Source organism: Spea bombifrons, chromosome 1, assembly GCF_027358695.1.
Source record: "Spea bombifrons isolate aSpeBom1 chromosome 1, aSpeBom1.2.pri, whole genome shotgun sequence".
Lineage (NCBI taxonomy): Eukaryota > Metazoa > Chordata > Amphibia > Anura > Pelobatidae > Spea > Spea bombifrons.
In genome coordinates this window covers 58,571,754-58,705,216 of record NC_071087.1, presented here as the reverse complement: position 1 = coordinate 58,705,216, position 133,463 = coordinate 58,571,754, and the positions used below count along the sequence as shown (strand labels likewise).

The 133,463-nt window shown below is 38.0% G+C and overlaps 2 protein-coding genes and 1 long non-coding RNA gene across 7 annotated transcripts; 2 read left to right on the top strand and 1 right to left on the bottom strand.

Moving 5' to 3' along the window:
• Positions 1 to 16,057: 16,057 nt before the first annotated feature.
• On the top strand, positions 16,058 to 26,614 carry SLC10A6 (solute carrier family 10 member 6). Of its 2 annotated transcripts, XM_053461739.1 has the most exons (7): positions 16,058 to 16,419; positions 20,036 to 20,154; positions 22,703 to 22,791; positions 24,097 to 24,272; positions 24,481 to 24,638; positions 25,961 to 26,095; positions 26,583 to 26,614. In XM_053461739.1, the coding sequence occupies exons 1-7, from the start codon at positions 16,058 to 16,060 to the stop codon at positions 26,594 to 26,596; spliced, it is 1,053 nt and encodes a 350-aa protein (XP_053317714.1). In that variant the 3' UTR covers positions 26,597 to 26,614. The 2 variants fall into 2 exon arrangements, with proteins under 2 accessions (XP_053317714.1, XP_053317713.1); XM_053461738.1 differs by lacking the exon at positions 26,583 to 26,614 and having other exon boundaries at positions 25,961 to 26,201.
• Positions 26,615 to 31,610: 4,996 nt separating this feature from the next.
• PTPN13 (protein tyrosine phosphatase non-receptor type 13) lies at positions 31,611 to 108,919 on the bottom strand. Of its 4 annotated transcripts, XM_053461723.1 has the most exons (49): positions 108,808 to 108,919; positions 100,361 to 100,480; positions 97,592 to 97,761; positions 89,726 to 89,791; positions 88,992 to 89,177; positions 88,487 to 88,571; positions 85,212 to 85,772; positions 81,111 to 81,206; positions 80,200 to 80,287; positions 75,668 to 75,887; positions 74,161 to 74,235; positions 73,907 to 74,081; positions 72,711 to 72,864; positions 70,947 to 71,085; positions 70,176 to 70,328; positions 68,824 to 69,006; positions 58,072 to 58,234; positions 57,427 to 57,850; positions 56,154 to 56,251; positions 55,594 to 55,650; positions 52,816 to 52,905; positions 52,257 to 52,364; positions 51,624 to 51,755; positions 50,882 to 51,333; positions 50,417 to 50,560; positions 48,644 to 48,737; positions 47,872 to 47,957; positions 46,984 to 47,137; positions 46,341 to 46,555; positions 45,740 to 45,838; positions 44,661 to 45,034; positions 44,297 to 44,456; positions 43,318 to 43,476; positions 42,959 to 43,130; positions 42,659 to 42,869; positions 42,126 to 42,196; positions 41,766 to 41,827; positions 40,899 to 41,054; positions 40,031 to 40,178; positions 39,395 to 39,538; positions 38,971 to 39,053; positions 38,412 to 38,461; positions 38,060 to 38,151; positions 36,673 to 36,821; positions 35,886 to 35,976; positions 34,303 to 34,640; positions 33,466 to 33,681; positions 32,876 to 32,938; positions 31,611 to 32,467 (listed from the first exon to the last, which is right to left on the bottom strand). In XM_053461723.1, exons 2-49 carry the CDS (start codon positions 100,473 to 100,475, stop codon positions 32,387 to 32,389), a joined length of 7,602 nt encoding a protein of 2,533 aa, XP_053317698.1. In that variant the 5' UTR covers positions 100,476 to 100,480; positions 108,808 to 108,919; the 3' UTR covers positions 31,611 to 32,386. The 4 variants fall into 4 exon arrangements, with proteins under 4 accessions (XP_053317698.1, XP_053317696.1, XP_053317697.1 ...); XM_053461721.1 differs by lacking the exon at positions 108,808 to 108,919 and having other exon boundaries at positions 100,361 to 100,547; XM_053461722.1 differs by lacking the exon at positions 108,808 to 108,919 and having other exon boundaries at positions 50,432 to 50,560; positions 100,361 to 100,547.
• On the top strand, positions 59,042 to 65,992 carry LOC128489343 (uncharacterized). Its single transcript, XR_008353906.1, has 2 exons — positions 59,042 to 59,696; positions 64,852 to 65,992. It is a non-coding gene; the product is annotated as an uncharacterized LOC128489343 (long non-coding RNA).
• Positions 108,920 to 133,463: the final 24,544 nt, after the last annotated feature.

The window sequence follows — 133,463 nt, the reverse complement described above, 5'->3', positions numbered from 1 at the left end:
TCGTGACTGATATTTCGTAGGTGGTGCTTTTTATAGCATTTGGGAACATAAAAATCTGTAGCAAGAAAAGAGTAGAAATATTCCACGAAAGCGGCACTTAGATAACTGTTGCCATCTATATTATACAATGCAGAGTTTTCAGTCAAAACATCCCTGTGTGTGTATATATATATATATATATATATATACATATACATACATACATCATTTATTATAAAAACAAATATGTAAAGAATATATATTTAAAAAGATAATGAAAAATGCCTCATCGTTCGCTGCTGCTACATGTATGAATACTATACGGGCGTTGCAAAGGGGAAAAAAATGTAGGTATTTGCCAGGATTTTGTAAACATCCCAATTGCTTTGCATTTTCATTTATTATGGTAGTTACAAGACTAAATTAAAAAAAAAAAATTCCAACCTAATTTTTAATATTTTTTATGATTTGTCATATGCAAGGAGTTGTAGTGCCTGAAGAAAAGCTGAACAATAAAGCCCTGGTAAGGAGTGCCACGTTATCCAAATCGTAAGTGACTCTAAAGACTGTGGAGCTTGGAAACATTAATTTTGGAACTGTGACGAGTCACCCTACTCCTCAGTTAATGTTATCCTTTTGTGTGTTATTATTAATAAGGCAATATTTTATTATTGCCTTATTTTCCAAACCGTTTACACACAGCACACTAAGGTCTGGGAGATAATATAATCAAGACACTGTGTATTCCTTATTTTAGTGGCGTCTGTATCCTTTTGTATTGTTAATCCCGTTACTGCCCCTGTTATCTTCTCTGAGAGGCAGATTAAGGGGGCGGTTTGTATCCCAGTTTTATGTTAATGTGTGTTTTGCTGGATATATCCAGCCGTCTGTGTGTAAAATAAATCAGTTTTCCTCTTGTTGTACCTAAAGACTAGTCTTGCCTAGTTATTTGGGTACTGAATAGCGATATCCCTTTATTTTGCTTGGGGATATTGCCGGCGGAATCCAGGGAATTATTGTCCTGAAGGGAGAAGTTGCTCTTGGTCGGAGAGGGACAACCTGAGGTCCCTGGTCGGTCCGTCACAACTGGTTGGCAGCAGCGGGATCCGACTTCTCCAGGACTGACGCTGGGATTGCTTCCTAGTCTGAGGGACATTCCAAACCAGGATCAATCTTCAGGAAACAGAATGGGGATGAGCTATGCAGAGCTAATGGACCCATCTCTAGCAGAGCGGGAGGCCCGACGGCGTTTGTCTCTGTACGGGACCAAACCTCCGATGGAGGTGACCCTCGCAGTGATTAGCGAGGTGGATCGGCTCTGGATTTAAGTATACGGATGGTGTGGAAAAGGGCTGTTTGAGCTCCAAAAACAGCCTGTTCCAGCGTATGTGGCAGTGGATGGTGTCATGATTAACTCATATAATGTAGTGGATGCATGGAAGGGTAACCCAGCAGAGGTGGTTAGTTTCTTTGTTTAAGCATTCAATGAGTTAATCTGAGGTTTATTTAATGTGTTTCTTTGTGCATGCCCTCTGTATCTGTTCTGGCTAGAGGTGTCATCTTCCCAAAGGACCCCTGTGGTGATTCATGGCCTAACAGATAAGGACCCTGAGTTATAGGACTTCCATTCCTATCTTAAGTGGAGGGGTTTCCATCACCTTTACCCCACCATAACTTATTGGCACATCAAAGATGGGAACCAATTCTTGGGAAGGTGTCATATAATCGGTCATGTGGTCAGAGGGGTGTTTTCTTGAAACAGAGTCTGATTTAGGGACAATGCAGCGACCTCAAAGCAGAACTCCACGATATTCTGTGATCAGAACAACATCATAAGAAACCGTCTGGACTTAAGGAGTTCCCACAGGCCTACTTATTGGAGAAACTCGTGAGTGAGGGTCCTGTGTTTAAGTCCCTTTCTTTTTAAGAACTGTTTGCTGTTTTATTTTTCTTTTGTATGTCTTGTTTTTTGTAATTGTGGCACTGTGTAATCTTTGTCTTTTTGTTATTAAAATATTCATAATCCAAGTCTGTCTTTGGGCTCAAGTATCGATATCCACAAATCCTAAGAGAGGATAACACGTTACCGTATTGTTATTAAGTTCTACAGGATATATACCGTATTTGCTCGATTATAAGACGAGGTTTTTTTCAGAGCAAATGCTCTGAAAAATACCCCTCGTCTTATAATCGGGGTCGTCTTCTAATCAGACCTCAAATAGAGGTCTGATTAGGAGACTAAGATCCAGATCCCCCGCACCGCTGCAGGGGACCTGGATCCTCCTGTCGTCGCCCCCCCCACACACACACACACTTACCGGTGCTTCCGGAGGTGAAGTTGGCAGCGGGGGTTTGTATGCGTCCGTCGCAAATACCTTCCCCGACTGTCAGAGATCATTGTTCCAGAGTTCCTGATCTCTGACAGCCGGGGAAGGTATTTGCGACGGACGCATACAAACCCCCGCTGCCAACTCCACCTCCTTCCGGCTGCCGCGGAATGAGACGTCAACCCGCTGCCCCGGCAATACACCAGGAAATTGGAAGCACCGGTAAGTAAGTAAGTGTGTGTGTGTGTGTGTGTGTGTGTGTGTGTGTGTGTGTGTAGGGCATTTCTGGAATGCCTTACACCCCTATATGCCACTCTGGCACTTAGGGGGTTAAAAGGCATATTATGGGGCAGAGTGGCATATAGGGAGGTATAAGGCATTTCAGGAGGCAGAGTGGCGTTAAGGGGGCATTTAATAGTGCACTCTGCCTCCTGAAATGCCTTATACCTCCCTATATGCCACTCTGCCCCATAATATGCCTTTTAACCCCCTAAATGCCAGAGTGGCATATAGGGGTATAAGGCATTTCTGGAGGCAGAGTGCTCTATATAATGCCTTTTAACTCCCTTAATGCCACTCTGCCTCCTGGAATGCCTTATACCTCCCTATATGCCACTCTGCCCCATAATATGCATTTTAACCCCCTAAATGCCAGAATGGGATATAGGGGTATAAGGCATTTCTGGAGGCAGAGTGGCACATAGGGGGTCAAAAGGCATACCATGGGGCACAGTGGCATATAGAGGGTTAAAAGGCATATCATGGGCCACAGTGCCATATTGGTGTGGCAAGCCTGGGGGCAGATGTGCGTAACTGGGGGACAGGTTGGAAAATACAATAGAAAATATAAAAGAAATAAAAACAAAAAAAAAATATTTTTCTCAATCATAGCTTTTATTAAAAAAAATAGTTTACATGAATTAACATTTACTGGTAAAACTTTTTTCCTTTAGGGTCGTCTTATATTCAGGCTTTTTCTTTTTTTCCTAAGTTAATATTCAGATTTTGGGGGGTCGTCTTATAATCAGGGTCGTCTTATAATCGAGCAAATACGGTATATATGTTGGTTGCCCAGGGTGGGTTGATCCAGAGGCCTGGTGCTATTAACCCCTTCATGCCCACGCCCTCCACACAGTCATGGCTTGGCAAGTAGTCCTGACCGTGACAAACTTGTTGGCAGCTAGGTGGGATATCTAGAGTTTTTTAGTGCTATTTGTATTGCCCGGTTTGGTGATTTTAGTACTAGAAGAAATTACCGTACTTGCCGGCGTATAACACGCACCCTCCCCAGGACCGGAAGTGAGGGAGACGTCGCTGCAAATCGTGCAGCTCTAGGATTTATCAGCGTATAACACGCAGGTAGGGTTTCAGCTTCGTATTTAGGTTTAAAAAGTGAGTGTTATACGCCGATAAATACGGTACATGGGTTTTGTGTAATTTCCCAAAGACCTTATATTACTCAGTGCCTAATTACAGACATACAGTGCAAAACAGTTCGTTCCTCTCCCCTTTTGTTTTTCTCTACCATACTGCATTATGGAGGCATATCGACAACAGCCAAAAGAATCTATGGAGCTGTTTTGTTAAGAAAGGAATATACAAATATTTGGCAAAAGCAAAGAGCTGCTGATTTTGGATCTCCTGGAACATGATAAACTTTGTGCAGAGCAGTCCATTGGAGCAGATGTGATTTTGGAAGAGCCTGTGGATCAAGGATGTTTTCCTGATAAAGTTAACTTGAGTGCAATGGACTCTGAGTTACAAGTGGTACTAAAACATCTGGGGAGCGTGGATCCTCAGCTGAAGCTCAACCTGATTCTGCAGTACAAGAGAGAGGGAGGCTGCTGAGAGAACGTCTACAGTTAAAGCAATATAGTCCGTCTCCCCGAAGCATTGTTAACGGGGATGGATATGCTAACCGACCTCGCCTGGAACACTTTCCAATGCTGGAAAAGGACACTGACTTGGATGTGTTTTTGAGAGGATTTGAGAAAGTGTGCCGGCAGTACCAGCTGCCCAAGGAAGAGTGGGGAAAGTATTTAACCCCACGTCTGAAGGGGAAAGCCCTGGATGTGTTTGCTTCCTTACCAACGGAAGTTGACCAGGGCTATGAGGCCATAAAATCTGCCTTGTTAAAAAGTTTTAACCTCACCCCTGAATTCTACAGGAAAAAGTTTCGAGAGATGCAGCAAGCTACATCGGACAGTTGCACCGAATATGCGGGACAGCTTTGGACTGTTTTCCGGCAATGGACTGGAGGCCTACAAGTTACTACATATGAGGCCCTGGAGAATCTGATTATTTTGGAGCAGTTCCTGAGGACACGAAGTCCGGAGGCCCGAGAGTGGATTCTGGACAGAAAACCTAAGACTACGGCAGAGGCTGCAGATCTGGCTAACGATTATGCCAACAACCGTACTCCAACAACCAAGCGGGTACAAGCATCACAAGGACTATCTACTTGGAAAGGAGCAACCTACCAGCCACCAACTCCTAAAACAGCAGGGAGATTATCACCAACACCTTTCCTAGCCAACAGAGCAGGGGCCACATCGGGCCAGGGGGATACCCGCCGGTGTTATCGGTGTAACCAGATTGGGCACCTGAGTGTCACCTGCCCTTCAAAGAGACCATCTCCACCGACTAATGGAAATGGAGGTGCAGCAGGGGGAGCTGCACCTGTTTTATTTGTGGCTAGACCAAAGGAGGCACTTCGGGGTAGCGAATGCACAAGCAACCTACACCCTAAACGGTAGTGAATTAGGGGTAACGACAAATGAGAAGGATTTGGGAATTGTTATAGACAACAAACTAGGCAACAATGTGCAATATCAGTCTGCGGTTGCTAAGGCCAGTAAGGTATTGTCGTGTATAAAAAGGGGCATCAAGTCGCGGGATAATGATATAATTTTGCCTCTGTATAAATCAATGGTAAGGCCGCACCTTGAATATGCTGTTCAATTTTGGGCACCTATTCTAAAGAAGGATATCATAGCACTAGAAAGGGTGCAAAGGCGGGCTACAAAATTAATAAAAGGAATGGAGCACTATTGTTATGAAGAAAGGTTAACTAATTTAAATCTGAGAAACGTCGCCTCAGAGGGGATATGATAACATTATATAAATATATTCGGGGCCAATACAAACCATTGTGTGGAAATCTGTTCATAGACAGGACTATGCATAGGACACGTGGTCATGCGTTCAGACTGGAAGAAAGGAGATTTAAACTAAAGCAGAGGAAAGGGTTTTTTTACAGTAAGGACAATAATGATGTGGAATTCTCTGCCTGCAGAGGTAGTTTTATCGGAGTCTGTACAGACGTTTAAACTGCAACTGGATGGATACCTGGAAAAACATAATATTCAGGGATATAATCTTTAACTATGGGGAAACAGCTTATTGATCCAAGGAGAAATCTGACTGCCATTTTGGGGTCAAGAAGGAATTTTTTTCCCTGGTTAGTGCAAAATTGAAAAGAGCGAAACCGGGGTTTTTTTGCCTTCTTTTGGATCAACAGCAACAAATTAACAGATATAGGAAGGGCTGAACTTGATGGACCCATGTCTTTTTTCAGCCTATGTAACTATGAGACAAATTGCAATGTGTAGCAGTTGGGGAACACCCAGCTGTCTTGTTTGTTTCCAGGGTTCAGGGGAATGAAGAGGAGACCCTACAAAGAGTAACTGTAGGTGGCCGTGTGACCATGGGACTCAGGGACACGGGGGCTGCTTGCACTCTGGTGCGGCCTGAGATGGTAAAATTGGAGGATCTTATCCCTGGGAAGACCATGTCCATCCATGGAATTGGCGGGGTGCACCCTGCAGTGCCAGTGGCACGTGTGTACCTTGATTGGGGTGTGGGCAAGGGTTTGCGGGAGGTGGGGATATCCGAGGATATTCCTGTTAATGTTTTGCTGGGCAGGGATCTGGGTCGACTAGTTTGCCAGTATGCACCAGTTGAGGAAACCTGGAGGGCTGGTAGAGGGCCCTGTCCAACCTAAGGTAGTGTCTGAAACTTTGGGAGTAGTGGGTAGCTGGGAGGGAGCCCGGAAGGTAGAGGTATGCCTTTCTGAACCAGCACCCAGGATCCTGTCTTCTGAAGAGATGAAGGGGGATGTGCACCAAGGGACCAGACCTAGCGAGCAAGCTCTAGGGGAAAAGTGTGGTTTGACCATTGGAGGGGCAGAGTTTCAGGAACAGGCAGTCTGTAGTGGCTCTTCTGGTTCAATGCCCCCTGATACTGAAAAGCATGGTGTGACTATGGGTGATCAGGTAGCAAAGGGATTCGGGCATGCTGGGGATACTTCTGTCATAGTGCCTTCAGAAGTTGTATGCCCAGAAGGTATTATATGTGGAAAACTAAAAGGGACTGGGGATGTGTGCCCAACCATACCTACAGCACCTGAGTACTTAGATCTAGGTGCAGGAAAACGTATTCATGATGTTGGGGTGTCTGTGTTTATTCACGTTACTGAATTTTCTCAAAGGGAAAACAAGGGATATATGGAATGTGATGTATCTGTGTGTCAATAGCCAAAACTCAGCTTTAATGCTCCAGAGGAAAGGCTTAATTTACCTCTTAAAGTGCTGGAGGTTAAGAAGCAGGAAGGGGGTAGTTTCTCAACTGTGCCCCCTAAAGCTGTAAAGTCTGGAGATAAGGAGGAGGGGGAGGAAAATTCACACCTTGATATCCCTTTTGTGTGTTCACTGAGTGGGCAATGTGAGGGGCAGAATATTTCCCCTGTAGCTGTAGTGACATACCACCAAGATGCTGGGGCAACAGCTACAGAGGATAATATCGTACGGGTTGATGAAAAGACAGCTACATTGACCAGCCAGCAAGAAACCCCTCGCTCTGTGAGTGTAGGTGAAGCCAAGAACCTGGGATCCACAACGGATGCCCAGGACAATGGACACCAGTTTGCTGTCTTGCTTGGGAATGGGCAGCGTTTAACTATCCTAAACAGGGCAGAGAAACAAATGGATGAGGCCTTAAAACATCGGAGTAACTTATCACCAAAGAAAGAGGCTTATTCAAGGGTTGGCAAAGAGTGCTCAGCTATGGTGTGTGCTTTGCAGGAGTTACAGCCATGCTTGTATAGTTGTGACTTCACTGTTATAATCTATCACAACCCTCCTCTTCAGGCGGATAGATTAGATGGGAAGTTTAGCAAGTTGCTCAGATGGAGTCCGGTGCTACAGCAGTATAGTTTTACTGGCTGGTGTGACAAGTCAGCTTCTATGTGAATGCTGACAGTTTGTCTTGTCAGGGGGAGACTAGATTTTAGGCAGACATAGCAGATCAGCGTGTGCTGACCTCCTCTGTCCACCATCTTAAAGGGGGAGGTGTCATGATTAACTCATATAATGTAGTGGATGCATGGAAGGGTAACCCAGCAGAAGTGGTTAGTTTCTTTGTTTAAGCATTCAATGAGTTAATCTGAGGTTTATTTAATGTGTTTCTTTGTGCATGCCCTCTGTATCTGTTCTGGCTAGAGGTGTCATCTTCCCAAAGGACCCCTGTGGTGATTCATGGCCTAACAGATAAGGACCCTGAGTTATAGGACTTCCATTCCTATCTTAAGTGGAGGGGTTTCCATCACCTTTACCCCACCATAACTTATTGGCACATCAAAGATGGGAACCAATTCTTGGGGAAGGTGTCATATAATCGGTCATGTGGTAAGAGGGGTGTTTTATTGAAACAGAGTCTGATTTAGGGACAATGCAGCGACCTCAGAGCAGAACTCCACAATATTCTGTGATCAGAACAACATCATAACAAACCGTCTGGACTTAAGGAGTTCCCACAGGCCTACTTATTGGAGAAACTCGCGAGTGAGGGTCCTGTGTTTAAGTCCCTTTGTTAAAGAACTGTTTGCTGTTTTATTTTTCTTTTGTATGTCTTGTTTTTTTGTAATTGTGGCACTGTGTAATCTTTGTCTTTTTGTTATTAAAATATTCATAATCCAAGTCTGTCTTTGGGCTCTAGTATCGATATCCACAAACCCTAAGAGAGGATAACACGTTACCGTATTGTTATTAAGTTCTACAGGATATATATATATGTTGGTTGCCCAGGGTGGGTTGATATATATATATATATATATAGAGAGAGAGATAAAGGTTCTAATTCGGATTTCTCACGAATCCGGTATCACAATCGTGAGTGGTGGCAGACTACCTGGGGGGATACAGGCAGGATTTGGGGGTGAATTTGGTATAACTGATGCCTTGTTAAGGGATGAAGTTAGTAAATCCAGAGGCCTGGTGCTATTAACCCCTTCATGCCCACGCCCTCCACACAGTCACGGCTTGGCAAGTAGTCCTGACCGTGACAGATGGGACTGCGGTCTCCACTGGCACCAGCCCAGAAGAAGAGCTGACATCCGAGCAGGAACGCCAGGGAGGGGATGCAGGCGGCATCACTCCCCAGCGGATTAGTGAGTACCCAGGAGATGGCGCAGCCGGCCCATCTCCCCAGCAGCAGCTCACAGGTACTGGATAGCGATATCCCTTTACTTTGCTTGGGGATATTGCCGACGGATTTTGGGGAATTATTGTCCTGAAGGGAGAAGTTGCTCTTGGCGGAGAGGGACAACCTGAGGTCCCTCGTTGTTCCGTCACACTAAACTTAGCGCCAAATCTTTCCAAAAATCCTGGCATGGGAAGGGTTAAAATACTAGCATTTCAAATACCTATGAAGTGTCTAGTTTACAAAAAATGTATGGTTTGATTGGAAAATTGAATTGGCCGGGATCAAATAGGGCATAAGCGCAGACTTATATCAGAATGAAAAAGAAAAAAGCATACCAAACCAATGCATGGGTGATATAATTGTGCTCAAGAGATGTTGCTGAACACATATTGGGGTGTTGTTGGAAACTGAGCTGTAAATTTATACCTAAAATACATTGTGCATGAAACAAAACACAAAAAATTACTACCACAAACTTTGAAAAAGGATGGTGGTAGAATTAGTGCATGGAGAAAATTTAAATATCTGAAATACTCTGGGGTGTCTGTTTTTCAAAAATAAATTATGGTTTGATTTCGGTAAATTGAATTAGCCGTATTCAATGATGTCCCAAATAGGATATGGTAGCAGAAGGACAAGATGTCAAAGTTCCAAGTTGAAAAATACACACTTCCCAAAAGTGGAGTTTTACCTCCCAAACAACCTGACAAACCCATGCATGGGTGATATCACTGTACTCAGGAGATGTTGCTGAACACATATTGCGGTTTTGTTCGACAGTGAGGTATACCAGGAGCTATAAATCCATACCTGAAGTCCGAACTGTGTAAAATACAAAAAGTTCTGGAAAAAACCCAACAATATATAATTTGTGTGGGTACACTAAATGAGAGAGAAGAAAATTACTAGTAAACACGTGTACCACAAAAGTGTTAAAACAGTCTTGGTCACGAAGGGTACAAAATGAAAAAAACAGCTTGGTCCTTAAACAATTTAATAATAGCAGCAATTGAAAAATAAAAGTAATTCTAATCATTAATATATAAATACAGCAAATCAATCTTAAAAATATAACAGTAAATATATTGACTATGACATAATGATGATGGTACAGCATAACTGCCATCCCTATATACTGTGCCAGACATTGACGGTGGTACAGTATAACTGCAATAACTTTACACTGAGCCAGACATTGACGGTGATACAGCATAACTGCTATCACTTTACACGGAGCTAGACATTGACAGTGGTACAGCATGACTGCCATTATTATATACCGTATTTGCTCGATTATAAGACGACCCCGATTATAAGACGACCCCCCAAAATCAAAATATTAATTTAGGAAAAAAACAAAAAGCCTGAATATAAGACGACCCTATAGGAAAAAAAGTTTTACCAGTAAATATTAATTCATGTAAATATATTTTTTAAATTTCCTTTTATTTGCCAACCTGCCCCCCCCCAGTTATGCCACTCTGCCCCCAGAAATGCTTTATACCCCCCCTATTTGCCACTCTGCCCCATGATATGCCTTATACCCCTATATGCCACTCTGGCATATAGGGGGTTAAAAGGCATATCATGGGGCTGAGTGGCATATAGGGGGTTAAAATGCATTTCTGGAGGTATATATGCATATCATGGGGCTGAGTGGCATATAGGGGGTTAAAATGCATTTCTGGAGGTCCAGAAATGCATTTTAACCCCCTATATGCCACTCAGCCCCATGATATGCCTTTTAACCCAGCATGTACTGGCTGCCTTGGCTTGATAGGAGTGTGATTGCTGCTAACAGCAATCACACTCCTATCAAGCCAAGGCAGCCAGTACATGCTGGAACCTGGGGATGATAGTAGTGGGATTACAGCCTCCCTATGCCATGCTACAACCCCCACCCCCCTTACACATCCATGCTATCACACACAAACACACATTCACAAACATTTAAATACTCATTCATTCCATTAATCACACATACTTCACACATTAATCACACATACTTACCCAAAAACCCTCCCCCACCCCCTTACCTGAACTGCAGATCTCTCACTCGAAGACTTCTGCAGGGGACCGGCTGTACCAGCAACTTCTCTGGCCCCGCCCCCAGAGGAGGGAGGGGGAGATAGAGTTCTGTGAGGAAGCTACAAGCTTCCTGTCCTCCTGCTTCTAACGGAAGAGACGCTGCTCGCGACCGGTAAGCAGCATGGCCCCAGCCATTTTTTTGGGGTCTGATTAGAAGACGACCCCGATTATAAGACGAGGGGTATTTTTCAGAGCATTTGCTCTGGAAAAAACCTCGTCTTATAATCGAGCAAATACGGTATTGTGCCAGACATTGATGGTGGTACAGCATAACAGACATCAATATTTACTGAGCCAGACACTGACAGTGGTACCACAATCAGTACCTGGAGCAGTATATAGTTATAGAAGTTAAGGTGCAGTTGTAGACCTTAACTCCAATCATTTTATGCTGAGCCATGCACTGATGGTTGTATACAAAAACTCTTATCAGGGATGGGAGTTATTGTGTACCGCCATCAGAGGGCCATCTCACACATGCTTTGTGCTTTTTAATACTCTCACAATGTTTCCTCCACCCTTTCTTCTGCCTTAGTTTGTTTTGCCTCCTCCCCCTTTTCTTTTTCTTAATTTTCTATCTTCTCTAATTTTCTATCATCTGGTCTGGCAGTGCTGGGTGCCGGGATATGGCATCAAATCCTAGAGCACATTCACTTATACATAGACATTCTTGCTCAAACTCTCTCGCAGTAGCGTTTGTGACCACTCTCCAGATTGACGTTAACTGTCTGTTTTTTCATGACGTGGGTTAAGGCCTTTACCTAGGACATTAAAATTATCTTTTGTTAAAAATGTTTTTCTTAAATTAAAGGGGCCTTTTCTCGCATATCTTCCTATATTCAGGTCTCTGTAATCTTATTCGCTCCATACTGTGTCCTTGAATTTCAGAAATAAAATGAGGTCAACCTAGCTCTCACTGGTAGACACGTCCCTAGTCTCCCACGATGCTTTGATGACATCTTTGTCCGAAACTGCGTGCCTGCTCCATATTTGTGCCCAAATACCTTGTCTGTGCTCAAATAGGTTGTCTTCACATATTTGTGCCCAAAACACTTGTCTGCACTATCATTGCACCCAAATGGCTTGTCAGTGAACCCAAACAGCTTGTCTGTGCCATCTTTGTACCCAGAAAGCTTGTCAATGCCCCAAACAGCTTGTCTGTGCCATCTTTGTACCCAAAAAGCTTGTCAATGCCCCCAAACAACTTGTCTGTGCCATCTTTGTCACCAAAATACATGAGTAAACCCTGGTGGTGCGGAGGAAGGGTCATATGGGGAGAGGGAGCATCTGAGGAAGGGGCCCCAGAACTTTGTTCTGTAAGAGACTTTACTCAGGGCTGATGCAGAAACTAATTTTGCTGTCCCTTGTATAACGCCCTTTAGGGCAAAGTCACATCATACCCATGACCACCCCCCTGCGTTCATGGCACCTACATTGCAGACATAGATCACAGGTCGCACACCCCTAAAGGCCAGCCCTGGCACCCAGATTGCACACATATGTGTTGCCTCAGCACCCTCTCTACGTTCTCTTTATTTCTTCCACTTCTCTTTATCTCTTCTTTCCACCTCGCTTCTTTGTCTTTATCACTTGTCTTTCTTTTTATTTCTTCTCCTCTTTATCTTTACCCCACCCTTTTCCCATCTCTCAGCTTTCAGTTTATTTCTCCTCTTTCTGTTTATCTCACCTGTTCATTCTCTTTATTGCTCCTCCTCTTTCTCTCTCTTTTCTTCCAAAATCCCCCTTTCTCTTATATCTCTTCTTTTTGTTTGATCCTCTGTATTTTTATCTCATCTCTCCTATTCTCTTTATCTCTCCTTCCATCTCTTTATCTCACCATTTTCTCAATAACTCCTTCTCCTCATCTCTCCCATTTCTCTTTATCTCTCATCTCTTCTGTCACGCCAACTTGTGTAGTGCATACACGGACTTGCTACCCGGTAGAGATGGTATGGCCAATTTCAGCATGAGAGGGGTTAATTCGATTGTATAGGCATGTGGTGCCAAAAGGTCTTATCAGAAAATTTTGTTTTTTGAAGCTGGGAGTCCAACCAGGGCCCTCTGCAAGGTGTGAAATGTTACAGAGGAGGTGCCACTGTGTCTAGGTTCAAATGTAAACAGACCAAGTAGTTCACCATATGCCTGTATCCCCTCATAGATACTGAATTCTTTCATATGCTAAGTGACCACTAGCAGTCAGGAAAACCATTTCTTCCAAGGTCATATTAAACACATACATCCATAATAACCCATTGATTCATAATCATACCTACTTTTGTCCATATCTAGAACGGGGAAAGCGCACTCTACAAAAAGAATACAAATATGGCGGCGCAACTTAAAATGTTTGGAAGGAATTGTGAAGTCTGTGATATTCAGTCATAAGTAGCAAGTGTGACATATCTATGGACTTCATAATTTACAAGAAATTCATAAATGCATGAATTATTGCTGTGGCGAGCACAGGGGGACGATAAAATGAAAATAAGTTATTTTGACTGATATGTTTTCACAACACAAGGGGAGGTCACTTATAGGTTTTCTGTAATTTCTCCTTTTTTTCGTTTTTATCTGTTTGGTGTAAATAATCTGTTTATCATCTTTTTTTGTATGCACTGTGGTTTTTTTTTTGTTCATAATAAATATTCCTTTTTTAAGTTCTGCCTTTGTCTGGTAAAGACTCACGTTACCTCATTAGACCATTTTAACGGTAATTTGAAATCACCTAATTATTGTGTTAAAATATATTGTGTAGGTTTTTGAGTCTAATTCGCTTGGGGGACCAAGGCACCCCATTTATAAATTGCCTTGTGGTGGCAGCGTTATGATACTAGTTATATCATTATAGTAAATTGGAGGTGGTTTTATCACTATTTCCGGTCTAGGGCAGACAGATAGTGAATTTGAATCATTTTACCACCAGAGGCAAGTCACGCGCACGCTTGGAGTAGGGTGCGTTCGTGACATCTTCCTCTATCTCCTTTCACTTTATCTGTCGTCTCTTCCTCTATATCCTTTCACTTTATCTCCCCCATTTGTCTGCATCTCTCCTCCTCCTCATTATCTCTCCCTTTATTCATTATCTCTCCCCTTTCTTCCTTTCTCTGCAATATTTCCCCATTTCTAATTCTTCTCACTTTCTTCCCATTTTCTTTTTATTATCACACACTTCTCTCTCCATTTCTCCCCTTTCGTTCTCCTCATTATCTATCTCCCTTATCTTTCTCTTTGTCCCTCCATTTACTTACTATCTCTCCCCTTTCCTCACTATATATCTCATCCCTTTTCCCCATCACTTACCTTGCTGAGGTCCTGTGGTGGGAGCGCAAGGCTTCTGTCTCACTGCTCCATCGTGGTGCGCTCTGCTTTACTGCTGAGCTGGGGCGGATTTAGAGCCTGACTTTGGGAGGGGCACTCATACTAACGCACAACTAGACATATATATCCAGACACTTGCACTAACGCACACAAACAAACATGCACACAAACTAACATACACACTCAGACACCCACACAAATATAGTAAGACAACCAAACACACATACTAACATATCTAAATACTCATGTTCATTTGTACATACTAAAATACCCCACACATACTCACAAACATACTCAGAAACACTTACACTAGCATACCCAGTCAAGGACACATGTTCACACACTTTTACTAACATACCCAAAGACACATGTTCACAAACTAAAATACCCATGAACACTAACATATTCCAGGCAGTGGCCTTAAATCTGCAAATTAAATTAGCCCAGAGGGTAACTGCTTCCCTACCGCCTTACAACCCTCCCCTAACAGCAACCCAGAAAGCTTGCATTCTTTGCAAGCGGGTTATTTGATAAAAGTAGTTTGTGAAATCATTCACCAGCCCCAGTTACACTTCAAAACATTATCAGTGTTGATTGGATAATATCTTTTACAAGGCACATTCTCAGGGACCATTCACAATTACAACAGTATACTGACAAGTTGTCTCCAGAATGGGCCCTCAAACACAAAATGAAAAGGCTTTTTCTATCCAATCAAGAATCTGTGGGATGTGCTGGACAAACAGGGCCGATCCATGGATGCCCCACCTCCCAATTTACAGGACATAAAGGATCTGCTGCTAATGCCAGATAACACAGCACACCTTCAGTGGTCTAGTGGACAGGTTAGGGCTGTTTTGGGGATAGAAGGGGGCCTACACCATATTAGGCAGGTGGTTATAATGTTATGGCTGAACCATGTATATTGCCTTTATGTTCCCAAAATGGGAAGGTCCCTAATATAACAAGATTATTTTCTCTTTCAGAAACAATAAGGTGATAAGACTTTCCTTAAATTAATATAAAGCTACAATTAAGATAATCTAATAATCCAAAATTAAGACACATGTCATATAATTGATTATAAAAAGTAAATATAAAGATGTGTCATCTTGTGTTTGCAGGCACTGGATTTTTCCATTAATTTTTTCTAAAGGCAATAGGAAAGTTGTCATTAAATTGCAAAGAACACACTCTAAACTAATGCTCTTAGTCATTCTTGGTGGAAAATTGTGAACAATTCCACCAGAGGAAATAGAGATGTACTAATGTGAGCCCATGTCCTTTAAAACTCCTAGGTTTTACCTATATATCCTGACAATACTACCTGCTATAACTTACACACTAAGGCATCCTCATTCATGAATTGCCCTTACCCCTGGAAATATGGCCACAGTAAGGAGCAAAGATAAAAATGTTAACATTGTAACCCACCCAGACTAAATATAATACAAATCATTTAAACAAACTATTATCCCAAAGTGTGTAAATCATAAATGCTGCATGTTGGATCAAAAGTATTCTTGTGTGAAGAAACATCCCCTATATCTGCATTGTTAAATATGGTACAAAAAACATTAAAGGAATGTCTTTTAATGTTCTCTTAGATCTTTTCGAGGCGTCTTTGTTTAGTGCCACTTATTAGAACTATATTACACAATCTTCTAGGGGTCAAACCTAGACTATTAGAAAAGGATTACTGAGTGTTGCTGGCTTTGGTGCCCTGCATTCCACAGATTTTTTTTATAATGCTTTAAAGCCTGAGTGGTCTCCTTTGTAGTCAGGTTTTGCTTTTGAAAAACAGGGGCACCTCTGATCCTGGATGATTGAATATTTTTTGCCAAAATACATACTTTTAGGTCAAGATGTCCAGCAACTGCACCAACTTGACATTGTGTTTTAATGGGACAGAAATTGACTTTGATAGCCATGGAACACTATCTGCTGTCTTCAGCACGGTTCTGACTGTAATGTTGGCTCTGGTGGTGTTTTCTCTTGGATGTACTGTGGAAGCACAGAAGCTGTGGTCTCATTTAAGAAGACCATGGGGAATTGCTATAGGTTTTGTGTGCCAGTTTGGACTGATGCCTTTAATAGCCTATCTCCTAGCCATTGGATTCTCTGTGCAACCAACACAAGCAGTGGCTATCTTAATCATGGGATGTTGCCCTGGTGGAGTCATATCCAATATAATCACATTATGGGTAGACGGAGACATGGATCTAAGGTATGGTTGACAGTAACTATAAAATACCATGTATTGTTTAATGTATGTATCTTAGTGGTGCTATATAGTAAATCCCATTATTGTACCCATGATTTACTTTTTCACTTAAGAAATATAGCTAAAATTAGAGGTTCGTGTTAATGTGTCATTATGTGAGATCTATCTCTTTTGTGCAAAAAGTAGAATAGGCACGTAGCCTGCATAAAACACACATTTGCAAATGAAATGTAAACAGTAAAAAAAGGTACTGTTTAGCAATTGGTGATAAAATAAATCTGCTTCATAAACACTGATTATGTTATTTAATGAGTACCTACCTTTACTGATAGGTGTGGGTTGGCCTGGCAACAGAGGGGCAATTGCCCCTGGGCTACCTCAAATTCTTCAACCAGGGACAGTTGCTCATTTCAAATACTTCAAATAGGGCATGCCCAATGTGACCCTTAGCACTGGGTCAGCACTAAGTGGGGACACGTAGTACAACATTATCTGTCCCTGGAATAGTGCTGCAGAAGTTCACACAGCATGAAAAGCCAGGCAAGATATGAGGTAAGCTACAATTGAGTTAGTGTATGTGTTTGAGTGAGTGGGAGTGTGTGTGCAAGTTAGAAAGAGTATGCGTATTAAAATATTAGATGATGGGCTGATATAGAGTGGTATGGGCCAGGGAGCCGCTTGGCTGTACTTACCCCTGGAGCCAAAATGTGCCAGCCCTCCACCATTTACTGACAATGCGTGCTAATCTATGACATGACATGATAACTTTTTTTGTTCTACCCCTTCTTGAATTTTAGACAACTTAAGGTCTTCCAAACCTTGTTGGAGTGGTGTCATTGAGTTGTGCAATGCTCTACTGTCTAATGGCAAGATAGCAATATCTCCAACTAATTACCAGTCCGTACCAGAAACATTTCTCTGCCGCCATATTTGTCAGCAGTTGATAAACTTTTAGTAGACAATTTTAGTAGAGCTTCTTAGGAGGGAAAAAATGCTTCCTCTTGCCTGCTATAATGCCTCTTTGCCTCTCTGCCTCTCATCTTTAACTTCTTGGAAAGTATCTGGAGGGCATACCCAGTTTTGCTTGTGTCTGGCTAGGCCCTATCTTGGCTTGTGCTACCTCCGGTTTTCAGTGATGCCCCTAGATTGGCTTCCATTCCGTGTTATATAACTTATTTGACTAAAAAGAACTCAGAATGAAAAAATTGCACAGTACCAGGATTTATGCAGTGATGAGGAGGGCCATTTTACTTGTAATATTGCAATATTTGTATTTCATTTAATCAAATGGTTTTGTATGCATTTACATCCAAGTTTTCTTTATCACTGGTAAGAAAACAAAATTCTTTATATAGTCTGCTTCCTTTACTGTCGCTAAAAAATAATATATTTATTAAAAGCTAAAAAAGCACACTCACAAACAACATACATTTATGTCCAAATGCGTAAGTCTACACTACAAAGAATGAATGATACCTTGCCATAAATGCAGACTCAAAGTATAAATATCACAATGCAAAACATTATATATGATATACAGATATCCTCATCAATCTTCCATCAGCCTTTACCTTATTTTTCCAACAGACAATTATTTCATAGATAATATATAATCTTAACCCTTTAAAAATTCAATTGATCATATTGAATAAATAGGTGACATCTAAGAATAAATTTATAAATACATTTTGTATTAATATATATACATATATATATATATATATACTGTATGTGAATATATATATATTTATTATATACAGTATATATCAATTAATCTTAGTTGACTTGGCTCTTTTATATTTTAACTAATTCATAATTATGTATTAAAGTCCTAATTTTACATATGATAAATTGATCCAAAATAATTGACATTTATATTAAGTTACTTGGTTATGATTGAATGGGAGTTCACCCTGTGTGAAAAATGTATAATACTATGGCCCTGCTCAATTGAGTACTTAAATTCATTTTTAATATATATATATATATATATATATATATATATATATATATATATATATAATACAAAAGAATCCTATAACACCTTCCACATATATAGCACAATACTATAATTACTGTGGTGTATATACAGATCTCATGATCAAATCAGGGAAACTCCTACAAACGTGTACACCTTTAATAAAAAGAGTTCTACACAAGCCCTTGCTTTTTTTAAAAAAATATATTATTTTATTACATAAAGAAAATATAAAAAACCTATATATATATATTGCTAGCATTTTTAAGCCCTGTTGTGTTTTTTTAACTATATAATTAGGTTTTTCTCTAACTTGTGTTTTGAATTATTTATACCCAATTATATTTATAACAACACATCTAAATTTATACCAGAGTTAAGTATTATAGGCATTTGATCGCTTTAATAGTTGATCGTCATTTACACTAATTTTGTATATTATATACTATAATTCTCTTTTGAAAAAAAGTCATAGAGGTTTTGGGAAGATTGATAAACTGAGATGAAGATATATACCCTTTCTTGATTGTAAGCTTGTTTGAACAGGCCCCCCCATTACCCCATTTTTCTGTAATTCGAAATGTTATAATAGTTACAACTTGTTATGTCATGTTTACTCATTGTACAGAACTGAGGAATATGATGACGCTATATAAAACAATAAATAATAATACTGAGTCTGCATTTATGACAAGGTGTCCATTCCTTCTCTGAGTGTACTCATTCATGTTTTTGCAGTGGAGCATTCATGTTTAGTCTATGTTTCTAATAATCTATCCATTCATATTTTCTTTTGGTGTATTATGTTATCTGTTTTTTTTTTTAATTTTTGGGAATATAAATGTTGTTGCCCGTTTTTTTGGCATAGCCATGTAGACTACTGCCATATACAGAAGGGACGACTCAATCATGATTGGACTACATCATCAATGGGACTCATTCAGCCATAATTTTTGAAACTTAGTATCCATCTCATTGAAATCGAAGCAGCTTGATTTATCCATGAAGAAGTCAAGATTACTTGAGTACAAGAGTACTTGATGAAATGCGTAGGGCCTTATGTAACTTTTTATTGTGGACACTCCCCGTTCCCGGTCATACATAATGTTTATTACGGAAACCTATTTATCTGTGGTAGCAAATCTTGAACACTGCAAGCAAATCTACCACCACTGATTCGTTGTAAGCAGAAAAGGATGCCGCTGGTGTCATATTTAGAGGTTGACAAGTAACCTGAGTCCAGCGGGTGGGGAGAACACTTACCCCTATGCATTGGGGCATAAATGCATATTGTTTGTGATTGTGCTTTTTTGGCTTGTAATCAATGTATTATTTTTTCACTTTTTACACTATGGTGGCTTTTAAAAAAAAAAAGAAAATTACATTTAATTTAAAAAAAAATTCAACAGAAAACCAGCTATTTGGTACAAGTCAAGTATTATTATAGGCTTATATTTTATATTTTTATATTTTTTATTCCATATCATTGGTAAAGTTATTTCCTTTGAGGTAAAAATTCTAACAACCATGATCTTCAGACAACATCCAGACAAACAATGTGTATGCATAATCCCGTGAATTCCATTTCCATAACAATTATTGGATACCTATGTTCTAAACAGTGTTATCTTTTTTTTTCAGCCTGAGCATGACATCATGTTCTACCATCTTCGCTTTGGGAATGATGCCTTTGTGCCTCTTCATCTACTCGCGTTCCTGGGAACTTGCAAAAAGTATAAAAATACCATATTACAACATAGGTAATTTTTTTTTTAGAAAATACATCATAAAAAACTTTGAAAATGTTATGTGTCTTAATCCTCTGCAGCACAAAACCAGAAACAATTTTAATTTCACATTTGTAATGATCTTATTTTCCTTGGAATTTTCATGTAAAATATTATAGCAGGCCTTTACATTATAGCCTATAGATAATTGTACTCCAAATATACATTATGATTTTACACACATTCACAAAGATTTTCCATTGGATCAATGTTACTATAATGCTTTTACGACCTACAAAAAAACAACCACTAATTATGGGCAACATAAAATATACATATGGAACAAAGAGGTCATTACTGTATTTACTGAAATAGAAGATTAACTTCTATTGAAGAAAAGTGGGATTTGCTGAATTTATTTGTATCTTCCCAAAAAGATCCAAATAGTAGGGGTAATGTTTTTTAAAATACATTCTCCTTTTAACTGTTTCAGTCACATTTTACTGCTGTGTCAGCAGACAAGACAATCTTAACCTTATCCCAAAAATTAAACAATGCATTAATTTGCATGTTTTAAAATTCATCCAGAGGATGCACAGAATACGTAGTTTACGTAGGGAGCTTCAAACTGTTCGGCTAGCCCTGACCCAAACACTGAAAGACTTACCATTTAAGTTCATCTTACCATCAGGTATGTCTTATGTTCCACTGTCAGTAGACCTATCTAATTGGTAGGCACCTACTTGTTTAAAGTCCCAGATACAATCATTAAACACAGAACAGTGTGGAACACTTTCTCAAATATGGTGAGTGAGTATATGTGTGGCCCTCTTGCTCAGACTAGCCCTAGAAACAAACTACAATCCTATCCTGTCACTGATGCCAGATCACCATATGTGTGGCCAACCAGAACAGGTCTGTGGCCACATAGAATGAAGAAATTGAAATGGAAGGTCCATCATCCTACCTAGTCTTTATTAAATAATACTAATAATACAAAAATAGTGCAAGTTTAAATAAATGCCCTTTTCCTAATAAAGGGGAAGTACCCCCCAAATAAACTAACCAAAACAATGAATACAGGCAAGGAAATTATCGATAAAAGCTATTTAACCTTTATTCAAACTACCATAAAAAGGAAAAGAAAATATATGTAATTAATAGAACAACTTAAATCCCCTGGTAACTCATTGAGGGTTAAAAGGCAATGTTAAATCACAGTAGTTACATTGCTACTCTGTCTGCATGCCTCAAGAAACATTTTTTCCTGTATTTATTATTTGGTAATAATAATAAATATAGTTTATCTTAAACATTTTTAAAAGCTTTATTTCAGTTACTTTGAAGATTAACACAACCACTCACCTACCTTTGAACCTTTGGCCCTCTGCAACCGCTACCCTAGTGACCTGGAAGCCTCCTTTAGCTTAGAACACTGCATCACTGACATTGCACACAACGTAGTGGTCAACATCAATGGATAAATACGGAGGCCACAAATGCCATCTAGCATCCCATACAGAAGCTGTCTAATGACGAAAATATGGCCACAAAATGTAGGCTTATATTCAGCAATACTTGACTTCATGAGTGGGGTCTCTGATCTCACAGGAGAAGAGTTTAGTCTGGGAGAGTTTGAGAGAAGTGATGAAAGAAGATACAATAGCCTGTGCATACAGAGAAATCAAGGACACTCATGGGAAATCTCTAGTGAGTTTTCAAGCTTCACCCATATGAAACAGACAATACTAGGTATCCTACTAGGTTTGCCTCCTTTTACTGAGCCATTTCCTGGGAAATGTTTGAAGAGTTGCTCCTGAGGGTAGAGCAAGATAATAGATAAAATGAAAAAGAGAGGACAGACAAGTGGGACATACCCATAAACACTTACTTACTCCGACACACACCCAGACACTCCCAAATATGTATTAATGTGAGTAACATTAATACATATATCCTGGCCCTCACACTAACAGACACGTATCTAGACCCCCACACTAACACACACACCCAGTTACTGTGCATAAAGAAAGGTTCCATCAAGGGGAATCACTGTGATTTATCACTCTGCTTTACCAGATAGTGGGGTAGCTAGACAGGACAGAGTACAGTGTCCAAAACTCAGGAGTGTCCCACAGAAAACAGGATGATTTGGAGAGACGAGTTGAGACAAAAAATTTTTTGGAATAATTTAATGGATTGAAATAATCATGCAAATTAATAGGACAAGAGGTTAAAAGGCTGCTCCCGGTATTATGCACAAGGTGGATTTCTAAGTTAAAAAAAAAATATATATCCCTGCTAGATATTCCATGATCAATTGTAAGTGGTATTATCGGAAAGTGGAAGCCTTTAGTAACAGCAGAAACTCAGCCACAAGGTAGAAGACCATGTAAAGCGACAGAGTGTGGTCACCAAGTGCTGAGGTACATGGTGCCTAACAGTAGTTAATGCTCTGCTGATTCCATATCTGAAAAGTTCCAAACTTCCACTGGTATTAATATCAGCACAAAAACTGTGTGGCAATAGAGAAGTATTCTTTATCGATAACAGATCTCTTTTTTAACTCTTGTCTATACAGGTATGGCACTTTTAAGTGTTGTTGTTCCAGTTGGAATGGGAGTGTATGTAAATTACAAATGGCCAAGAAAAGCAAAAATTATTTCCAAGGTAAGCAAACAAATTGTATCCTTTACAGCTATAGCTTATACGCACATGCATGTGTTCCAGCGGCGCATTCATGCATCCCACCATCCAAAATGGCAGACGCATGCGTTCCACCATCCAAGTGATTATAAGAAAAGGTTTTTTGGCTGTCTCCTAGATCCAAACCAAGTTTGTTGACCTCTGTATAAAACAGATATAAGATCACAGCACCATTCGGCCATCTGGTCTGTAAATTTGTTTTATCAGGATGGGCTGAATGGTTCTTATCTGGCATCAAATTCTATGTTTCTATATACACGCACAGCACAGTGTATCAACAAGCCACTGGTTGTCCAGTATGATTACAACATCTCCCTTCCTCAATTCCAGGACATTTTTATCATATACTCAAATGCAGTTTCACCCCACCTATTAAAAAGCTCCAGACAGTACTATCCCCAGAAATCATGTTTCTGATTTAAAGATTTTGGTCCACTGCTTTCTGAATATATAATTTCTCTGTTCACGTTATATATTTTTGTAGATTCCCTTTCTGTTCATGTGTTTTAGACCACACTAGATAGTACATATTGGGCATTGTTGTATTTCAAATGGCTTTGGGCCATCTGGTGGGAATTAACCCCTGAATTGTGCTAGGCCCTCCATATTTCATAGAAGCCGAGATACTGCTTCTGGGCGTGTGTTTCTACGCTGATATCCATAAACATCCACAAAGATATGCTTAATAGGAGCATCCATACATTTATACAAAGATATCCCTATAAATCTTGCACTTGGACTGTCAAAATCCATGGCAAAATATAGCACATGGAGAACTGTTCTGTCAGCAACAACAAAATAGAGGGACTTGTGAGTACCTATTTTTGAGGTCAAAGGAAAGCAGGCAATGCAACAGAATATCGGGAACAGAAGGCAGGGTGCTGGTTTGGAGAGTTAGATGCATTAGTGGCAGGAGAGCGAGAGGTGTGTCTTCTTTTTCTATGGTATCCATTATAGTACATGTGAAGGCAAACAAAACCCTTCTTATGACAGTTTTGATGAATAGAGGGTAAAACAATCTTCATGACTCCGAGTGCACTCAGACTATATTAACTTAAAATATTTACCAGTAATGCCTTCCCAGATCAATACTTGTCATCACCTGTTCTGCATTTTAGAGCTTTACTGTCATTACTACAAGGATTTTATTTTTTTCATTTGATCGGAAACAATTGCTCTACAGGTGGTTTATCTGTTCTGACCATAAGATGAAACATGAGAAGTACATTTCAGAAATACAGTATATAACGCTTTTTTCTCATTCACCAGGCTGGTTCAATAATTGGCGGTCTCCTAATGCTGGTAATTGGTGTAGCCAGTTCTGTTTTATATAAAGGGTCTTGGAACACCGATATTTCTATCCTGACAATTGGCATCATCTATCCTCTGCTTGGCTACATTTCTGGATTCTGCATGGCCATTGTTGTGCGTCAACCATGGCAAAGGTATAACTGTATTATCTGTTGTAGTTTACTTATTTAATGAAATGATTATAAGTTTAAGGTAAATCAATCAAAGTGACTAGATAATCATTCAAATCCAAACGTATAAAAAACTGACATTGTAAATCAAACTTCAGGAACTATGTATTCTTTTGTTAGAGCTCTTGGAAGTCTTGCATTTTATTTAATCACAATTGTCCTCTGTTTCCAGATGCAGAACTATTGCTTTAGAAACAGGGGCTCAGAATGTACAAATGTGTTCCACTGTTCTTCAGCTATCTTTTACACCGAAGCAACTTGTTCAGATGTTCACCTTCCCCCTGATTTATGCATCTTTCCAGTTCATTAATGGGATGCTTCTTGTGGCCGGTAAGAGCAATACAATATCTAGGTAAAAATTAAGACAAAGCTAAGGATATCTTGGCGGTGTAACCATGGTTAGCATTATTGCTAGAAAACAAGACGACTAACAATTTATATCATTAACATTAGTACATGTGCACTAGAAAACTGGGTTAGTTATAAGCTTAATTAACCTAGTTATTTTGTTATTTGACATGTATACATGTCCTTGTCCTATCTATTTATTAGCGTTCCTGGTAACAAGGAAAATAACAAAAAATTGGTTTTAAAGAAGAAACCTCCAAATTACACCACTTGAAATTTACATTAAATTTATTATTATTGTCACATCAGTTCCACCTTCTTTCTATTCATATATAATAAAATCTTGTACAGACATAGTAGTTTAGTGTAATAAAAGAAAATTATATTATACCAAGGTTAAGCATGGCTTTTGTAACTACCCAAGGTGTTAATTTTTAGGTAATTAACTAAGTGGACTCAAGACTGTATATGACATATATATATATATATGTATGCAACTGACTCCCAACAACTGCACATGCTTCTCCAGAGAATGTCGTGACACATACCTACAGTGGAAAGAAAAAGTAAATAAACCCTTTGGAATTACCTGGTTTAGTTGTTCATACAAGTGTGTACTCATCTACATCTACAGTATCTCACAAAAGTGAGTACACCCCTCACATTTTTGTAAATATTTTATTATATCTTTTCATGTGACAACACTGAAGAAATGACACTCTGCTACAATGTAAAGTAGTGAGTGTACAGCCTGTATAACAGTGTAAATTTGCTGTCCCCCCAACAAAAGTGAGTACACCCCTAAGTGGGAATGTCCAAATTGGGCCCAAAGTGTCAATATGTGTGGCCACCATTATTTTCCAGCACTGCCTTAACACTCTTGGGCATGGAGTTCACCAGAGCTTCACTCTTCCCAGTATTATGTAAATCAACAATTCTTGATGGCAGGATTTCCGGGAATTATTTTTTTCGCGAGGCACATTTCACATCAGGAGATGCTTCCAGGTTTGCTGACTCCAATTAGATTAGGGATTCACATATTTTTTCCAAACCACACTGTGAATGTTTGAATTATGTATTCAATATGGACAAGAACAACAATGTGTGTTATCAGTAAAAAGATTGTGTTTGTTCATTATTGTAACTTGGATAAGATCATATTATTTTAAGATGAATTTATACGTAAATGCTGGTAATTCCAAAGGGTTCTCTTACATTTTCTTACCACTATATAAATTACCTGATTACCTTTTCTGATTTGATTTTCCTTTTTTTTTTTGTCCTGATTGCTTCTGGTATTTTAGCTTATCAGCTATATAAGAGAAAATATGGGAACATATGCAAAGAAAAGGTGGTGAATCATTCTGAGAGGTGCATCAAAATCAACGAACTGGAAATAAATGGAGACATCAACCCTCACTTTGAATACGATGAAGAAGGTGTGACACATGTCAGTAATTCTCTTTCTAGCACCACAGGACAGTTATCCGAAATAGCAACTATCTCAAAGGATACATTCTTATGACTTAACAGTTGTGTGAGTAAAAGGAATTATAGGTATATGTATATATGAAGGATACATCTAGGCATGGACTCAGTCAAGCATTTCATACATATTTGATGATTTTGATATCAACATCAGGGAGAAGTAGCGTGGGAAATGCTGTAATCAGTATGTTTAGCCCCATGTGGTCCTTTATGCACCTTTATGCTTGTAATGATTATTGGCACAACCAGCCAGTCTCCCTTCGCAGACATATGGATGCACATAAGTTTAAGCTGTGGTAGAACTATTGGCATTATGTAGAAAAATGATTCTAGTGCAAAGTTTAAAATGTAACTAACCAATGGAACAAAAATGCTGAGGAAACATCCCATTGGTTGCTATAGTGATTAAACTGTTTTAAAGCCTGTTTTCTTTTGCAGCATCATTGTCTTAGCTTATGCTGTTAGAATGTGCTAAGTCCCAAATAAGAAAAAAATAATTAACAATATGGTGCCCACGCAACAGAAATGCCCAACAGCAGAGAACTGTGTGTACACCTGTATATATGCATGCACTTAGGTATGTGTTATTAACCCCTTCGTGACAAAGGCTGATTTTACTTTTTGTACCCTTCGTGACAATGGCCGTTTTAACATTTCTGCGCTGCTCGTGTTTAGCTGTAATTTTCTTCTTTCCCGTTTACTGAACCCACACACATTATATATTGTTTTTTTTCAGGACAAGAAGGGCTTTCTTTAGAGGACATTGTTTTGATTGTATCATATTATTTACTATTAAAAAAAGTATAAAATATGGTGAAAAATTTAGAAAAAAATGACTGTTTCTAACTTTTAGTTGAAAAATCTTTTACTCATCTATGAAAGGTAATGAAAAAACCTGCTAAATAGATTCTACTATTTGTCCTGAGTTTAGAAATACCCAATGTTTTTATGTTTTTTTGCTTTTTTCTACACATTATGGGGCAATAAGTACAGGTAGCGTTTTGCTATTTCAAAGCCATTTTTTCCGAATCTGGTAATTCTTCCCCCCATGTGCCATTTCGGGTATCTTTGAAGCCGGCCCACGCAATTTACCCCATCAAGTCATATATTTTTTAAAACTAGACAGCCCAGGGTATTCCAAATGCTAGTATTTTAACCCTTTCAAAGCACTAATTCTACTATCCGCCTTTGTCAAACTTTATGGTAGTAATTTTTTTTGCATTTGTTTTTCCACACACATTTTACTTCAGGTATGAATAAAAAGATTCTGGTATATGTCACTATCACAAAACACCCCAATATGTGTTCAGCAACATCTCCTGAGTACAGCGATACCTCACATGAATGATTTTGCCTGGCTGTTTGGGGGCAAAAGGGCCACATTTGGGGCATGCGCATTTTTCAATGTTGAACTTTGGCATTTGGGGATCCACTGTCCATGCCCTATTTGGTACATCTTTGAGCCGGGCCATTTCAGTGTGCCCAATAAAGCCATATATTTTTGAAAACTAGACACCCCAGGGTATTTCAAATGCTAGTATTTTAACTCTTTCCATGCACCATATCTACCACCAGCCTTTGTCAAACTTTGTGGTAGTCATTTTTTTGCATTTGTTTTTCCACACACATTTTACTTCAGGTATGAATTAAAAGGTTCTGGTATATGTCACTATCACAAAACACCCCAATATGTGTTCAGCAACATCTCCTGAGTACAGCGATACCTCACATGAATGATTTTGCCTGGCTGTTTGGGGGCAAAAGGGCCACATTTGGGACATGCACATTTTTCAATGTTGAACTTTGGCATTTGGGGATCCACTGCCCATGCCCTATTTGGTACATCTTTGAGCCGGGCCATTTCAGTGTACCCAATAAAGCCATATATTTTTGAAAACTAGACACCCCAGGGTATTTTAAATGCTGGTATTTTAACTCTTTGCATGCACACATTTTACCACCAGAATTTTTTCAAAGTTTGCAGTAGTATTTTTTTGTGTGTATTTTTCCCCCACACACCTATTTTATGTATGAATTTACAGCTCCTGGTTTATGCTACTGTCACATGACACCCCAATATGTGTTCAGCAACATCTCCTGAGTACAGTGATACCCCACATGCATGGGTTTGTCATTTTTGGGGGGGAACTAAAAGGCCACATTTGGTACGTGTGCATTTTTCTAATTGGAAATTAGATGTGTGGCCATCCTTCCCCCCGTGTTATTTGGGACATTGTTGAACCCGGAAAATTCAATTTACCCCATCAAATCATACATTTTTTAAAAGTAGACACCCCTTGGGCATTTAATATGCCAGTATTTTAACTCTTTCCATGCGAGAATTGTTTTAAGCTAATGTGCTAATTTTAGGACTTGCTCACAAAAATATATTTTTTATATATATATTTTATTTTTTTTGCCTTTTTAAAAAAAAAATTTAAAATTTTTTCTCAACTTGAAGGTTCCCCTGATAGTGACATCAGTGGGAAATTATTTTTACATTTTACTGTTTTTTTTTTACTATTATTTTCTAATTATTATTAATTTTATTTTATTTTTAATTTATTTTTACTAATCACACTGTGATTAGAAAGCTGGGCTCCATTGACTTGCATGGTTGAATGCAGTACCTGTATTCAACCTGCAAGTGGAGCCAGAGTTCTCTAGAGGGTCAGGAGACCGTCTAGCGAACTTTTTCACCTTTATTGTTTTTTTTCCCGGGCCGCCGCCATCTTGCTGATGGCGAAGATCACCGGCAGCTGCGGCTGTGACCGCTCTCCGGAGCGGTCACAGTCCATCCAAAGGTAAGTGTTTGGTGTCGCTGGATGCGATCGTTGATCACCTCCTAAACGCTTTTAAAACGGGCGTCCGCCCCGGGGAGGGGCCAGACATGGCCCCTGGTGCCGATCGTGGCGTTGCTGAATGCCTCGAGGTCGTGGCATTACAGCAACGCCGTTTGGGTGCAGAAAGCGAACGTAGATCGCTTTCTGCACCCGTTTAAAGACGTGCCGGTTCTGGCACGTCATTTGTCATAATCGACTTGTTTTTCGTGCCGTGCCAGAACCGGCAATTGTCATTAAGGGGTTAAACAACTTTGCATTTTACTGCTATCATTTACCGTATTGGCTCGGATATAGGCCGCCCCCGTATATAGGCCGCACCCTAAAAGTTTGGTGCTTTTTTAAAGAAAAAGTTTTTTTTTCTTTAAAAAAGCACCAAAAAAAACATGCTGCCACTGTCCTCCCCCCGAGATATGCTGCCACTGTCCTCCCTCCCCGAGATATGCTACCACTGTCCTCCCCCCCGAGATACGCTGCCACTGTCCTCCCTCCCCGAGATACGCTGCCACTGTCCTCCCTCCCCGCGATACGCTGCCCTCCCTCCCCGCGATCCGCTGCCCTCCCTCCCCGAGATCCGCTGCCCTCCCTCCCCGAGATCCGCTGCCCTCCCTCCCCGCGATACGCTGCCGCTGTCCTCCCTCCCCGCGATACGCTGCCGCTGTCCTCCCTCCCCGCGATACGCTGCCGCTGTCCTCCTCTGCCCCCCCTCCTCGACTTACCGGAGCAGACTCCCGGGTGTCTTCAGGGCCGGCGAGGGACATCTACGCAATACGCGTATGCAACTTCCGGTACCGTTACCGGAAGTTGCATTTGCGTATTGCGTAAATGTCTCCCGCCGGCCCCGCAAGACACCCGGGAGTCTGCTCCGGTAAGTCGGGGGTGGGCAGAGGTAAAACGCTTAGATAACCTCCCGTGCCGGCACCCCCCCCCCGTGGGAAGTGCTGGCAGGGGAGGCTGTCTGAGCGTATCGGGGAGAAGGATGCAGGTCCCCTGCACCGCTGCGGGGGATCTGTATCTTAACCCCGCTGCCTGCCCGGCGCCCGGGACTGCATGTCCCGGGCGTCGGGCGCTAGACCCCGAATATAGGCCGCACCCCCACTTTAAAAACTTAAAGTGGGGGAAAAAAGTGCGGCCTATATTCGAGCCAATACGGTATTTTATCAACAGTACAGTGCCTTGTATGCCACCCTCTGGCATTTTTCCTATTTACAACCTGGAACTAAAATTGACTTGTTGGGTGTTTGTATAATTTGCTTTACACAACTTGTCTACCACTTTGAAGATGCAAAATATTAGTTATTGTTTTTTTTACAAAGAAAGAAAAACTGAAAACGTGAGCTTGCATAACAATGCCACACACACAAAGTCAGTGTAGAGCCCCACCTTTGCAGCAATAACAGCTGTAAGTCTCGTAGGGTATGTCTCTATAAACTTGGCATATCTAACCACAGGGATTTTTGCCCATTCTTCAAGGCAAAACTGCTCCAGCTCCTTCAAGTTGGATGGGTTCCGCTGGTGTACACCAATCTTTAAGTCACACCACAGATTGGCAATTGGATTGAGATTTGGGCTTCGACTAGGCCATTCCAAGACATTTAAATGTTTCCCCTTAAACCTGCTAGAAGGTGAACCTCCATCCTAATCTCAAACCTCTGTAAGACTGAAACAGGTTTTCCTCAGTTTTATTCATCTGACCAGCATACCTTCTCCCACATGCCTTTTGATGAACAGCAAACACGTTTAGTTATTTTTTCTTTAAGCAGTGGCTTTTTTTCTGGCCAATTTTCCGTAAAGCCTAGCTCTGTAAAGTTTAGGGCTTAAAGTGGTCCTTTGGAAAGATACTCCAATCTCCGCTGTGGAGCTTTGTAGGTCCTCTTCAGAGTTATCTTTGATCTCTTTGTTACGTCTCTGATTAATGCTCTCCTTGCCTGGTCTGAATTTTAGTAGGTGGCCCTCTCTTGGCAGGTTTTTTTGTGGTGCCATATCCTTTAAATTGATATAATGGTGATCCGTGGGATGTTCAAAGTTTTAGATATTTCTTTTGTAACCCAACCCTGATCTGTATCTCTCCACAACTTTGTCCCCGACATGTTTAGAGAGCTCCTGGGTCTTCATTTTGCCCCTTGCTCAGTGGTGTTGCAGACTTTCAGAACAGGTGTATATATTCTGAGATCATGTGACAGACTACACACAGGTGCACTTTATTTAACAAATGATGTGACTTCTTAAGGTAATCTGTTGCACCAGATCTTAGGGGCTTCATAGCAAAGGGGGTGAATACATTTACACGCACAACTTTGACAAGATTGGTGTGGAAGAACTTGAGTGACCTGCACTGAGCCCGACCTTAAACCCATTAAACACTTTTGTGATGAACTGGAATGCTTATCGTGAGCAGGGCCTTCTCATTCCAATCCTGCTGAACGCCTTCCAAGAAGAGTGGAGGCACAAAGGGTTGGAATGGGATGTCAGAGAAGCTCATATAGATGTGATGGTCGGGTATCCACATAATTTTGGTCATATAATGTGTCCTGGAAAAATGGCTCCTTAGTACGATGGTATTTCCATATTGTGTGCATGACCAAAACAAATGACTCAATGTTAAAAAATAAACCACTGGTCTATAAAAGAGTAAAGTGTTCTTTTATTATTTACAAAATAGAGGAGGAAATGCCCAAGTACACAGTCAGGCACACTGTTCTTTGTAAAAAGTATATAAATAGTACATAAAAATCTATAATTAAACATTATGAAATGTATGCAATAATTACAATATATTTACTAATTTTTGGTCTATAGAAATTCATCTGTTCTGACACTTTTAAATACTGGTTTCAAGTATTCCTTCAAAAACCAACTTTTGAAAACACTTGAAAACCATAACTGCGCATATACATGCCTACAGGGCTATTAAACATGTGCATACCCTTGTAACAATTTCACTGTATTAAAATACTGTCTTTATCCCCCCCCCCCTCCCGTCTGCCATATATCAGACATGCAGCTACGGAAATCTACTCTTGGCAACCTTTTTTTTAATTAATTCCAGCTGTGACTGTCATAAGTAAGCTGCATTAACACAGCTCTTGTTCATTAATATTAATTAGCTAGTGTATACAAAGACTTTAACACAATCAGTATACAAGATAACGTAACTGCTGTTTCTCTGTGCCAGGTTGGTTCCTTTACAACAGTGGTAGCCAACAAGCTGCTATGGAATATCTTTTCCATGATACTCGGTCAGCCAAAGGCACATTTATTTTTCTGTTAAGGTGCTGTCAGGGCATCATGGGAGTTGGCTCTCTTTACTCTGCCATAACGTAGGAACACATAGGATGGACTAATACCCCAAAAGGTTTTAACACATCACAAGTGGTATTATAATATTTCACTGGATGCACTTTAACTGCTTTTCTGGTGTTCTTTTGCTTGCAGTCTTTTAAGAATATACAGGATAACTTGATAGCAGAAAATATATTGCCCCTGCAAATAATAAAACATATAATTAACATATAATAATGGTAAAGAAAACGCTACCAAAATACAGTCAACTTTAGTTAACTAATGTATCCTACAGTAAACACATGCACTAAACAGGGAGTTATGGAAGTTTATAACTTGTTTGAGAAGGATAATGGCGACATTAATATCTTATTTGTGCAGCGTACATATCACAAAACTATAGTTCAGCCCCCGATTTAGTCAGTAAGTTTTTCCTGCAGTGTGGAAATGGATTCAGTTGATTATGATCAATACTAAGGACATTTGATTTACTTAATAAGTGAACATTCTTCATCAGATCAGGGGTAGCCATCTGGAAGCTTTCTGGTTGCCATATAACCATGTAATGTATTTGTGCTGATGTGTAAACATTTGACATTGGTGATTTACCTCTGTTTGTATCATTCCATGTCTCTGGAGTCTCATTGCGTGCACCAACTCTGAAATGTCAAACTGTTAAAGAAAGAACATAAAATGCTTATTTATTGGCCTATTTATTGAATTCCTATCACAAAGCTGCACATATTTTGATTACTTATTTACATTAATCCTCCCTGCTTGTACACTACTGTCATTTAAGACATTGTATAATGTGTTAGGGGATTGTTTAATATATATATATATATATATATATATATATATATATATATATATATATATATATATATATATATAGTTAAGAGACCAATAAAAAAACCCTAAAGGCATTTCGCAATCAACTTAAGAAATCACCCTAGCGGGACTTCAACCATGCTGTGATTAACATGAGGATGCCACACAGTTGATACAAAAAAAATAAACATCTAAATCTATACAGAATTTAAAATATCAACAATTGCATTAACAGATCTTGCAAATAAATAATACTAGATAGTATGTATGCTTCCTTGTCAGCTTCTGTTTTTTTTCACGATACGTATACATGTTACAGTGTTTGTGTATATGCATTTGCAGTGTTATAATTCCACTTTGGTTCTTACCTCTAGATCTTTACTGATTAGGCCCAACATCACATCTATACATATAAGTGTCCCAGAACGTCCAATGCCCGCACTGCAGTGAGTAACGATGGGCCCTGACCTGTAGATATGTCTCATGTAGGAGATGAAAGTGAGCAACTGGTTTGGATCAGTTGGAGTGTCATGGTCAGGCCAGGCAGTGAAGTTCAAATGTGCAATGTGTCTTGCTTCCCCAGTCTAAACACAATAGAAAATAGTGCAGGAAATTCAGGTTTCATATATAGTGGGACTTCATACATGTCAAGAGGACCAATTTTTGTTCTTATCTTCATGTTTTGTCTTTGATGTCTAATAACTACAAGTGTAGGACAAGGAGACCTTAGTTCTTGACCTACCACCGTGTTCTGCATGTAAACAAGAAGGCATTTATTGCTAAATAGTTAGCCATTTATAGTAAACATATATATTTTTTTTAAGTGCAACATGACATTTATTGTTATCTCTACAGATAAGCAATATAGTATACTTTGCGGGTTCTAGTCTAAAATAATTTAACAGTATAGGTGCTTCTGGATTTAAGTACAGGAATACTTATGAAACATAATTAAGTGTGAACAATGCTAGCCAAGAACCACCAACATTAATAAATACAAGATTAACATACTTAAGCTAATCCACTTTTGGGTAGGGACTTTTTTTCAACCGCGGTGGATTTAAACATGAATATATCTAGTCGATTTATCTGTAGAAGCCAGAGACCATAAACTATTGGTCTCGATGTAACCCTTGTGAAGCCAGCTTTTATTAAATCACCATAAGGTATATAACCTCAATGAGTGCAGTGGAAGAATTTCTCACCTGAACATCTTGTAACTCCATAATTCGTAAAACAAAGCCGTCCAGTTGCTGCATTTTCACCAAGGTAAGTTGTAGTTGGTTACATATCATTTGTGGTCTTCCTGTATCATCAGGCCAATAACGTTGGCATTTTATCTTCCCTCCTTCAGTCTCTTGGGTCATCATAGCAATAATGGTAGAATTCTGTTCCCATACCATCTGCCAAAAGTCTGACACTGTACTAGGAAGAGGTCCCTGACACGCTATATAAACAAACTCTTTATTGCCAACAGGCATCTTGATAAAACTTGCATTGATGTATCCCTCTTCTGTTCCAATAGGGACTCTTGTGGCATCATCTGAAACAGGACATAGTAAATTAGGTTGACCAATCAACTAGTGGCTGCAGTACTTGCATTTAGCATTGGGAATATGATGAACTATTGCAAAAAAAAAATGCATCACTTTAAAGAAAGAGAAACAAAAAAAATACTATATCTTTATAGTCGATAGGTAGCCTAAAATAACTTCATGGTACTATAAGGATGTCACATGCGGAAGTTAATTCTTGTTACTGGAAAATCTTAATATGAGCAGTCCAGTCTTGTTTCATATTAAATGTGCACACAAATGAGCGTAGGCATTCTTTGGTTATTGGAGTTATGAATAACCAAAGAATTGGAGTTGTCTCATTTAACTCTACCTTTAGTAAAAGCAGGAAGCATTTATATGCACACCTTCCATTCTCAACAGTCAACAGGGCCTGAGCGTTCGATGAAATCAATAGTGGCTGCAGCTAACCTAGGATTGCCACTTTCTTCACAAGCTGTTTCCTGGACACTCTTTGACAGGTTGTAGCTGGGGTATGATTATAGGTGTGGGATGCCAGTGATAGCTAAAGGAGAGGATAGGAGAGTAAAGAGAGGGAAGGCAAGAAAGGGGGAAAAAAAGGGAAAATGGAGGCAAGAGAAAGGAGGGGAGAAAAGAGAGGAGAAACAATAGGTAAGAGAAATAAATTGGAGAAAATAAAGGAGATGACAACGGTTAGAGATGAGGGTAGAGAAAAGAGATAAGGGAGAAGAGACACCTCGATTCTGTAGCTCATTCTACTTCCATGCAGCAGCAGAAGCATGCACAGCATGTGAACTCTATCCCCCACCCATGCATAGCATTGTCTCTCCCTCTAGGTGTATTCCACTCGCATTCCAAGGACATGCAAGGTGTGGGAAAACAGGTTCTTTCACTTGTTCAACGGCTGTCCGTTGCCACCTTGCAGAGGCCTGACATGGGCACTACCCCAGCATGTCCCAGGACATAAATAGGTAACATGGTGCCTTCATCTTTATTCCTGAACTGCCCAGGTGAAACCTGGATAGGTGGCAACCCTAGGCCAACCACATGTTTGAAAACTAATGTTTTCGCTAGCAAACACGATCAACTGGTACTACTTCTGATTTTACTAAGCATATGCAGTGAATATGCTTTTTACATATCCTGGTTACATCAGAATGAGTTAAAGGGGATGCTATTGGGTCTTTATTATTCAACACTGGACCAGTTCATGAATTTGTACCAATCTGTGCTTTAGGCTTTACAACACCTACATGGAAGTATATTCTTGTATCTGTTTTTTCTTCTGTTTTCTTTAGTTTGTCCAATGACACATTTATCCAAAGGCATTAAATTTTGGAGACCCTATAAAATAAAAGAGACCTTTATTAGAAAACATGGGACAATTTGGCACAATGACAATATTTATAGTCCAGTAGCCTTTAAGAAATGCATGGGAAATAGTTATAAATAGGGAAATAGATAATGATGGCAGAAAAGAACTATTATGAATTTTTTGGATCACTTCTTATATAGCTTCCTCAGTGACCTATAGAATTGCGTAAATAGGTTGCCATTGCTTCTATCAGGGATTTAACAATGAACACACAACAAAGCTGGTGGCAGTTTCTTCCAAAGATGAGCCTGAGGCAGCGTTATACGCATAAGGTACAGAATAGCATCACAGAGTAACCTCAATCAACTCTGTTTGCAGCAATGGCCCGAGTAAAAATCAAAGATAAATTGAGAGACTACCCTTAATGATAATTATTTGAGTGTAAATATCGATATTTCCTTCCCTTGAAAATACCTTCAAATGTGCCGAAACTTACCACTCTTTCTCTTAAAAGACCTGTCTGCCTGGGATGGTATATGTAATTCCAAAACGATCTCAGAATGTTAATTGAATATTACCAAACAACATATTAATAAATAAAAATTCTAATTCTGAGAATTAAATGTGAATAAAGCATGGCTTCGTGAAAGGTTTGCTGTTTTTCTGTTCTACACCTGGATATGTGCATAGCATTGAAATACACTGATCATTTTAGATTCATTTACCTCAAATTCCTTCAAGGGCCTTCCTTGATCAATCATGCTATGAATCTGACATATGATTTGATTTAGGCTGGATCCGCTATACCTGCCCGAGGGATGTACTTTCACATATGGTAGGGAGGAAAGCTCTGCATTTGTCACGTTGAAATAATCTGTAATGGAATAAAAATCAATAAACTTTGAAATTGCAAACATATTAAATTCATACGCCTCCATGGACCAATCTAAAATTTTGTATACTTGAATTTTTAAAAAAAAAATGAATCGCACATAGTGTATTTTGATATATGCCTTCATATGTACCATTTGGGATCCACGTCAATGGTTCTGACAGCTATATTTATAGCATGAAGTCATCTAAAGCGCTACAACTAAATTTGTCATTACTGCATCACTCTTTAATAAAAGCTTCTAATGGCTTAACTTACTATCAATCAAGCCGTAACTCTCAGATGGACCACTGTTCATTTTGAGAAAATTAGACAAAATACACAATCTCCAGCCAAGGTTATCATGTAAAACATGTATGCCGATTTCAGATCTCACGGACAGTAGAACCACCAAACAACAACTTCGGAAACGTTGGATACAATAAAAGATGTTAAATAGTCAGATGACCTATGTGCCAAATCCTCAGATGATGTCAGGGGTGGGCCTAAGTTTAGTTGCACCTGTGTGCAGTACTTCCTCAGTTCCCCCTGTAACTAAAACACGCACATATGAACCCCTACCTCCAACACCATACCTTTACACATACACGTTACACCATTCCCTCATTTATCTCGCACCACTTACCCAAGGCTCTCCACTGACACTCATATATGCTGACACATATGCCGATATACACACATGCTAACACAATACACAAACACACACACACATGCTAACATACAATAACATACACTGTTTCTACATAGTTGACCCCCATAAACATGCAAAAAAGACCATTATTAGAAAACACAGGAACAATGTGGCACAATGGTAATAGTATTCAAATAGTTATCCAAAAGCAGAAATGCATGGCCCATATACATAAATGGGAACAAACACACACACATATACACACACATGCTAACACCAAACACATACTTTCATTCCATTCATCACTGCAGCCCTTGTAGCTTTCCCACCCTCCCTCTTTCCTCATGTGGAGCCCGAACTTCACTGCAGCTTGCACTCTCAGTGGGAGCTGCTCCGTTGCTCCCATCTACAGCTCTGCTACGTTACATGTCCCTGTCGGGTGACCTGGTTACCAAGGCGCCTGGGTGACGTTCGCTCACAGAACCTGCCTCAGCACTCTTGTGTATGATATGACTTGATGGTATGAAAGTAATTTGTGGTTCAGCTCCAACCACTACGTTCACAAGAAGATCATGCACTGCAACTTTACCAGAGAGCTCTTGGGACCTCATGGTTAGATCATCACTTCCCCATGTTATATCATCCTCATCTGTTTTCTCCAAGTGTGTTTTTCCTGGTGATCTGGGAAATCAGATAGTGTTGTGTGCAGGGAGATGAGGGGTGGACAAAGAGTGGCAGAGGGAGAGAGAAGAAAGATAGTGAGAACAAATGCATGTAATTTCAATCACTGCAACATACACTAGTGCTGTAACATATCTATCAATCCTCATGACTTGTTTTGTTTAGAAAATATATATTTTTATTCAAAAGGCATAGGCATGGATGCCACAAATACTTGATGTCACCGATGACCCTAACTGGTTTTACATGTATATGCATACCTTCCATGTGTCTCACTACTGCAGGACGCAATGCCATTAACTTTTGTTGCCTATAATATTTAAAGGAAAACATTATTAAAAACGGCAGACTGTAATGGTATAGATTGCATATGTAACGTATTTCTTCACCACATCTGTAAAGTTCATCCCCAGAGACTGTTTTGCAAATACTATGGGGGTTAAGTCATTAAACCCACACAGCAACCAATGTGATGGTGGATTTGGCAGACACATTGACAAAACAACCTTTCAAGCTTTTCACAGAATTTGCTTGTTGCATTGAAACCAGTGTTTTCACTAACAAAAAGGAAAGACCTGGAAATAATTACACATATATTTAGGTATATTTTACAGTTGAATGAGTTAAAGTGCTTTCTGCATTAAGTTGTTAAAATCTGTATGCATATATTATCTAATTCAGTTTCTCTTTACATGGCTTTGGAACCCTACTTTATAGTTCTAGTAAATAGTACGAACAGTCACAACACAATAAGCTGTAACCCATTGGTATTCTAGTGATTCCTATCTGGAATATATGTGTGAAGACATGTTTTGTTACCTCAGGAGAGTCATCAGGTAACGAAGAACCATCACAGTCTGTGTCCTCTGCCTTCTCAAATGACAGTTCATCATTTGGTACCTCTGTAAAACAGGGATGAAAATATTAATATGTAATTCTCCTAGAATATGAAAATTATATAAAAAAATGAAGGAAAAAAATCTTCAGGGTACCTTAAGCATGTGTATGTCATTAACAATGTCATTAACAATGGAAGCTCTTTTAGCGATGAAGGTTAAAATATGAGGAAATGTTATCGGCAGACACAGTAGACACCTCTGAGAAGTGTAATATACTCGGTAAATAAACCTGGTATAATAGTTAAATTCAGAGGGGTTTTGTCCCACTGTGGTTTAAATCCAATGTGATTCCAATGTACCATCAGCAGTTTTTCATTCACATTTTTAACATGGGTGTTTTGTACCTGATACAGGCTCCTCTATCAGTGCATTCTGCCTTTTTAGTTGCAGGAGGTTCTGTGTTTCTTCATGGACAACATCAAGAAGAGACTGGATGACATCATTCTGATCATCTTCGTCATCCCCATAGTTTTGACTGGTTTCAGGATCTGAAGAAAATACCAATTCAATATAGGAGCAACTCAACAAACGGATTTACAGTTCTATCTGTATTTGAAGGTGGTATCTTTTATTGGACAAACACAGATCTTTTTGCGTCACTGATGCTTTTAGGACTTCAGAGGTCACTTCTTTAATTTCCATCTGACCTCTGAGGTCCTGAAAGCCTATGTGACTCTGCTTATTTCTGTATGCCCAACAAAAGGTAACACTTTGGACTAAAGGCTTTCTATGTGGCGATATACAATTTTATGTCGAATTGTTACAGCTACAGAAGGCCGCATTTATAGTAAAATAAAATAAAAAAACGAAGACGTTATGCAATGCAGAAAGAAATTGAGTAACTAAATATGACAAAAACGAAACTGGCATTTCTCTACTAATAATAACTGAGGATTGGCAGTAATTTTGTCTTCCAGCACTCTGCTCACTAAATATGTATGTGTGTGTGCATACATTAAACAGGCAAGATGCATACGTACCTAAATTTCCATTACAATGTTTAACACTAGATGTAATATCCTTTGGCATGGCTTCTCGTGCCACATCCATCTGCACAAATCCCTTTGCATTGCGAATAGTTGACACAGCTTTAGAGTGTGTGGCACCTATCATACTTTCTCCATTTACCTAACAAAACAATACAGACGGTCAATATTAGTATAACAATGTAAATACCAAAAATAAAAGCAAAGAATGTTTTTCTGAAAAAGACACAGAAACCATCAGAACTACTTAGAACACCTGGTAATTAGTCACACTACAGGTACTGAGCTCCTAGTTTTTAGTTGGATATATGATAAATCGCTATTTGAGTGGGAAATACTCTGCAAAATGCGGTTGTCCAGGAATCAAACGTAAGTATTTTGAAATATGTTTTTAGAAGAGTTTTACGAATATACTGATTTATGGTTAGCCCCGAGTAGCCATACAGCCACTGGCTTCGGGTACCTATTGAAACATTTTTAAAACTAGTCAACAAGGAAACACATACATTTTGGTTTAAGTTCCCAAAGCTTTGCCTCAAAAAAAGCAGCATTTTATTTCATATGCACAAAAAAGCACTATAAACGTTTTTATGCTGTGCTCAATTATTTTCTCATAGTCCTAATCCTGAAAAGGTTAATGAAAAAAAATAATTTTTCATTAGAACTTCTTTTAGTGATTAAGCTGGGAAGGTAATATTGTTAGCAGAATCTCAAGTGAACGTAAAGCAGATAAGGGATTTCAGATGAATTGTTGTTTTTTTTTAATTGACTCATTTGTTTGAGAGTCACAGTCCTTTAATAAAAGTTTAAGAGCTACAAACTGTTGAGTGGGATGAAGAAGTATTAAAAAATGTTGTGTTACCTGAAGCAATCTGTCTCCAACCTGTAAACTCCCCTCTATGGCAGCTACACTCCCGGGACTGATGGACTTCACAAATATACCATATTCTCCTCCTACTAAGGAAAATCCCAATTCTCCAGAGACAGGCTTTTCCAAAACCACTTGAACTACTCCTGCCTTTAGGAGCACATAGAAAAATATCTTTTAGAACATGTATTTTTTGTTACTTTCTACTTCATGGGGATTATACAAGTAATTTCTTTGCATATAGGAAGCTGTTCCATAAAACTAATGCCTGTATCCCTATCCTGGCTTAACATTTAATGGCTACATTATAGCATTACATGTTAAGGGATCGATTCAGTGCATACCTTTCCCATATATAGAGTTTTTTTTATTGGATCTCTCTGATTTATGTGTTATAATATGTTTATTGAATATGCAACCACAACATGGCTGAACAGGAATTAAGTTTACACAAATATTCTTCACCAAAATTTTGACCTGCAATATTTTCCTCTTGAAACATTTGGAAATCTCCAGGTTTAAAACACACAAAGTGCTAAAAAACGTTGGCAACAACCTGGTGAAAGTTGCAACTGTTCTATACCAGCTGTGCAATGTTAATTACATCACATTTTGTACACTGAAAGAATTTTATTTTACTTTTGATTGGTATGTGACATCATCAGGTCCACTTTAAAATAGAAGAAAAAGAAATCATGACAACTATGTTAAGTGTAGGTGTAGGAAATAGTATTATTCTACAGTGATACAGTTCCTTTTTAAATCTTTTGAAGTTCTAGCTATGAGGCCTACAAACTCCAAGCTCAATATAAAGTCCTGGGTGATTAATGTACAGGTCAAATAGTTTCATGATATAATTACCTCTGAAATGCAAACATCAGATAGATCCTCCACCCGATTTAAACGTTCACCGCAAAGATAACCTATACGCAACAAAATGATTGATTTAATTAATAAATACAGTAAGATTACTTAGTTTAAAAAAAACAAACGCATGCTACTAACACAATCTACAGTAATTATTTTACAAAAAGTCAAACTGGCTCCTAAATTCAACACAGATTTGCCCAGACATACAGTATTATAAGCATAATTAATATATGGTATTTCAGTCCCTACGTCCCTAGTTTATTTCAGTGGTGAAACAGTCCTGCCAACGCGGCAACCCATAATAATAATAATAATAGTAATAATAATAATAATGATGATGCCACATGCTACCGTTTATTTTTGTAGAAACTGCGCTTGAACTGAATATGTCTTTGTTAGCAGGAACAACCGGGTTTCCATCTCTGTAAGAAAAAAGCAATGAAAGAAATACATATTAATTAAGTTGATGTAAAATATTTAACACATTTAAAAAAAAATACTACTACTGCTGCACCTCAACATAAACATTAAAAAAATATATATTAATAAACACGTACAAAGTAACTGGGCTGTAAAAGGGTCAAAGAGAAGTGTTCGTAGAGCAACGTGCAAGGAAGATGAGCCTGGCAATACTCGTATGATGGTTGCACCAATTACATTGGGGAGACTGTCAAATGAATGTCAACATTGGTGGGGGGGATACCTTTTAGAAATAGTGCAGACATACAATTAAAACAGAGGTAATGCAATCAGTGTCATGATCAAAGAGGGACAAAGAGGGAAATTAGGGGAGGAAAGGTAGACCTGAGTGTCATCAGATTACAGGTGGTACTGAAAGCCAAATAACACGCAGAAAAGATCACAGAGTGTATATAAAATTATACCTTGTGGCTTTTAAGGTAACAGTAGGTACAGAAGATTCCAGGGCTCTCCTTGCCTCATCTAGAGTCATGTTTAATGTGCTGATCCCATTAATGTAGTGCAGAATGTCTAGTGGTTTTAAGCTTCCTTCTTGATCTCCTACAGAGCCTGGCTTGATATTTTCTATGTAAATAACCTGAGAAAGGCTATCAGGACCTCCTGATAAACACAGACCTGTGAAAAAAACAATCACAGATATCAGAACATTGTGCATGTAGAGTAAGGGAAGACAACAAAAAAAAAACTGTTTAGTTGCATCTTACCCAGATCTCCTTTGCTGGATGTCAGAGTAATGTCAGGCAGTAGTTGAGATGGCACTTGAGGTTTGGGGATGTCAAGGACACGGCCAAGAATGAGGCGAACGGTCTTTGGGGCTGCTCTCAGTAACTGCACGGCTTCCGTGTGAGTCATGTTGGTGACATCTACATTGTTCACCTGTGATAACAAGGTATGTAGAAAAAAAGGTGTGAGGGTGTAAATAGGCCGAAAGTAGGAGCACGTGATAGTGAGAATCAAGGAAAAGAGTGAGAAAATCAACATGCATGCAATCTAGATAATAAAAACATGTAAAAGGGAGGAAAAGCGGATAGCTAAGCCAAATGTTGTAACAGGTTAAACTTACTTTGATAAGCCTGTCTCCGGGTTGTAGCCGTCCATCACTTTTGGCAGGATCTTGAATAATGTCATGGACATAGCAGCCAAGACTATCATTGGCTTTAGTCACAGTGAAACCAAGGCTTCCCTTTGCAGATTTAGTCAGTGTGACATGAAGCTCCACTTCCTAGACACGTAGATCAAAAGAAACATTTATGGAGCAATCACATTTTCCCCCATACACTCTCCAGAGAGGCTCTTTGTATTTATGCTGTGCCAGAATAATTCTTAAAGTGTAGGGCATCCCAATATTTTCATGTTGTACAGTGTATACTCTTAAATGAAAACAAAAATGCCAGCAGATAACAAACCCGTGCATATAATCTGCCTCATTAAAACACAAGAAACTTTTGTACTAAGGTGATCCTTGAACAAATTCCTTGCATTAGCCTCAACAGCATTATGTCACTTGACGGATTCACAGGACTTTCTGAAGGTCATGTAGAAGATGTCATCTTACACTGTTAAACTCTCGATGCATTAGTAAGTTAATGTAAACCTTATTATCTGTTCCAAGTCGAAATTACAACAGATGTTCCCTCACTATTTTCCATACCAAAGAACAAAACATTTTAAAAAAGAAGAACATAGTGACAGTTTATTTAGAATGTCACTTTATTTGTCAGCACATATAGAGATTAAAAGTTTTCTTGTAAACAAAGAGTTTCATGATTTTATGCCTATGCTGGGTGAAGGAACAGGGCTCTAAATACGGTAACAAAATAAGGTTGTGAACATGCATGTGCACACCACTGTTTAGTTACATGTGTACTAAATTCTTGTGGTAAACAATATATAATGTTGATTTTCTAGCACACAGCCTGTAAAATGTTACACCACACATTCAGGAGGAGAATAAAGTCATGCCCTAGTTCACTGTCACAAAGCATACAGAGTGGTTGTAACTGAGCAATTATAGGCATTACTCAGTTCATATATGAACTTACTGGTTCAAAATCCTCAAGGTCTTTCAAATCTAAACTTTTCATGGATAACATGTCCTCTTGGGTTGGTTTTGGCTCACAGTAAGCTTCTGAAAGTATGATTTGAGGTACAGTTCCACTATTTGTTGGTGTCATATCAAAAGGAACCGGAGACGGAGGGTTGCTGTGGGTTAATAAAATCATGATGATGCTTAAAAAATGTTTGCTAAAGGTCACACACAAGTTTCAATCACAGTGAGCACAGAAAAGACAATTCAAGCAATCGTATATTTAAAAACAGGCAGGGGAAACATTGTAAAAACACTGATCAGTCCTAAGGCGAAATGGCAATAGTAGTTTCCATGACAAAACACTTATTAGTCCTCACCTGTCTTCAAATTCTGGCTTGCTGGGCGATTCTTGTGGTGTGTAAAAGCTAGTACGGATGGACTCTTCCTGGATTCCTGGAGTTTCACGCTGACCATCCTGAGGTGGAACCATCATGCTACTTGGTGTCCGGTAAAGCGATGGATTCCATGCAGATACTGGCCTTTCATCTGGCACGGGTACAAAGTCTTCTTCACCTGTCTCACTGCTGTCACTATAGCTATCCCTTCGAGAAGGATTCTTTGGCCTCCTAAAGTTTCTGTCTGTGGTGTCTTCATTTTCATCTGAGCTGTCATCATGCTTTGGTGACTGAGGACATTCTGTTATGAGCCGACTTGCCTCAGGGAAGGACTGCTGTGGAGAATTTAATGGTGCCTACAAGAATTATAAGTCTATATATTAATAATGTTACTATTACCAAAATTCTACAAATTGGTGCGCTAGGAAACAAAACCGGACATGCACTTCCAAAGATGAAAAACATCTTTTGTTGTGGGATCATTACCTATGGTTACATGACAGTTTTGTATAAAGACAATTCTGTTGAAAAACGGTAAAATGTGGAGCATTAGCTGTAACATTACATTGTTTACTATGGTGATTACACTTTTACTTTTAATATTTTGCACCCATTTATTTTAAAGTGTATGCACTCTAAATTAATCAGTCATCATGTGCTTTCTCTGGCCCAGCTATGACTGGCTAGTTGAAGACCCAATTCATAAAACAAACACAAAAACAGGGAAATAAAGATCTTGAACCAATTAATATTTTTGCAACACAATTTTCTCATCCGAAAAGAAGTCTGCAAATAAAAAGGTGTCCAATCACGCCATCAAAAGCGGGTCATATACGGTTATGCTTAAAAGTTTGCTTATTTTTGTAATGCACATTTAGGAAAAATGGTAAAAGGACTAATTGCACATGTAGTTTCTACCATTCAGTATAATACTGTAGATGCAAGATAAGTGTCTGGGGGCTTAGGTATTGTGTAATAGTATTTACTATATTTAATACTACATTAAATACAAAAATATAATACATATAGTAAATAAATAATGACACAGCATGTTTCCTTACCCCTATCAAAGGGTTGATATCCGGTAAAACTCCTACGGGGGGCCTGCACATCAATAGGGTAACTTCTGGTGATGTACCTCTCAAATTTGAAATCACCTCCTAGAATAAAATAACAAAACACATCTAGATATTATCTTAACACAATATATAATTACAGTCATGGAAGTTAGGACTATCAAATGGAATTTTAGTTGTGTGTTGTGTGAAACAGCTATTGAATTGAAAACGCAGTGCAGTCCTAGGGATTCAGCTAAGATTAGATTAGCTAGGACTCGCCAAACTTTTGGCTGGGGCTAAGCAATATTTGGCCATATAGTTTGATGGAATCCTCAATATTTGTGGCGTGTTTTTTTTAATGGTTTTTGCTGGGTGTGCGGTGAATTCTTGCTTTGCTTTGTGTACTTATTGGTCATTATTATTCTAGCAGCAACCCAGAAATCTGAATGTTGGCTTCACGCTCCTCTCTAAGTATATAATTTATTTTTGTATTTGGGTAAAGTTATAATTTAATATGCATTCATACTTGGTGAATATGTATAGAAATTACAGTGAATGTGTCCTAAAAGACCCTTTTGGAGAATCAAACACTTGTGCTTTTTACCTGTTGAGATATTCCATTCAGCGTGGCTCCGTTGACCTTCAGAATCACATCCCCTACATTTATTTTGCCACTTTCCGAAGCAGGCTGCCCAGGGAAGAGCTTCTTGACCCGCACTAAGCTAGATACAGCCTGTCCTGGAATAAGGAGCTCTTCTCGGGAAAAGCTAAAACCCAGGCCAGAACTATTTTTCAACAATTTGACTTCAAATGTATTTTCTGAAAGAAAGTTCAAGAACAAATACAATTGATGTGACACCGCTAAATTCCAAAATAAAATGCTTAGTAGAGCTGTCTAGGTGATGTTCTATCTACCATTCTACCACTAACAAACACAGAAGCCTTAAAAGACAATAACATGATGTTTAGGCCACGGGGTTTAAGTATTGTTGGGTTTTCCAATCCGAATTGGAGCAATGAAAAACTAGAGTATTAGTTATTTTAAAGAACCAGTAACTTTTTTAAATAATGCTATTGTCTCTACCTGGTCTATGAGACTGATAACAGGTATTAGCATATCATGTATGTTCATACCAGACAGTGTGTCCAGTGATTTACACAGGCTTCATTAAATATAAAGGAACCAACATATTTGTCTGCTGTAATCGTGACATTTTCTTTCAAACACACAGCTGATTGACACATACCTTCTGTTACAAAGCTATAGTCTGAGATTAGATTTGGCTTCGTATCTTGTGGTCTGTCTGTCTCCGTTTGATTTGGAGGAGTGCACTGAGGAGTAACTGGAGCATGGACAACAGTAGCCGGCAGATGACCCTTTTCTAGAAGTAGAGTTACTACCTGCAGTAAAAGAGGGGAAAATGACCAACTAAAATGTGAACTCCATAACTAAAGAGCTGAAATGCAGACTCTGACAGGTCCACATATGCTCATCAAAGGAGATCCTGGAGTTATAGTTGTCCATAAAGTCTTTTGAAGTTGAGCAGATGAATTACTTCTTTGCATTGACCAATCTGCAGAATTGGAGCTCTCTATTAGTTTATGATGTAAAATTCTGGTCCCAGCCCCATTCATAAACCATGCCAGAGAATGTGATTTTTTTTTATTGTTGTTTAGTCCTTTTGCACATTATCTTCGTTTTTAGTCCTCTGGGGGTTAAGTAATTCTATTGCTTGGTACAACATTAGGTGGTATCTGATTAATACTGAGATGTGAAAACACAGTTATTACATTTTATGTAGCACTATTAAAAGGTTCATTTCTAGTAGAAATTATATTGTAAATATTTTCATCTTAAAAGCATAGCAGATAGGGGAGTATGCTCAAAGAAGTTTAATTCTACCAGTAAAATTATATAATGAGTTATACCATAGTAATGTTACATTGAGTGAAAAGTTTTGTTAGTACTTTATTATCCTAGGCTTATTTGCAGACATTACCAGGAGATGGCAGTAAGAGAGAAGCAGACGCATAGATAATGTTGGCTCTACTAACTAAAGAAAGCATTTTTACATGTTTCTAATAGTGTCCTTCGTTCAGTAGAAGACTCTTATGAGTGTTTCTCAGATTCATACCTGTCCTGTATTTCTCAATGCCTCCACAGCTTGCTTATGAGTAGCTCCTTCCAGACTTGTTCCATTAACAGAAAGGACACGGTCACCTTAGATAAGAAGAATAGAAACAATAAGCACTCTAGGTAGCAAAGATATTCACACAATGGGTACAGCAGATCTCCATCCTAATGTATATCAAGATCCAGTATAATGGACATATTTTTAACATATATCTTTACTTTCATTAAGACATCAGCTCTGTTATTTTCTGTTGTACAGCAGGGAGCGCCGCCTTCTTGTTCCACTATCACGTGTTCCATACCGATGCCTCTTCTCTAAGGTGTTTTCTATAACTGCTTAACACAGCTGTAAATCATTCTAGAACTACGGCATGTGCGGCCATCTAAACCATGCCGAGTCCAGGCGTACGTGACAAATTTCGACAAACTTCAATGAGCGATAATTGAACATTTGCAAGAAATTCCTTTGTCTTTGCTGGGTGTTACAGTTAGGTAAGCCAACTTAAAAAAAGATACATTTAAAAACTTATTAAGAAAGATTGTTTTTAGTGCTTGGTTTAATTATCATTTTAGTTCAGTTGTGACAAATTCCTATTTTACAAAATGCTGCACAAAAAAAATGCAAGACAATGCTAATCAAGATATTCTCAATTATGACTATATGGGAAACTGCAAAATCTTTCCATCTGTTCAGAAACCTAGGTAAATGTTTTAGTAAGTATAAAAGCTTGTATTTCTATAAAATCTTATAAGATAAAATACTACAATCCTACCCTTTTGAATTCGTCCATCAGCCTCAGCTGTGCCATTTGGTATTACTGCCTTTACGTATATGCCACCATGCTTTACACTTGTATTTACCCCACCCTGAAAGAAAACACCAGGAAAAACAAAACAATTAGCTACAACCTATTAAAAAAAGGATTACAGCATTGAATAGCTCAAAATTCTACAGTACATCTCCCAAAGAATTACATTAAGTTTATTCCTTTATATGGGTTTACAAATAATCTATACAACCATATCCACATGAAACGCCAACATTCCTGAAAAAAACTTAATAGTTGTTTGGACATCTAACTCAACTCCAGAGTAGGTGGAACGGAGCATGTTTTGCCTAACAATTTACAAAGCAAGAAACAAATATGAATTGGCTTTAATGCACGGCATGGAAGCCAACAAACTGTGGTAACAGAAAGACTGTTTAACACTCAAGCTTATGTACCTTAGAAACTCAGAAAGAAAACAAACATCATAAGCCTCCTGACTGCCATTCACTTTGGTTTCTATTTACTAAAGGAGAAGTTGACAAATGAGTTTAAAGTTTCAACTTCCTAAATTCACTATGAATTGTAATGGTCCATTTGCATGGACTAATTCCCTACAAGAAGGCCTCAACTAGATCAATCAAAGCTATCCTAGAAGCAAAAGCCCATTGGGTATGGACCTTCACAACATGGGGTAGACTTCTTGGAGGAAGGCTAGTAAAGTCCTGGGGCTCCAAAGTCTGTTTGCTCTCCAAACCTCCCCTGGCCTTCTGGCCTGGGAAGGAAAGGAAATTGTTGTGACCCTCACTGAGCACCTCTAGCAAGGAACAAAAATATAAATTATATATAAAAAAAACATATTTCCCATAGGTATTCACCCTGTGCTGCAACTGTTTCTTGTGTAAATTAAAAAAAAAAACATCTAGAACTGTAGATCCAACTAAGCATTTAATTATATTAAAGGTGGCCCTTGGTAACTTTGGATTTCCAACTGATCTTGACAAACCGTGACTCTGCATCGTTAGTTAATAAAGCATATGATAATGTAACATATTTAAGGTATAAAATATCCAAACAAAACAGGTTCTCTAACATCACCCAAACTGTTATAAATATTTTGTGTAGTCTTGATTATTTTGCATACTTTTTTCAACATATAATAAAGCACTTGTGGTTTAAAATATAGACTCTAAACCCTGTTTAATAAATGGCGGTAATGTATAAAGTATCTCGTCAACATAGCAATCAGTGAATGTCCGGTATTCTGACCAACACATAGCCCCATTAACTAAAAAACTAATAGCGTCAATGATCAAACAATTCACTTTATAAATTACTGTAATACACAGGCCAGGACAACAGTTAGTGTCTTGCTTTATGTACGGAAAACAAAACAAAAAGAATTAACCCCTTAATGACAAAGCCCTTACATGTACAGGCTCAAAATGCATTGTTTTCAATGGGTTTAGGGACCGCCCATTGTCCTTAAGGGGTTAAAAAAACTCCCCTAGGTGAAATATGTGAACAAATATACAGTATTTAGTACATAGTAACCAGTTTCTAAAATAATCCATTTGTACCATTTTATGCTTAATTAAGGAGCAGATACAATACTAAAACTCAAACCATAAGCTATTCATAAAAGATAAAACCACAGATCAGAATAAAAGGCTAAGACCAAAATAAACACTGAAGCAATGCATCATCTCACAAATATATATGCATTGAATGACATGCATGCAGGAGAAAAAGAAAAAAAGGAGAAAACAATCTCAAAACCTTGTCAAACAGTACCGTGACACTTATTCCCAAGCTGTCATCTTTCTTGGTTAGCACCACAGTGTAGACCTCTCCTGGCTTTAGTGGTGTTGTCGGGAGCTTGTTACTATTTAATGTCTGCGGTTGACTCTCTGAAATATATTCCTTTTGTAAAAGACACAAGAAAGATTGTGTTATGTCACAAATGATTTAGGGATTTCAGTAGAAGACATTAGGTCCTACCAGAATACGACTCTCTGATTGCCAAATACCATCCTTTAATGCCAGGTGAAATTGGCAAATCAGAATGCTCCAAAATGTCTTATATATACGCACACATATATAAACATATATATATGTATATATGCACCTATATACATATATACATACATGTATTTGTTTTAATAGCACATAATACAGGAATACAATTGCCAATGTCACATTAATTGTAGGAATGTATGGAATTACTCTACAAAGGACTTGCACCTTTTTGGTCTTCTGCTCATGGCTACTTGAATATGTTGCCTCATCCATGTCAGAGTCACCCCTGTCTGAATAATCGGTGGATTCTTTCAAACCAGGTCTCTTCCCCTTTGCTGTACCGTTATCGGACGGAGTCCTCTTTTTGTCTCCAACTCTAGAACTGTCTGATAATACGTTTCTGGCATTGTGTGACTGAGGTTGTACATTGTCCCTCAATGGGTTATTGATGTTTAAGCCATTGATGTGGCTGTTAGAGAGACTCGCACTTTCTGTACGAGAATCTTGCGAACTCAGGCTTCCTTCTCGTTTGCCAGACATCCCAAATAAGCTGCCAGAGATCAGTCTGGAGGGAGTTGAGGGACTTTGTATCCTGTTGTGTTCCTCTGATGAGGACTCTGGATCATTCTCTTTAACAGGAAATTGTCTCCAATTTTTTGATCCATTGAGAAGGTACCCTACAAAACACAACATACAAGACAAAAACCTATGTTGAATAATAAACATAATGCCACATTATTCAACTTAATGAGTTTTTTAAGTTTAAATGAATGAACTGCTGAAAGAGAATGAGAGACATAGACAGAAGAAGAAGTAAACAAAAGAAGTAAAGAAAAACAGAGTGAAGAGAGAGTAAGTGAGTGAGAGAAAGTGAGAGCATGAAGAAAGACAGAAGAGAAAGTAAAAAAGTAGGCATGAACGAGTGTGTATATGGAAGTGTAAGTATTTTAAGGTGCGGATGGAATACCTTTGGGAAGTTTTTCCTTTGGTTGTGAAACAAGTAGAGAGACCTCTTCAGGGGAACCCTGGAGAATGTCTAAGGCTGTCTGGTGACTGACACCCTCTAAGCTTATGCCATTCACAGATATCAAACGGTCACCTATGGGGAAAATGGAAGGATTGCAAAAATATGAGGAGTTCTAAGTTCTAAAAACACTTAATAGCTTTATTTTGGCAAACGTATTTTTTGTGTAACTTCTATATCTATACCTGGATATTCTCTCTACTCCAGATAATACCCCTTCGCATATGGTGCAATAAAATTTAACTCTATGTTGGATTATAATTCAATGATTATCAGAGGCTAGTATAAACATCTAAATAATGTTATTTATTTGCATATAGAATGGTATTTCAGATTAAGTCTGCTAAATGCATTATCAGTGCGCTTATTTGAATATATTATATATATATATACATCCAGTCTTTAAATGTCATCTGCATTTGTTCATCAGCCTGGGCGCAATCACAGGACTTTGCAAATAAATAGTTTATTTACTGAACCTTTTTGATCCACACCCCAGACCTTTTTTCAAAGAATTGATATTAATACATCTATCAGATATATATGCAGATTTATTGAAGTACTATCGCAGCAAACCTGGTTTTAGAAGTCCATCTACATCTGCCGGTCCTCCAGGGGTGATTGAGCTAATAAATATCCCCAGATCTAGTTTTCCTGATGCGTCTCCTCCCACGATGTGAAATCCTGAAATTAAACAACAGACCATCTTTACAATGCTGGATATAGATTTCCCACCACAACCATTTTTAATTGTCCTAAAAAAATTTATGTAGAGTTCTAACTTATTTTTAAAAACTAAAGCTGAAGCAACCTTGATTAAAATGTTAAGGGTGCCATTTTTTTTTATTAATTGCACTCCCCAGTATGTTAAGGAAATTTTCATATTTTTTAAGGTAACAAATGTGACTTCTGTGTCACATGCCAATGAAGTATTTCCTGAAAATTATTTTGGGGAAAGGACTGGGCATTCAGCAGTACTAGGAATGATATCTGTGTGGCAGCATTAAGTGGTTAATGTATTGCATTCAGGGGTGTTGGTAGAACAACACTTTAAAACTTTTGTATAAACCAAAAAAAAAAAATCAGATTTTTTTTTTTCCTTTTCAACAATCACTTGGTAAATAAAATCACTCACCAAGGTCATACTTGGGGTCTTTCTTCAGCTTCACCAATGTGATCTCAGGTTCAGGAGCTGACGGAGGGCCAATTTTGCTCTGCAGAGATTCTATACAAAAAAAGGGAGTTTTGGAATGCGGGAAACAGAAGGAGACTAACATTCTATCAATTTCTAGTTAATTAAGAACACCTTTTACCAAATTAGGTTTTTCTATCAGCAAACTAGTAAAATGTTTTTCCTATTATTACATATCCTTATTATACATGTCACAGAAAAAAAGTCTTAAATTGCAGGCCTGTTCTGCCAATCATAACAATAAGATCTTGGCTTGGCTTTCTGCGACTTGTTTGCTAATGAATGGTCTGAAGCGAGGTTGGAAAAAATACCATGTAGCCATGGTTGCCAAATTTTTACCGCTAGATCTTAATGTTTGTTGTTCTCATAAAGAGGTTAAATCAAATGCATACTTATGGCTCAAGCGTCCCATATATATAGGATGTGCAATAGTGGTCTATGTAACTTGTGTAAAGCGAATATTTTTGTATGAAATTTGCTCCTGCACAGTGAGTCAACAGTCATGTTTAACATTGAATGACTGCCTTTTCACATGTTTTTAATTTACTATAGTAAGTGTTGTAGTATAGGAATATATTTTATTTTCTTCAAATATATTAATTGTTGAAATATATGACCGCATCGCCACCTGGTGGATCGAAAGTATTTTTACCCCTCCATATCATCAAACGAAGATTCCTTGAGAACTCTTTTTCGCCAGTATGTATGCCACTGACCCAATATCAGTTAATCCACTGAATAATTCACTGGATTAATACACATTTTGTTAATACATATTGTTATATGTTTACTTAATTTCATTAATTCAGCTGAACTAATGAAATTGACATATAACAATTAAGCTTACACTTGTGAAAAGGTACTGCTTTACATCAGATGGAAATCATTAGAACAAAGGGAAAAGTAAATAATAAGTCTTTGTTACGTCAGCGAATATTTAAGAAACAAATAATAAACTTTTAAGTTTAAGCTGGTTGATTTTTAAAGTGACCTTGAAGAATCTTGTTTTCAGGCATATACATAGTTCTGTCATCCGTATTTTAATATTACCACTAATATATAAATTGCAGACATGTTAAACCTAAAACTCACTTTTTTGCATTTCTAAAAATCACACAGACAACTCAAAATACAGTTGATGGAAAAAGTATGTGAACCCTTTGTAATTCCCCAGATTTCTGCATATATTTTTTATTACATTTGATCTAATTTTTTTAGACAAGCACAATCTTCTTTAGTGCAGGGTGAAGAAATATGGATTTGAGCCTCTTTTGATCAGCAATAACCAAACATTTCCTTTAGTTGGCCAGGACCCTGATTGGGCCACTCCAGAAGCATATTTTCTCCTGCATTGGGTCGTTGTCCTGTTGCATCAAGGAGGATAGACAGCCTTTCATTCTTCTGCAGAATGTCTTGATAAACTTGGGAATACCTATTTTTGTGAAAGCAAGTTGTCTAGGCCCCAAGGCAACACATTAGCCCAAAACCATGATGTCCCCTCCACCATATTTTACATTAAAGATGATGTTTTAATGTTAGCGTGCTGTGCCTGTGTATTTGTGCCTTTCAAATAATTAAAGTTTGATTTCATCTGCAGTAGCTTCCTCTATGGTGTCCCCCCGTGATCATCAGATGCGTGCACCATTTTACTTAAGGTAGACTCATCAATAAATATGTGAGCATGTTCCAGATTTCTGTAAGTCTTCAGATGACACTATGATTCTTATTAACCTGGGCATTCTGTGCTTTGTCCTTGTAGTCATCTACGCAGGACATCCACTACTTGGGAAAGTAGCAACAGTGTAGAACTGTCACCATCTATAGACAGTTGTTCTTAATGTGGGCTGATGAACATCAAGGCTTTTAGAGATGCTCTGGCCAACACTTCTATTCTCACTTAATTGATTGGAATCCAAGTTAATGGACTCCAGACTCACATACTTTTCCCACCCTTACCGTGATTGTTTACCTGGTGTGTTCAATAAAGACACTAACATACAACTCTTTTTGCATTATTAGTTGAAGCAGACTATGTTGTCTATTGTTGTGGATAAAATAACGACAATAAATGCAGAAATACAGGTAATTCCATGGTGTTTGCATACTTTTCCTTGTAGTGTAAGCCACCATTCTGTTTCATCAATGCAGAGTAACATCAGTAAAGTTCCAGAAAAATCATATTTAGCCAATAAATGTTCTTTGGACCAACAGGAAGCACTGATCTAAGCACTCCTAGAATTTAGGTCATTGCAGCTACCAAAACTAAAAGTATTTGATATGTCCACACTGTGTTGAAGAAGAAGAAGAAGAACCTCTCTGCCTAGGCTGACTAAACCCTACATAATTGCATTGTTAAATCAGGGAGTTGAAATGTTCTACTCCCCTGCAATGTCCAGGAAACTTATAAGGGAAAGTGACATCTGCAATCTTAACTTTTTCTCACACAATCTGCATGATTATTCCACTCCACTGCTATCTATAGAATTAGAATGAAGGACACAGGATGGATGATTAGGACCAGGTTCTGCATCAGTCTAAACTCTCCTGAAAGAAGAATGAGCAGCTACTTTTCTAACAAATGACATTTAAAAGCAATTGCATTTAAAAGTATAAAGTACAAGCTACAATAATTTTTAACAAAATCATTTAGTTTTACTACGCGTTGCATCCATGACAGGTCAACACAAGTAATGCTACTTATGTGACACCCTGTTAACATACCGTTTCCTTTATAGAGCATGGGTGACGACGGAGTCCTAGGACTGTGCATGCTGACACCTGTAGAATAAAATAAATTTTTTCAGATTCCCCAAAGATTCTTACATTGCAATAGGTGATGGAAGTGTGGTTATGAATTGTACTGTATATGTACCGTTTTAATAGCATAACAGTATTAAAAATGCACAAGATGTCCGCACTAATGTTGTTATTATATGCCACGAAAATCAAAAACCATGATGGACAGTAAGATCAGCTTCCTTTTTACAAGGAACCACAGGAACTGAAGGAGAACTGATGTACAATCAATACAAAAGTAAAGATCACTGGTGATTTTTTTTACTCAACATAAGATGCCCTTTTCTGTCACAACACCAGGAGGTCCTGCAGGGCTTTTGGTAAACATTGTCAACCCCCAGCAGTAGGTGAATACAAATGAGAAGCTTCCCCTGCTGTATTTCAAATAGCGTATTTAGAGTATTTGTACTATAAGCATAGGTGTGGCTATTTTGAGCACCGTATTCAGTTTTCAGACAAGCACAAGGTTTATATCACACGCTCACCTACAACATAGGCTTGCCCACTGTCATCCATTGAGGAGGAATCAGATTCAGGTTTCCTCAGGTCAAGGCTCCTGTTTAGGCCAGTAAAGGATCTAGATCTGAACATAGAATGAAAACAGTATATTGTAACTGCAACCAAGACCATAGTGACCAAAACCACGTCATTTACATTTATCAGATCCTGGTAGATTAGATTAAGTTTATATTGTATTAAAGTAGATGGTAAAAGAGGAGACATCACCTCCTTCTGTACCAGTATGTCATGTCACACAGGTCCACATTAATAAGTAAGCACATGGCCAGGGCCCATCCAGTAACAGCGGGCCTACCAGGGCTGGTCCTTACATGGCTCCCAGTGAGAACAAGACATGTTCACTTAGGATAGATTCGCAGAGAACGAGAAGTGTTTCTGGACCGTTCTCCTCAAATTTATTCATTGCAGGTCAGGCCAGCCCTTTGTGAATTTTGGATCGGCCCGGAGCAGCATAATGTTAATCTTGATAATTTTGTACTTCCCAACCATTGTTAAAGAGTTATAATAAAAAAGAATTAAACGTAAATATTAATTATAAAATTGTACCCTCTATGTTTTGTCTCAGCACACTGTATGTAAACCAAAAATTTTATGAAAGTGTAGAAAAGTATGGAAATGATTTTTACCATGCTTGCCTCACAGGGTTACAGGCACAAAGCCCAGACAGGCTACAGCTAAGCTCAATCTGCCAAGGTCGTTTCCTTACATCATATTATTAAATGTGTTAGCCCCTGGGGGGGGGTGGCAATATATGACTTTAAGGAGAATTCCTACCCCTTTTATTACAATGTTTTATTGAATTATCAGTTCAAAAATATGTTTTCAAAACTATTGTTTTTTTTTGCTTTTTTAACAGTTCTAGTTTTTGCATTATATAATGTTTTCAGACAGCTACATATTAGTCATTTGTATCTGACAAACACCCCAGCTCCTTGCCATACTGCTTTGTGGTAAAACAAAAAGTTACTCTCTCCTAATCACCTAGTCTGAAACGAATGAAAGTCTATGGAGGAATGTATTTCATTATACAAACAGGATTTCATTAGCATTGCCTTTACAAATCAGCTCAGTGTGGTGTTTGTGCAGGGAAAGTTATACAAACTATTATAAGGCTGACAACAATAACAGTATGCAGGTCTGCACATAAAATGAGCTTATTGACTTTATTGCATATAGCACTATATTTCATATTTATGGAGAAATGGGTGTCCCATTAAGCATATAGCAATAGTTACTTACTCGTTTAGCTTCCCATACGCAGTCACTGACTCCGCGTCTGACTTTGGCACTTGATGAAATGACGCTTTACTCATTAGTTCCTCCAATGTATTGGGTGGGTTGTCCATCCTGGTGTGGAGCATTCGCTGTTGAAATGACTGAGAAACCTGGCTTAGGTCATGATAAGATTTACTTATGATACGAGGCTTATCATCCCATGAGGTTTTTGTCTTTATTTCTTTTGGTCCATTGCCAAAGTGGGTTTGAAGTCCTGACAGGTCTGAACAGGAAAGTCTCTTTAGAAGGTCAGGTTGGATGGATACAGGACGTATGGCCATCCTATTCAATGTGCTGCTAGCCAGACTGGTTGTGCTAATGGCCCGAGCCATGGTATGTCCACGGAGAGAGTCTGCTTGGATGTTCAGACTCCTTAAAGAAGCTCTTTCTACAAAAAAATGAGTGGTATAAAGAAATTACAAGTGCAGGAATTTAAAACCCAGCAACCCTCAATCACACAATCGGGCCAACAGAAAAACAGACATTAGCAAAAAATCTAAATTATATCTAAGAATGTTGCTTCTGGCCAGCACAATTATTTTAAGTATTTTCGATTTACAAAACTGGCTCCAAATCTACCGGAATAAAATCTACTTTAGGGCAACTTACCAATATCTTGATTTTCCTGACTGTTTTGTCTGGCTCTCATCTGTAACTGGAACTTGTGCTGGGAAGAGCAGAGGTGTAGGAGGTACTGGCAGGTTTTGCTGCTGTCTGTCTGGAAAACATGCTTGATGCCATCTGATGTGTTCTGCAAACTTATTTTTTTCTTCTACAGACAAAAAGGAAAAATGTAATTAAAATAACAAAATGGAAAAAAGCAAAGCACAAACTACCATATTTGCGCGATTATAAGACGACCATGATTATAAGACGACCCCCCAAAATCTGAATATTAATTTAGGAAAAAAAGAAAAAGCCTGAATATAAGACGACCCTGTAGGAAAAAAAGTTTTACCAGTAAATGTTAAGTCATGTAAACTATGTGAACAATTTTTTTTTAAATAAAAGCTATGATTGAGAAAAATATTTTGTTTTTAATTCCTTTTATTTTCCAACCTGCCCCCCAGGAGGCAGAGTGGCATATAGAGGGTTAAAAGGCATTTCTGGAGGCAGAGTGGCATTAAGGGGGTTAAAAGGCATTTCATAGAGCACTCTGCCTACAGAAATGCCTTATGCCCCCCCATTTAACCCCCCCCCCCAAAAAAAACCTTACCGGTGAGGGGAACTCTGATCTCTGACAGCCGGGGAAGGTCTGTGCGATGGACGCAGACAACCCCCGCTGCTAACTGCACCTCCTTTGTAAAAGATTCTAATACATTTTCTAACCTCAATTAAGATATGGACCATATATAATTATTAGTATAGGCAATAGTCAAAGATATGTAATTATTGGGCATAAATAAATGATAATTAAGATATATTAATATGTTTCAAGGTTTCCTTGACCTTAAATATAGAATGAAGGATTTGCTGAACATGCAGTCTATAGATAGGATAGTAGCTTGCTAATGCATGGTATAGTTGTAACTCTAAAAGGGCATTACAATATACGTACAGCGACCACCTAAAATAGGGTTTGGGCGTGTAAGACCTAAGTGAACATGTTTGAACACCTAATTAGGTGAAGACCAATAGACTGACATCATTTTCAAATGGTATATAAGCTTGGTGTAAGAGAGGCATGGAGGAGAGGTAGAGGAGAGATGTGCTTGCCATCCACAGACTCTTCTTGTCCCAACACTCCCTCCCTCCATCCTCAGGAATGCATAGGACAGATGCCATCAACTAAATTCCTTTCCAAGGTTTTGTAAGACTTGTTTCGTATTATTTTTGTTATCTTCTTTTTATATTCTTCTTTTATTTTTGTTCGTATTAAATGTTTTACCTTTGTTTGCATCTAAGTGACTCTGCCTATTTTTGACGCACATACATTTATATGTGATCCAATTATTTGAAGTTTGTATTGGCCCTATATATTTTCTTACATATCTGGCGTGCCAGCCCTGCGTATTTTTTTCCTGACCTTTGCCCTCCAGCTTGCTCAGGGGGAAGGGCAGATATATCTGTACACTTTTTGCAAACTGTCGGGAGAGAATTAAGAAAAGAACCTAAGGATACAGACTTTCAGATTTTATTGGAACCAAAAGTGCTAAAAGACGCTATTGACGGCAGACGCAAGAAAGCCATACAGCGTGATACAACACCCACTCAAGGAGAGTTCACTAAACAGGGTAAGTCATGGATTTTATAAAAACATATGCTAACAAAAGTAAAATAACTTTTCAATTTGATAATTGTCCTACTAATGCACAGTTATGGGCTAGTATGTACAAACAATGTGAGCTAGAGAATATGAAGATAGATAAGAAATTGTTATGTATTGATAAACTTAAGAAGAAACTGCAAAATGTCCTAAGCATGTTTAAAACGTTTAATGACTTGATTGTGGAGGATTTACAACCTAGACAAAGTATTTGCATGATTAACAAAGTTGTACCAGAATCTAACCCTGATGACAATACTGACGACTTTAACAGCTGTCCCGACTGTTTTGTTTTAGCTCAGCAATTAGAGAACTTGGAGAGGGCTAGGGACAGACAAGCTCAGTTACTGTCTAAACTATGTTTAGAAAATAAGAAGGTGTCAGTTATCACAAGACAAGAAGGTAAGAAGGGCGTATCTTTTGTCCCTGAAATAGCTGGTACCTCAACAATAGATTCTGATGAGGAACTTGACGTAGGAGGAGTTGAGAGACAAAAGCTCAGAGACAGTGCAACAAAATTGACTTTAAAAATTAATGATCAATTAATGAAAATTGCCAAAGATATTCCTAAATATGACGATAAGATGGATGCATTCCATAATATTGATGTATTTGAAACAAATACAGACAAATTCCAATTAAGTAATAAACAAAGAAACGCCATTTTTAAGCAATGGATACCTTCACATATGTCCAAAAGGTTACAGGACACACCTACAGAGGATGCATTAGGTCAATTAGTGCATGCAAATGACATGGATAGATTGAAACAATTAATTCTGTTTACAACTGGTGACTCATCTCCATCTCTTGACTTAATCGAATCTCTAAAAGTAAATCTTCAAGATGATCCCTTTGCATTTTTGTTGAAATTTGAGAAAGCCTATAGAATGGTAATGGGAGTTGATGATGGAGATGAACCACAGGCAATGATTATAGCATTTGTAAGGAAATTTAAATATCTAGATCCTGTATCTGTTCAGCTTGCCTCTGAAAAACCTAGTTTGCAAGAAGCAGCCATATTCATTGATCGTATAAGAAGAGCAATGAAAATGTCAACTGTAAAGGTAAAAGTATCTACAGTACAGGAACTAATTGACAAACGGCGAGAATTAACTCAGAATGACTGTCACAAGCCACAAACTAATCCTACTAATTTTGAACGATTTGATAATACTAACCGAAAGATATTCAGACCAAATGTTAGTTGTTATCATTGTGGTCAAAGAGGACATTTGAAGTGGCAGTGTAAACAATTTCTTAAAAATAGAAAATTTGTCCCTAGAACACAAAATTTTGGGAAAGAAAATGGGCTGATGCCAACAGCCCCACCTACTGGTGAACAATTTAAGTCAACGTCCCCATACACTCCACTAATTAGACAGGTGCAAGAGCTCACAACAAATAGTACTGCTACTAATGTAACAGGAAAGAATGTCAGGGGGGGTCTGACACCCTCTCAGTGACTAGATAAGAATCAATCACTCTGTAAGTTGACCTATGTAGCTCCAGTGTCAACTGACAACTGTGGCAGACCATATGTCAAGGGAAAATTACAGGGAAAAGAGATTACATTCCTAATTGATACAGGAGCTCAATTAAGTGTGACTAATCAAGCTTTACCTATAACATCTAACTCACCTGTTTGCACGATTGTAGGTTTTAGTGGAAAAGGTAATACTTCAGCAACTTTGGTTACTGGTGTTTTGTTTGAGATTCCTGGCTATTTGTGTACTGAAATTGATATCTGGCATTGTCCTAGCTCAGAAAATATCTTAGGGGCTGATGTAATGAGAGAACGAGGTTGGGTCATTGACTTAGGGAATCAAGTGATTTGGAGAAGTAATAATCTTAAAGGGCCTGTAGTAATTGATCCAAGTGACTACAGTGTAGTGGCCGTCATCAATTTAATTGAGGAGGTATCCCCAAATCATGTTTGGCCACAAATGGATTGTAATGACTTGACTCTTGTAGAAATTGTGCAGAAATATCCCTCGTTATGGGCTCAATCTAAGAATGAGGTAGGGACGATGAAAGATGTTGTTGTTAAAGTGGAAGGAACAGATCCCATAGCTCAGAAACAGTACCGATTGCCTCCAGATTCAATTGAGCCTTTGTCCAAAATTATTGAAGAACTACTTCAACAAGGCGTCATACGCAAATCAAATTCGGTGACAAACTATCCGTTATGGGCAGTTAAGAAACCAGATAATTCTTATAGAATGCTTCTAGATCTGCGTATGTTTAATAAATGTACCCCAAATGTGGCGCCAATTGTAGCAGATACCCCCGACATCATGTCTCGATTGAATGCTAAGGCAAAGTTTTTCTCGGTACTGGATATCAGTAATGGTTTTTTCAGTATTCAGATAGAGAGGAGTTGTCAATACAAATTTGCTTTTACTTTTCTGAATGAGCAATATGTATTTTGCAGATTACCACAAGGGGCGCACATGTCACCTAGTCTGTTTCATCAGGCATTGGCAAAAGTGCTATCAAAATTCTCAAGGCAAGATTGTATTCTACAGTATGTTGATGATATCTTGTTGGCAACAGAGAGTAGAGAGGAACACCTCACCTTGCTAGCAGAATTGTTTAATCTGTTGTACGAGTCAGGATTGAAATTAAATCCAAGGAAGGTCCAATTACTGAAACAAGAGGTTCAGTACTTGGGAGTTTTGATAAGTCCAGGCCAGAGACGTCCTTTGCAGGAAAGAGTAGCAACAGTAGCAGCTTTGCCTGTACCTACAACTTTCAAAGCTTTAAGACAATTCCTGGGACTTGTAAATTTTTCTAGAGACTTCATAGAGGGCTTTGCTGAAAAAGCTAAACCCTTATATGACTTACTAAAAAGTACTGATGATGACAATTTGTTTGGTCCATGGGGAGATGAGCAGCAGAAAGCGTTTGAACAACTTAAACTTGATTTACAGAGAGCACCAGCTTTGACAACTGTGTATCCATCTAAGCCTTTTGCTTTACAAGTTCATACCTCGGAGACGGCTGTCTCGGCAGTTTTACTGCAGCTACAGGGAAAGGAATGGAGAATAGTTGGCTATTTTTCCAAACTCCTTTCACCTGTGGAAAAAGGGTTTGAAACGTGTGCAAGACATTTAGTGGGTGTACACTTTGCAGTCAAGGCGACTGAACATATTGTTGGGTTTAACAAACTAATTTTGCAGACTCCTCATTCCACTTTGAAATTGCTTCTTGAAAAAAGTATCCCAGGAGTGTCACATCAAAGATTTGCACATTGGTTGTTGTCTTTATCTCCAAAACAGATTGAAGTGGATCATAAAGCTAAATATGTGCTCCCTCAACTAATGCAATATGAGGGTGAATCACATGAGTGTGTTGAGACATTTCAGGGGGATTTTCCATCTCTTTTTAGAAAAGAAGTAGAGGAAACTGATGAACCAGTATTTGTAGATGGTTCTAGATTTTGTTTGAAAGGACAATATCATACCGGATATGCCATTTGGTTTCCAAAGAAAGGCCGAGCTATTCAGCATAGACTACCAGGACATTTTTCTGCACAGAGAGCAGAAATCGAAGCTGTTAAAACAGTATTGGAAATTAATGAGAAAGAAAATAATGATCCTTTGGTAATCTATAGCGATAGTTCATATGTCGTACGTTCACTAACAGACTACTTACCTGTGTGGAAAAAACGAGGTTTTGTGGATTCATCTAACAAAATCTTAAGTCATGTTGATACATTGCAGACTATCTTTGAGCTTGCTTCTAAAAATCCTAACCGATATGCTATTGTCAAAGTACCTGGCCATAGCAGAGGGACTAGTGATTTAGCTTTGGGAAATGAGAAAGCAGATTCTCTAGCCAAGGAAGCAGCTTTGATAGGAGAGATAGTGATGGAACTAGAACCGTTGGAAGTACTACCAGTAAAGAGTAAGGAAGCAAATTTACCTTCATTTAGTGATGAACAGATGAAAGATCCGTTCATTGTGGAATGTAAGAATAAAATAACACCTCCTTTTGTTTGTGAAAATGGAGTGATTTGTTATGAAATGCAAGGTAATTTACTTCCAGTTGTGCCTAAACACTTGCAGACGGAATTCACCCGCTATAATCATGAAAGTTTAGGTCATGTGGGTCAGCAAAAGTTGCTGGAAATTCTCAAAGAGAAGTTTTATTGGGACAAAATGGAGGACTCTGTACAAAATGTTGTTCAGTCATGTCTCATTTGTGCTCAAGTAAACCCCAGGCCTAAAGGACAAAAGCCTCCACTTCTAAGAATTGCACCTGCAGACGGTCCGTGGTCTACATTGCAGATTGACTACGTAGGTCCCCTACCTTCAGGTAAACAAGGTCTCAGGTACGCATTGGTTGTGGTAGATGTATTTTCTAAGTGGGTAGAACTGTTGCCTGTCAGGAAAGATGATGCTTTGTCTACGGCAAAAGCATTGGTGAATCATGTTTTTTGTACTTGGGGAATCCCAAGGATGATTTCATCTGACAGGGGGAGCCATTTTACTGGCAAAGTCATGCAGGCTGTTTGCGCAATCCTGGGGGTACGTCAACAATTCCATGTTCCATACCATCCTCAGTCCGCAGGTATTGTAGAAAGAATGAACAGAACGATTAAGTCTAGAATTGCAAAAATGTTACTCGATAAAGGAAATACTTGGGTTGATGCAGTACCTCTGGTATTGATGAGTATTAGGGGAACAAGCTCCTCAACTACCCAGTATACACCTTTTGAATTAATGACAGGAAGGAAAATGCCATTGATCTTTCCTCATGAACCGTTTTTGTCTACTCCACAGAAAGATGCCATTGCAAGAACTAAGTGGTTACAGATACTTCAGGAGAATTTAAAAACAATTCTTCCTCACGCAGCGTCTAGAATGCAGCGTATGGTACCGCCTCACTCTTCTAAATTTGTGAGAGGAGCATCAGTAATGATTAAGACTTTTAGGAAGGCGGGACCTTGGGAAAGTAATTGGGAAGGACCGTTTGAAATAATCGACACGATGGGTCAAGTTATGATCCTTGTTCAAAGAACAGAAAAAACAGTGAAAAATACCCGTAGGCAGCAGAAGCTGTGGGTACATGTTGACCAGTGTAAATTGTATGTTTCTAACTAAATTCTGTTCTTGCAGGAACACAGTTCTGCAAGAAAATGGAGAAACAAAGCAGTTAACTATTGGACAGAGAATCTCCAAAGAAACAGCAATACAAGAAGCGTGACATCAAGATAGCGTGCTACATATTACTTCCATGGTTGTTGGTGCTGAGTTTTTTGGTTGCTGTGTTGTTTGAACTATACCAGAAGCCAATTGGAATTGATGATCCGATAAAGGATTTACCACAGAAGACATTGTTATCACATAAAATAAGAGAAGTTCAGGTGGATCGACTCCTGACATCAGACATTGATACATCAAGAGACATTGTTGGACAATTGATTCATTATAATTTAAGATATACAGATTTTGTATTTGATGGGGAAAATCTGGAACAATTAGATGTTTCGGCTTGTCTTCATTTTGTTTCCAAAGTAATATGTCTTCCAGGGCAAGAAAAAGTTGTCTATCATTCTTGTTTTCACAATCATTCATCATGTGAGGCCAGGATTGAAAGTGTTACATCTATGCATGAATTAATGACTCAAGTAAAAGGAGGGAAAGTTTGTTTTCAAGTAATGAAGGAAGAGTCATTGGTCAGAGCATTCTTTTCAAATTGTATGCATAATGAAACTCTTCACAGAGGATTATATTGCATAGAAGGAGAATTGAAAAAGTTGGAGATAGATGGGAAAAAGTTTAATGTCTCCACTATGGGCATAGAGCGTTTAAAAACACTACCTCAGCAATTTAATCTCACACAGATAGACCATTTTCCTTGGAAAACATGGACTGAGGAAATAAAGAAAGATAAGGGATTATTGGCCATATTAAAACAACAATTGAAAGATGCCGAAATTGTTTTCCAACATAAACAAGGTGAATTAGAACAAATTCAACATCAATGGAATGATATGTCTGGAGTTAGTTGGTGGTCAAATTTTAAAAAATCAGTAAATATGTGGTCACAATCTTCAGTAAAATCCGCAGCTGGGAATATATTGTTGAATCCAATTGTTATTATAGCTATACTTGTTTTATTATGTATTATTTATCAAAGTTTTCTTATGTGTAGAATAAGTAAGATATATAAACATGTTAAGTATGAAGTAGATAAGGGAGATGGAATATTAAGGGAATTGATAAAAAGAGCACAATCCTCTCATTCCATAACAAATGTAGAGAAAAGGGTGTCTCATGCTAATGATTATCATATGGTCCCAGGTAAAGTGTGATGTGATTGTAGTATAAATGTGATACGAATGTGATACGAATGGTGAGTAAATGTGTATATTTGAAAAGATATGATAAGGATATTATCCTATCATCAGGGGGAATTGTAAAAGATTCTAATACATTTTCTAACCTCAATTAAGATATGGACCATATATAATTATTAGTATAGGCAATAGTCAAAGATATGTAATTATTGGGCATAAATAAATGATAATTAAGATATATTAATATGTTTCAAGGTTTCCTTGACCTTAAATATAGAATGAAGGATTTGCTGAACATGCAGTCTATAGATAGGATAGTAGCTTGCTAATGCATGGTATAGTTGTAACTCTAAAAGGGCATTACAATATACGTACAGCGACCACCTAAAATAGGGTTTGGGCGTGTAAGACCTAAGTGAACATGTTTGAACACCTAATTAGGTGAAGACCAATAGACTGACATCATTTTCAAATGGTATATAAGCTTGGTGTAAGAGAGGCATGGAGGAGAGGTAGAGGAGAGATGTGCTTGCCATCCACAGACTCTTCTTGTCCCAACACTCCCTCCCTCCATCCTCAGGAATGCATAGGACAGATGCCATCAACTAAATTCCTTTCCAAGGTTTTGTAAGACTTGTTTCGTATTATTTTTGTTATCTTCTTTTTATATTCTTCTTTTATTTTTGTTCGTATTAAATGTTTTACCTTTGTTTGCATCTAAGTGACTCTGCCTATTTTTGACGCACATACATTTATATGTGATCCAATTATTTGAAGTTTGTATTGGCCCTATATATTTTCTTACATCCTTCCGGCTGCAGCGGAAGTTGTCTACGCAAATCACGTAGACGTCTACACGCTGCCCCGGCTACACACCGGGGACTCAGAAGCACCGGTAAGTTGGGGGGGCATAACACAGGGGGATCTGGATAGTTAATTATGCTCTGTGGATTTGTTGCTATTAAATCAATATTTTCTACATTTGTGAGTGCAATATATTATTGTATGAAACATAAACTTTATATTTCATATCAATATTTATCTTTTTTTTATTATTATTTTTGCCCAATGATACTCTGATGAGCATCTGATCTGAAGGGGTGTCTGTAGGTGGCAGCATTTACCCAATAAGTATAGCCAGTTATGTATATATTAACCAATGTTAATATCAACCACGTTGTCGACTAGACATAGATGCAGTTTTATCATACATACATATATATATATATATATATATACACACACACACACATGGGATGTAGAGACACGTTAGAAGAATACAATTTTGGCTACTGGTAATACCTCAGTTTCAATGTGTACAGCATTAAACAACAATAAATGGAGACAAAAGTTCTAAACTTAAAAATGTATTTGGTTGGTAAAACCTTTAATATGCATTTATAGCCAAAATGTCCTAGTTAATAAGACACATAGATATTCTCCGGTGTGGGGCCTCCCTTTTTCTGCCAGTTGACAAACGTAATATTTTAGGACATAATGGTGAACATCAACCACTAATATTTGACCTATAATTTGCAAAAAAAAAAAAAAACATCTAACACAGGAACATATACTAAATATAACATTAAATATTTTAGAAGAACCATTATTGCTGAGGAGCCGCTGTCAATAGAGAGTTTTACTGTTCCAATGGGGAATTCACCAGAAACAACATGAGGGATAGTTTCAAGTAAAAACATATATATTTTACATATAGTAATTTTCAGCCTGGTCTTAGAGCCATCATTAGAAACTGTATTCATCTAGAGTTGATATGGGATTTTATAAATTAAAATGTGTGCAGAATTTAAGTAGTAGCGATGCCATGTATTCTCTGAGAGAGGGCTGAAAAAATAGATGGTGTGCCTGCATTCAATTAAAAACCAAAGCCTTTGCTCTGTTTTTTTTTATCCAAACACTAAAAATACTCTCTGGTTTATGGAAACATAAGATGCGTAAATAAGATGCATTTCTAAAAACAAACCAAGCAATGTGTTGCCAATTAACTGTTTGTCTGCGGAGTAAGGTACTGGTTCACACTCCTGTAATCTAAAGATAACTATTTTTTTGAGACACAGAGGATATCAGTAAGGTGTTGTTATCAGGACATATTCACCAAAACTCTACCATAACTGACTAGCTCTACCTGGTACTGTTGTTTATACTCAGTTTTAAAATACGCAATTCATCCTTGTGCTAAATTATGTGCTCAAAATATTAAATTTAGCAGAAATAATATAATAAAATAATACTAATAATGTTTTGCTCCTTTTCAAAAACACACTTTATTATATGTATCTTATGCAGTTACCAGTATGCGTGTTCTCCACTCAATTGGGCCATCCATGTTATAAAATCCAATTACATGCCCAACAAAGAGTATATCCTGCATAAGTGTAATTATATATATATATATATATATATATGTATAATAAAGTGTTCTTTTAAAAAGTAACTACACATGTGGGTTCTGGCGAATCACCTGTATCTGGAGATATTGGATCCAACGCATTCATATGGACTTTTTTGATTATTGCTGTTAATTTCAATATTTTAAGCCCGTAATTGAGCACCAGGATTCATTATTGTATATGTTTCTGTATTTCTATAGCATCTCTGCTTTCTCTAATTTATACATATGTTTGTGTATATATTTAGTTTTTTTTTCAGAAGAATGATCTTTCATTTAAATCACTTTGGAGCTGTAGACCACTGCCTTTGAAGTTTTGAAAGTATGCATATTAATCCCTAACAGCAACAGCATCTGCTACCCTTATGAAGTACGTACAGTGAAAGAGATCTTCTTTGTTTCTCTCCATGGGAATCGGAGCACTGGAGTCCTGGTCCCATTATGGAGCTCAAAGATGAGCACCCCTTTAGGACACACGCCTAGAAGGATGCCAGTCTGGGACTTCTTTTCAGGCTGCACTCTGTGGAAGTGAATGCCGTACTCTGCGAGCCTCTGGCACACCTACAATACACAAAAATTAAAAGAAAGAATTCCAAGTTAATCCTGACAAAAAAAGGCTGGTACAGAAAATTCATCCCATGTCAGGGACAGAGCTGAAGCTTGTTGGGGTTTTAACCCATCTGCTTCAAGGTTGCATGTGCGTGCGGTCGAAAATACTCTTCTACACACTATTATTATAAAGAGTTTTTTTTAGCACCTTCTTGTCATCTTGAACGAGTTCAGTAATTCTCCTCAGACCACTTTCATTAAACATATCTTCTCCTACAGAACTGCCCTCACTGGATATTTTTTATTTTTACTTCACCATTCTATGTAAACCCTGTAGGGTGTAGTGTAGGAAAATCCCAGTAGATCAGATGTTTCCGACATCCTCAAACCACCACATCTTGGGCTGACAATGATGCCATGGTCAGAGCTACTTGGATCTCCTCATTCTAATGTTTGGTTGAACAACAATTAAACCTCTTGACCATGCTCTATATATTGAGTTGGGAGATATATCATTTGCAGTCTGTACTAAAGAACTTGCATGAGAAAACATGTGGCACACTTTCTGTTACAGTTAAAATTTGCTGAAACAAATGCAAAATTAAAATAAAATTTAATTTTGCTACTGTAGTAATGCAATAGTAGACATAAGTAAAGGATACTGCATATATTACATTCAAGCATCTGATCCATATTGATTTAGATTCTGAGTTCTTATTCTAAAATTCTCCTCCTCTGAAATAAACATCCTTCCTATACATAAATTGCTTTATGCATTGAAATGTTTCCCATCTCTTTTTTACCCTCTATGGTATAAATATCTTAGACTTTTCTGATATTTTTTATTCTGCAAACCATTCACTATTTTATTAGTCCTCCTCTAAGCTCTAATATTATTCTGGGGTCTCTGGATCTGTTGAAGATCTGGATCTGTCTGATAAGAGATTTGTTAAGTGGTATAACCACCTCCCTCTTCCTGCTTTACTTCTACAACCCATCACCCAGTTTGTTTCCGTAGAGCAAGAGATGTACAATTGCTGATGAATGTACAATGTACGCCATTTGCTGAACTCTTTAAAACATGTTGCTTGGTAGACGAAGTAAAAGGATTTATATATAAATAGTGAATGTAAAAAAAAAAGTGAATGAATTATATCATGGAATGAAGATGATGTAATTACTTTAAGGAATTCAAGCTCAGTTTCGTTTTCAGAAGCTCCTGAGTAGGTACTGTGTAGTCTGGGCAATTCTTCCTTCAGGTAGGAGAGATCCAGTTTCTCGATCACTCTAGCAGGCAGGTAATGTTCCATTTTAAAGTAGGCCATACCGTGAACCTAAACATGGAGGAATGAGTACATTGTTAGAGAAGCTTGTATTAATCTACCTGCTACCCTGGTACTTCCTGAAGATACAAAAGCTTACTATATGCCATCTCGTTATATCTTTGTCAAAAAGGACTAGTATTCAAAAGTCATGCACAGCATTGCATAAAAACCAACAAAACTATGCCCTGCACATTAAAAAACAAACCAAAAAAAACCAAAAGGTAACATTTGACCAATTACACACATTCCTTTAGAGGGGATGGCTATGTACATGAGATATCATTCAGAGTATAAAAATATATATATGCAGTCTGCATTTGCCTGTTGCCATACTGCACACATACTGTGCATATACTGTGCACATACATATTTCAGGTTGTGACCCAGAGAACCCTAGAAGCACTGTAATAATAAAAATGCACAGAAGTAGACAATTGTCCTGCAATGTATTTCTTCGTGTGTCATCTCGGTCTAAGATAACATAAGTTTTATTGGAACAAAATGAAATAAAAACAGGTATTGTCAATGCTAACATATAATACAATATACAGCACTATATATATATATATATATATATATATATCATCACATAAACATCTGTCAAGGCATCAGCCAGTAAGCACATACATCTGGTTTGTAGTCCCCATATTCTGCTTGAAGAGCCAGAGATGCCAGGAGCAAGGCTGCCTCATCATCGCAGTGCAGTCTCTCGTCCAGGATGTCCTTCCTCTGCTGCAGGTAGTACTGGTGGCAAGTGAGGCTGTGTCTAGTAACACAAACCAAGTAGTAACACTGTTACAAAGAACTCTGTGAAAGTCAAACTCATTCATTACCTGGCCTGGTGTTAAAAAAAGAACAGTTCCCTTCAGAGTACTATAATTAAATTTTAATAAAAAAAACAGGTACTATAATGAACTTAATTTTATCGGAACTATCTATGGCTTGTGCTTTTTTGGTTACTAATCAGTGTAATTATTGTTTTGACATTTTATTTAAACATTTCCCTGGGTACATCTGTGAAACTGGGATCTGTGTGTTAATGTGGCACAACTACCAATATACAATTAGTTCCCTGTGCTGATGTTCTCACCCTTCTCATCACCCACCTTTATTTACAAAGGCTGCCCACACCAATCAACAACAATCAGAGACTTTACAACAGATAATATTAATGGAGGAAAGTAATCACGCAGAACAGGAAGTTAAGATGACGCTCTCAAAAAAAAGGCAAGCTTCTTAAAAGATATAATGCTGATTTTTAACATGTAGGTATCACACCATAGGCTTAGTACCTATATTAGGATCAGAGGTTTACTGGACTAACAACTAAAGATTTCTGGAACTTAAATCAGGTGGTATCCATGATAAAATTATGTCTAAAAGGGTTAAATATATTAAAAAAACTAAAAACACTAGGTGATATTATATCTCCAACCAAGTTTATTAGTCAGCCTAAGACATCTACTTGGTTGAACTGTTCTGGCATTTTTTCATGTGGTCATAATGTGTGCAAGAGTTGTCCGTATGTTAATTGTAATTTACAAGATTTCACCTTTATGGAGAAAGACATTCTCACCTCTCCCTCTAGAGGTGTTGATGCCATTACTCTTCCTAACAAACGAGAGGTATACTGGATTTTCAATATGGCCACTATGGAGTTAAATTCTCAGTACGTCGTGTCCTGTTTCTTTGATTAAGGTATTGTTTGCTTTTAGATTTATTTTCATCTGTGATTTATCTCTTTATTTGGGTATATTATATATTTTTATTTATGATTTATTTCTTTATTTGGAGATATCATGTTTTTTAAATTGTTTATTTCATATTATTATTATTATATTACTATTACTATAATATAGCTATTACATGGCTATATTAGGGCTGCTTTTTGTGTCTTGTGGGATTCGTTTTTGATAAAGGACTTGAGGTGCGAAACGCGTCAAGCGGTCTCTTTTTCTGCGGCTGGTATGACATTCACTGCATATTTTTTTTTATTTTTTAGTTCTTTTCTTGCATAATTTTGGACACGCTATATTTTTTTATACATATGGGATCAAGCATCCGAATGTTTTTATACGTCCGTCTTCATGGAGTGCTGGTGTTCCTTTGTTTGATTGATTTCAGTGTTGCAGTGGATGCTCCTTCACCCATGTGGGATAGCTGCTATCGCCTTGCTTTTTATTTATGTGGTCTGAGCTGGCGTATTGTGTGTGTATGTGTATATATATATTGTAGTAGAAGCATTATTAAACACTCATCCACATCTACCAGACAAGCCAGAAGGCTTGTTTTTTTCCCAAAGAAATCCCATGGTGCTGCCACAACCACAAGGAATTCTGGGTAAGGCTATATATATATGTCTACCCTACTTATTAAACATAAGTCACTTACAGTATAAGGCTAATGTCATCCACAAAAAACTTGACCCGGAAATACAAAGTAAAATTAACAGCAGATTTGCCTTTCTTTTTCACATCCTCTTTCCAACCATCAGGAGCCACTTTAGACAGCTTTGCATCAAGATCAATAAAAAAGAATTCATGCTCTGCAATGCAAAAACGAAAACAATTAATTAGGACCAATTAGATAACTAAAGCATTATGTTATGTATGGCCTAGGAACATTTCATTAGAGTGAACCAGGCTGGTCGTGGCATATACACTACAAAAAATTAAAAACAAAAAATATATATATATTTCTGATAGCTAGAACCCCAGGACTTGGATTCAGTAAATGTAATATCCCATTATGAGGCTGTCAGCATTAATGGTGGTGTCAAGTACAATAAAAGATAAGAAGTGATAATAACTAGATTTCAAGAGGAGTGAAGTAGTTACTTTGCATGGTTTTCTTCCTCTACTTTGGCGATAACAGCTTGCATAGTGCTTTGTTACAGATCAGCTGTAAGAACATGATGCCAAGTACTTAAAGAACAAAAACGAAAGTTTGATAATGACAATTCCTCAAGCCACAGGAAAAGTCATCAAAGAAACTCTTTCCATATTGGAATGATCATCCCCCAAATACCTCAAGTGTGCTTTGATAAGCAGATTCACCACACTGCCTTCCTAAAAATGCTTTACTTTGTTTCTTTTTATATAAGTTACTTTTTGACATTTAATGCTTACTAACCAAAAATAAAGATAGAAGGACATTTTCTTAATGCATTGACTTCAAACATAGAGGATTGCCACTGACTGGGTGTCAGTGACTGTAAAGCCCACTCAGGTGTGTGGTAAAATATTTTATCTTTGTAAGTATTTTTGTCTGTTATCTGGGTCAACCACCTGGATAAACAGATTACGTTCTTGCCAAACTACTTTGTGGTCCTTATCACCAAGAAGAACTCTCTGGCTAAGTCTATGAAAACACTTAAATTCTGTTCATTAAATTGCATTTAAAAGGAACTATATATATATATATATATATATATATATATATATATATATATATATATATATATATATATATATACATATACATACTTACCAAAAATATCCTTTACACTGTGCCTATAGACACCCCAAGTGCATCTAATTGACAATACCTTCTAAAGAGCATTGGCCCAACCTTCTGCCAGCACTTACCTTTTAGAACTGCCAAGCCAAACAAGTGGTGCTCAACTAGTCCAATGTGTGCCACAACCATGTCAAAGACATCTTTACAAATGGACTTTGTGTCACAAGTCAATTCTAGTCTCTGTCCACTTAGAAGAATGATGTTCAGTTTTCTGCGGTTCTCATCTGACTTCCCCTTTTTGGCCTGCAAAATGTTGAAAACATGCTAATGTACTGAGACAATATGGTTCTGGCATAACAATGAAGAAAACCACAATTCTTACCATGATAGATCGCGGGAGGTCCAATGAGATGTAAGGTTCAACTGTCATTTTCACAAACTCTGGGCCAAAGAAATTCTAAAAACACACAAGAGAAAAACAAAACAAAAAAATTACAGATTTTTTCCCACAAAAAACAAAAAAAAAACACCAAGGACGTTGGACTCCTGCCCTAAAGGGATAGAGATAGGCCATGATTTGTAAATATCCCTCTGTGTGTACATTGGCTATTTTTTGTACCCACAGAAAGTGAGAGAATTATGTCTTGAAGATGGGTCTTGATTACATGCAGTGCTTTAGCATAACAGCAGAACTGGCTTCAGGTAACACCCAACATGGCCATTGCTATGTTTAATATGTTGGTGTGCCTTATTGCTTGGTTCCACAACAAAGAAAAGGTAATAGCAAACACTATCATTTAATAGCGATACTAGAAAACAGAGGAATGTGAAGCTCGGCAAGTTCCGGTTCTCAAGCTATGAATGACTACACGGTACTTAATGTTCAAACAAATCAAAAACAGGTTGATACATTATGTAAGTCTAATTTACAAAACTTTTAAGTGCGTAACAATACAATGGAAATGCTCTAAGAGGGACTATGTCATATTTGTAAAGAGGCTGACACAATGGGTGTAGAAAAATAATGTACAACCACAAAAATGCATGTGGTGTTTAATGTTCTGTTTAAGGCTTTGTATGTCTGAGGTGTCAAAGGTCATCCAGATGGGACTCTAAAGACTAAAACAGTGATTTGTGTATTTAATTTATAGTGGCATTACTATTATTAAATATTGCAAATGAACAATTATTAATAAAAACTGCTCCTTAAAAATATACACAAAGATGACATATTGGACACAGTCTAGAATTTGTTTTATACATCTGAAAGTATTAAAGACAATGACTGTAATTCTCCCTCCTTGACTTTTTGTGATTTTAAGTAAATAGGAGTATTCCCTTAATTGCCTTGTGATCCTAGACAGGAAGTTGACACTATGACATCAGCCAGATGGGATTGGTGGAAAAACACCTGGGATAATTGTGCAATGGGAAAGCTTTCAGATGTTGTAGTTTATTTTCCTGTAAAGGTAACATTTCTGATATGTTTAGATTATGTGTAAGAAACGTTCATGCAAGGTTTATCTAATTTTATTTATCTAATAATTAATCTAATTATTTATCTAATAATTAATTCATATCAATCACTTTTGCTGCAGCAGTTGGCATACTATGTCTGAAAGGCTAGTACGCTGTAGAAAGGGCCGACTGCCTCCAATGCTGTAACATACATATCAACCATAAATGCACAAAAGATCAGCTTGAAGTATTTTCTATAATACCCTGGAAACAAAAGGAAAGGGAAACTTTTGCGTCCAGTTTTCAGACCTTAACTAAGGAAAGTAGGAAGTGTACATCGTTGGCAAACCTCCTAAACTGTTAAGATTGTCCAAAAACACAAATTTCACAACGTTTGTGATAAAAATTAGTGATAAGGAAAAGCGAAATACCCTAAGCTTTCTCTGCGTCATTGCGGTTTCCACAGCAATATCTCTCAGAGGATCCCTGGTGATGTCCAGCATGGATGCTCGTGGCAGATCACTACAGTACAGATTTAGCCGCGATTGTCGTATGGCCATTCTGGTTTGCATTTGGATCATGTCCTCTTCTTGACGTTTCCGCATTTCTTGGCTGATATTGATGCCGTCTACTGGGTTTTCGTATTGGTTGCTATGATTTAAAAGGGGAGAGAGAAGAATTTAGTATTATGAATTACTTCCCAATGTTAATTAATGGCATTTAACAAGAAATTCTTCAAACAATGAGCTGGACGTGGCAAACAATTACCTTGTCATAATCGAATGATCCTGGGCTGCAGATAAACACAACACTAACAAACAAAACACACTTTACTATGTGTAATCTAGATTTTTAAAAAATACATTCCATTAAATTCATCCTTTAAAGAGTATACTTTAATCCTGGTATCTGTACATGTACCTAAGGAGGGGTAATTCCTATACAAAGCATTAAGAGATTGTGCAACTGGACTGTACTTAAATACGATTAATAGAATACTGTTAATGTTTAAACCATTCTTAACATGGTGTAAATTTGGTGTTTCAGATCATCAATAGTTTGCATGGAATCTTTTTTCGGCCAGTTATGAAAACGTTCAACGTTTTTAGTTGCTAAAAATCGGTGCTCACTATAGTACACCATACACAGTACACAAACCACTAAAATAGAAACAACACTTCATGGTAAGCTTCAAAGTTGCTTTAAAAGTAGTGAATTTGGTGGGAACTCCAGCTTTTGGCACTTTTAATACTTGGATAGCGAACATTAAAAAAGCTGCTTCACTCTGTCTTTGCAAAATACTTCCCCTGTTCCTTTAAAAATTGACAGACTGACAGAGGAAGCGTCAACATCACAGCTTACAAAAACTAAAGATTTTCATTAAAACTACCTACAACATATGTTTTTTTGACACTATAAATCTTTTGTTGATATTTAGGTTAACGCATATCATGATAGCTGCATGGCACATTTTAACCCCTGAAAGACAATGGGCGGTCCCTAAACCCATTGAAAACAATGCATTTGGAGCCCGTAAATGTACGGACTTTGTCATTAAGGGGTTAATTTTCATGCTGTCTGTTTTGCAAATGCATGGGGTGATTCCCCACAAATGTATTCCCCTTTCCACACCCCCAGCTTAGCACCAGGAAATGTGTCTCCATGCATGTGATATACTCCCCTTCTAGTCAACTCCAGAGCTGACTTGGGAAAAGCTGGGCCTTAAAGCAGATTGTGTCCAAAAAAACACTCCAACTACAATAAATGGGAAGGCTTTCTACATATGTAGAGAAGGGCCACATTAGACCCCAAAAAACCTTGCTCAACCAGGAACTCCAAAGCTCATGGAAAAGTCCAAACAATGCGATCAACTCCTTGGTAACATTGCGCAATGTTATTTTAGATTTAAGTGGATAAGCCGCATAACCATGCCCCATTGTAAAGCCAAACTGAAACAAGATAATAAAGTAAAAAAAAAAAGAAGAGGATTTGTCTTGTAAACATAGGACACGGTATAGAAATAGTGTTGGTAGTTTTGTTGAGGTTCAAATGTTATCATGTTTTAATAAAGTAGGATACAAGTGTCTTTCTTACAAAAAATGACAAACGTAATGATCGATAACAGTAGGCACCACGCAGACATTTGTCTTTCTAATCAGTTTAATTGTGTTATATTTATGCTTAGTGGCAACTTTATTTGGTACACCTATACAGTCTAAGCTACCAAGGGTGCAACCTGGTGTGGCCTTCTGCTTCGGTGGCACACTTGCCACAAGGTTGCATGAGTCATGCGGGCAGAGGTTGTCTTTTGCATGCTACACATAGTGATTATTTCATTTTATCATGTGTAGCACCAACAATCAATAGTCAAAGTCACCTGGATCAAGTGTCTTCCTCATTATATATCATAAATATTAAAAAATGTGACTCAGCTTTTCCTCTTTAAGCATTGCAAATATAAAAAGCACATTCTTCGGTATATATTTCTATATCAGCAAATGTCAAAAACTGCTCATTAACAGGTTTTTTATTCTCGTTTGAAATCTATAACAGCTCCAGCTGCAAGGCTCTCACTTCCTGCCAAATTTTACATCGAAGGAGATAAGTAAAGACTTAACCCATATGACAACATGCAAAATAAGAGCCTCAGGGAAAGTTGTGGTTTGGGTTTTATTTGTGGGTGGCGATGACATAAATACTGACATGAACTGGGGTGTGGTATAACAATCGGTATGACATAGCCACTTCTCTGTCATCCCTTTTTTACGTAACTGGGTGTGTGTTTGTAAACTTTTGGTTTAACTATCATATATAAAAATACTAAATATCTAGGATTTCTCCAAGCAGTACTTCAGTCTGCACACAAAATACAAGATACAGAGGCAATTTTAGGTCATCAAAAAAATGCTGGGAGCCCCTGCACGGCCCCCCAAGCTCTTCCTCCATACACAGAAACATACGTGTACACACGCTAACATACTTACACACAATAATACACACATGGACAGTTCAAAATACAAACATACTAACATTTGTATTTGCATACACACAGTGACATACTAACACACAAACAATTTTTCCCCACACACGCATACTAACACGCATTCTAACACGCACCAACATACAGTAACATTCCTACACACACAAAACCAAGCAAGAATTCAGGGCATACCCAGTGAATACCATTCCAAAAAAATTTAAGGCATAAATATTGGGGATCCGTCACATTAACGGGTGCTGTCTCAGTAAGGGTTGGAAGCACAATAATTCATCAAATATTAATCTATAGCTGTGTGGCAGAAAAAGACACCGATGTTCTTCAACTGCAACCCTTGACAGAGTGTGCCGAACGCAAAAAGGATTTACACCTGGTATAACTCTGCTGAAAATCAATGTTTGTTTTGGTTGGGGTCAGGCAATTAAAGCCAAGGAATAAGAAAAGAAAAAAAAACAGATGGGCGATGGTCCAAGTAACTTAAGTGATTAATCTGCTTTATAGGAAATATGTTCATGCTTTTACAGGTGCCAACTAGCATACCACAGAATTGAAATATGATTTCGGGGTTAGTCTAACACAAACATCATAGGTTTATAATCTGCACACAAAAATGCATAAAATTAGTGTCAATATATTTTTCCAATATGTATTGTTAGATCTTGTGCACAGTCAGGGGATCTGGGTAAATTAGCTTCAAAGCTTCCCCAAATATGTAATTTCATGCCAATTTATATTCATATAGACCCAGATCCAGTTCTAAAATATATTTAAAAGGAACCTGTCACAAGAGCAGTTCTTTGTGGCCAAACAAAAAAGTCCCAGCAGCATCTCTGGGCTCTGCTGAGAGTGTATCCCATTTCCACGACGCGGTCTGAGCAACAATGACATGGAAGGTTTGGAGGAGAGGGGAAAGTAAATTAAGGGCCTGCAAATACCTGTGTATGTGCACTTGACACGCATGTGCACATATTCAGTGATATTCCAATGTCTAATGTTATGGCACAGAAGAACGTATGATCAGTGGCACTACCTGCAACTTTGTCACTGTAAGAATCATGGAAGCACTGCTTGCTGGAGCTGTGGATCCAATGGCCAGTAAAGTAAAAGAAGTAGAATTGCAAGCACAAATCTCTCAGAAAAATACGGGACACAACTGTTCCTTTAGTAAAACTTAATGTTACAAATTGTGGAATTTCCATTCTATTCCTGCAAAGCAATTGTGATTCTGAATTTTCAGTACTCATCATCAAGATTTACCAGCTAGAATAAAAAAACACTAGTAAGGAGGGAAGTGTATGTATTTATGGAAGGCAATTACAGTAACGGAGGTTTCCTGGCCTGATTCTTATATTTCTACAAACAATTATTAGCTTGATCGTCAGTTGTACTGGGTAAAAAAGAAACTTCTCATTTCACTTATTATACTTGTTAACTTTTCAGGGTCTGTCCCCAAATTAATTTGATGGCAAATAAGAACCATTCGGCCCTTCCAGTCTGTCTGTTTTTTTCTGCTATAAGAACCTCAAATGTTATTCAGTCTTGCCTATTCCCAGAATATCAAATCACATACATGTTTCACTTAAACTTTAGCACGTTTGCTCTACTTTAGTTTTTACGCGAGCCAGGTCAGCAGGGCTAGCCGTGGGCCACAATATGCAGGAAAGAGTTGCAGGACCAACTTTGGAGTGGGCAGAAGTAAAACAGTTTTCCCACCTGGAAATCTGTTGTGTTTTCTGGAGCCTCAAGAAACAGATATGATAATAATGAGATGAGAATGTCTGTCTGTACATACTGTAATAAAGTTGCCAAAAACAACTTCATTCAGATGTCACGCCCGAGTTAATTTACATAAACACCAGAAGTAGTAGGTCTCGCAGAACAACACTGCCCAATCTTAGCAGTCTAGTCAGCTCTGTCCTTTGTTTTTTCCAGACACTCTGCTGTGTAGTTGTTAATGCTGATTACCTCAATCCAGATAACTGTAAGCGATTTCCTACTTCTTCTGCATTGACTCCTGCTGTGTCATATCTCCTCACTCCTTCGCTTTTTCTCCCTGTAAATGAATATCAATATTATTTAAGCTTTATGCATGATTTGTGAAATAATGAGGGTGCTATTCAAAAACCTGATCACCAGTTCATCTCTGACCTAAAAGCAAATTGACTTCAAATGATTCCTTTTTTGTTTCATGCATTCACTTTTAAAAACGGTAATTAGCATTTTCTGCATAAACGTTAACTCTATTCAACTGGAATGATTACCTAATCAAAACATGTCAGTCTTCAAAATGTTAGCTTTAGATGTATATTTAAAAATGCACAGAATATATAAAATATTACACACTAAATAATGCTCAATCTGTAATCACTACTCTGTTCACCTTACATCCACAATATTTCAGAGCGGATGTAGACTTTTTTTTTTTTTTTTTTTTTTTTTATCTTGCTATATGAACACTGCGCCGAAATGAAATATTTCACTTAATTACATTAACTATACATTATGAAGGTCCGACACCTTTTCAAATGAGAAACTATACAGCACTGAACATCCACAATTCAACAGACTGCTCTCCTGGCCCTTATTGCTTTACAGAATCTACCCTAATGCCTCACACTTTCTTGTAGTGTCTTTCACTTTTTTGTGCATCCTTTCTCCATTTTTCCTTTCATTTACCACTTAAAATGGGAATGAGTGAGGGCCAGGTGTGTTTCCAGTCAAATTTGCCCTGTTTGGTTGAAAAATTCCTACATGGTGGCTTTAACCCATCCAGCCATCAAGCTGCTGGTACAAGTTCACCATTACAACAATAAAATCTTACAGATACAAAATATAAGTTGAGGGCTGCAAAGTCAACATTTGACAGATTTGCTTACCTTGTCTAAATTCTGGGTCTGAGGACACAATAGACATGCTTTCACTGGATGTGCTATAAGCATCGCTGTGTGAGGACTTGGGTAATCTGTGGGGTTCTGAAAAGGAAGGATACACTGTATAAACATGTATTTCCATGTAATCAAAAGCAGAGAGTGTAATGCACAAGATATTTCTGAAAGAGTTTTTCTTGAACCGATCATTTATTTAAGTTAATTACTGCTGTTATGTCAGGTTTGACACAATAATCTACTGTGTGTAGCACTTGTCCTGCCTGTAACTATAGGCAATAGATCAGTTCAATTGCACATATCGTAGGAATTTTACATCTCACGAGGGGCTTAATGGCAGCTCCAGCAACTCATGGACCACCTATTTTGCCTTTTTTCAAGCATACCCTACCTATTTCAGCTTATGTCTTGCCAATTGTAGGCAGTGGGTGAGGAAACATTACCTGAAAGCTAAATCCAGCCTTGAATACGTGGATGGTAATAAATCCTCATAGCCTCATATTAGGTCCTAATATTTAGCACTGTATCCCTAATACAGCAAATCATACGATAGCAGCCAAATACCCCTTATGATGAACGTTATACTATGTACCCAGCAGGAACCAATAACGTCCATAAGGTTTGTCATGAACACTTTGTCTATCCCTTCTCATAACAGACTGGCTTTCATCTAAGGGGCATGCCAGTGAACGGTGTGCACCAAAGCACAAGCCCAAATCCCACATCAGACCACTGAACAAACTTGCTACTGGAATTCTTTATATTCATTATTAAACATTGTTTTCTGAGAAAATGCTTGGCAAGTAACCATTTTACATCAGGGAAAGACATCCATTCAAGTACCTCAACTATTATACTGACAATTATGAAGTATAGTATTTTTGTGTTCCATCAACTCAAACCGATGAGACTACATAATAACTGGATAAACTGGATTTACAACTGAGTCTCCAAAAAAATATGAACAAGAACATTCTCTTTGAAATAAAACTCGTTAATATAATGTTTCCCATAATTGTAACACACAACTTGCCTTACAGAAGTTTTTCAAAACTGCCTCCCTTACACTACAGCTTACAACTTCATACACATTCATTACATCAAATGTATCAAAGGGGGGAAAAAAGCTGTTTTCTTACAAAGTGACCAAAAATTCATGTTTATTTATCATCCTGTGTAGCCTTGAGGAAGGTACACTGGAGAGCAAGACCACCCACATATCTTTGCAAATTTTAGCTGTTATGTTGGCCAATAAACTATATGATGTGTGCTCCATTTGGGAGCCATGGGTCCATCAATTCGAGTCGCGCACAACTTTATTGTTTCCATTAAGCTTTATATTAACCCAGCATGGTCTGGAATGTTTCACATTTTGTCTCAGCATGGATGTGGAGAGTGTATGAAGAATTATGGAATGACTCCCGTGCAATGATGTGATGTATCTGTACTTTTATTCTGATAAAACATTTAAGTTAAAAAAACCATGGACAGTAAAAATAGGTGGATGGAATTAAATTTTTAATTGTCCTCTGATCTGTTTAACTTAAAGGGGTAGTTTGCTGTCCCTAACAGTCCTTCTAAAGAAGAGAACATATTACTTGGGTGGTTGGGTGCTTTAGATTTAATAAGGAATCACAGACGTTAAGTACAGAAGTACTTTTACTAGCGCCTTTTAGTATCTTAGCTATAGGATCTGTAAATCAAATTAATCTTCCCATGTGGCCAACGTATGGAACATGCTACTTTCTACCCACGTTCAACACTAATCAAGGTTACTTTTATGATTTGTAAGGAGCCACCCTGCATTAACTTCACAGCTACTATGACTAAGCTCCATTGTTCAATCATTAACACATCACCAACTGCTGCAAAAGGATTTCAAAGGCATTTTCTAAATGATGTCTTTCCCATTTAGTTTTTTGTTAAGACGTATTACAAAATCAAGGCATGGCTAAACATTCAATTTCCCATAGGCAGAATAAACTTTCATCATTGCAGCCGTACACAAGCTCAGGCAAGCAAACTATCCCATCACATTTAAATGAAGTTGACTAAACTTGTATAACTTAACAGTGTAATCATATCAACTGATATTTGTGTGACAAAATAGTCACATATATATATATACACACACAAATTTCAGCACAGAGGGACTTCATCAAGTAAAAGAGATTTAGTTTTATATGTATAGTATATAAAATGTTCACAGGAGCTGAGCTGGTACAATCCAGGTAGTAGACATCTTTGCATATATGTGATTTACTCCACAGGTGTGGCAACATTAAAATCCAATTATGAAACCACCCTATGTATGAACGTTTAGTCAGTCACACATGACAATTTGTTTGACCTTTACGTTTACTTGGGAAGATAGATGAAATTACTCTATAAAATCCCTGGTGTGAGCTGTCAAAATGAGTGCATGGGAAAAAAAAGTGTTCAAATATGATGCCATTATGTTTCAGATTTAGTCAGCCTTGTAACAAAATAAAACAATTCAATGTATATATCAGGGAAGCATAAAATTGTGACGGGTAGCTGTGAATGAACACATAAAAACACAGATTACAACTAAGAATTCTAGTTACATTTAAATATATCCATTCATAATCCATTCAAAGGAAATTAAGTAGATGTGTGACAGTCCCGACCTGGTACTGAGAGGAAATACGCGTGTCAGGTACAGTTTGTAGATTTCCTCTTGCGGCCCAGTCAATCAGGTAGGGACCTCAACTCCTGTAGGATCTGCTAAGTGCAAAGCATCCAAACTCCCAAACCAAGCTAAAGCAGATCTGTCAGTTTGGCCAAATCCTACATTTACCAGTTCAATGCACAAATACAAACCCATATAACTATGTGTATATAGATTTAAAGGGACAGTTTAATGTCCCTGACACCCCATTAAAGATGAAAGCCTTGCCTTATGTATATACCATCTGCGTAGGATCTGCAGGATCTCCATTATCTTATCAATGTCCTATTGTCCTATTAAGATGTTGATTGGTTTAGACAGCCTTTGTAAGGGTGGGTGAGGACTTTAGGGACAGGAAATAGATTGGACAATGCTAACCCTGCCACCCTGAAACACGGATCTCAGCTTCTATTACAATCTCGTTTACGATTATACTTATTGTCAGACAAAATTCCAAAAGGTAGTTAGCAAGTAATGCTAAAGGCTTGATGGCGACAATACCGCTTTAAGTTTGAGAACCATGTTTATGAAAGTACTAAATAATCAGGTAAGCCTCTTCAAAGGGCAAGTCTTTGTAAAAACATTCTACATTTTAAATGCCTTCTGGGTTATATGTGTAAATAGTTGGTTTATCAGAGTGGAATTACTACTCGCTATGATTTTGGTCTGCATTTTAAAAGGTTTCCCACAAAACATAAGAACCAGAAAAATAAACAAGTCATGCAAAGCACAGTGAACCATGCAACTGATAAAAATAGCTCAACTAAATCATTTACTAAACCATTAACCTAATCATTAATGGTGCATGATGGAGGCAATGAATTCCAGCTTGCTCTTCTCTATGAAACACAAGCACCTGTAATAGGATATTTATCGGCAGACATACTTTAGACCAACAATAATTTAAACAAAGCTGTGTATTATTTTTCTTGGCAATCACTTATTCTAGAAGTAACCGTAAACCCTTTATGTGAAAGTTAATAACACACCGCTTTTGCATGTTTCTGTATTTCAAGGTTACTAAATGTCAGCTTGCTATGTTTTTTCCTTGGAATTGTGTGAAACACTCTAAAAGGCTGCTTAGTTCGGCACGTTTAGGCTTGATACCATTAGCATGGACAGATACCGGCATGGTTCATTTCGGGTAAACAGAAAGTGGGTTCATGTCAAAGGTACAGTGAATGGGCAGTACTGAGAGAAACATCGCACATTTCACTGAATAAAAGGGGTGAATCTCAATAAAATAAGAGCTATTTCTGCAAGTTATGCAAAATCACTGTTTAAACAAAGAACATTTCCTATTTGGTTTTTTTAAAACTAGCGTATCTAGTGAAAATATGACCGGTTTGTTTTCAAATGCAATAACTTATCCGAAACAGAAAAGTAAAAAAAAAACCTACCTTCTATGCTCATTGCTTCCCTCAGTACTTGCAGTTTCTTTTGTTTTTCTCGAATCCTGTCCAAGGCACTTGAAATGGCAATGGAAGTTGGCACTTCTGGACCATGTCGAGCCTGATAACTCAAAGTATCACTGGATGGGCTCCTATAATTGTGCAGCTGGTCCACCATTACAGGCAAGGTTGTAGTCCTTACATTCATAGAAACTGCATTGCAATTTGACTTGTAATGATCAGCGGTACAAATGTCTCTCTCTGTTGCTTGGTCTGTAGTAACGGAGGACAAATCAAATGATGATGCCCAATTCTTTTTCCTTTGGTCATTACTACTGTTCTGTGCTGCTACCTCATTGTGTTTGATTTGGGGATAATGGTAACCAGGGTTAAAAGTATCTTCGTACCCAGAATTGTAATCGGATGATGTATAATGTAATGAGTCCTCCTCAAATTGTTGATCATTAAATGCAAGAAACCCCATGGATTTGCTGAGTCCTTTATTCAGGAAAGGCTGGTGCATGGTCCGATTAGACTCAACATCAAGTCCATCCAGAGCTAGGCTTCGTCCTGTAATGAAATCTGTATTAATCTTAATCCTAATTAAAAAAAATTGCAAACATAACTCCCTATAGATAAATCTTTATCACTGTAATGTCCTATACAAACAGAAAAATGCCCACCTGGAAAGTACTAGGGTGTTCTTTGGAAGTCAGGAGCCCATTTAGGTTACAATTTTATAGCAAGTTGATGGATAAGGATTTTTATGGCGCTTCATTAGGGAAAGGGTCTCGGATAAGTTGAACAGCCTCCCACCAGTTTAAACATGCATACTAGTTAGAAAAGCATCTAAAATCCACATATAGATGATATGGTCTGCTTTTTTTTTTTTTTTTTTTTTTTTTTTTTTTTTAGGTAGAATGAAAACTGATCAGTACTTTAGGTAACCCAACTGACAATCAAACGTATTGATCAATATGGCTGCCCAAAGATTAATCATGATAATTAAATGATAGTGTAAATACTGTACTATAGAAAAATATAAGCTACAAAGCAATACAATGTAATGTGTAGTTGGACCATAAATAAGGCTAGAAAATGAATATCCTCTCAGCAAAGTCTGCTTTCTAAATTATCCCACAATATGTGATCTAAAATGCATAACAGTTCTTTCATGCCGTCATATCTGGCAACCCGGCATAACATTAAATCCCTCTACAAAATACTATGCTGTTGAGTTTTCCGGTTGGCCATGTGCATGCTTGTGGGCCTCACAAGAGCAAACAGATGTGCATGTGAAGGCCAAGAAGGCAAATGTTAAGCATCTGTAAGAATTATCAGAATATTATTTCGCCTATAAAAGGAGAATCCTAAATTCAATTCCACTCATAGTTTGTATATTTTTAGTTATTGGGCAATAAAAGATTTACAATATAATAAAATAGAGATACAATAAACGCAGTCACGTAAGTCTCGTAAGCCTAAAGCTTTGGATTTTAGAAACATATATGACCTTCATTATGGTTCTGTCCAGAAGTCCATTATCGAAATTCTAGATGTCCAACCACTGGGCAGAATTAGACATAAAAATAATTTAAACATTCACCCTTTAGTAGAAGGAAGGGAATGCCTCCAACAAACACCACCCTGAGAATGAAGTCTTCCATCACATACATTGTCAAGAATAGGTTTGATCATCATATAACGGTGTTCTGTCACCTGCACTGAAACTGGTTTTGATGATTTTTTATTTTTATTTGTATGCAAGGTACCAGCTGTAAAATCTATAATATATACAGGCTTTTATATACACAGGCTCCTACGTGTGATGAAACTGATTTCATCCAGCCTGCCATTAAAGACTTAATGGATTTGGATGCATAGTCTTTCAAATATTTTCTTTTTTTGGAGTTTTATTTTTCCCCCAATGATGACAGCCAGGCTATGATGACCTCTTCTCAAAACACAATGACTTTTCGCATATAATTCCACACATTAGAATCTTTGTTAACAATGTGGTTCATATTACAATCCGAAGAACTTTGCTCCTCATATCATGAATTTATAGGAAACTCAGAAGTCCACATTTTTTTTTATACACTATTGGGTAACAAAGGCTTTACTGAGGCTTCAGGCTCACAAGGAGGAGTGCTGAATCATTTCCTGACACTCAAACTCTTTATCAGAAATATAGCAGGCAAAAGAATTACTCAGCTGCTTTTAACATACAGACAAACAGTAGGTGACACAAACTGACATTTGAACTTAAATCGGAAATATATAGAGTTGTGTGTTCAAAGGTTCAATGCCATACTGACCAAAAACGCTACTACCTCTGACCTCTGTGGACTGTATATTCTATTGATACTGTAAAATGATTATTTTTAAATAATGATTGTTAGCACAAAGGGGTTTATGTATAAAATGTTATTCTTGTGTAAAGTATAAAAAATTAGTGACAATTTATACATAATACCTAAAGAATCAAAGAACTCAATAGTTATATGGCCATGGGTAATTGGAAAATAGGCATTTTTAGGATAAAATAGGATTTTATACATTGGTTTAGGCCTTTCGATGTCTCTCAATAATTTAATTAAAAGACCAATATTAATATTTTCCATCTTTCACTTTTATGTCGTATTCCAATTTTTTTTATATATAAACAATAATCAGTGTGTACCATGTGACACAATATGATGTTATAAATGTATGTATGTATGTATGTATATGTATATAGCAAAGGAAAAAAAACAGCTATGACCCCCCTAAGTAAAAGGTAAAAAGAAAAAACATTTTTTTACAAAACACACAAGCACTGCAAATAGTTCAGCTAAGATAATAAAAACAAAACAAAAAAAACTCCATGCTGAGTATGCCAAATAAATACACAGTTGCAATGCAAGAACCCAAGAGCACGCACCACAGAAGTTATTCACCCTGACTAATCTGCCGAAGGGTTGAGTCCTAGGATAGGAAGCCAGGGACTTGATGATTCCAATAGTGTGGAGGCAAATGATAGGAACGGAGTAGTAGTAACAAAATAGCCAAAGTTGGTACACAGAGCATGTAGTCAGGAAAGCCAGATACGGTAAACAGAGCTGGTCAGCAAGGTACAAAAACGCTAGGCATAGAGTAGTCAAATAGGTCAGGGGTCATACACAGCTTCATGATACAGATTTGCCAGGAAACAAGAGCAGGAATGCAAAAACTTGAAGATAATCAAAGGACCACACTAGTCCACACTAGAATCTCCAGAGACCTGTTGCCATTGCAGTTCCTACCTGTGGGAAGACCTTTGCCCCTCAGTCTGTCACGAATGGCCTGACTGCGATCAGGTTCCTTTGCTTTGCCACCCAGCTGATCAATCTGTAAAAAAATAAAATACCTTAGCTAAGATGTAGATCGCTACCAACATAGATAGGTAAGGTCCATTTTTATTCATACTGGACCCTGAATAAACATTTTTCCAAGGGCTCTCTACACAGAACAGACCTATACAGTGGGAAACGTTTCTCATTTACAACTCCATAAACTGTTAATGACACACAGAAACACATAATTTGATGCCAGATAAGAACCATTTGACCCATCTAGTGACAGAACCATCTCTCTATTTCTGAGACTAATGCCTCTAGCTATACAATCAAGCACCCTGCTTGCTTTTTTTGTGTCATGTTTCCTGCTTACCTTTAAGTCAATAAAAATAACTATTCCTCTCTTTTATGCATTTTTTTACATTTATCAACATTAAATGATTACATTTACAATTAAACAAAAAAACCTTACCCCAGAGAGACTGCCAAGAACCAGTTTCACCAGCTGCTTAATGTAGTAGAACGAGGGTAGGCAGTTGCTGTTTCTGACATGGGCACTACAACCATCCAAGACTGTGCGGATGGTCAATCTGGTCAACGGCTGATCCTCACACATGTCAAGTAAAATGCTGTTTAGACGCTCCCCAAGCTTTATAGGCTGAACAAGAAAGAAAAAAAAGTTACTCTACTAGAGTTTTCATCTCCTGAAACAAATGCTTCCCAAATTCTACATGATGGTGTCTACCATAGTCATTAGTCTATCTAAGAAAATGTACCACCAAATTTAGATTAAGATAGGTTAAACATCTCAATATGAACACAGAGAATTTAAAAAAAAATATTTGCTGTGACAATTTCAGGGCACTGCTGGGTCAATAACAAAGCTATATTTCTTATAAAGAAGGTTCGCTGTATGTTACAGTACCTGTGCCTAGCTGGATGCACAAAGCTGTACTTATCGGTGTCCTTACCAATAATTTTTAGAACGTTGGGCACCCAAAACAAGAGATTATTAAAAGCACACAGTCACGGTTTTGTGTCCAGTAGCACTAGTATGCGTGCATACAAAGAGATAAGTAGCATGAAATATGCATTACTGAGGCAAAATATGGCATAATTAAATATTTTTGACTGGGTCTTTGCATTCAATTATAATCAAAGCCTGTCAAAGCTACCACACCAAAAACTAACGAAGGCAATACTAACCTGGGTTTGAGGTACTTCATAATCTGCTCCCCAGTACAACGTCATTCCAAGTGAATAAATGTGAATCTGCAGCCAGAAAAAGTACAGTAAGTTTTGTTTTTCACAAGAAACAGCAAATGTTAGGCTGATTTTATTTGACAGACACCGATAAGTAAAAGTCTCTGGCAGCACCGCTAAAACCTCCCTCATACTGCGAAAAGCTTAATCTTACAAGGGGGTGGGATATGATGTCATATATACGCAGTCTGCAGCCTTATGCTGACACAGTATGAGCCGTGAAACAGAGGTAGGTGTTGATGGAGACAAAGACTTTGTTCAGTTCACTAACTTATCACAGTTTAACAGATAACTCAGGTGTGATAGGCAAGATATGAAAACGAGAAAAGAGTTTAGAAAAGTTTCCAAAACTAGGCAAAGATAGGCAATCAAGACATGTCAGTTATGTCACTTTTTCATTCCTTACCCACCCCAGCAGTTCCTTTGCTTGCATATGCCACTTTATACATAGCTTTACGCATAAACATACATTCATAAAATACTATATACAAGGACAGAAGTAACCATAAATACTATGCTGTTATGTTTTATTTGTATAGTTAAGAACTATGCATTACTATTAAACAGTAAACTTAAAAAAACTAATAAAAAAAATATAGGCAGGTTTTTTTTTTTTCCATGTGTCATTTTATAAAGCATTCCTGGCGGACAATAGTCATAAGCCATTTTGAAAACACCGAACACAGGAGGCTGATGAAGTCATTGAAGAGGTAACACTTCCCAGGACCAGCAACTACACAAACATGTGGACTGTGTTAAATCACAGGATTAACATTCCATGTAGACCAGAGGTTTGCCAGGTTGGCCAGGCTCTAACAATGAGATACGCTTGCTGTCAGGCTATGCCTGGCTGCAGCACATAACTATAATAATAAGCTGCTTTTTTACGAAGAGAAAATCTTAACGTGTCCATAGAGCGAAATCAGTGAGACCGCACTGCCTTTTAACTCACCGAGACTCCCCTGTAAACTATAAGCCCTCTCTGGACACCATTAATAAGGCACCTGCGTAGTACATTTTTCTCTTGTGCAAGAGAGTCTCAGTTAAAATACAATACAGTCCCTCTGATTCAGCTCCTTGGTAAGTAATATAGCCATGTAAAATTAAATAGGACTCCCCAAAAATGGGGTACTTTGACACAGGGACAGGCTAAGCAATATATGGCCATATAGTGTGACGGAATCCCAGATATTTATGCTTCAGTTGCTTTTAAATAGTATTTACTGGGTGTGCGCTGATCTCTTGCTTTGTTGTTTGTAGATGTTGGTCATTTCAGCAGAACCCCGGAATCTGAATTTGTATGCTTTTTACGCTGTGCTTCCGTTTCTGTATGTTTTTGTGTGTTATGACAACTTTAAATGGGAATGCGTTTGAGCATTTGATACTGTGCTGTATAAAATAGTCAAGCATTAACAAAAAGGGTTTATTCTATTTTGTTCTAATAAACTTATTTTACCTAAGAGACTACCATTATTGCCAGCCATGTAATATTTTGGATGACTTTCCCTGCCCAAACCCTACACTGAGCTGAGTGTTGATGGTAATGTAATGAAGTCTGTTCCGCCAGAATCAGAGACTGAACTACTGGCAGAATCAGCACTCAGTAAAAACAAACAAAGCTAGAAGAGATACAAATGGCTAATAATGAAACACCATGTAAAAACTAGAACTACTATAAAAGATATAAAAAAATGGAAAAAAACATTGTTTAATGTGATACTAGTAATAATAAAAAAATGTTTGGAGTTTTCTTTTAAAGTCTTTGGCTCTTGCTGGGTGAATAAGGCTAAACTATTCTATTGTTCATTAAGAGGCTTAAAAGGACTGTGTATTTCTCAAATAGATTAGACTAGGATAACTAAGCTACAATACATACTTACCATACTTATATATGAACACATACTTTTTCAAGGCACTTATACATACACAATATATATACCGGTATGTGTGTGTATATATATATATATATATATACACACATACACACACACATATACACACTCACAGCTAAACACTATTTTGTGAAAACTATCATTGATTCCAAAGAGGCAACCTATTTATACCATTTCTGAAACAGAATTGAAATAATACGAAGAAATCTATTTTGCTACAAAACGTATGCACTTTTAAGGGCTAATTTTGACAATAACCACAAGATAAACTTGCTGGGACCTGTGAGTCAACTCTGGGTAGAATCACAAGCCAACTTTATATCTATTCAACACTCAAACTTTTTTTTAATGTTTACCAGTACAGAAGCTTAATAAGATAGGAATATTTTTCTTACAAGATTAAACATGATGTGTAAATCTATACACCAGCAATAATAAAACTAAAATGTTGGTCCTGGTTTAATGTAAACAAGATAATACAATGTTTTCATAAAACTTCTATACCTCATGTGACATCACCAAGCTCTAGGTTTACTACTTGGGAGTCTTTTTCACATTTAAAGAAGCAGAAAGTGGAACTGTGTCCCACGGAAATACCAGAAGTAAGGAAACAACTTAGGTCTCTTCTTCAGACATGATACAAAATGCCACTGCTGAGCAGTGACACAAAGATCATCTGTACAGTCCAGGCTAAGTATATATTCCATATTTTAAAAGATCCCACCTTATAAGAGAAATAAAGTCATTTAGTGAAACTAATCTAAGGAGATTTACAGCAGATACTCTAAGTAATGTTGGAGAGGAAGAATCAAAAGAAAATCTCAACAAAGGGCCAGCTAATTGGCCCTGATGATCTTATCATGAAAAGCAGCAGTGGGGGGAGATTAGATAAAGCAGAGTGTATAGGAAGAACTTCAACAAAGATAAGGATTCCAGATAAAATGAATTTCCAAAGAATAGTTACATCTTTCTGCCACTGCTATGGACAATACAAAGCTTTTTCCTGTATTTAGTCATGTTCCCTACTCATGTCACTGTGGGCCATATTAAGAAAGGGTTTCAAAGTGCATTGTCCACAAAACTAAACATTAATGTCCCTACCACACTATATGAAACATTATGTTTCATTCTGTTTTTATTATTAATTTATCACAGATGCCAACAATCTCAGACCCCCACAACCAGATCCCCATTCCAGCAAACGTCTTACTATGTTACTTACTGGGACTATTGTCTAGTGGAGACTGACATCTAAATTCCACTCTGTGTCCACAGAAACTAAAGTGGAAATGATGTAATCTCACTCCCTTTTCCTCAAACTAGGATGTTTTCACAGGGAATTAGATAAAAATGTGCATCTTGGTGGCTCAATGCTTCCCCTCCTCCGACTACTTTGGCCTTTATGGCAACCTTCAAGATAACATAAGGTCTAAACATGTAGTAACATTAGCTTTCCATTCTTTTTTCTTATTTTCATATTGAATTACTCATCCGATAACCTTTATTGCCCAACAGAAAAGTGTTCCACATCTCACTTCCAACATTGCTTTGGGATGCATATTGATTATACAACAGTGTGTGAGTGATCTGTTTGTGTTAGGTGCTTGTGTTGTTATTATAAACACTATAAAAAAAAAAGACATCTAGCATTGAAATGATAAAGCGCCACATAAAACGTTTCCTTTCATTAGGGAGATTAAATTTAGTTACACAAAAGGCAGTGTGCTTTGAAGTGAAATCAAATTGTACTACATTTACATGGCCTTTAATGTCAAAGTAATGAAACATATCCAATCCAATGCAACAGGAGGTGCAGGACCCAGTTAAATCCTATCTAAGTCCGTCCTTATCCTGAACACGCACTGCCTCTGGCAAGCCACGGCTGGCTGAGCGGGCAAATTTTTGGCAAACTGAATAGGAAAACAATCATGCACCCCCATGATTTCAATGCGAAATCATTTGCCTGACATTGGTGCCAAGCATGTGGAAAAGGTTAAAAAGGAATGGCACTGATATTAATTATGTCAATATTTTAAAAGCTATACTTTTGGAGATCTTGATTATTCACGTTTCAAAATGGTAACTGTTTTGGGGTGTGCAAATGGTTTGCTTAACTTGACAAGATGCTTAAAGTGGATGCTGCTTTCGCCAAATATTCTTATGTGCGATTCAGTATACTAATTTAAAAAACAGTAACGGAGACTCTAATAAATCAATGCCCTTCTTTGGTCTTTTGGCATCAGCACAGGGAATTGATGTATGTTCTAGATCTGCCACTAAACAATGAGGTGAGGAACCATTTGTGGGCTTAACCATACAGTCTTCTGCGAGAATGGACAAGAAGACCTTCCTATACTGCATAGTTAAATCGAAGAGAGTTCCTAAATTTCATCTTACCTATTTAAATATGCATTATATACAGCTAACGCACACCTTCTTTCAGTTAGACCTACTGCCTAATGCACATGAAATGTTTTGTCTGCAATTTATGTGCAAATCCCATCAATCAAGAATAGCAGGTGTGCTTACATACCGTCCAAGTGGCTGCTATATTCCGGACCAAAAGTCATTTCCCTGCTCATGCCATCAGTTACTAAATTCAACATACAAAAAACAAAAACTGTCTGCGCTTCTCACCCTGATAAAGTTGGCAACAAATATATAAACATAATATAAACGAGAGGTTTTGGTTATATGAATTGGCCAAAGCATAATTAAGCTCACCGCCACGTCAAGGCACACTCTCAATAGACCGTTTTTGTTTTTTTGTATACATTGTGCAGCCAATACCCTGTATTTGCTGCATGCTCACACCTGCTTGGTAGGCCTCATTTTACATATTTGTATTATTTGAGCCTGGAACTAGCTTAGTGCACCGACATTTTTCTTTTCCCTGTTTACTAAATTCAACATACTTGACGTTAGTACTATGGAAAGCCATATTATATTGCATATATACTTGGTGATCGGAACGTTAACCAAATAAATACTGAGACACAGTCTTGGCCTTAAAAGCCAACAGAAATAACCAGCTATGAACAGTTATTGTAACTTTGCAGCCGTACCAAAGGTTGGGCTTTATAAAGTGTTATTTAGATTTCAAATGATGCTTAGCATGGTTACAGATTAATCAAAACCAAACACCCTCAAAACCAATCACGCGTAAAGCAAAAATGAGTTTTCTAAAATTTATCATAACTGTACAAAATGTAATCAAGCCACTGGATTTAACCCTCTAGATGGCACATGAATGTGTACTGTGCCTGTGGCACTGAACAGGTTAAATTACTGTTGTATTTGGGTTTTATTTTTGTTTTACAATTATGGCCAAACCCTTCCGTACTACAGAGCATCCAGCTGTTTATCAGGGATCACCTAGCTGGAAAATTAAACAAGGAACAATGTTTTCAAGTGGACTGAAGAGAACAAAAAGATAATATACGTATATTACATACACTGGCAACTAAATATCTAATAGTGAAGCTCATATTTTATATACAGTGATAAGGCGGTTAAGGATTTCTTAAATGTATTAGAATTGGGTAGTTGATCAGAGAAATCAGGTATTGGTACACGGCTGGCGTTACATTCTATAGACACACACTGTTCTGCTGTAGAAAACATTTTACAACACCTAAAAACAGATTGTATACAATATACCGGAATATATTGTTCGATGAGTTTGGTTAGTGTGGACCAAGATACGTTTATGCTTTAAACTGCACCCTAAACAGAGATTCTCACCAAAACATAAAAGTGACACTTTTGTCCACCTTTAATTTTACTGATGTCAAGTTTACGTGCCTGGGAGCTGAGCTGTTACTGGGAGTGGTGATGACGCAACTATGTTGGCTTAGCCGGTTCATATTTTAATAGGGGGGGGCGGCATCTAATAAGACTTTCTATTCTACGTTGTTACGGATGTGTGCATTTGGCAGCATCAATTGCATTAAAATGTGTGAATAGATTATTGCACACCACTTTATATGAAATGTACGCAGGAACTGTGATTTGTTTCACCTATTAAAGAAATGATAAAGCAAACCATATAATACAACTTTGTTAAATGTGCAAGCCTGAACCTATATTATTTAAAAGAAACACGCTATAGTTATATTAGTGATATGTAGAAAGTGGGAGCTCAGTCTACTAGTTTCAGGATGCCTGTGGGGGACCACCAGCTGGTTGTAAAGGTGATCAAGAAACTACATTCCAGAGAGCTATAACAACTGTCGTAGAATTTAACTCTACATTTAATCACTGCCCATATTCTTCATATAGAAAAAAAGAAAATATTGGGGGGGGGAGCACATTTTTGGGCCAATTTGTTAAATGTTGTGCAAACAGGCAGGAACATTTAACACCTTCCCACAAATTCATTAATATGTATTTAAAATTATATAAAAAAAATTTGACAATTATTGCCATCATTCTGGCACTGAATTGGTAGACCTCTAAACAAAACATAATATTAGATGAAGGAGGCAAAAAACACCACATAATTTTGCTAATCATGTTATTGATTAATTAAAAAAAACACATGCTCCCCCACTCCTCGATGCAGAACTTTTTTTTATTATTATTGTTACATTTGTGAGTTTTTAGGTCCTGTCTCAACATTGAGAGTTTTTACATTTACATTTCTAGTTAATGAAACATTATGGATGTCGACGTGCTTGTCAGACCAATGTTTTATTGCATGACCCAGCTCTGCTTCAGCTGGATAGACAACCTAAACAGTTGAATTCATGGCAAGTGATTCATGTCTCGATGTAGCAAAGCATGAAGGGTAACTATGTGCCAACAACTTCTTATGGCAGTGGTCAACATTACTCAGATTTATATTGGGCAGGTCTAGCTCAAATCAGGCGTGATTGTTTACAAAACTCTAATAATCCATTTAAATGGGTTGAGTTTACTCGTAATTTAGTAATTACTTTTTCACAACTGAAGACTGCAAACAAATGAAACAAGCACCACATTTGTCATTTGTTCTTCCAAACGCCTCCTATATATTATTAATACAACCCAAAAATTTCTTTGTACAAAATCAACCAGAAAAATATGCAAAAATAGCTTTTTTACACAGTTATAGTTTTTGTTTTGTTCTGTCTAGTTAACTAATTTAAAACACTAGCGGGAGAAAGGTTAGCCTTTTTTCTCACTTTTTAATCATTAAAAAAATAATAAACTAGTTTGCAACTATTTTAGCAATCTCCTATGACTTTATAAATACAATAAGAACTAAAAAAAATAAAGCATATTTGTATTTTTATATTGCTGCATGATGTAGCTAAAACTAAGCATTTTTAGTTTCACATGTGATATGTAACGAAAACAGAAGCAATACCTATGTTTCCTGTTCTATAAAACCAATAACAAAGCATTACTAACGAGTGCTTAGGGGAGAAAAAGAGTAAGTGTTGGGTTCACATTTGTCTGGAGAGATCACTAGCAGTAACATGACAAAACATCTCCACTGACATCTGAATGACAATAAAATAGAAAGACTGCAAAGCCATCACATCCAGAAATCCCAAGCTATAATCCGCTGGAGCCATGTGCCCTTAAGGGAAGCTACTCATTGGAAGAAAAAGCATCTTTTGTCTCATTGCCTTTTATTTTTAAATGCGATAAACCCGTAATAGATGGATCTTGTTTGAATTCTTAGAAATTTAAGACGAGGACAACAAAATGTCAGTTAATTGGGTACTGCACAAACCATGGCAACAGAGATCGCTCCTTGAAAAAAATACCATGTGACACAGCTAATCAGAAAATGCAGCTATTTAACCATTTCAATGATACGCAAAATACAAACAAAAAATAACAACTTTCCAGTATATTATTAGACAACAGAGCCTGTAGTGACCTATGTGGTTCACAGCCCTGCAGAACAAAATAAGTGTAAGGATACCTTTTCAATGTCTGCAAGTGAGGAAAGTGACTTGGCTTGAAGCACCTCAGGAGCAGTAAAGGCACGCAGGTCCTGATTGGAAACATTTTCATCTGTAAATGACACACTCCCAGACGGCAGTAACAGAAGTGACCATGGAGAGATGATAAATCCAAGAGCCGTAGGATCAGCTGCACACAAAAAAAAGGAATTATTGTCATGAGACTTAACTACCCCTTCTAGCCAGTAAGGAGCAATAAGGAGCATATTTATGTAATGTAACCCACTATTAAAAGGTTAATAACCACAAATCACTGATATATTCTGTATCTTTGTGCATAAAGGAATACTATATGCAATGAACATAAATCTAAACAATGGGGATATTGAACTATGGTCTGGGTGTGTGTGGATTTAAAAAGTCATATAATTAAACCTCCATCTCCTAAGGTTTACTTGCTTTGCAACATTTTTGTTGGCGGATTTCTCCAGGTTTCACATGAGGTACCTGATAGCTTAAGGCTGGTCTTAACACTATACACATTTCTTAATATCCCTTTAGCAGCATCTAAATTACACCAGGAATAATAAAACAAGTCATAAATGGTTCCGGGAAGGATTCAAGTCTGGTTTGGTCTCAAATGTAAGAGTTCCCCCTGAAAGCATTGGATGTTTGTACAAAGAGTGACTAAGTCGTTTCTTGCCGCAGACAATGACAAAACTCAATTTTAGAGATGTGGCCTAAAATAGTTTTCTATTTTACTTGTCTACTTGCGTCAATGCTTTAAGAGCACCATGGAAGGCTGTGGAGGCTTTTATAGGTTTTGCTTACATAAAAAAATGCATTTCGAAATCCTTTCAACATTTTGTGAAGTTATGAAATTAAGGGAAAATGATAGAAAACAAAAACTAAACCTACAGAGTCATGGTTTCTCTGCAACATCAAATCTAAGTAGTTTAATTACCAATCATTAAATGTAGAATGCTTGGTCTCCAGAGGTTCATACCTCATACCAACTACTCATACGAACAAGTAATCATTGTAATTTATAAAAACAACTATTTTAATGATAGCTTTGATATAAATCAGGAAAAACTTGTTGTATAAATCTCATTATATCGCTGCAAGAGAGATAATTAAGTATCAAAGCATGACACACATAAGTAGATAGCCAAGCCCGTGTTCTTCCAGGGAGCAATAGAGCACAATAGTGATATAGGGGATATGAACTGAAAAAAATGAACTAAAAAATGTATTTCAACAAGTATACTTCTATAAAATCTAGACATAGGAAGCTGAAATAGCAATTTTGCTAAATAACAAGAAAAGCTTTCCATTGTTGTTATGTTGTGCTTTCCATTGTTTCTGATTGGCACAGCATGGAGTGTTCGGCTTTAAATCTGTACAGAGGCTAGGTTACCCGGTACATACTTTATAGAAGTAGCTGAACTTTAGGATTAGGTAACGTTATCTTCCTCCAGTTAATCTATTTACTACACAGCCAATTACACATATGTACAGGCAGAACAAAAACATTTAGCATATTATAAATTACTTGACAACACCGCTTTTCACTTTGCTGAACAAGTAAGGTTACTATGTGTAGCTAAGGAGGTGCGTTTGTGTTTACATAGTACATGCTGAAACATGCCACCCATAGCCAATACACCCTCAACAAAATACTTATTGCATTTAATTAAGGAGGAATTATGACATCGTTTGGGCTTGGCCTCTGAGCAATTCTTACCTCCCCATTTGAAGCTTTACATAAATTGTGTCATCATAAACATGCTGTAATATCTACTGTACAAGTACTGGTTACATATAAGCAGCTGAGTGTGTTTTCTTAAAATAGTTTTAGACAGAAACATAGAATTTGATGACAGATAAGAGTCATAAGGCCCATCTAGTCTGCCAATTTTTAACCAATGTTTAGACTAATATTTTAAGCCGTCCTTAGTCTTGTCTTAGATTCGGGATAGCTTTACGCCTATTCCATGCACACCTAAATATAGAGTCTGTTCCATTTATTCATCACCCTCTCGGTAAAGTAAAACTTCCTAACATTACATCTAACTCCCTGGACTCTCTAGGTTAGACTATGACCCCTTGTTCTAACATTTCTCCTCCTGTTCGTATCACATCTCCTCTTTCTTCTGAGCGACACATATTTATGCTTCTTTATTCTCTAACCTTTGTATGATTTATTATTTTGTTTTTCTATTTACAAGATTTTTTTCTGTCTGTATTTAAAAAAAAAATTGTATTTTATGGGTTTTTCTTCTTAAATTGAAGTGATTGTTTCCTTTTAATTCCCAAGCACATTAGGACATGTCTATTCTTAAATCTACACTTTACAAGAAAATGATATTCCACAAATGAATGTTTGGTGGGAAGACTGGTGTTAAGCACAACAGGAAGAAGCGTGATGACAACAGGACGATGGAAAAATCAATTATGATGATTAAATCTAGAGAATTATCCTGCTGAAGCAGGTTAGGCATGATACAAAGGCACGCTATAGGGGTACACAAATACAAATATATATGGTATAGTAACAATTAAGGTCCAGCTCCACCTGCTGTGCTGAAAAACATGGTAAAAATAGGAACCCAGTATTGTTGGATGCCCACAACTTCCTCAGAAATCATTGTTAAGTCATGTAAAACATTGTCTCATTAATACTGAATGTATTTAAAGTTCCTTTTTTTCTGACATAAATGTACCGTACATTGTTTTTCATGTACAACAACAAAACCAAACCAGACAAATAAAATGTGTGTCACTACCTTTCCGCAACAGCTCCTGGAGACTTTCTGCACTTTGGTTCAGCACAGCCCATAATTCTTCCTCCTGTAAAGGTCCACCTCGAACCTCTAAGGCTTCTGCCAATGACACCTGCATATTATCTGGAGAACAAGATTCCAAGAACATGTATTAATAAGCCATTCAAATAACCTTTTCTGAAATACACCAATAGGATTAAAAGCAAAGCGCATATATTGAATGATTAGTATTTTTAATAATGTTCTTAAATGTAGGTACAATACTTAGCCCAATTGTATCCAACTTTCTATGCTATGATGCTTGGTCACATTCAATCCATTATATATATATATATATATATATATATATATATATATATATATATATATATATATATATATATATATATATATATACACACACACACACACACACACACAAACATTCATATATATTTTCATAGTTAATGATGGTCACATGTATAAACATCATACAATGCAGCTAACTATTGTAACTATTGCAGTTAAGCAGACCATTACTGATTTTAGGTACCATCCCACTAAGCTGCTTTACAGTCTCACATTTGTGAGCAGTGAGGGTCATGGGATCTATAGATGCACCTAAAAATGGACTACATAATAAACTAAAACACATATTTTCCAAAAGATCCATTAAAGTGTACCTGACATCATCAGATTTAATTTCACATTTTACCTATAACAACTTGGTAGCCATTTTACTAGCAAATGTATAAGTGAAGTGGAGCTTATTCCTTGCTGTCATAGGTAACCTGCATAGTGAAGAGTACAAATATGGCCGACATGTGGACTATGAGCATGAATGCGCATGTCCACACACTCCCTGCAGAGGCACAGCATGCTATGCACAAGTGCATACACAGCACTGTGTAACATTAAGAAGAGAACTATGGACGCATATACATGCAGCTCACTCAATTGCTTACCTAGTACCTTGTTTTATATATAATTCAGCAACATCCCCACACACAATTCTCTCAGACAGGCCCACCAAAGCACAATCCAACACTATCTAGTAGCCCCACCCTACCACACACACACACACACACACACACACACACAACACTCATCTGGCAAACACAACACTGTCTCCTGAGAACAACACTTTGCAGCAGCCACTTCCCTGTCCTGCACACAACACCTGGCAGAGCCTTGGCCGCAAGGGGAAAGGCATAGAACGAAGATAGAATCATAGTGCACGTTCTTTTAAGCCCTGCCCAGCATAACCAAAACTTTTCACGATAACAAGGCCTTCATATGTACAGATACACACACACACACACACATATACACACAAACATACAGTGGATATAAAAAGTCTACAGATTTAATTTTGTTTTGCAAGTGAATTGTTCATGTTATAGGTCACATTAACGGTGGAAAAAGACATGATTTATCTCTGTCTCATTCTTTAACATCACAAGAACCTGGCATTTTAACAGGGGTGTGTAGACTTTATATATCCACTGTATGTGTCATATCTACCTGCTGTGAACAGTTTCATTTCAATGTTGTCATATCTCAAACATACCATTTTCTTTTTTTTTTGCCAAAGAGCTTCGATGTGACATTATGTGGGTCAACCCTTGCACAAGTACTACTGACTAAACAATCAATATAATATATACCTTCTATATATTATGATTTGTATTTGTGTGAGATGCTCTGATTTGTGTAAAAAGTCCCATGTATAATAGACACCAAATTCTACACAATATCAGAAAATAAAGCACATAGAAATGAATTAAAAAAAATCAAAAAAAAGTTTGGATAATTTTTTATAGGCAGGACTAAAACAAGTGAAGCAGTAGCATGAGGAAGAAAGGCTTTAATTGTATTTGTTCTGGAACTGCTGATAACATGCTACTTGCTTTCTGTGTCTCAGCAGATAACATTTTTGGTTACCAGTTAACAGTCTTTGCTACATGTTCTAAATCACTGTATGGGCAGTGGATCACACAGTTTCAGGCTGTCATCAGACATATCTTATCAACCACATCAGCCTATAAAGCTCAGCTGCTGTGTGTCTAGATATTATACATCAGATACAGGAAAGAACTGTATTATACTGACATAAATAAAGCAGGAGTTAAAGAGAACAGTCACTACCAAATCTTTTAACACAGCTAACAGCAATGTATTAACCATCCCCACTGCCGTAGACCCAACCTAAGGCGTCAACGTCCAGCGGACCTCTCCACAGTCGGCGTCTTTACTGCATTAAAAGGTGTGTGTCATGACTTTAAGACACAGGGCGCCTGTATAGGACTTTATATGATGGCACTCTGTGTCATAAAGGCATGGGGCCTTCTAAGGCTCTGTGCTAGCTCTCTTTGGGAGATCACAGGTTTAGCCTAGGCCAGGATTAAGATTAAGCCTTTCTTTCCCAAGTCCCCGGTTTCTTCTTTCTCTGGGCAGGGAAGCAGTATTTGACCATGCATACTGCCTGCACACTTCCCTCCCACACCCCACCCACTATAGGCTGTTCCGGGCTAGACTTCGCAAATCCACCTCACCCCGACAAGGGGGAACTGTAGGTAGTCTACCCTAGGAAGTTCCCAGCTATGCAAATTAGGTGGGTTCTTAAAATGTATCTATTAATTGCTGAGATCCTAAACGATGAGGCGATTTGCAAGAGTGTTAACACTGTGTATTCCCCTGAGATGTTAATTCATGGACTAGAAATAGAAACAGAGCAGGCAGCTGCCAACACGTAAAGAATACCCATGAGATAAATGTGAACGTCTAAATAACGCTTTCCTAATGAGCATCTAATGACAGGCACTCCCTCTGTGTGGCATACCCTCCAAGCCGACTATCATGGACAGATGTATTACATCTGGTTCCTGACCAAAGTTTCAGCTTTCCCATTTATTTTTTTGTTAATGGGTAAACTAAATTGATTTAATTGGTTAGGGTACAAAAGTGGACTGCAGCATAATACGTTACTGGTGGTAATGATCAACCCTGTATTAACTGAAGGAAGTCCAACTAGCACCTCCTGTTAATAAGGTTGTGAGGGCCACTAGATTGTTATAGGACTTGGTTATACGGTGTCTCAATTTAACAATCGTATGATTAATTAGCTATTTACTAAGAGGCAATGGGGTTTATTCACAAATAAGTCAGTTGAGTTATTCAGGTAGATGAAAATAATTATTTTGCTGCATTTACTATGCATTCTGAAGAGTTTTTCAAGGATAGGTTAGTTAATACAATGAATATTTTCATGTAGCCAAAACCCTCAAACAAGCACTTCTGACAGCTGCAGATCAGACCTGCACAATGCTCTGGAGGAATTTTAGACCATTCTTTTTTACAAAACTGCTTAAGCTCAGCCATATTTCTAGGATGTCTGGTATGAATGCTTCTTTAATGTGTCGAAAAAGGTGGATCTAAACAATATTAGGCAGGTGATCATGATTTTATGGTTGATCAATGTATACACACACTATAAAGGACAAAGGTATTGGGACACGTGACCATTACACCAACAGGGACTTTTATGACTTTCTGGGAAGGCTTTCTACAAGAATTTGGAGTGTTACTGAGGGGATTTTAGCTAATTCACCCAGTAGAGCATTTGTGAGGTTAGGAACTGATGTTAGACGAGAAGGCCTGGCTCTCAATCAGTGTTCCAGTTCATCCCACAGGTGTTCGAAGGGGTTGAGGTCAGGGTTCTGTGCGGGCCAGTCAAGTTCTTCCACACCAATCTCATCAAACCATATCTATATGGACCCTTGTTCTGTGCACAGTAGTGCTGGAATATTATATATATTAATATGCATAGATTGTTTAAAGGGCTGCTGTGACACTGTGTTCCTTCAACATACCAGAACATGCAACTGTTTTGTCTAAGTCCGGGGGCTCTAAACCTATGGCATATGCCACCCCTGGGGAGGTTTGGGCCGACTCTAGGGGAGGTGTGAGTAGCCTCTCAACTATGTTTTTTTAAGCAAAATCACACTACCTAAACTTTGGACCGTTCAAACATGGAAGAACTGGTCATAAGATTTGATGTGACACCAAAAAGGTTAAAAACCACTGATCTAAGTAGAACAGCACCCTTTAGGGTCTGTTATTTTGATTCTTTATATAACACGAAATCTTAAGGAAAACTAAGAGGTCATTAAAATATGATTTAAATAGTTCGTAGAAAGATTTCAAAGACTTTTCAGGAATATATTTTTCAATTTGCACTCATAGGAGTACATAAAGAGCACATTAAGAAACAGTCTTAAGTCTGCTGCTTTGAAATCAGCATGAGTTGTGTATTTTTCCTTTTTCTTTAACAACGGCATGTAGACTTGTGTTATTTATATTTGAAAATATAATAAAGATTACATTTAAAGAAAAAAAAGCGGGACACCTTTGCTCAAATTGTTGAACAGGCTATCCTATGGACGAGTCATGTTGTTTTGGTGTTCCTCCTTATGAGTAATAACTTGTTCGACATTACACAATGAAGGGCCAGACTAAGTGCGAGTCCTACGTAAGCTGATCTGGCTTTCCCCTACAGGAGGAGTGACCATGCTCATCCTTCAGCTTCCCTTAGATCTGTGGGTGCAGCCTGTATTATGGTTTTATGCTTTCAAGATGGCAGCAGGTGTTCAGGTCAGCAGAAGATGGTTCCATTATACTTGTATAAAGAAAACATTGTATTTTACAGTTCTCATCATGGCCTGGAGACACTCCAGCTCTCTATTGTCTACTTTGATATTTTTCCCCCAGATGTACATACAAGAGATTCCAGTTGCTCTAAATTATGTTTTAAATTAGTGCCTCGCCCTAAGGTATTTGTCAGCACAGTTGTAAACTCCAGAACTAGGGGCTCCTGTGCAGGGTTTTGAAAGAAAGCATTAAGAGTTCAGGAAAGATTCTACATCATCCTCCTTGCACTTTCAATAAGGATTCTTTACCCAGGATTGTGGGAAAGCAAACCAATACAGTAGGATGGCCTGGCGGTATTGTCAGAAGCACAAGGGTCAATGGCTCTTACAATGCTACTGTTGAATTTGAAATGGCTGAACATCTTCCAATGTTTGAATAAATAATCTCAATCCTAAATATCTGGCAACTGCACTTCTAAAAGCAAAGGTCAAATGTATACCTAGAAAAGGAAATTAGAAAATCGCTGCATGACATGACCACCAGGGCAGATCTGTGCCATTCAGATTAAAGTATCATTTGCATGTAGTGTATCAATAGCTTGATTTGTGTTTTTTAAGCATAGAAAGATAGCAAAATGTTACAGGCACTCCCCACATGCCTTTGTCATTAGCCATTTGTCCTGTGCTGTGCTAGATGCACATGGCCACACAAGAGTACATTGCGCGGCTACATGTACATCATATGTGCCAGGTCCGATTTTAATCCCAGATTCGTCCCTAGCTATATATTTGTTTTGTATTTCTGCAATATGCTAATATGCATTTATAAAAGTTTCTTTGTAAACTCCATGCTAATGGTACGGAATCAAAACCAATGACTCCCCTGCAAGAAAATACAAGACCAGCCCTGTATTAAACATTTTAAATCTGACTGTAACTCACCCACAACTCACTTTACTTAATTACTTTTATTGATGACCTAGTAGTTATAATTAGATGTTCTCCGCGGCAATTAAAACTGTAGGTTAATGAAGATCAAATGCAAAACATGGAATAGATGAAAGCATCCTTATACCATCGTCCAATGGCATGGCCTATATATTATGGATATTTAGATAACACATTTAGATGAATCATCTATGGATTGATTTTGCTTTTGTTACACTTTGTGGATGTAGTATAACCTCAGATGTCTGTCCTCCTGTTTATATGAACTTAAGAGCCATATTTCTTATTTGTTTCACGATCACGTTTGAAACAGCAACAAAATATGTTTAAATTAAATGTGAATCTGTATTCATGGCTGGCTGGGAATCACACAGCACATTCTCAACATTCTGAAAGCGATCAATAATTCAACTTGATAAATAAGTGAACACCGTGTGTGAAGTACCACTGCATATCAAGCTCAGAGCAAGAACCCTAGCATTTAGTCGAACAATTCCCTCTTTGTCATTGCAGGGTTTGTTGGGGCAGCAGGAAAAGTGAGACTATAGCAGGAGATCAAAGGGATGGTATGGAAGCAGCTAGCAGTTTAAGCTTATGGTCTCTGGAACGAGGCCAGAAACAACAGCATATGTAAACGTGTGGCTAGCAAGTGTCTAAGGAAATACCATACGTTTCACATTACGCATAGGCAAAGAAAATAAAAAAAGGGTCAAATTCAAGAGCAACTTAAAAATGCATACCGCTTGCCTGATGGATGGTTCGCTAGACCACAATTAAGGAAAGACTAAAACAAACGCAATCAAATTACATGAACTTCTCAAAACATTGACATGTGGATAGTGCAAACTGTTAAACCATGTTATCCCGAGAAAAATTGCACAGTATTAGTTTTATTGTTTAAGACAGATATTTGCCAGCCTTGATCACTACATAAACCCACAGATTAAATCGGTGTTTCTCAACCATTTGCCAACCAAGTATGCCAAGGGCTTGATTTCTGCACTCAAATACCCCGCCAAAACATTTCTTTAGTATATCCCCTAACAATATCAATCACAACCAAAATAGGTTTCGGGGAGCACCCCGGGCCAATCAGAAGTTTCACACTGGTCTAAAGCAATGTCCTCATCATCCCAAGCTCTTACTCCATCCTACCCTGCTGGCTCAGAACATAAAGCAGATGTTGTAGGCACTTGGAATCCAGCGGTGTTGAAACCTGGTAGCCACAGTGGAGAAGATGGGACACTCCTAGCAAAATTCAACCTGACACTGAACATGAATGACCCAACCCTATTAGCTAGTTCAACACACCCATACTTTAAGAGGCTCATCATCTATCTAATGTTTTCCTCTCACTTTCTTCGCTAATGTAGAAAGGCTGCTGTTCCCCACAGATACAGGAAAGGGCCAAATTTTCTCTTCTCAGATTTCCCTTTTTTTTTTTAGATACAATTTCGGGAATTAAAAAGAACATTGAGGTTTGGTGTTTTTCTTTTTTTCGTTCTCTATACCATTTATTCCTATAAGCCGAAAGGTTAACACAATCAGTGCACTATGCTTTGCAATGTATGGTGTCAATATTAGGGCACTGCATAAACTTATTCAAATTGAAAACTTTGCAAATTTGTACATATTTAATAATCTTATACAAAAACACATATTAAACAAGACCTTGAGAAATATGGTCTAAATATCACTTGATAAAAGTTTCTTAAATATTTTTATAGCAGATTGGGATGTAATAGGGAATGGAACATTAAACCACAATTTCCCAAGAACCGCACAAAAATGCATTGGTTCTGACCATGGCGGTGTAATTCAAGATAATAATTGCAGTAAGCATGCTCCCACATTCACCATTTTCCTGGGCTAGCTGTATGAATTCCTTGTGGTTAAAAGTCTGCTCCAGAAAAAAAAAAATCAGAATAAGAGAAAAAGAGCCAATATTTACATAATTTTTTCTGAACATAAACCAATTTTCCATCTTAAAGGATATCTGCCACTTTTTAAAATCTTTATTCCAAATGTCATTGTTTAATATACTCCCCAAAACTATAATTTTAGTTTTTAACGCATGTTGGAGTCCTTCTGCATGTAAATTGGAGAATGCATTTTTTTTTGTTATTGGTGTTAGAAAATCAGACTTCTGTGATATCAATGAAAGACCTTGCTATGAACTCTTTATCCATCTGATGGAAAACCGTAACACCAATTAAAGAGAATGCATCTGATAGCAGAGGGGTCCCTTTACATTTACACGGTGTCCCTTTTGCCAATGCAGGAACCCACCATATGCATTAGCCCATTCCCCTGCCCGAGATGTGTTTAACCAAAACACACCTTCATGCACGTGATATACTTTCCTCTAGTTGTGTTGGCTTAGCAAATGCTGAGAGTGGGACTGTTCAGGTCTGTTGCTTCAAGAAGCCAATCAGTGGTAAGAATCATTGCACCACGGAAAGAAGGGCAACTACAGGTTTGCAGTTTCTACATAAGTTAAGTATCTTTTCTCCCCATTTTACACTTAAAAAGTACTTTCGTACGCATTGTTTCTTTAGGGGGCTCACTGGGACACTATTATCCCTTTAAAACATGAACCTCTTTTTCTGGAGCTGCAATGCTCTTCTCCGCTAACCGATTTAAAGATTAAAAGAGATTAAAGATTTAAAGGAGCTGCCAGGAAACTAAACAAATAGGTACAGTCGGAATCTTGTTCGTAAAGGTCCATTGTTAGGTTATTCGACCCATTTTATGGAAGCGTTATTGAGGTAACAATAACCTTAAAACTTCCAAGTATGTCCACATCATTACACCTATAAGTGCGTAGGTACATAAACAGCAATAGTTTGATGTACTAAACACCCGAGAACATACCTTGTATTTTTTTCAGCCAACTTCAACAGGTAAAAAGCTGTTTCTTCACCTCTTGTGTAGAATGACACCTTGTCTAAAGATGCCTATCTTGGCCATGCAGAGTCAGGTGGGGGGGAAAATGCCTAAAACATCAAAAAGAAGGCGCATTAGGCATGGAAATATTTATTTTCCATCAGTTGTTTCTGCATTCTGCATTCTGCATTAGGCTTCCCTATGGCAACAAGACATACATTGTAATACTCATATGGTGGACACTTATTTTCTGTGTCACAATTTGAAGTCAGGCTGGTTTATTTAATTCTACATTTCGTTGTTTTCCTCATTTTGGATGAGTGACTCTGTTCTCATCCTTTGGAGGGTGACCGTAGTATTAGTGTAATTATTTACCTACATTAAATGAGCATTTGTGTTTGTTTTCCGGATCCCAGTTTCCAAGGGGATGCAGTCTGTGCTCCACAGAGAAATGCTGCTCAGTAACCTACCCTTTCTACAGTGAGCAAAATACTCTGCATCCATTAACCTCCCGTATCCTTAATTAGCAATAATTCTGGAGATGCTCCCATCGGTACACTAGGTGCAAGTGCATGGAAGGGACACATAGCATTCAGAGTCTCACAAAACATTATTGGATGTGGGCAGCTATGGATGTAATAATTTAATGGGGGGGGGTGGAAAAATAATACTAGGTGGAAAGATAGTTCAGATACATACGGCACACACTTCACTTTTACCAACATCTTTTTAACTAAATTAACAGAATCACTGATATAATTTCACTGCTTGCCCTCACGAGTGGTAATAATGCAAACGACTTAATTATTGCTTAATCTCAGTTTACTCAAACCACAAGTAATTGGAAGGCCAGACTCCAAAAAAGACACACAACAACCACACAAGTATCTACACATTCAGCATAATGTTTTATTCAGAGGATGTGTGGCCCTCGGATAAAGCATTTTAATAAAATCTTATTGGTAAGAGGAACAAAATGCATAGCAGGTTTGAACATAAGCCACTGAAAAAAAATAACTGCAACTTGGAACACGAGCCTATGTTTTGAAGGTCACTGAGCCTTTTTTGATTAACCTATCTTTATTATATTCCAGAAACCTAAACCCAGATCCATATTAGAACAATAAACAGACCTATGTACGGTATGCACAGATTTAAATACAACGCTAGCTAATATATTACAGAAACTACCTTATGTGGTTTGCCATGAGATAAGTCATCTTAAAGTACCACTAACATTTTGAAAGTTATTATTCCTGTGCTCCAAATACATTAGGAAAACACATACTTTGGAAGCTACAGGCTGCTATATCCGAGTACCGTATTTGCTCGATTATAAGACGACCCTGATTATAAGACGACCCCCCAAAATCTGAATATTAACTTAGGAAAAAAAGAAAAAGCCTGAATATAAGACGACCCTAAAGGAAAAAAGTTTTACCAGTAAATGTTAATTCATGTAAACTATTTTTTTTAATAAAAGCTATGATTGAGAAAAATATATTTTTTTTGTTTTTATTTCTTGTATTTTCCAACCTGTCCCCCAGTTACGCACATCTGCCCCCAGGCTTGCCACACCAATATGGCACTGTGGCCCATGATATGCCTTTTAACCCTCTATATGCCACTGTGCCCCATGGTATGCCTTTTGACCCCCTATGTGCCACTCTGCCTCCAGAAATGCCTTATACCCCTATATCCCATTCTGGCATTTAGGGGGTTAAAATGCATATTATGGGGCAGAGTGGCATATAGGGAGGTATAAGGCATTCCAGGAGGCAGAGTGGCATTAAGGGAGTTAAAAGGCATTATATAGAGCACTCTGCCTCCAGAAATGCCTTATACCCCTATATGCCACTCTGGCATTTAGGGGGTTAAAAGGCATATTATGGGGCAGAGTGGCATATAGGGAGGTATAAGGCATTTCAGGAGGCAGAGTGCACTATTAAATGCCCCCTTAACGCCACTCTGCCTCCTGAAATGCCTTATACCTCCCTATATGCCACTCTGCCCCATAATATGCCTTTTAACCCCCTAAGTGCCAGAGTGGCATATAGGGGTGTAAGGCATTCCAGAAATGCCCTACACACACACACACACACACACACACACACTTACTTACTTACTTACTTACTTACCGGTGCTTCCAATTTCCTGCTGTATTGCCGGGGCAGCGGGTTGACGTCTCATTCCGCGGCAGCCGGAAGGAGGTGGAGTTGGCAGCGGGGGTTTGTATGCGTCCGTCGCAAATACCTTCCCCGGCTGTCAGGGATCAGGAACTCTGGAACTCTGATCTCTGACAGTCGGGGAAGGTATTTGCGACGGACGCATACAAACCCCCGCTGCCAACTTCACCTCCGGAAGCACCGGTAAGTGTGTGGGGAGGGGGGGGGGGCGACGACAGGAGGATCCAGGTCCCCTGCAGCGGTGCGGGGGATCTGGATCTTATTCTCCTAATCAGACCTCTATTTGAGGTCTGATTAGAAGACGACCCCGATTATAAGACGAGGGGTATTTTTCAGAGCATTTGCTCTGAAAAAAACCTCGTCTTATAATCGAGCAAATACGGTATCTGCTTTAAGACAATGATCTGGTTGCCTACACACACTCACTCTTCCTGCAAAGAAGAGATTCTGAGTAGCAGAGAGCAATAGAGTAGAAGGCTAAATTTTTTTATACAATGTTCCTATAACTACATGTGTCCCAAGACAGAAATGCTACAAAAGTACTTCCCACACAAACTAAAAGAAAATAAGGGCTTTGCAAGCAACACTTAATTATATGGTTCGACGCAGATTGAGGTCTGGTTTCCCATTAGCCCTAAACATCTCATGGTGCCACAGAATGCCAGTATGCATCCTCCACTGCTGTAGACTGTTCAGCATAACTAAATACATTTACATAGTAACATAGTTCATAAGGTTGAAAAAAGACCAAAGTCCATCAAGTTCAACCTATATACATATTGTGTCCCTACCGTGTTGATCCAGAGGAAGGCAAAAAACCCTTATGAAGCAGATGCCAATTGCCCCATACCAGGGGGAAAATTCCTTCCCGACTCCAAATATGGCAATCAGAATAAATCCCTGGATCAACGTTCTGTCCCTGTTAATCTAATATCCATAACTTGTAATATTATTGCTTTCAAGAAACACGTCCAGGCTCCTTTTAAACTCTTTTATTGAGTTTACCATTCCCACTTCCTCTGGCAGAGAGTTCCATAGTCTCACCGCTCTTACTGTAAAGAACCCCCGTCTGTGCTGGTGTAGAAACCTTCTTTCCTCCAGCCGTAGAGCATGTCCCCTTGTTATAGATACAGTCCTGGGTATAAATAGGTCCTGGGAGTGATCTCTGTACTGCCCCCTTATATATTTATACATAGTTATTAAGTCCCCCCTAAGCCGTCTTTTTTCCAAACTAAATAACCCTAATTCTGATAATCTTTCTGGGTACTGTAGTCCTTCCATTCCCCTTATTACTCTGGTTGCCCGTCTTTGAACCCTCTCCAGCTCCACTATATCTTTCTTGTACACTGGTGCCCAGTACTGTACACAGTATTCCATGTGTGGTCTGACTAGTGACTTGTACAATGGTAGAATTATTTCCTTGTCGTGGGCATCCATGCCCCTTTTGATGCACCCCATGATTTTATTTGCCTTAGCAGCAGCTGCCCGACACTGGTCGCTACAGCTAAATTTACTGTTAACCAAGACTCCTAAGTCCTTTTCCATGTCAGTCGTCCCCAGTGTTTTCCCATTTAATACATATTCCCAGCCTGGATTTTTCTTCCCCATGTGCATAACCTTACATGTATCCGTGTTGAACCTCATCTGCCACATCCCAGCCCAAGCCTCCAACCTATGCAGATTCATTTGATTAAACCATCTGTAGTTTCTGCTTAAAAAAAAAACAAATAAAATAAAAAACCCAGAGGTTATACTTTTGGAACCTATCAGGAACCAATAATTTAGTGAGGAACGAATCATGTAACGCCTAAGAATAGGAAAATTAAATTGTAATTTAAATAGCAGTTGTGCAGGTTTAATGACCAAATTATTGGATGGTCCCGAGTGGTTATTTGGTTGCTCCTATTCAGGAATATAGCTGGAAAGTTCTACTCAAGACCTTCAGAAACCTAACAAAATCTACATTCTTCAACTAGTGGCCTCTCCAATTATGAGGAAATGTGGATGAATTGCCTTTGGCAAAACGTTAGTCAAATGTTTCACCTATCCAAAACTATATAATAAATGACTTTTGGTGAAATTGAGAAACTTACTCAACTTAATCAATTGGACACAATATTTCACCAGTAATAGCTCTTGAGGTATGTAAATTGAGGTTTTTTAGAAACTTGGAAGAAATATATTAGATGCTAAAATTGCTTACTCTGGCACATACGTTACCTAGGTGTGTTAACAAAAGTCTCAACGTCTGTTAATAATTTTAAAGTTTTCTTCTCCGTATACGTTTTTCTTCTTTTACAAGTGTCATGTGCTTATTTTCCTTTTACATTAAATGAAACAAAAAGTCTGCGTGAACCGGTTAAAAAAGTTAAACCAGAGGTTTATGCACAGCATAAAAAAATGAGTTTGGCATGTATGTATTCTGGTGAACATGGGTTACATTACAAAGTACTGGAAATCTGCTCAACAGGAAGGAGTATTTATATAAAAAAAAAAACCAAAGGGTATGGAAAAGAACGTGGAACATATTAAAACCAGATACAGCAAAAGGACATAAAGTTACTTTCTCACAAGAAGTCTAAGGAAAGCCAAATATCTAAGAAAACACTCTTCCACCTATGTCAGGAGCAAAACATGTCAAAAAGGAGGAAATGGTATGACCTTCCAAGTATGGACACAGTTGTCAATAACCTGAACTCATCCAGCAAGCCACAATGAATCCCACCAAGTGGCTCTCCAGGCCAGTGGTCCATTTTTCCAAACCTATAAGTTATGAATGTTAAGTCTAAAGAAAAATAAATCTAAACGTGGTGTCCAAAATAATTGGACACGTGTTACTTTACTTCAGTCAGAAGTGTGATCTCAGCAAGTTGACACCCTTTGGGGCATGTTTACCTTACCTATCAGCTGAAATGTGATCCACAAGTGCCCCTCATTATATATCAGACAATAGGACGCACGGGGCAGCAGCGATCAAGCAGTAAGCCTAAGCTTGCACAATACTAAGGAATAGTCCAAAATGGCCAAGTATCGTTTGTTAAAAAAAAGCTACTCCACAATAAGAGTGTCGTAATTACCACCCACTATTATGTATCAAATTAGATTGGAGATCATGATCATGGCTTTCCAAGTGTTAGATTTAATAATTACAATTAAATATCGGAAATCGCTTTTTTTAGCGATGCGTCAATGGAAAACAACAGGTTGGGTTTTTTGCGGGAAAAGGCATAATCACAGAAACTCACAATGCAGTCTATCTACAGATGCTGCAGAAGAAAAAGTCAGACAAGACATTATTCCTTTGTTCAAATACAAGTTAAAATAGAAGTGTGTGACAGGACAGAACAGTATCTATGTCTGCGGGCTAAGAGCTATGTTTACTTATGGTCCTGAACTTCGCATGCAGTCTACCCTCAGGCTTATTACTCACGAGAAGACAGACACAGGAAGTCTAAAGCAACTTACAAATTTTTGCGTGTCGATCAAAGAAATAAAACAATTATTTTATTTTTTTCCCCTAAAAAAGCTAAGCATAGTTGGGAAAGAAATCTGTGTGTTTTACATATAAATAATTTGTTAAATAGTGTTGCTGCAAGTCATGATGCGCTAGTGATGTTATCCTTTCAACTTTGACCTTACTTATCACTGTAACAGACACTACACCATGTAATACAGCTCTGTGACTTTTGGGTTAGTAGTACTTATTACAGGTCATTACAATAAATAAAACATAATGTAATCGTGTTTACAGGATAACATTCACAATATACAGATATTAGAATTTAATCTATATGTATTTATACAATAGGACCTGATATCTTAACTTCCTGTTCTTGGAATCTGTACAATTATTGCTCCCTATGAAGTAATCTCTCCCTTTTGTTAAGTTGCTGATTGAACCAATAAAGCAGGGGTGGGCAATTAATTTTCCCATGGGGCCACATGAGAAATTGGAATGGTTTTAGAGGGCCAGACCTCTACAAACTACAAACTCCGAAGCCTTGTCCATTTTGTTAACTTATGTGCTGTTTAATAAAGTTATTCAAGCCTACGTCATTGGTAGAGGTGCTTGAATAAGTAAGGCCTGAATAACTATTAGCACAGCACAGAAGTGAACAAAATGAACAAGGCTTCGGAGTGCATACCGTATTTTTCGCTCTATAAGACGCACCTGCTGATAAGACGCACCTAGATTTTAGAGGAGAAAAAAAAGGAAAAAATATTTTGAGCTAAAAAATGGGCTAAAATATTTATTACAATAACTGAATAAGCTATGAACACAGTAAGACACACGCAGTAAGACACACACAGACACAGTAAGACACACACAGACACAGTAAGACACACACAGACACAGTAAGACACACACAGACACAGTGAGACACACACAGACACAGTGAGACACACACAGACACAGTAAGACACACACAGACACAGTGAGACACACACAGACACAGTGAGACACACACAGACACAGTGAGACACACACAGACACAGTAAGATACACACAGACACAGTGAGACACACACAGACACAGTAAGACACACACAGACACAGTAAGACACACACAGACACAGTAAGACACACACAGACACAGTGAGACACACACAGACACAGTAAGACACACACAGACACAGTGAGACACACACAGACACAGTGAGACACACACAGACACAGTGAGACACACACAGACACAGTAAGACACACACAGACACAGTAAGACACACACAGACACAGTAAGACACACACAGACACAGTGAGACACACACAGACACAGTAAGATACACACACACACACAGTAAGACACACACACACACACAGTAAGACACACACACACAGTAAGACCTCCCTCCCTAACCCCCCTTCTCAGTATCTCCCCTCTAACTCCCTAACCCCCCCTTCTCAGTATCTCCCCTCTAACTCCCTAACCCCCCCTTCTCAGGATCTCCCCCCCCGCCCCGGTCACTTACCTTAAACTCCTGTGTTGGAAGCGTGAGGCGTTTGTCTCGGGTGCCGGCGCTTCACTGCTGATCGCCGGCGTCTGACGTCATATGCCGGCGCCCAGCGTAAAGCGCCGGCACCCGAGACAAACGCTTCCAACACAGGAGTTTAAGGTAAGTGACCGGGGCGGGGGGGGACACCGGACTCATTGGTGAGTCACCAGGACACTCTTTGCGGGCCGGTCCGAGCTATTCAGCGGGCCGGATGTGGCCCGCGGGCCGTGCTTTGCCCAGGTCTGCAATAAAGCCTTTGTGTGCGTGGAATGGGGAGAAGAGGAAGAACTTTGGGACAGGAGATTGATTAGATAATGCTGACACTGCCACAGGCTGCCACCAATCTCAGCTGTGTGTTAACTTAATTTCGGGCATTCATGTTTAGATTTATACTTGCATTTATTACGTTAAAAACTCTGGGTTTAAAACAATGTGTGGTTTTAAAACGAGCTTAAAATACTTTTTAGGATTTCCAAAGCTGATTTTCTACATACCTGAAATGTCTCCTGTACATAAAGCTCTTCCCTTTGCATAATTAATACTAACGTGCACCTGGCTTACTCTCCCTTTTGTTACTCTTGTTGTGCATATTTATATCTTTTTAACCTGTTTTAAAAATGACACAGAACTCTGAAACGAGGAATGGATTAGTCCCAAAATAGCTCACAATCATAGGATGGTGTCACATGTAATCGATTATTTTCAGTGGCCGGTAAACATTCCTATAACAATTAAAAGTATGGTATTATTTTATAAAAATGCCCGACAATTTTTTAATTAACACTACTTAGAAACTGAAAGGCGTTTATTTACTAAAGTTGGAGTTGGCAAGAGAGTTTGCAGGAGTTGTGGTATTGAATCTCTGAATTCGCTTTTTTAAAGGTACATCCCTGCAAAACTTATCTACAAGAATGGCAGACCTGGTCGTGGGGTGGGGTGACTTTTAAGAATTGCTTCATATAAAACAATACAAACTGTTCTTAGTGCAGAAGCACACTGGGGCTGGCTATTCATAATATAAGTCAAGGAGATGAAACTGCAACTCTCCTGCCAACCCCTGAAAACAAACCACAGAACCTTGTGTAATGCAAGTCATAGCTAAATGGCATGATAGACATAAGTCAAGCTGGTGGATGAATCATACAAAAAAGAAAACCCTTATTATAGCAAATCAAGTGCTTTACCATCTTGCTCTAAATAAGCCAGAATGATGCCACACAACAGAAAGAAACATAATAGTGGTTATTTGAATTTATAGTACAATAATATGTCCATAGCGTCATTAAAAGGATATTGAATATCGGTCATTAAAAAGATATCAAAGAAGCAGATGTTAACGTTCCATATAAAATAGAAGGAAAAAGCAGATATGTCTATTGTTATATGTTGCTCTTGGGTTTCGTCTAACTCTACTGCTCTACACTATGAACAGTGGCGTACCTACCGGGGTCGCAGGGGTCGCGACTGCGACCGGGCCCCGGCGGCAGGGGGGCCCAAGCCAAGGGGCCGCCCGAAACCTTTTTACGTTTTTTTTTTTTTTTTTTAATAAGGCAAGCCGTGCCACGGAGCTGGCAACGGCCACCTAGTGATTAGAGCAGTGTGAGGGGTGAAAGCTCCGCCCCCTCATGCTCAGACTGCAGGAGCACCGTAATGAGAGCAGCATGAGGGGTGAAAGCTCCGCCCCCTCACACAGACTGCTGGAGCTGGAGCACCAGATGTTGTCACTCACTGACATTCTGTTTAAAAATAATACAGCAGTCTGCATCTATCAGGGCCCCAAAGTAGAAGTAGGTAGGTCAGTAAAATAATGTATTTAAAAAAAATAAAAAATTGCATGTGTGTATATGTCATTAAATTATTATTCAATTATTAATTAAATTATAAATATAAAAAGAAATCTATCTGTGTGTCTGTGGAGGGGGACAAACTGCATAGTTTTTTTTTAATTATTTTAAAAAATGGAGATTACTAGACTTCTTTTTATATAGATATATTTGTCTAGACACATATATAAACACTTATATATAGACACACAAGTTCAGCTCCCCAGTGTCACCTTTGTCCCCATCCAGCCAGGCACAGGATGGGCTGTTTGGGGACAAAGATGGCAAACCCTACGTGTGTTATCTGGGTGCTGGTCTGGTTCTATGTGGACAGTGTGGAGGCCAGGGCTGGTTTTGGGGTGCGCAACCTGTGATCTATGCCTGTAATTTAGTGGGTTTTATCTATACCTTTTAATGCCGTGTTTTTATGTGATTTCTAATTAATCTATACCTGCAATGCTGGGTTTGTGTGTTATTCTGTTGATCTATATCCGCTATGCTATGCTTCCATACATTATTTATGTATTCAAAGAAAAAGAGGCGCATGCACAAAAGGGGCCCTATGTACATGCGCCCCTTTTTCTTTGATTACACCCTATGTACATGCGCCCCTTTTTCTTTGATTATGCCCTATGTACATGCGCCCCTTTTTCTTTGATTACACCCTATGTACATGCGCTCCTTTTTCTTTGATTATGCCCTATGTATATGCGTCCCTTTTTCTTTGATTACGTCTGGTCTTGAACATCCTGAGGAGTGTTTTGTCGGGTTGCTGCAGTGCATTGCTAGGGGAGTCTTGTTTATTATTTTTAATTTTCACTTTTTAATTTGAACACATATCACGTGATAGGGTGATCTATATTTGTTTTTAAGCCTTATTTATGTATACCTGTAAATACAGGGTTTTTATGTCTTATTCAGTTGATCTATACATGAACGTACTGTTTACATGTGTTGTTTATTTGATCTATACACGAACTACAGGGAGTAAGAGGTATGGTTTAGTGAATGAGGGACAAGGGGACTCTGGGGATGATTAAGGGGGAGAGTACCATGGTCAGGGTCAGAAGGAGGAAAGACTGCACCCTAATGTTAGGCAATTTTTTTTACCCAGAGATAAAACGCCCTTTCTGAATTTGTAGTCACTTCAGTGGACAAAATATTCAATCTGCATATTTTATTAAAAATGATTAGTGGCACTAAATTGTGGCTTCAGATGTGACATGACTTTTTTAGTGTATCGATGTACTTCCAATCCCATCACAAAAGATTCTATCTCATACATCTGCCGAGCTCTGATGTAATCTTTATCTAGCATACATGGATGGTGAGGAGTTAATATTCTGTCCATTCCCTGCTACTTATTTTGGCCTTTTAACACTTTTGGTTCCTGGGATTGTAATGTGGTATTCTGTTATTGTAAAAAGTTGAAAAATTTGACAAATATGATTCAATATGTAATTTGTTGGAAAAAAAATTGTTGTGTAAAAATCATGTTTTTTGGGGGGTGGGGGGGGGGCCCATAACAGATTCTCGCACCCGGGCCCTGAGGCTTCTAGTTACGCCCCTGACTATGAACAAAGTCCTAAAGAAAACTTTGATAATCGATATATGTAACCTCAGAGGCCTAAGTTATACCAATAGTGTAGATCATATTAAAGCTTTAATAAACCTCTAATTAAAACAGCATTCTTCAACTTCTGTAGGTAGTAAAATATATTTCAAGGTTTATTGGATCAATTGTGCGTTTACAAAGGAGTCATTGACCCTCCTACACATTATGAAAGGCCAACTTCTACTACAAGAAAGGCATTATGCACAGGTAAATATGTCAGATAACATATTAACCCCTTAAGGACAATGGGCGGTCCCTAAACCCTAAGGGGTTCATATTGAATAGTTACAGTGAGGAGTTGAAATGTTTCAGCTCACTCCAACTCACAGTTTAGTAAACAGATATATAATTGCATATGTAAATAGGGAATGGAAGAAACTTTAAATGTTTTGTTAATTTAAAAATATTGGCAGCAGTACAGCACTGGAGTGTGCAAGATATTCTATCTGTGGTTAACATAAGGTTAATCATGAGGTTTTGTAAAATCCTTATACATAAGCTATTTACATTGAGTCATCATCAGCAAATTTGATAATAAACTCATAAATCTGTGAAAACGGGCTGACCTAAGAATCCTCTAAGGGCTAAACAATGCTGACTTTGTCAAATTTGTGTATGAAAAGAAAGAGGAAGGTTTCCATCATAAAATCATATGTATTCTAGTTACAATTAGATATGATGAGTAGTTAAAGCGATAGGGCACACTAAAATCCACAAAATATTACAACAATAAGAAAAAAACATACACAGAAGGGTGTTTTATCACAGAGGGGCTACTCTTGTAAGGCAGCCTGACATCATCAAGTCTTAATATTTACATTTATACATCTAAATGCATACATTATAAAAGTTATAACTCTGAAGGTCATCGGGTTCACGACTTCACCAGAACTGGAACCCTGACTTCTAGGTTACTGGCCTTCATCCTTACCAGTTTGCCAGCCTTTTTAGCAGCTCTAAGCTCAGGGGCTCACCTGTGTTCTTCTGAAAGAACCCCTTGCTGACCCGGCTGCTGGATGCCAAACCTTAACATCAGTATCATTACATCAAGTTAGCAAATACCAGTGGTACAAAAGGAATCTCTCAATGATTTTAATCATATATATTATTTAAGAAACATCCTCTTTTTTACGGTAAACAGTTGTTCTTTTATGTATGCTGTATTTACATGTATTGTGATACACTGGGTATGCTATCACCTTTACAATTCACAAAATTTGACATGTATCACCTTCTTTATTCAGACTCTCCCCTACTTATTGTAACTTCAAACGCTCATGAAGCACACAATCTATCCTACTAATACCACAACCCGCAACCTGAAAAACTCCCCACCTTCAAGGTCTCAATGCCACTTTGTGACTTTTTCTCTTTCTGTACCAGTAAGTCTTACATCTATTAATGGTATTGTTCATTTTCACTCCCCCCTTATTGTAATAGCTCTAAGGAAATGTTGGTGCTCTATACATTAATAAAATGGAATTCACCCCATTGTTTATAGTACTAGGTATTATTGGACCGAGATGTCCAGGGTCAGTCTTTTCATTTGAAATCTCAGGATGATCCACCTTTTAGTCACGAAATATAAGTTTGAAACTAAGGAAAACATTAGCAAACCCCCTTCTTTCACATGCACTTTTTATGAACCTGTCTGGAATATAAGAGTTCAGCTAGCTTTAGGCCATAATTACCACTTTCTGCAGCAAGTTATTTCCTTTGCATTTCTTTTTTCGCTTACTTAGCATACATACCGGTAAACCATGTCTATCACAGAGTACACAATGCCCCAGGGATACCTTTTATTGTAGCTGAATGGCATAGTATAAACAAGAGCAAAGGTTCAGACAGACCCCTCTAAGCTATGCCTGAAATGTCAACCATTTATATATACATATTTCTATGTTGTTGGAGAAATTTCTAGAACGTCAGGGTATATCTACTGGGATGTGGTTATTTTATCTTTCCGACGGTTAAACTCTCTGTTGCTGGCCAATGTCTCCTGAAGGGTTAACCAAATATAGCCAAGCCTAAGATGATAGTTGCAAGGCAAATTCTCTTGTTCTTTCATCCCAGGAAATATCGTAGGGGTATAATTATAGTACTGCTCATGACAGCACATTCAAACTAGTAGAGAATCTTGCCGCACATGAAAATTATATGTTTTGAGACTGCTTACTTCCTGTAACATAAGCATTCATAGCAGCAAACCTCCATCTCCAGAAAAGTACAGTAATACAAAGAAATATAAAAGAGCTATTGGTGATGAAAACCAGTTTGAGATATTCAACTGCCTTGAAAAAAAAGGAGATGCATTTTTACCAATGAATGTTCACATTTATGTTGCCCATTGTCCCCAAGTCATGTCTATTTTAAACACTTCTAAGTCATGATAACCTAAGTACTAATAAATGAAAAACATACATGCAAGGAAACTTTCTTCAAAGAAAATTTAAAACATATATTAGTTGCTTGGCTAATAATTAACAACAAAGCAAACACCTGATATGTAAATCAATAATTCTGTAAAACTCTCAATGCATTCCAATGAGACAAACATGGTTTTTGGATTATTCGTGTGTTATGTACACTAAACAAAAAACTAAATTAAAAAGTAGCTTAAAAAAGCATTAGGAAAAACTGAGAAGGTTTCTCTCTATAAGTTTGTATTATTATTAACCTTTATTTATATAGCAACAATATACAATATTGTACGCAGAGCTTCTTACAGTACATACATGCAAAGAGTATGATAAAACTAGAATTGACATACAAATAAATAAATTGCAAGCTTACAATCTAGAGACAAATTTATATAAAAAAGGTATCATACTGTTGTGTTACCTAGCCGCAAAGACAGTGGAGACTTTCTGCCGTCTCCATGCGGCCCGCCCCCCTGCCACCGATGAGAGACCTCCACGCAATGTCCCACAACGTTCAGCGGATCCTAATCTGTCTTTTTTCCATTTTGAATTTGGCACCAAATTAGCATATTTTCTCTTCCCTGTCCCTATAAAAACCATCAGAGAACCTGAGAGCCCCCTGACAGTCGTACCTATATTCATGATAGCATATCCTGTCTCAATGTGTTCTATTGCTACTTTTCCTTGACCTGGCTTGACACTGACTATCCTGAGTACCAACTCCCTTACCCCGGCATGTTAAGCGGCTTCTCTGGATACAGATCCCCAGCTTAAGACCCATTTGTTGTAAAAAAAAAAAAAAAAAAAAAAATTCCCGCCTCAGGGACTCCATAATTGTTCATTCATAATAGAAGGCCTACAAACCTTGGTTCAAGACGGACCTGAAACTCCTCAGAAGTTATATCACCAGTGTTGCATTTACCAGGACAAGATTTTTTTTGTCTGGTCACAAGATAATAAGTGCAATGAGACTTCCAGAGCATTCTAGAATGGCATATCGTGAATTTTTCTTCCTATAAATCATACAAATATTAAACTAGCAGTTAGTCACTGTAATGTTTTATCTGTGTACTTATGTATAATGTACATTTTGAAACAGACCACTGATCAAATTTATCACAGCCAGATTTGCTGCATTTAAACCTCTTCTAGTTCATTATATTTCCAAAGCTTCTTTACTGACAGATGTCCGTGTCTAATTCTTATGCCAATAACCTTAGAAACTGCTGCCAAAATGGATTAAGCCCTTAACTTCCACAGAGGCACTTGCAACTAAAAGAAGATTCATAAAAGAAACAATTTAAAATGAAGTATTAAACATATAGTATTTGAAAGGAAGAACCTAGATGTCTGCATTCTTCTAATCATATCCATTAATTGTTTACATCAAATAATGATTATTTAAGGGAGAAGCTTATGAATCCCACAGAACAGTGTTTGGCTCATCGATTTCTGACGGACCCCTAAACAAGAGGAACCCTAGAAACACCTGGTTTACTTCATGCGTGTACACAGATTCATTGATAATTACCCACCCGTGTCACAGCTACATTAACCTGGTAGACCACAAAAAAACGGGATGGGACAAGACGGTCTGCAGAAGTATCTTACATTCTGGTAAAAAAACAAAAACTGTCTCCGCTTCTCACCATTATAAAGTTGGCAGTTTATACTGCTATCAAAACCTTATTAATGTGTTGGGGGTGGGGCTATTAAACCTCTTCCCAATTAACCCCTGGACAGCAAGCTGCAACCAGACTGATGAGGAGCCAACAACCTCACATAAAAACAGGGAAAAGAAAAAGTGTTGGTGCGCTAAGCCATTCCCAGGCTCAAATAATACAAATGTGTAAAATGTTATGGCTGATCATTGTATGTATAATATATATATCTATAACACATATACATATATACATAGGCATTTGAGTAGTTATACTAAGTAGTATTACATATTTATGTTTTAATGTACTCTATGGCTCCTTAGTTACTGACCCATGCATAAATGTTTTGCTCCTATGCATAAACCTAGCACAAACTGTTCTCAAAGGGCGCATACAAATTAAAATCCACTAGGCGTGGAAAAAAATTTAAAAAATGATAACAGCTGGAAAAAAAATAAATACCATTACATTAGAGTGTGGCTGAAACTATATGCACAGAGAAGTTGAAAGTGGAGTGTTACATGCCAGCTCAAATTCTCACCAAATTAAAGAGGCCATTCTCTGAATAGTCTTGCCTGGGGCTACAATTATCTGCTTTTTTTTTTTTTTTTTTTTTTTTTTTTTATTCAGAACATGCTCCCAACAAATTTCTATGTGAATGACATTGTTCAAGCACATACCAGTCCAGAAAGGGTTAATGGCTTAGAAACCCACACAGCAATTCATAAGCAGGCTACAAACAATATAATTTGCGTAATTTAGACATGGACAAGTCAGCATGCTGAACAGTTGTAGCAATAACTAGTAATTGCAACAATTTTAAAGTAGTCCATGATAATTATTACTTGTGTCATCATTCACTAGGCCCTGGGATGGGAAAAAAATATTTAACGATAGGGTACTTTTTAAAGAGAAATGTTCTTTTGTGCTTATTGACCAGTTACAGATGTAGACCTCTTTAAATGGCCCTTTTCCTGTTATATATCAGCTGCTTCCATTGATTTACATGGGAACTTTGCTTACATAGAACTATATAGTCAAAGTTTAAATAAGCAGGGCTGCCCTGTATGATCACCCTAACTTAAGGGGAGAAAGCTGTGAAATAATTTTTTACAATTCCTAGACTTTTTTTTCCAGGAATGAAAATCTAGAACAAACCATATCCAAATTTTTTTTGCACAGACGTTACAAAAAAAATCATGGATATTCTTTTATGAATTTTTTTCCAAGCTTTATACAAGGATCCATACACGTTCTTCTATGTTCCCCATTCTGCCCATACATCTCAGTCCCAGGTTACCCACCTGTAATTGTAATACTAACCCTATAATGCTGTCAGTTATGAGATCCCAGCCAAACGCTTTGGAAACAGCTATTTTGTAGGCACCACAGTATCACGTTTTGCTGTGATTTGATAACCGACTAATTCACAGAAGCAGGTAAATTGTTATCTGTTTATACATACTGACAGTATATTCATTAGTAGACTAGATGTTACCCGCATCTACCAAAGACTTTGCCAAGCTCCCAGTAAAACATGTCCTAAAATGTTACAATAAAAACCATGAATATCTACCCTTCCCCCCCAAAAAAGGTTGCTGACTAGTAAAAACGAGTTTGAGGAGATACAGATTAGGGACATCCTCTAACAAAAGAACTAAGGTCCAATGCTTTCAGGAACCATAATCTCGTATTATCTGTAGAGTAGCTTTGTCCATCTGTCACATTCTTCTATAAGTAGCAAAGCCAGGGATATAAAGGGTTACTGGCAATACTTATGTCAAGGAACATAAACAATTTTGCCGCATTCCCAATTTCCTTGTCTCTTAGTAATAGATTTCTTGGCAACTCCAGAGATGAGAGGTAGGGCAACCCCAGAAGTTTTTTTTTGTCTGGTTGTTTTTTTTTACCTGTAACCAGAGGCCATATTTTGATTCAACGCCTACAGGGCTGAAATTGACTTTTGTGGGGTCAATTACGTTTGTGTCAGGCCTATTTATTTATTTATTTTAATTACTTTAACCAGTTACACATACTATCTTTTCAAATATTTTTGCCATATACCCCATTGCGGCTTATGGGGTAGCAAAAGACAGTAATCAGCTGACATCACTGGGGGCCCCTGTTTGAGTGTTCTAATTTTTCTGATTTAAACAGCGGGGCTGGTGACTCGTTTATTTGCATATTTGTGTATTCGATCTTCATTGCAAATCGCGTCTGAAGCTGACAAATCATTTGGCGGGTTAATAAATACATAGGTTGCGTTTTTCGGCTTGCATCCCCTCAACTCTCCAGCAATGTATGCAAACTGGTTATTGTGCTTTTTTTGTCTAAGTGCAGATGTGCAGAGAATTTGTGAACTGGACTTTAGTCACATTGTGTATTCTGGCGCAAACGAACAGGTGACAAGTCAAACGCACTCACTGTTTAGTGAATAGATCCCTATAAAACATGTTTCAAAATAACATCAGTTACTGTAGTACTACTGTCTTTTAGTTGGTGGGATAATAAGATAATTCAACCCTGCAATATTATTTGTAGATCGCTAGCATTAACAATTGCAATCATTTAATGTCTGAAAGCCAAAGTAACCAATGGTGAAAGCAAATTTGCCAACAACAACTTCTGCCTGAATACAAGGGTAACAGTAGAGTTTCTAATCCACTGTCTCTTTCGCACTCTCTCTTTCGCACTCTCTCTCTCATATATATATATATATATATATATATATATATATATATATATATATATATATATATATATATATATATATAAACTGTCTTAACGTACTATAGGGTAAACAAACAAATACAGGAAACATGACCACATTCCCTTTTTTGTACATTAAATAACTGAGGTAAGAGTAATATGGAGATGGGTTAAAACCAAAAAAAGGTAGCGAAAACAAGATTCAAATGTATTTTTCCCCCACACTGTGGCTGTAGGTAGCTTTAACTGATAGTCAACCTAAAAAACTATAATGGCAACAGTTCCCCTTGTTTAAATATATATATATCTATATATGTTCAAAAGTTGGGGGGTCACTTAGCTGTTTCCATTGAAAACAAGGACTTTTGTAGCTCTGCAACATAATTACAAAAGGGTTTTCTAATGATTGATTAGCCTTTTAAACTTAAGCATGGATTAGCGAACACAACATGCCATTGGAACACAGGAGTGATGGTGGTTGCTGATAAAAGGCCTCTGTACGCCGAAGAAGATATACCATTAAAAATCAGCTGTTTCCAACTACAATGGTCATTTACAACATCAACACTGTAGTTCTGATCCATTTCATGTTATTTTAATGGACAGAAATTACCTTTCTTTCAAAAACTAAGGGATCTCAAATTTTTGAACAGCAGTGTGCCCATATACCTTTGTTTTTTTTTTCCTACAGTTGCACGTCTATATATATTGTACACATTAGGGTGATGTATTAGGGGTGTGATTCTGGTACAATGTTTAATGATCTTCCTCACCATAGCAACAAATTAACTAGTCCAGTAAGGAGGCACGATTTTGAAATACTGTACCATTGGCACAGTACCTGACCTGTGTATCATAACGCCACTCAATGTGCTTTGTGCCTTTGGGATGCCATAAAGGAACACTCCAGTCATTATATGAACTTAGATGCAAATGATAACTGAGCAGTCCCTTCAAACTTTTATCCCTTGATATGCATTTGTCCCTTTCGCTGCCCAACCGCTTGCCACTTGGCATGCCATGTAATATACTTACCACCAGTCAGCCCCAGTGGTCTTCAATAAAAACCCTGTGTGCAAATGCAGAAAGCTCTCCTATCGATTTCAATCAGAGCCCTTTCCTGCCACCGAATGCTTTGAGTCAATCGGTGGCGTAAAACAACAGACCATGGAGGGGGTAGTCTGCTGAAAATGCTTTTATTTATTTATGACATTTTAAAGAATATTTTAAAAGACACTGGAGAATACCTTTAATGGGGATTGTACAAACCCAACAAGTGAAATAGATGGTTTATATACATTTTCTATACACACGGAGAACAACAGCCTGAAAACTAGGAGGAGAGGTGATATGTTGTATGCAAAAAGTAGATATATTAACATCTTTCAGAGATGGCATATACCTAACCATTTAAAACGTGTTGCACTAAAAAAACATTTTCCACTGCCCCGTTCTCTCTTTTTTTTTTTTTTTTTTTTTTTTTATACCCCACAACCCACTTCCTTTCACCCTTCCGCTGTTTACATCCAAAACTTCTCACTAATAAAACAAACATTCTCTTCGATTCTTGAGCTTCCAGCGAGGATTAAAACATTATTAAGATGCAGGATACAGTGCTATGTAGCTGCTTCTCCTTTAACTTTTAGATATTTTGGATATTTTTTTATAAAAATTATTAGCACAGAAGCCCCTGGTCACTTCTATATCAAAGTGTATTGCTTTGTGTTCCTGATACAGGGTAGGTGCATGGGCACCTACCTGCTACCGCTGGCTGGCCATCCCTGGCCGACAACAAGATCACCAGTTTCAGTAAGCATGGAACATTTTTTGTAACGGAACGCCTAAACTAAGTTTAGTGAAGCAAACATGGCTGGTCTAGAGAAAAACTTGTGGTTGCCCTGAACAACAATATATTTCAAATAAAGTTTGCCTCGTAAGTCCCTGAGTTTTGTTTACTACTGCAGAAGTTTGAATTTCACTCACTTTACAACGCATCATAACCGTCTGATCCCAGTGTTTGCCCAGAAACAATAGCTTAGTTGGCCCTGCAGGACAACCAGGCACTTTTAGCAGGAAAGGCTCATCGGAGCTGGTTCTTCATAATGCATTGTGAAGCAAGTGATTTGTAGTGGTGGTCCTCCAGCAAAACACCGGTTTTAAAGGATGAACACCTCTGAGAGAAAAAAAAAAATTCTAGAACATATTTTGATTTTCTCTGGAAATTAGTTGAAAATAAGCAAATAAAAGTAATACCACAAACATAGCATTATAATTAATATGATTAATTGAGGTGGGGAGCTGGAGGGCATTCTGGCACTTTCGTTAACTATATTTTGCCTCTGGCTGCTAGACAGAATTGTAATCTTTAATCCTCAATTCTGGATGGGTATGAGGTAAACTGATTCACAGCGCCACATTCCAAAACAGAGACACGAATTCCAGTCTGCTGGTAAAAAACTAATCTGATAAAGCTTTGTAACTGTATAGCCAGAAAGATTCAATGCTATGAGGTTAACTAATGTTACGCCACTAAGAAAATAAAGTTAATATTTGAGCAATTACACCCTACAAAACTTAAAAGGTTGCAGATACAAGTAACCAAGTGGTCCTTGATAACGACAAATTAAAAAGTAATGGAGTAAAACCAAAACAAGAGATGCATACTGTATGTAAGACAGCAACACAACAAACATGCACAGTGAACGTGTGACAATAAATGTGTATTTAAATGCAAAACAAATGAGTAACGTTGAAGAAAATAACAAGTAAACTAAAGTCCCATCAACAACTAATGACAGCCATTTTGTTTCCAGGGAACTTTTACTGCATGCAGTGGTAATTTAGTGATAATTATGCAAAGGCCTAAACGGAACATTATCCAATTAAACATTATCTAGCAGAGTTCATTGTAATTTCAACGTTACCACTAAGTACAAAAGTGTACTGTCTAGATTTAAGGTAGTCATTCCCAAATGATTCTACTTAGTGTGGTAACCTTGGTTCAGACTGATTTATATTCTCCGCACATACGTTTCTTCTACGTAAGGAAATACACTAATAAAGCAGGTCGCTATTCTTTTCATCAGTATCCTAAAATCAAAGAAGCACAGGAAGCAGACACCCACCTGCACCAAGTACTATTCTTGAGTCATAGTTACAAAATAAAACAGGTACAAGTAAAACTAAGAAATGTATCACTTTTTACCAACCAAGTACCATTAGTGACAAAATAGAAGTAGCACTGAAGTCAAAGGAGTAAGAGATTTGCTTTATCGGTTTTATTCACTAACATCGGGTTTACATGTGCGTCACCCAATGCGGTTGTTAGCGGTCTTTGATGTCATGTCTCACTAGCAGGGTTTTTCCTTACATTGCCTGAAAATGATGAACAGTTTCAGTTTCTATGGATACAATCTGCTAATGTAACCTCTCAAAAGAATAGTGTTGACTTTCCTTCCTAATTGTTGTAAATTGCTGCCATGTGACACTATTATAAATAAATCTGCCACAGTCAGTAATTTGTTGATGTGCAATTAAACTAACTTAGGGAATAAGCAAAATCCTACCATCTGAGCTTCAATAAAAGTAAAGGCTTTTATAGGCATACTAGACTAGTGGACTATGAGTGGGACAGACAGGCGGTTACCCAAGTTACAACAAAAAGCTGTGATGCATTTCTTTCCCTCAGAAACCCAAGGTATTTGTGCTTCCCCATGTCATGTGAGGAAGGTGCATGTGCTCCAGGGCCATGAGGCCACAGTGGAAACAGGGTTCCAGAGGCATTCATATTTCTCCTCATCATGTAAAGAAAGTGGACATGATCTAAGGTGTTAAGACCACAGAGGACACTGGATTCCCTACCATCCTTTTTTTTTTAAAACAGGTATATGCAGGCCTTTCCTTCCCTCCCTTGCCAAAGCCTAAGGGAAGGTCAGATCTTCTAGGTCTCCACCTAGCTCCTAAGAATATAGGAGAACCGTTTAAGTGAACCGTTCTCCTGCCTGCTGGTTCGATCAAGAGTTCCAGGGTGGCTAATGAGCCCCATGTTCACTGATTTATAGGGCAGTGCATTTTTGCCAGCGGTGGTCTTCAACCAAGACGGACACCTCCGAATTGTCCCATGGAGACTGTGGAAAGCTGTTTCCCTTAAGGTCCTTAAAGTGAAGTCTGTTTCCCTGCAGGCTTAAAGAATGCATTTTAAAGTACTTAAAAAATACAGCAGACTGTCCCTTTAATTGTGTAAGTGTTGTCTAGAAGCTCTTAATTGTCCAGCAACATAAAAGGAGGCACTGATAGACTGTTGCCATAGAAACTGAAAAAGCTTCTTTAAAACGTCTGTGTTGCTTATGACAATTGTAAATAAAATGACAGACCATTTGAGGTTTGTGTGCGTTACATACTAAAAAAAACACAATTAATGTTTTGAATAAGTGGAACAGCACTACTAAATCTACTTCTGTTGGAAAGGAGATGTTTATGAACATTTCTTTCACACACAAAAAAAATACAGAGCCTAAGAGTTTCCAAACCTCAATATGGCATGACTCAGGGAAGAAGGCTTCACAGCTCTAGGGATGCAACCAAAGTGTTTTTTTGTTTTTTTTTTTACTAGAAAATAAAATTGAGTTCAATAGTAAAATTGTGCAGGTAATACTAAACAGTAAAAAAAAAAAAAACATACTGTATAACAAGCTCTGTAAATAACAACAGAACATGGAACCGGAGCATTCGGATATATCCAACATCAAAAAATAGCCTCTCTAATGGGGAAATACTGAGAAGGAAGCATTCTTCAGCCTATAATATTATAGATTTATATAAATGAGGAAATTGTGGCTGCACTAACTGCTATCACCTCCTCCAAGAATGCTCAAAACAGGTAAATACAAATTAACTTGATTTCCATGGATAAAAAAAACATAGTATAATATTATACAACTGTATAACTTTACCATAAACGCATCAGATTATCCAAAAATTTATTATATTATTAATATGGAGCAAGCACATCTTGTACTTGAATTCCAACAGAACCAACCTTATTGCTTAATTGTCAATTACACGTTCTGCTACTCATATACATAAACAAGATCATTCTATTGTAACATAGTGACATTAGTTTATTTGACTAGTGTAAAGTATTAGTGTAGAGTATTAATATAAACAGAAAGCATAACTATTGAAAATAGTTAAAAATACTGTGGATAAGGCTTTAATTTTCCACATCTTAACGGAAGTCACCTTAGGCTTCTAGATGGAAATATTTAATAAAGTATTAAGGCTGAAAACTTCAGTTTCCAAAATGGACAAGAATGCCGATACATGGTCCTGTTATAGTCCTTTCTCTAATTAGTGGATGACAATCAACAGCAGAAGACAGGTTTACCCAGGCTTGTAAGCAGGACATGTCAACATACTCATTTGCAAATAAGTGGTAGCTGTAAAACTCTTTTAACATAACCCTGCTAAAAGAGTTGCCTCACCTACAGGGCAAATTGAGTAGCTGCCCCAATAGCCAAACCACTCCATTTGCATCAGACAAGTTTTATTCTAAAATAGCTTCAAACCAAGTTTATGTTTGTTTTTTTGTGACATCAGCTGTTTCATTGTACCAGGTTTTATGCATGGTGAGGGGGTAAACCATGGGGCAGAACTTGAGAGGATCAATTCAGCTGCCCATAAGTACCCCATGCATTTTACACTTCACCATAGAAATCTAGTTTTCCCATAATGTATTCTTTTTCTTCCTGTGTCTATGGGGGGTTGGTAGGAGATATCAGAAACTAAGGGGGGGGCAGTCCACTGGGGAGGAAAAGGGGATGGAAGTCTCCAGGGGCCTGTAAAGAAAGCACTTCCAAACCAGCATCTTCCAAAACACAGGAGTTAATAAAGAGCTCATGGGGCAGCAGAGAAAGACACAATCCTAACTCACAGACCTCCTCTAACATTTTTTTTTTTTTTACAAGCCCTCCCAAAAACTACAAACAACACACACTAGGGTCACCGAAACCTGAAACCCTTAAGTGGGATTTGCTTAACACCCCCCATCCCAGTACTCACAACATGGCCAGATAACTGGAGCTTTCAAAGCCTAAGAGTTAATCAGATGCATACAATAAGATACTAATTGTGTACACAGTAAGCTAACTGCTCGTCTTACCACATTAGATGATGGGCAAATAAATGGTTAACAGGCGAGCTATGCACTTTTAATTAACCCTTCAGTGCCAGCAAGGAGCACACAAATCTGACTTTTAAAAAGTTAATGACCTAAAACCAAAAAGGGAAAGAAAATGATGATCAGCAGACAGTATTTTGTGGCACAGATGTATGCCACATAAGTGCTTGTTGGTCAAGCAACAAGTGTGTCTTATTTTCCAAATCAACAAGATCGCCCATTATTCTGAACCCCAAGTAAAGACGGTGATCACTTACCTCTTGGAGCAAATCCAGACCATCGGCAATAATAAAAAAAGGAGTTAAATGTGTTTAATTAGTTTTTGCTTTGTTTTGTTTGGTTTGGTTTTGTAAAGTATACAATGTTACACATCCAGTTTCAGCTTCACTTTTTAAAAAGCGTTTTTGATCCGGAGAAAAGGTAGAAGGAGTAACAGCATCTCCCCGTGCAAAGAGCAGCCAAAGGGCCTCCGGGACGAGAAGCTAGCGATCTGCCTGGGGACAGGAGCACATGCCAAAGTCACCGATCCCTCATCAAACCAGCGCCGCGAAGTTCAGATTCTAGAGCCGCTTGGAGAAGAAGCATCTATGGCTTTCCTAGAGAATCCAACCCGTTGCGTTGTCCATGTCCACCCGCAGCTCCCCCTTTGTTGTGCTGCCGTCTCTGCTCCAGTGCAGGGCTGGATCCTGTAACCATTGTAACAGGGACGCGCAGACTGCCTATCAAACTGCCAGCCTCTCCCTGTGTGACTCACGCCTCTCCCCTCCTCCTGCACTTCTCTGCTCAAGCAGGTCGACCAGGCCGGGCAAGCTCTCTGCTGCCACCTGATGCTGCAGACGATCTGCTAGCCTTCACAGGAGTACACAAGCCTAGGTGCACTGAAGGCTTCCCATATTTACTCCAGTCTCAGGTTGTCAGGGCTGTTGGTACCACAGCCAGGAGCTGACTCTTTCATATTCTACTCAAGTTAAATGTAATCTGAGCTGGCCTGGACTGGCCATGTGGCACACAAGTCCAATGCCCACATGCTGCGGCCAGCAACTGGATACGCCTGGCCG

Coding starts and splice junctions, on each gene's coding strand:
- SLC10A6 (XM_053461738.1), top strand. CDS start 16,058: ATGTCCAGCAACTGCACCAACTTGACATTGTGTTTTAATGGGACAGAA. Junction 16,420..20,035: donor GACGGAGACATGGATCTAAG/GTATGGTTGACA, acceptor TTTTTTTTTCAG/CCTGAGCATGACATCATGTT. Junction 24,273..24,480: donor GTGCGTCAACCATGGCAAAG/GTATAACTGTAT, acceptor CTCTGTTTCCAG/ATGCAGAACTATTGCTTTAG.
- PTPN13 (XM_053461721.1), bottom strand. CDS start 100,505: ATGTTCTTGGAATCTTGTTCTCCAGATAATATGCAGGTGTCATTGGCA. Junction 45,035..45,739: donor ATATCAACCCTTTGATAGGG/GTAAGGAAACAT, acceptor TAATTCTTGTAG/GCACCATTAAATTCTCCACA. Junction 32,939..33,465: donor TAATCAGTAAAGATCTAGAG/GTAAGAACCAAA, acceptor TTTCTTTAACAG/TTTGACATTTCAGAGTTGGT.